Source organism: Rhinolophus hipposideros, assembly GCF_964194185.1.
Source record: "Rhinolophus hipposideros genome assembly, chromosome: 13".
NCBI lineage: Eukaryota > Metazoa > Chordata > Mammalia > Chiroptera > Rhinolophidae > Rhinolophus > Rhinolophus hipposideros.
The window spans coordinates 37,864,095-38,008,273 of record NC_138059.1 but is presented as its reverse complement, the minus strand read 5'-3'; the positions used below and the strand labels follow the sequence as shown (position 1 = coordinate 38,008,273).

Below are 144,179 nucleotides of genomic sequence, written 5' to 3'. Positions count from 1 at the left end.
GCTATATGTTTCTAAGAACTTGTCCATTTCTTCTAGGTTATTGAATTTGGTGGCATATAGTCCTTCATAGTATTCTTGAATGATCCTTTGTATTTCTGTGGTGTCCGTGATAACTTCCCCTTTTTCATTTCTGATTTTGTTAATTAGTGTCTTCTCTCTTTTCATCTTAGTGAGTCTAGGCAAGAGTTTGTCAATTTTATTAATTGTTTCAAAGAACCAGCTCTTTGTCACATTAATTTTTTCTATTGTCTTTTTGTTCTCTATTTCATTTAGTTCTGCTCTGATTTTTGTATTTCTTTTCTTCTGCTGACCTTGGGTTTCACTTGTTCTTCTTTTTCTAGGTCTTTGAGGTGTAACATGAGGTTATTTATTTGGGATTTTTCTTGTTTCTTGAGATAGGCCTGTAATGATATAAATTTCCCTTTTAAAACTGCTTTCACTGCATCCCCAAAATTTTGGTAGGATGTATTTTTATTGTCATTTGTTTCTATATATCTTTTGCTCTCCTCTAATTTCTTCTTTGACCCAGTCGTTCTTTAAAAGTATGTTGTTTAATCTCCATGTATTTGTGTTTTTTCCTGCTTTCTTTTCGCAGTTGATATCCAATTTCAAAGCCTTGTGATCAGAGAATATGCTTGGTATGATTTCAATCTTCTTAAATTTGCTGAGGCTGCTTTTATGCCCCAGTATATGGTCTATCCTTGAGAATGTTCCAGGTACACTCGAAAAGAATGTATAGTCTGATGTTTTAGGATGAAGTGCTCTATATATGTCAATGATGTCCATTTAATCTAATGTGTCATTTAGGGCTGCTATTTCGTTATTTACCTTCTGTTTGGATGATCTATCCATAGCTGTCAATGATGTATTTAAGTCCCCTAGTATAATTGTGTTTTGGTCAATTTCTCCCGTTTGTTCTGTTAGTAGTTGCTTGGTATATTTTGGTGCTCCCTGATTGGGGGCATAAATATTGATGACTGTTATGTCTTCTTGTTGTATAGTCCCCTTTACCATTATGAAATGTCCATCTTTGTCTCTTGTTATCTTTTTCACCCTGAAGTCTGTTTCATCTGATATCATTATGGCTACACCTGATTTTCTCTGGGTACCATTTGCTTGGAGTGTCAATTTCCACCCTTTCACTTTGAGTCCATGCTTGTCCTTATAGCTGAGATGTGTCTCTTGGAGACAATATACGGTTGGATTTAGTTTTTTGATCCAATCTGCTACTCTGTGCCTTTTTATTGGTGAGTTCAGTCTATTTACATTTAGGGTGATTATTGATACGTGAGGATTTCCTGTCATTCTATCTTTAGTTTTCTGGTAAGGCTGTGACTCCATTGTTTCTTTGCCTTTTTTGTTGTTGTCTATTATTTCTGTGTGGTGGTATTCTATGATTTCCCTCTGTTTCCTCTTTTATTACAGTATATATTTCAGTTCTGGATTTTTTTTGAGTGGTTACCCTTAAGATTGTGTAAAAGAGAGTTTGATATTTAGAGTATTCCATTTTCTTCAGCACGCTTACTTTCTCCATTACCATATTCCGGTTCAGGCCTTTACGCTCCCCCTATAAAAGAATATTTTAATGAAATGAAGAATTTGGAAAGTCCAGCCAGAGGACTGGTGGAAGAATCTTGTTCTCCAAACGGTTAGAAAGTTAGCTTACATTATCCTGCAACAATTGCCTTCTTTGAACATCTGCAGAGTGTTCATTAGTCAGGACTTCCTAATGATCTCCAGTTTTCCATGAAGACTGGAGGTTTGCTTATTTCTTAGAAACTACAATTCCATCCACTCCCGTTTCCTTCTTATTCCCAGGCTGCTCTTCTGGTTAGAGGGAGATGCCACTTCTCCTTTTTGCTGTAAATTAGAAAAAGTCTATGTTTACCTTTTTGCTTCACAGACAACAAAGGTGCTTTTTAAAAAATCCGTTAATAAGAAACATTTATACCTTTCCATATTATGGGATATGTAGAAGCCATGAATCCTTCTTTTATCCATTGCTTATAAAAATATTTTGGAGGAATACTTACTAGTTAATTTTAGTGATAGGTAACCCATGCACATAGTGCAAAAAATCAAGAAGCAGATAATAAAATATTAGTCTCCTTTCTATGCCTGTTCCAGGTGGCAATTGTTGTTACCAGTTCCCTTTGATAAATCTATTCCCTGTGATAAAACATACACACACACACACACACACACACACACACATACACACACACACACACACAGTATACTATGCATACTGTACTGCACCTTGCTTTTTTTCACTTACTGTTGAAAAATTTGGACTCTTAAATTTGGATGTTATTCTACTTCATTACATAAAGAGGTGCCTGCTTCATATAAAGGCTTTTCCCTGCAATTATTTAATGGTTGTGCACTGAGTGCTACGTGGGGCCTGGCAATATCAAGGTGAGGACCACAAAGTCCCAGCTCTCAGGAGCCACACTAGTAGAAGAGGCAGCCACCTGTGGAAGTGACCGCTGCCCAGTGTACAATGCTGTAATGGTGGGAGGGGAGGTGGAAGCGCGCAGGAGGGAGTCTGGCTTTGCTCAGAAGGGTCACAGAGGGTTTACAGGCAAGGTGTTTGAGCAGCATCTTGAAGAGTAAGCCAGGGTTCCCCGGTAGACAAGGAAGGCAAATACATTTCAGCATTCCAGGTAAAGGGAACAGTAAGTGCCAAGGCCTCTAGAGTAGAAAATGGCATGGTATTCTGAGGAACTAAAAGTGTTTGTTACGTGGCTGGAGAGTGGTGTGTGTGTGTGTGTGTGTGTGTGTGTGTGTGTGTGTATGTGTGTGATAAATTCTCAAACTTTTTGACCACAACCCAGAGTTAAGAAATACATTTTACATCATCACACAGTGTATGCAAAACAGAAACAAAATTTCATGAAATAATACCCTTATTAAATGTACTGTTCACCCCTCCCCCCAAATTCTCCTTTTTAAAAGGCCAGTCATGACTCACTGCACTGATTTCACAAAACACTATTTGCAAGTTGGGAAATTATGGACTATAGAGTGTCTAAAGACTCTGATAGTCTATGAATAGTCAGCCTTTCCCTGATTTACATAACTTTTAAAATCAAAATAGATTGACAAAAGAAGCTCATTTGGATATTTATTCGGTACCTACAATGGGTTAGAAATTTTGCGACATGTGTACAGTGACAAAGCAAAACAAAACATGGTCCCTACTCTCATAGAACCAAAAATTGGTCTCACAGATGCATTATTTGATGCAATAATTTAAAAGGCATATTTTAATTTAAAAGTAAAATATACCTTTTTAAAAAACTTTTAAAAATTAAAACTATGTCAGAATGTAATATACAAATCCCCTCATCATACAAGCAAAAAAAAAATTTTTTTTAAATCTTACCTTTTTGTGTGTAAAGTTTCTGTATTTATTTCATTAGAAGGACTGAATTTCAGATTGGTTGAATCTCTGACCCTTTGGGAAATGTTTTGGGGGGAGTGCAACTCAGTTTCCCAGAGTTTGATCAGCCCTAGGATCTGGGCATCCTTTAGCCCAGTCAAGTTGATAACTTGACTGGGCTAAAGGATGCCCAGATACTTGGTAAAACATTATTTCTAGGTGTGTGTGTGTGTGTGAGTGTGTCTCTGGAAGAGATGGGCATTTAAATCAGTAGACTGAGTAAAGAAGATCACCCTAACCAATGTGGTGGGCATCATCCAATCTGTTGAGGGCCTGAATAAAACAAAAAGGCCATAGAAGGGCAAATTTGCCCTCTCAGCTTGAGTTTGGACACTCCCCTTTTCCTTTTCTTGGATACTGAGGATACAGGTTCTTGTGCTTTCTGACTCAGATGGGAACTTACACAATCACTTCCCCCCTCGCCTCCTTTCTCAGACCTTTGAACTCAGAGAGAATTACACCAAGAGCTTTCCTGGTTTTCCAGCCTGCAGATTATGAGACTTCTTGGCTTCCATAGCCACATGAGCCAATTCCTATGATAAATCTCCTCTTATATATCTCTATATATCCTATTAGTTGTGTTCTTCTGGAGAACCCTGACTAATACACCTGTCTTAAAAGAGTAGGTCTAATCAAGTTTCTGATCCAGAAAAGTTGAGGTTCTAAGCCTTTTGCTGCCTCATCTTGGTAATGTTGCTTTGTGATGACATCCTACTGAGTAGCCAGCCAACTGGTCTCTCCATATCTTAACTGCAGCAGGAAAGCTTTCAGGTAACTGAAGACACTGAACAATGCTTTTACCACTGAGATGACATAATCAATTTGGGCATATTTGCCCAGATGTCTTTCGCCTGATTCCGCCAAGGCTGCCAGAGATTAGACTACTATTCCTGGATTCTTACATAAACTTTTGAATCAATTTGGCTGTTCAGGCTGTTCAGGCTGGACTCTTAAACCTATAAAAGGGCTGAAGAGGAAACAATATGAGGAAGTTGGAGATGATCACACCTTCAGTGAAAAGATTTGGTTTGAGTTGTTCTCCATTCATTCAACAAATATCCGCAGAACACCTGCAGATGGGAAGTTTCTATGTGGATAGCTATAGGGACCTCAGAGTTGAACAAAGTTCTCCCACCATATTTAACACAGTGGGAACAATGCAAACTTCACTGAGCGTTCTCTGGAGAAGATGAACATTTTATAGCCATTGTGTTTACCCAAGGTTAGACACACACAGAGGATCAGATTAACCTACCCTTATTTAGTTGGCAAAAAATTGGAGACAATGAAAAGAGGATTCAGTGACTCTTACAGTTGCTAAATTATGTTCAGGGAAATGTTGTGTTTGACTTTATTTATGAGGGGTTTTATATTTCCTGTATATTTGTTTTCTGATCTATTTATAAAATATTTCTGAGTGCTTTCCCATTCTTTTGACACTTGCTGATAAAAGTATCTTTTGCTCTCAGTCTAGAGGTTTGTTTCCCCATAAGGGATACATGTTACTTTCTTTCTTTTCTATTCATTTTCTATTCAGGTCAAGGTAATTCAAAACATTATTTGTTGAACATGTGCTACAAACATCTTGAGAGCAGAAACTGAGTCTCACCCACCTCATATTTTTTTCCTCTGTACAATTGGCACATAGGAGTGCAATTTAGAACAGTTAACTTTTATTGACCACCTACTACACAGACTTAAGCCCTGCATCCAACTTATTGTCTGGTAGAGAGAGATAGCCAAGAACAAAAACAACTAAAATGAGAAGCAGAATCTATAAAGTACCACCAGGAGTCACAGGCAATCACTATAGGGTTCTGAGAATGATCCTAATTGGTTTGGGGGTTCAGTAAAAAATTTTAAAAGATTTTTATTAAAATATAGCTAACATACAATATTACATTAGTTTCGGGTGTATACCATAGTTATTCAACATTTGTATACCTAAAGAAATCACCATGGTAAGTCCAGCAACCATCTGACACTGTACCACGCTATCACAATATTATTGATTATATTCCCTATGCTGTACATTACATTGCCATGATTTATTTGTTTTATACCTGGAAATCTGAACCTCTTATTTCCCTTCACCTCTCTCACTTTTTAATTTTTCAATTACAGTTGACATTTAATAATATTTTATATTAATTTCAGATGTACAGCCTAGTGGTTAGACATTTATATATGTGATCCCCCTGAATAGTTTAGTACCCACCTGGATCTGTACATAGTTATTATCATATTATTGACTGTATTCCATATTCTTTACATCCCCATGACTATTTTGTAATTACTAATTTGTATTTCTTAATCCTTTCACCTTGGTTCAGTAAAAATTTTATAGAAGTAAATGAAATTTGAATTGGACCTGGTGTGATTGTTAGGATTTCAACATTTATTTCAGATTACTGAGTACCCATTACGCTAGGTGCTGGACTATAGACTCTCTGTGTCTAGTCCAGGACTTAGAGTCTAGCAGAGGAGACAACATGTGTATTCATCAAGATCCTTTCAGAGACAATTAAACAAAACCAGCTCATGCCAGCTGATGCAAAAGAGGCAATCGAATGGTACAAATGTGAGGTGCAGGAGGGAAGTCAGCTTTGGGCATAAGCAGATCTCAGAGGTCAAATAATGTGATCCCTGCTTCAGTCTCCTCTTTTTCCCCATTATAATGGGGTTTCCTTTATGTAGCAGTGGTTAGAAGTCATGGTATGGAAATTGGCCACTGACAACTTCTGGCTTACATCATCTCAGTTAGTAGAACTAAAGGAGAGATCTTTTCATGTTCCAGGTATAGGATGCTAAGAAGAGACGTTGATTGTCCTTGTTTGGATCCTGTGCCCATAACTATAGCCAGACAGTCCTGGAGCCACATCCAGGAACACCAGCTCCACAATGAGTGAAGGAGGGGCAATTCTCTAACTTCAGGGGGACCTGTTACCACAGAAAGGGAGGGGCCATGGAGGAAGGGATGTTAGGTAGATGAGTACAACAGATATCCTCTACAAATGTAACCAAAAAATGACAACAAAATGCGACAAGGGCTGTAATAGACATGTGCATTAAGTACCATAAGAACACTGATAAAGGAGTGACTTATGTCATGAAAAAGGCATTCCTTAGGGACCAAAATATATAAGTAATGTCATAGATGTGAGAAAGCAATGGAGATACTTATGGTCCAATTTGGTTTAGCACTGGGTAGGTATACCAAGAAGAACAGAAGGAGCGGAAGACATGACAGAAGGTTTAGGAGATATATCTGAGCAGTGTCTCTGGGCCCTAGTGGGGAAGGCTCTTAATGCAAGCTCAGTCTATATTTAAATTGGTGGGTTCAAAAGGAGGGACGTGATTGGAACTGTACTTTTAAAAAGCTCCCCTTACAAGTGTGTATGGCGCACACCAATGCTCTGTACTTCCTAACCCCCGACCCTGCCTGCCACTGCTCCCCCACCTCTAGAACCCGGAGTCCCCTTGGTCTCCATGGTCTCTGCCTCTTCAGCATTAAACGCTCCTGTGCCTTCAATTTGGTATCATGTGGAAAAACTCTAATGCAGGGTGAGGCCCTCTTTCTGTGCTTTCTCCATATCTCACTAGAGTAGCTGAGCAGTGTTGGAGAAAGTCATGCTCCACGGCAAAATGGTGCAAGATAAATTCTAGATGGCCAACTGTTAACAAGCCCTCAGCAGCCCTGACAATTGCACCTCCATTCCTCTGTTCAGTTTTCCCACATGATTATTTCAAACCTTTTTCAGTCTTTTAAACCTCTATCTTCCCCTCTCACACCACCCTAAGCACCACCGGCTACACCTAACTGGTGGACCTTAACTTTTACTTCACAGGGATGACTGAATACCCTCAACTTCCCATTGCTCTCTTTCCTTCTCTTTCTCTTGCCTTAGTGCTGAGTTCCAATTTCTCCACATCCTCACCAACACTTATTATTTTCCATTCTTTAAATGCTAGTTATTGTATTAGTTTGATCGGGGTGCCATAACAGAATGACACAGAATGGGTGGCTTAAACAACAGAAATTTATTTTCTCACAATTCTGGAGGCTAGAAGTCCAAGATTGAGATGCCAGCAGGATTGGTTTCTGACTAGGTCTCTCTTCCTGGCTTGCAGGCAGCACCTACTTGCCATTTCCTCACATGGCCATTTCTTTGTGCGTGTGGGTACAGAGATCTCTGGTGTCTCTTCCTCTTTTTATAAGAACATCAGTGTTATGTGATTAGGGCCCACGCTTATTCTTTTAACTTTAATTACCTCTGTAAAGTCTCTATCTCCAAATATTGTCATGTTGGGGTTAGGGCTTCAACATATGAATTTGGTGGGGGGACACAAATCAATGATGCCTAACAGTTATCCTAGTAGGTGTGAGATGGTATCCCATTGTGATTTTTCTCTAGCCATTTTTCTATCTCCTTTGATGATTAAACCTCCTCTACCTAGCCATTAAATGTTGTAGGTGTCAAGACTGGGCCAGAAGCCCTCTCTTCTTATTCATTTCTCTCTCTAGGCCATTGTTTTCTTCTCTACGGTATCAGTTACATGCCAGTGATTCTCAATTTTAAAATGTGTAACTCTCTTCTGAATTCCAGACTCCTATAACCAACTCTGTTCAATACTTGGATACTTTAGGTATTTGTCTACATTTAAATAAACTCTTCTAAAGTGCTTACTTTGTGCCAGGTACTGTTTTAAGTGCTTTACAGTCAGCTCATTTGCTCCCCCTAATAAACTCTACGAGAAAGGTAATACTGTTCCTACCGTGTTTCCCCGAAAATAAGACCTAGCCAGACAATCGACTCTAATGTATCTTTTGGAGCAAAAATTAATATAAGACCCGGTTTTATTTTGCTATAATATATTATATAAGACCAGATCCTATATTAATTTTTGCTCCAAAAGATGCATTAGAGCCGATTGTCCGGCTAGGTCTTATTTTTGGGGAAACAGATGAGGAGACTGAGGTTAAAAGATTTATATTAACTTGTGTGTGCTTCCACAGCTGGTAAATAGCAGAGCTTGGGTTCACATCCAGGCAGATGGCTCCAGTCTAAGCTTATAACCATTTTGCTATGCTGCTTCTCAACCTTAAACTCAGTTTGTCCAGAGTCCAATTTCTGATTTTCATCCCTATTTTGTTTGCTAGAGCTGTTATAACAAAGTACCACAAACTGGGTGGCACAAGACATTTATTGTCTCACAGTTTTGGAGTCTAGAAGTGCAAAATGAAGGTGTTGGCAGGATTGGTTCCTTCTGAGCATGATGAAGAAGAATCTCTTCATGCTTCTCTCTTAGCTTCTGGTAGCCTCAGGCTTTCCTTGACTTATAGATTGTGTTCTCTCTGTGTCTCCACATGGTCCTCACTCTGTGCATGTCTGTGTCCTAATTACCTCCTTCTAAAAGGACATCAGACATTTTGGGTTAGGACCCACCCTAATGACCTCATTTTAACTTGGTTTTAACTTCCGTAAAAACCCTATTTCCAAATAAGTTCACATTCTGAGTTAATGGGGGATAGGACTTTAATATATCTTTTTTTTTTAAGGGACATAGTTCAACCCAGAATAATCCTCAGACCTGGCCTATCATGTTTTCCTAGCTCAGTGAACACCTTAATCATTTTTTTCAAGCCAGAAATCTAGGAGTCATCCTGGCATTTCACTCCATCTCCATGTCCAATGCACTGCCAAGTCTTGTTATAGCTCCTAAATCTTTCTTAACATCCTTACTGCCTTCCATCTCCATTGAGACCATCATAGGTCATGCTCTCATTCTTTCCCTCCTGAACTTCCACAATAGCCTAGAGTTGGTCTCTACCCACCCCTCCAATTCCATCTCTATATTGTAGTCAGAGTAATCTTCCAAAAACAGAAGATTTATTCAATCTTCCAAAGTCCGACATCTGACTGTCTACACCCATCCTCATTCCCTCCCTGAATTAAAACTCTGTTGGCTTCCACTTGCTGTTAGGGTATACACCAAAATTCTTAACCTGATCCACAAAGCTTTTCATGATCTGCCTGGCTCCACCTCCTAGCTTCACTAAGGCCACTTGTCCTTCCAGCATTCCATGTTCTCTACATTGCACTTCTCTTTTTCCTAGGATGAGCCTTGCCCCTCCTACCACAGGTGAGCACTGTGCCCTGTGGTGCCCTCTGCTTAATTGCTCTCTCCAGTTCTTCCTATTCTTTCTTAATCTCTTCCTTCACTCTCAGCTCCTGTCCCATTCTTTGGGAAGCCTTCTCTGGATCTCAAAGTTGATTCAGTTTCCTTCATTATACTCTCTTATGGAACTGGATTCCATTTCTTCTCAGCTTTTACTTACATCTGAATTAGGCTCATTAGTAGTTTATTTCATTTTTCTCAGCAGCTTCCCCCAAACTGTAAGCTCCATGAAAAAAATATCCATTCTGCTCACAATTATAGCCACCATGCCTGTCATGGACCACACAGTCAATACATATTTGTTGTGTGAATGAATAGATAGCTGGTTATTATTCTCCATTTGTCTATACCTGATCCATTCCCCACTTCTCTGCATGGGGTAGCTGACCCCTGCAGATTGCAGACCTGGAACCAGTTGGCTTTTGAGTTAGAGCAGAGGGCAACACCAGTAGATTAGAAGGCAGGAGGAGAGAGGTTTCCTAGCTGTTGCCCTCAATGACTACAGTTCCTAAGGGGAAGCAGCTCTGGAACACTTTGGCCTCAGGCGTGGTCGGAGCTTCCCACTGTTGTTAGTTTCTAGATGTCTCATTACTTTTCAAAATTCTTCACCCTGCCCACAATTCTGTGAGTTGTTCTCCTGTGACTCTGGCTAATAACAGATAGAGACCAGTTATAAGACTATTTATTATAAGACTGGCAGGCAATCAGGGCCTGAGCCAGAGGGGAGACACTCAGAATAGAAAGATGGGCATAGATGCCTGAGAAATTAACCCAATAAGGTTTAATAACTGATTCCATGTATGAACTTTATACTGAGAAAAGGCATTGTGTTTCATTCATTCTTTAACCCCAATGCCTAGCTCTTTGTAGGTGTTCAATAAATATTGGTGGAATCATTGATTGGAAGGGTCAAAGATATTCCAAGGTTTCAGCCTGGGTAATTCTCCTTAAAGAAAGGGAGAAATCAGGTTAATTTGCTAGCAATAGTTAACAGTAACAATGATACAGAATTATACTGTAGAAATAGCATCAGTTTTAGGGTAAGATGGATCTAAAGCCCAACTTTCCTACCCATTCATGGGCAAATGACTTGATATCTCTCTTTGAAGTCAGTTGCCTTATCAACCCCAACCACCAGTACTGCTATGAGGAATACTTGCGATTGTATATGCAGAGCACCCTGAGATCCTCACCAAGCTAGACAACTTGAGATGTGACACAGACACCAAAAGACATCAAAGGCCATTCACAGGGTTTTCCTTTGAAGTGTATTTCTTGTTATTATTGAAATAAAGCATTAGTTTCCTGTGTCTGTTATAGTGTTTCCCCGAAAATAAGACAGGGTCTTATAATAATTTTTGCTCCAAAAGGCACATTAAAGCATATTTTCAGGGGCTGTGTTATTTTTTCATGTACAACAATCTACATTTATTCAAATACAGTCATGTCATCTTCTGGAATATCGTCACAATGTACTAAATGTGTCTGTCTGGCTGACGGTCTTAACTAGAGCTTATTTTCGGGGTAGTTCTTATTTTTGGGGAAACACGGTGCACTCCTTCCTGAAACACTACTGCTGATTTTAAAATCTTCTTTCCATCTGCCTTTGTGGAATCCTAGAAAGTTACAACTTGTGCCATCATTACTCAATAGGTTATATTTTTAGCTTTTAGAACTCTGGGCTCCTCACAGTGAGGCTTACAATATGAGCCTTCCTCTTTCATTGTGCTTTTATTATAAGCACTTGGGTTAAGACCATTAGGAATATATTAACCCCATAGCAGAGATGGAATTCAGACTCAAACCCTTTTTTCACCTTCAGTGCCCTTTGTAGCTTTCTCTTCCCTATTCTTCTCTAAATGCCCTTAATCAGATCAATTCCTATTGGTCTCGAAAGATATAATTTCTCCACCCCAACTGCACAGCTGGCTTCATATTTCAGACTGTTAAGGGAAACCAAATAGTTGTCTCCAACATTGTGTGTTGGATTTGCTGGAATAGCTATGCTGTGACTGCTTCGCCAGGAAACAATGCAGTTGTGGGAACTAGGCAGACAAGAGGAAGAAGTTCTCTTTCAAGATATTTATAATTCAGATATGACCTCTGTTAACCTGCTACCCAGAATTAACCTTCCCTTCTAACTCGTGAGAGCAGATTTTCCTACTGTTTTGTCACTCCTTTCTCCTTTAAAACATCTCTGTAAGACTTATCCTTCAAAGAATCTCTATCACGTGGAAAGGTGCTGGCTCAGGTAGAAAATGGGCATCAACTGTGATTGGATGGCCATCAGCCGTGGCTAGTTGGCCGTCAGCTGTAACCAGTGAGCCACTGGCCACTAATATAACCGCCGTGGCTACACTAGCAGCAAATGGGGAGCTAGCAAGAATTTGGAACTATATTTACTAAGACAGTTGTAAAGTTCTTTTTTGTTGTTTGTTTGCTTTTGTAACTGGAGGTCTGGATTACAGTTTTCCAGGGCTCTTTGGACAAATGCTCTGATGTAAAGTGAGGGGCTTTCTTATTCTAAGAACCTTTCTTATTCTAAAATTAAGACTATTGTTTACAACAGAAAGTTTTAGAGCTGGGTGGCCGGTTAGTTCAATTAGTTAGAGTGCGATGCTCATAACACCAGTGTTGCCAGTTTGATCCCCGCATGGACCAGCGTGAGTTGTGCCCTCTACAACTACACTGAAACAACTACTTGACTTGGAGCTGCTGGGTCTTGGAAAAACACACTTAAAATAAATTTAAAAGTTTTTAAAAAGAAAGTTTTATAGCAATATTTGCAGGTTCCACCCCTGCCTCCCCCTACCCCCGAATTTTTTTCATTTCTCTTTACCAACAAGAAAGAAAAATATATATATTCCTGAGGGAATTTGTGATTGTTAGCTCAGACAAAGCCAGTCATCGTCTAAAATTCAACAGTGATTGTGTAGCAGAGAACAAACTGGCAATTATTTGGCTTTAATTGGGGAACTTGAAATTAAAATGAGAAATAGAAAAGCTGTGAAGACAAAGGGGAGGGGAAGTCCCCTGGGGCAGGGGGAGCCATCAGACAAAAGCAGACTTGACAAAGGCTTTGCCAAAACCAGGGGCACTCAGAGCACAGCTTGTATGGTAAAGAAGTCCTCTTTCCAGCGGAAATGTCTAAGACCTGGCCACAGCCTCCCTGTCATTGCTAGGGGCTGCCCCGGAAAGAGCAGGACCTCAGCAGTTCCTGAATGTTAAGACAGGGGATTATAATGGTGGCACTAAATCTTCTATTTTTGAGAATGGATCTCTGGTATAATTTGATTTAACAAGCTGTGGGGACAGAGCCAGGAGTGCAGTTTCGAGGCTCTTGGCCTCACGTGGAAAGGTGCTGGCTCAGGTAGAAAATGGGCATCAACTGTGATTGGATGGCCATCAGCCGTGGCTAGTTGGCCGTCAGCTGTAACCAGTGAGCCACTGGCCACTAATGTAACTGCCGTGGCTACACCAGCAGCAAATGGGGAGCTAGCAAGAAGATGGTGGCTGAGCTAGCAAGCAGCGCAGTGTGGACTGAGGACTGCAGAGAGGCAGATTGCAGCTAGTAAGTGAGGTTGGTAGGCAGTCAGAAGTGGACGGCAGGTTGCGAATCATATGGCTCCAGCTTCCTGTGTCTCCAACCCGGCCACCAGCGAGACTGTAGTGGTATGACTTCCCTATCTATGGCTCCGTGGGTGTTCCTTTTTGGCCTTACCATGTCCTGTGTTCTTATGTGAGGAGCGGGAGCAGAGACCCCACAGGCCGCCCCACACGACACAAGTGTAAGTTAGCTTGGGACTTTTTGAAAGCTTTCTTTTCTTTGCCTTTTAATGATTCTGTTTCCTATACATTTACTATGCATTTCAGTGTTTCTATTTACTTAGACCCAGTGCTAGCCCTGTAACTTGGGAGAGGTTTTGCACCTGTATGGGATCCACTCACCTGATTCCAACTTAAATCTATATAACATATGCAAAGGTAGCGATAAGCAGCTTTACTGCACCTTCCCCCACCCCCAACTACAGGAAAACGTAAAACTTGAGACCAAACAAAGACTTGAGGCAGTAGTTTGCAGTAGTTTCTAGCAGACTGCCCAGCCCAGCCTCCTCTTACTTTAATAAATCTTCTATACTTACTTCTATCTGACTCTTGAATTCTTTCATGGACTGCGATCCAAAAGAGATAAGAAGGAGCTTAAGCTGGAAGCTCCGTCAACCACACTGCTGGGGCTGCGTGGCAAATGGTGAGGGAGCATCAGAGACCCTCCAGTGCTCCGTGGTAGCCTTACTTTCATCACATTTCTGGGTGAACCTCTCCTTTTACTCAAATCTCACCCATTTCCCTGACTCTCACCTTCTGCCATGCACCAGGAAAAATCTAGGTCCTTCTCACTCTGTAAAATACCATATTCTTGATTTGTTTAAAAATAAATGGCCACCTGTTTCTTTCTTATATTAAAATTCTGGAGCCTTATTGATATGTATCATTTTGAGGTTTGCCTTTTTTGTATGACAGATTCCGAAATATGGGATTTTTAGGTCAAAATGTGAGTGTAATTTGAATTTGAAAATATTCATACTGTCCTACACCCAAAAGTATGAGAGTGTCTGATTATCTACACTCTCACCAGCCTGAGTTATCAATCTTTCTTTTTTTTTCTTCTTTTTTTTTAATTAAACTTTACTGGGGTGACAATTGTTAGTAAAGGTACATAGATTTCAGGTGTACAATTCTGTATTACATCATCTATAAATCCCATTGTCTGTTCACCACCCAGAGTCAGTTCTCCTTCCATCACCATATATTTGATCCCCCTTACCCTGATCTTCCACCCCCCAACCCCTCCTTACCCTCTGTAACCACTAAACTATTGTCTGTGTCTATGAGTTTTTGTTTCTCATTTGTTTGTCTTGTTCTTTTGTTGTTTTTGGTTTATATACCACATATGAGTGAAATCATAGGGTTCTCTGCTTTTTCTGTCTGACTTATTTCGCTTAGAATTATACTCTCAAGATCCATCCATGTTGTCACAAATGTTCCTATATCATCTTTTCTTACCGCCAAATAGTATTCCATTGTGTATATATACCACAACTTCTTTATCCATTCATCTATTGAAGGACATTTTGGTTGTTTCCAGGTCTTGGCTACCATAAACAAAGCTGCAATGAACATTGGAGCACATGTGTCTTTATGTATAAATGTTTTCAAATTTTTGGGGTAGATACCCAGGAGAGGAATTGCTGGGTCATATGGTGATTCTATTCATAATTTTTGGAGGAACCTCCACACTACCTTTTCACCATGACCAAGTGGGGTTCATCCCAGGGGCAAAAGGATGGTTCAATATCTGCAAATCCATCAATGTGATACATCACATAAACAAAATAAAGGATAAAAATCATATGATTATCTCAATTGATGCAGAAAACAAGCATTTGACAAGATACAACATCCATTTATGATTAAAACACCTAATAAAAAGGTATAGAAGGAAAATACCTTAACATAATAAAGGCCATATATGACAAGCCCTCAGCTAACCTCATAATTAATGGTGAAAAACAGAAGCCCTTGCTCTATGTTCAGGAACACTACAGGGTTGTCCCCTATCACCTCTGCTTTTCAACATAGTGTTGGAAGTCCTTGACAGAGCAATCAGGCAAGAAAAATAAATAAAAGGCATCCAAATTGGGAATGAAGAAGTTAAATTATCACTCTTTGCAGATGACATGATGCTATATATAGAAAACCCTAAAGACTCCACCAAAAAGCTGTTAGAAACAATCAACGAATACAGTAAAGTTGCTGGCTACAAAATCAACAACCATTGCATTCCTATATACTAACAATGAAATCTCAGAAAAAGAAATACAAAAGCAATTCCCTTTGCAATTGCAGCAAAAAGAATAATATACCTAGGAATAAACTTAACCAAGGATGTGAAGGACCTATATGCTGAAAACTATAAGACATTTTTGAAAGAAATTGAAGAAGACGCAAAGAAATGGAAAGACATTCCGTGCTCATGGATTGGAAGAATCAACATAGTTAAAATGGCCATATTACCCAAAGCAATATACAGATTTAATGCAATCCCCATCAAAATCCCAATGGCATTTTTTGAAGAAATAGAACAAAAAATCATCAGATTTGTTTGGAACCACAAAGGACCCCGAATAGCCAAAGCAGTCTTAAGAAAAAAGAACTGTACTGGAGGTATCGCACTCCCTCACTTTAGCTTGTACTACAGGGCTACAATAATCAAAACAGCATGGTATTGGCAGAAAAACAGACACATAGACCAACGGAATAGAATTGAGAACCCAGAAATAAAACCACATAAATATGGACAGATAATTTTTGACAAAGAAGCAAAAAATATCCAATGGAGGAAAGACAGTCTCTTCAATAAATAGTGCTGGGAGAATTGGATAGCCACGTGCAAAAGAATGAAACTGGACTGCTATCTGTCACCATGTACCAAAATTAATTCAAAATGGATCAAATACTTAAGCATAAGACCTGACACAATAAACTGCATAGAAGAAAACAGAGGTACTGAACTTATGGACCTTGGGTTCAAAGAGCATTTTATGAATTTGACTCCAAAGGCAATGGAAGTAAAAAGTAAAATAAACGAATGGGACTATATGAAACTTAAAAGCTTCTGCACAGCAAAAGAAACCATCAACAAAATAAAGAGGCAAACGACTGAATGGGAGGATTTTTGCAAACAGTGCCTCTGATAAGGGGCTAACATCCAAAATATACAAGCAACTCATGAAGCTCAACAACAAAAAAACAAACAACCCAATTGAAAAATGGGCAGAGGACCTGAAGAGACATTTCTCCAAAGAGGACATACAAATGGCAAATAGACATATGAAAAAATGCTCAACATCGCTAATCATCAGAGAAATGCAAATAAAAACCACAATGAGATATCACCTCACCCAAGTCAGAATGGCTATCATCAACAAGACAAATAGTAACAAGTGTTGGAGAGGCTGTGGAGAAACAGGAACCCTCATACACTGTTGGTGGGAATGCAGACTGGTGTAGCCGCTATGGAAGGCAGTGTGGAGTTTCCTCAAAAAATTACAAATAGAATTACCATATAACCCCGCAATCCCTCTCCTGGGTATCTACTCCAAAAATTTGAAAACATTTATACATAAAGACACGTGTGCTCCAATGTTCATTGCAGTTTTGTTTACGGTAGCCAAGACCTGAAAACAACCAAAATGTCCTTCAATAGATGAATGGATAAAGAAGTTGTGGTATATATACACAATGGAATACTTTTTGGTGGTAAGAAATGATGATATAGGAACATTTGTGACAACATGGATGGATCTTGAGAGTATAATTCTAAGCGAAATAAGTCAGACAGAAAAAGCAGAGAACCCTATGATTTTACTGATATGTGGTATATAAACCAAAAACAACAAAAGAACAAGACAAACAAATGAGAAACAAAAACTCATAGACACAGACAAAAGTTTAGTGGTTACCAGAGGGTAACGGGGGTGGGGGGAGGGAGATGAGGGTTAGGGGGATCAAATATATGGTGATGGAAAGAGAACTGACTCTGGGTGGTGAACACACAATGGGATTTATAGATGATATAATACAGAATTGTACACCTGAAATCTATGTAATTTCACCAACAATGTCACCCCAATAAATGAAACAAACAAACAAACAAACAAACAAATAAATAAATATTGCAGTTAAAAAAATAAATGCCAGTGGGTAACTTCTAATATTATTCAGTAGGCAAAACTTGTTTTCACAATAAAAATGCTTTTTAATGGGTAATGAAAACAGTATAACTCCATGGAAGGCCACTGTTATACTTCTATCATGAAGTCAGCAATAAGAATCACTACCATAAGTTACGTTTTGCCAGAGCTTGACCAACTCTTAACCTCGCTCAACGTTTACCATTTCTCACAGGTCCCTTCTCCGTCTACCAGTCCCAAACTCCATCTTTCTCAGACTGTTTCTATCTACCCTTCTATATCCAAAGGAATGGTATTTGTTAGTTCATGATAGATTTTGGATAGATCTCCAGTGAATCTTTACACTCTGTATATACATATTAAAGACATCTGAGAAGTCTTAGTTTCTTCAAAAATAGTTGACTATGCAAAAGGAAGTTTCAGACTTTAGTATTTTAAAATAAGATTGCCTATTTTTCCGTTTAGTATTCACTCATTTAATACATATTTGAACATTATATCCACATGTTCATAGAACTTACATCCTACTTGGGGGACAGAAAGACATTAAATTAGTGAAAACATAAGTTTATAATATGTCAGAAATATAAGGCAGCATAAAAGGAGTGTTACGGAGAATTGTGTCCCCCCAAACGATGTTGGAAGTCCCAGTACCTGTGAATGCGACCTTATTTGGAAATAGGATATTTGCAGATTATCAAGTCAAGATAAGGTCATTAGGATGCGCCCTAATCCAACATGACTGGTGTCTGTATAAAAAGAGGAAATTTTGACACAGAGACTGACATACACACAAGAAAAATGCCCTGTGAAGATGAAGGCAGAGATCTGGGTGATGGTTCTACAAGCCAAGGAACGACAAAGATAGCCAGAGAATCGACCAGAAGCTGGCGAGAGGCATGGAACATATCTCCCTCATTGCCTTTAGAACAAAACAACTCTACCGACACCTTGATCTGAGACTTCTTTTAGTCTCTAGAACTGTGAGACAATAAATTTGTTTCGTAAGCCACCCAGTGGTATTGTGGTATTGTGTTAAGGCAGCAGTTGGAAACTAACATATAATAGAGAGGGAAAGTAACATATAACAGAGAGGGAAGTTCACATATGGACAGAGAACAAAGTGAAGCAGATAACAAGAAAAATCACATATTGGGCAGAGGGAACAGCAAGTACAAATACCCTCCGGTGGGAGTATGCTTGGCAAGTGTATGGATCATCAAGGTCAGGATTCCTAATGCATAGTGAGCAAATGGGGGAAAGTGGGAGGAGATAAAGCCAGACAATGTAGGGGCCTACTGCCATGTGTGGGCAGCTTTTTTTGCTGGGTAAGATTAGAAACCATTGGAGGGATGTGGGCAGAGAAAAGTCATCATCATTGTCATAAGTATTCAGTTTTCTGTTAAGCAGAAACAAGTTCCAAGTTCCTGATTTATGGTTTTGCTTATGCATCAGTATTAGCCAGGACTCTTGGGATTTGAAGTGACAGAGATCCAAGTCAAACTCTGCTAAGCAAGGGAGAGAATTTGTTAGCACACAAAACCCAAAGCCAAAGAGTACTTTAGGCAGAGCTAGGGATCAACATGAATATCAACCATATCATCAAGAATCTGTTTCCTGATTTTTGGTCAAGATGGTGGAGCAGTTCAATGCTGTGCTTACCGTCTCTCATGACCACATTGATTACAACTAAACCACAAAACAACAACCAGCATTTTGCCTGAAGTCTAGCTGAACAGAAGTCCTACAACTACAAACGTACAAAGAAGTGACCTCAAGACTAGTAGAAGGGGCAGAGATGTGGAATGGGCTGCTCCCACACCTGCATGTGACCATTAAAAATCAGGAGGGATATCTTGACTGCGGAGGTTCCCGCTGAGGAGCAAGGAGTCCCAGCCCCTCCCCAGCCCAAGGTTTCAATGCCAGAGAGAGAAGTCCCCATAATTTCAGGCTGTGAATACAAGGATGGATTGTGGCTGAGTGAGACAGAGGGCAGCAGTAGTCCCAGGCGCTCCTCTTAAAGAGACCATGCATGGATTTACTCACTGACAGACTCACTTGATCTGAAATCCATAGCTGGGGCAGCAGTTCAAAAGGCATGAGGGACAGAGAAACTGAACTGTCTGGCTTCAGAGTGAGAACTGGAGGGGCAGCTTTCTCCCAGATGGAGGAGCTGGTGGAAGCCATTGTTTCTTTGTTGAGCCCTTCCCCTCCCTGTGTGCAGACTTTGGCAGCCACAATATCTGAGTCTCCATCAAACTGGCTATCGCATTTTGTCTGTCCTGCCTTACTGATTCCCTGAGAGCACACCTCACTCAACTTCCAGGCCACCCAAGCTGCTCCCATTGGCTTTTCCATATAAATGGCTGCCTTGGCTCATGATGCAGACTTTCCTAATTTTCTCAAAGGTTCATAAAACTCGAACAAGCAGCATCTGGCTTTGACATGTCCCCTACCACTTGCTGAGCACCCTTAAGCCTGGCACTAGCAACAGCCGGCCTTGGTTCACGGCTTGGCACCTTGAAGTACAGTGCTTGTGGCAGCCATCTCTGGATTGCTTTGTGGCTCATGCCAGGTGGCCCCAGGCAGGGCACAGGTTGTGGCTGAACTTGGGCTGCAGTGGGTCCCCTCCCAGGAGGCACCAGCGTTGGCAGTCCCAGTGGCCAGCTTTGGACTGGGCCTGAGCCTCACCCAGCCACCTCCAAGGATGACACACCCAAAGAGCAGACTGAGCAGGCATCAGAGCCCTGATAAAGCAAACCCTGCTTTGTAGGGTCAGCCCCTGCACAAGAGCTCCTCCACTGTAGTCACAGGCAATCCTCACAGCCAATCAGCCTAGGCTCAGTCCCTTCCATTAATAAGTTCCATTAATTAATTAAGAGCAATCAAGTCTTAACTAAAATAGGAGGACACACACAACCCACACAAGGGACACATCTGGAGTACATGGCTCTGGTGACCAGGAATACTGCATCACGGGGTCCCATATTTCCCTCTTAAAACTGCTTTCACTGCATCCCAAAAATTTTGGTAGGATGTATTTTCATTGTCATTTGTTTCTATGTATCTTTTGATCTCTCCTCTAATTTTTCTTTGACCCGGTCATTCTTTAAAAGTATGTTGTTTAATCTCCATGTATTTGTTTTTTTTTCCTGCTTTCTTTTTGCAGTTGATATCCAATTTCAAAGCCTTGTGATCAGAGAATATGCTGGGTATGATTTCAAACTTCTTAAATTTGCTGAGGCTGATTTTATGTCCCAATATATGGTCTACCCTTGAGAATGTTCCATGTACATTTGAAAAGAATGTATAGCCTGATGTTTTAGGATGAAGTGCTCTACATATGTCAATGATGTCCATTTCATCTAATGTGTCATTTAGGGCTGCTATTTCGTTATTTATTTTCTGTTTGGATGACCTATCCATAGCTGTCAATGATGTATTTAAGTTTATAATTGTGTTTTGGTCGATTTCTCCCTTTAGTTCTGTTAGTAGTTGCTTGGTATATTTCGGTGCTCCCTGATTGGGGGGAAATAAATATTGATGACTGTTATGTTTTCTTGTTGTATAGTCCCCTTTACCATTATGAAATGTCCATCTTTGTCTCTTGTTATCTTTTTCACCCTGAAGTCTGTTTCATCTGACATCATTATGGCTACACGTGATTTTCTCTGGTTACCATTTGCTTGGAGTGTCAATTTCCACCCTTTCACTTTGAGTCTATGCTTGTCCTTGTAGCTGAGATGTATCTCTTGGAGACAGCATATGGTTGGGTTTAGTTTTTTGATCCAATCTGCTACTCTGTTCCTTTTTATTGGTGAGTTCAGTCTATTTACATTTAGGGTGATTATTGATACGTGAGGATTTCCTGTCATTCTATCTTTAGTTTTCTGGTAAGGCTGTGTCTCTATTGTTTCTTTGCCTTTTTGTTGTTGTCTATTATTTCTGTGTGGTGGTATTCTATGGTGTTTCCCTCCGTTTCTTCTTTTATTACAGTATATATTTCAGTTCTGGATTTTTTTTTTTCAGTAGTTACCCTTAAGTTTATATAAAAGAAAGTTTGACATTTAGAGTATTCCATTTTCTTTAGCACGCTTACTTTCTCCATTCCCATATTCCGGTTCAGGCCTTTACTCTCCCCCTTTTTATGTTGCCACAAATTGTCCCTGTTGATGGTGGTCGAATAGCCTCCTTTAGTATTTCTTGTAGTGCAGGTCGTGTATTAGAAAATTGCCTCACCTTCTGTATGTCTGCAAAGGTCTTTATTCCTCCTTCATATCTAAAGGATATCTTTGTTAGATATATTATTCTTGGCTCATAGTTTCTCTCTTTCAATAGTTTGAATATTTGGTTCCATTTCATCCTGTCTTGTAGAGTTTCTGCTGAGAAATCTGATGATAATCTAATGGGCTTTCCTTTGTAGGTTACCATCTTCTTTTCCCTGGCTGCCTTGAGGATTCTTTCTTTGTCATTGATTTTAGACAGCTTCAATACAATGTGCCTTGAAGAAGGCCTATTGGGATTGAGGTAATTAGGTGTTCTATTTGCTTATTGGATTCGAGGATCCAGTTCGTCCACAAGTTTGGGAAGTTCTCATCAACAATTTGTTTGAATATATTCTCTGTTCCCTGCTCTCTTTCTTCTCCTTTCTGTATGTCCATTATTCTTATATTGCTCTTTCTGATGGAGACAGAAAGTTCTTGTAGAGTTCTTTCATTTCTTTTAAGTCTCAAGTCTCTTTCTTCTTCCATCTGTGTAATTTCCAGGTTTGTAACTTCAATGTCACTGATCCGTCCCTCCATCTGGTCAACTTTACTACCTAAGCTGGTTATTTCATTCTTAATTTCTTCTATTAAGTTCTTAATCTCCAGTAATTCCGTTTGGTTCTTTTTTAAAATTTCAATCTCTTTGGTAAAATGCTCATGTTGTTCTTTGATTGTATTTCTGAGTTCATTAAATTGCCTTTCTGTTTTCTTGAATCTCGTTGAGTTTTTTCAGAACTGCAATCTTGAATTCTCTGTCATTTAAATCACATATTTCCATATCTTTAAGTCCCTTTTCTGGAGACATTTCACTTTCTTTCTGAGGTGTCTTGTTGCCTTGGTTATTCATGGCAATTAATGATTTATTATTTCTCTTCCTAGACATCTACAGGAGTGGCTTATGCAACAGGTTGTTAGGAAGAGGTCTTTCTTTTGTTTTCCAGTACTTGTTGGTATAATGTTTTATTTTCTCTCCGACTGCAGCCTTTTTTTCCCTATCTCACACAGTAGTGCTATGTTTCCTCTGCACTATTCCAGCTTCTCACACAATGGGGGGATTCCCTGGGAAATGGGCTTCTCCTCTGTTAACAGTTCACCTGGGTCATAGAGCACCGCTTCCCTGTGGGGATGCAGAGAGCTTTTGAAGTTCCAAAGCTCTTTCTGCACCAGATTCAGAGTCGGTATGTTTCAACAGTTCTGTTTACTCCTGCAGGGATCCGCCCAGATAGGTGGGGCTAGGGGTGGGGTGAGTTGTGAGAGGTGGCCCAGAGCAATGGCGGCGACCACCATCACAGCTGGTCCTGCTTCCACAGCTTCTTCCCCTTTGCTGAAACTAGTTGGGCTGTGAATCTGTGTCTGCAGTCCACAGTTCTCAGAACAGCAAATGTTCTGTTCTTTTGGTCTGGCACTGCTACTGTTTCGCTTTTAGCACCGGGCCAGTGGGGGCGGGGCGAGCTCTGAGAGGGTAGGGAGGGTGCGGCTGGTCTCAGTGCCTAAGGCTTCCATTCTCTGCTTGGTAGTGAGGGCTTAAACCACAGTTTTCAGCCTTCCTTCCTCAGTCTTTGCTCTGAGGTCTCTGCCGTGAGCGGTGGGTTCAGCCATGTTATATGCTGCTCCCTCAGTCCTGTGGGCCATAAGCGGAGCCCTAGCAGTCCGAATTCTTCCCTCTCCCACAGCTGCGGTAGTTCTGGGATGCAGTGAGCTCCGAGCACTGATCTTGGTCTGCGTCCTGTGCCTGCCCGGCTCCGTCTCCGCATTTCTCCCTTCTCTCCTCCCCAGCTCGCGCAATTCTCCGACCTTTAGGTGAATTCAGTAGTGGGCCTCTTCGTCTTGCCTGTCTACTATGCAGGGAGTCCTTTGTGGAGTTATTGTTGTTCGATTAGTTGTAAATTCCAGGGGTGCTTTACGGAGGCTCATCTCATGCCGCCATTTTGATAATGTCTAATAACTACATTTCTATCAACAATTACTTTAAATGTAAATGGATTAAATGCTCCAAACAAAAGACACGGTGGCTGAATGAATAAAAAAAAGAAGACCCTTACATATGCTGCGTACAAGAGACTCATTCAGATTAAAAAAACACACAAAGGTTGAAAGGAATGGGAAAAGGATATATCATGAAAACGGAAAAGAAAGAAAAATCTATGGTAGGAATATTTATACCAGACAAAATAGACTTTAAAACAAAGGCTATAACAAGTGACAGAAAAAGACCCAGTAATCCCACTTCTGGGTAATTATGCAAAGAAGCCCAAAACGCTACTTCCAGAGAATGTGTACATCCGTATGTCACTGCAGCACTGTTTACAATGGCTAAAATATGGAGGCATCCTGGGTATCTGTCAATGGATGAATGGTTAAAGAGGAGGTGGTACACATACACAATGGATGATTGCTTGGTCACAGAAGGGAATGTGTTCTTGCCATCTGCAGCAGCATGAATGGACCTGAAGGGTACTGTGCTGAATGAAGTATGTCAGGCAGCAAAAGAGAGATGCAGTGTAATTTTGCTTATATGTATGTGGAATCTAAAGAACAAAATAAAGAAACAAAACAGAAACAAACTCACAGATACAGAGAACATTTTGATGGTTGCCAGATGGGAGGGGGTTTGGGAATATGTGAAAAAGAGGAAGGGATTAAGAAGTACAAATTGGTTGTTACAAAGTAGTCATGGGGATATAGGGTCAATAACGTTGATATTTCATGAAAAGGAATATAAGGAATATAGTCAATAACATTGTAATAACTATGTCTGGTGTCAGATGGGTATTAGATTTATTGGGGTTATAGATGGGAGGGGGTTAGGGGACAGGGTGAAAAAGATGAGGGAATTAAGAAGTACAAATTGGTAGTTACAAAAGAGTCACGGGGATATAAAGCATAGAGAATATAGTCACTAATATGGTAATAACTATGTACAGAGACAGGTGGGTACTAGACTATTCATGGGGATCACTTCTTCTTAAACTATATAAATGTCTAACCACTAAGCTGCACACCTGATATTAATATAAAATAATATTGAATGTCAACTGTAATTGAAAAATTAAAAAGGGGGGGAAGGCAAAAGAGAATAAGAAGTACAAATTTCCAGGTATAAAACACGTCATGGGGATGTAATGTACAGCATGGGGAATAAATATAGTCAGTAATATTGTGATAGCATAGTACGGTGTCAGATGGTTGCTGGACTTATCATGGTGATCACTTCCTTAGGTATATAAATGTTGAATGAATATGGTATACACATGAAACTAATACAATGATATATGTTAACTATATTTTAATACAAATAAAAAATCTTTCTTTTTCTCCTTTCATTTCTGCTTGTCTCTATGTAGATTTCATTTCCAGGTAGACTTTTTACTGTTGTGTGGCAGTAGAACCCCTAGCAGCTCTAGACTTTCATGTTTCTTAGTATTAGAAATCTCAGGAGAGATTCTTTCTCTCCTACAATCCACATAATTCTCCTAAAGGGTGCTAGTTGGTGTAGGCACATGGCGCAGGTCATGTGCCTACACATACAATAATCAATGGTGATTTCTAGAGATAATTGACTGACTGGCTTGGATCATATGTCCACTTCTGTGGCAAGGAAGCAGACCCACAGGGTGGATAAGGAGAGTTTACCAAAATAGTTATGTATGTCAGGGCCACCATGTTGCACAGATTTGGAACTCTAATTCATGTTATAGTCTACGTGAATGGGACCTCCTGGAGTTGTGCAGCATACAACCCTTGAGAGGCCACACATGATGGTCCTTGTTTCCATGACCTAAGGAAGGTGGAAAGGAAGCTGTACAGGCAAACACAGTAGGTATCCCTTAGTATATCTAATTACTAAGCTAGTCATTTATAAATTTAAGAAAGGACTTATTTTTTAAAGACTATTTATGGCAAGGTTTTGGCTGGGCTTTTGACTTCTGGGAACAAAATATAACTCAGAAAATGCAAATTTACATAGACATATAAATACATTTATTTTATTTAGGAAATAATATCCAATATCTCTAATTGAGGTATACTCTTAGACTTAATGCAAGCAAATAATTCACCTTTAATAGCAGTAGTATAATGAGGTTGCAATTCATAAATGCAATCTTTCTTTATTTGTAAGAGCTTTGCACATTTATTTATTTCATGACTATGGATTAGGTCCCTAATGTTGATAGACTCTGTGTTTGGAATTGCAAATATGTGGGGGGAACCAAATAAGCCTGGTTCCTCTCCTCATGGGTGAGATGGACATCAGACAATGAACACGCAAATAAATACATACTTTATATTGTGATAAGTACAAAGGAAAATAACTGAGTTCTATCAAAGAAAATTGACAGGAGGTGGGGGATTTAATTTAGACTGTGATCAGGGATTTATCTGAGATTGTGATATTAAAGCAGAATGCTGAGGGATAAACAGGAATTAGCCAGATGAAGAGTGGGAGAGGGAGAGAAAAGTATTCCAGGTAGTGGGAATGGTATGTGCAAAGGCCTTAAAAAGTTCTGGATATCCCAGAAACTTACCATTTCCATTGTTACTTTCCCTAATACTTAAAATTAAATAAATCACACGATTCCCTTTTCTTCACTACGCGGTAGATTGACTGTTTAGATTTTCTGCTCCAGTTATGATTTACGTATATTAATACATGAAGATCACAAAGTAACCAAAAGTGATCAAAAGGTAGAATTTATTAAAGGATGATAGCATTTATTTCATGCTGATAATATGTTTTCAAGTGTTTTGTAGTCATTTAACATTTCTCTTTCTATAACTTTATGGCAGGAAAGAAGAGGATGTAAGAGGATGAAAGAGCTAAAGATACCAGGTACAGATAACAGGTTAGCATTTAAAGTGAATTCTCTGAAGTTCTATTCCAGCATCTGCTAAGTGAAGGACAGAGAACTGTGTACTACTAGTAAGGAGTTAAAACTTGGATATCATGGTCTGGGCCCTTGATCAATCAGAATCTCAACAGGAAACAGATGGCACACTCAGAAGAGGCCAATTTGGGGTGTTTTATATACAAAGGGACTGTTTTCAAAGGTGTGTGTGTGTGTGAAGGCATTTGGCACTTCTCAATGAACTCTTCTTTTTTAAGAACATTAAAAAAATTTTTAATTACAGTTGACATACAATATTATATTAGTTTCTGGTGTATACAACATAGTGATTTGACATTTATGTAACTTATGAAGTAATCACTCTGATAAGTCTAGTACCCATCTGACAACATGCATAGTTATTACTCTATTATTGACTATATTTCCTATGCTGTACTTTACATCCCTGTGACTGTTTTTATATCTGGCAATTTGTACTTCTTAATCCCTTCCCCTTTTTTCACCCATCCTCACAGTCCCACTCCCATCTGGCAACCATCAATTTGTTCTCTGCACCTATGAGTTTATTTCTGTTGTTTGTTTTTTAGATTCCACATATAAGTGAAATTATATGATATTTGTCTTTCTCTGTCTGATTTATTTCACTTAGCTTAATACCCTCTAGATCCATCCATGTTGTCACAAATGGTAAGATTTCATTCTTTTTTATGGCTGAGAAATATTCCATTGTATGTATGTACCACTTCTTTATCTGTTCATCTATCAACGAACACCTAGGTTTCTTCCATATCTTGGCTATTGTAAATAATGCTGCAATGAACATAGGGATGCCTATGTGTTTCAAATTAATGCTTTGGATTTCTTTAGATAAACACCCAGAAGTGGAATTGCTAGGTCATATGGTAGTTCTATTTTTAAATTTTTGATGAACTTCCATACTGTTTTCCAAGGTGGCTGCATCAATTTATAATCCCATCAATAGTGCATGAGGGGTCACTTTTCTCCACATCCTCACCAACACTTGTTTGTTGACTTACTGATGATAACCACTCTGACAGAAGTGAGGTGGTATCTCACTGTAGTGTCAGTTTGCATTTCCTTGATTATAAATGATGTTGAGCATGTTTTCATATGTCTATTGGCCATCTATATGTCCTCTTTGAAGAAATGTCTATTCAGGTCCTTTGCCCATTTTTTAATTGGATTGCTTGTTTTTTTGGTATCAAGTTGTATGGGTTCTTTATACATTTTGGATACCGATGTATCACAAATATCTTCTCCCATTCAGTAGGTCATATTTTCATTTTCTTGATGGTTTCCTTTGCTGTACAAAACCTTTTTAGTTTGATGTAGTCCCATTCATTTATTTTTTCTTTTGTTTCCTTTGACCGAGAAGATATATGAGAAAACATATCACTAAGAGCTATGTCAGAGAGTTTACTGCCTATGTTTTCTTCTAGGAGTTTTGTGGTTTCAGTTCTTACATTTAAGTCTTTAATCCACGTTGAATTTATTCTTGTATATGGTGCAAGATGGTCCAATTTCATTTTTTGCATGTATCTGTCCAGTTATCCCAACACCATTTATTGAAGACTGTATTTACCCCTGTCTACATTCTTGCCTTTGTCATAGATTAAATGACCATTTATTTCTGGACTCTATTCTGTTCCATTGATCTATGCATCTGTTTTTATGACAGTATCATACTGTTTTGATTACCATATCCTTGAAATATAGTTTAGTCTCTGGTAATGTGATACCTTCAACTTTGTTCTTGTTTCTCAAGATTGCTGTGGCTATTCAGGATCTTTTGTGGTTCCATATTAATTTTAGGATTATTTGTTCTAGTTCTGTAAAAAATGCCATTGGTATTTTGGTAGGGATTGCACTGCATCTGTAGATGGCTTTGCGTAGTATGGACATCTTAACTGTGTTAATTCTTCCTATTCATGAGCACAGCATATCCTTCCATTTATTTGTATCCTCTTCAATTTCTTTTTTCAATGTCTTATAGGTTTCTTTTTACCTCTTTCAATGAATTCTTAATACCCAGGCCCAAAGGGATGAGGAGACGAGATGGTTACTAGACTCTAGAGACAGAGACAGATAGAGAAGTAGAGAGTCATATAGAATTGCCACTCTTATGAGAGAGATGCAGTGGCCTTCAGTCAATGCACATAGTCAACTGGAGGCAACTTTACAGGAAGGGAACAATGGGATTAAGCAACCTGACTGACCTCTTTTTCCTCCCTCCCTTTGACTTCTGGCTGTACCCAACTGTAAGCCAGAAGTCATGAGCATCCACTGACGTGGTCCATACAGGTTAATCTTCCAGGAGACTAGGATGGAGAAGAGGAAGAGTAGATCTGACCTGAAGGGGCAAACAGAGAAATTTTGCCACAGTTCTCTATAGGATTTCTACCAACCCCCAGGTATTTAGCTAACCAATACCATGATGCCGAAATCCATCTAGTTCTTCTTGACCATATTTCATACTTCATAGAGATGGATATGTATTTAAAAATACCCAAAGTGCTTATCTGTTAATTTCTAGGCTACATTGCAAACTAGACAAGTAGTGCTAACTCCTGCTTTTCTAGTTTCAGAGTTATTTGCTGCTTTATTTTCATCTAGCCAGTCAACTCCTAAAAATGTACAGTCCAATAGACTTCTGCAATCTTGTGCACTTGGAAAAATTCCCTAAATAAATGATGACATTTTTGTCAGTGATATCAACTCCATCACTCATTTTGGTTTTGAAATACTGTAAAAATTTTCAAACATGAAACATAGTATGGAGTATAAGATAAAGAACACTTTTATATCCAGCACCTTGACTTAGAAAATGTTAATATTTTGACATGTTTGTTTCAGAATTTTTAAATAAATAATCACAGATAGAGCTGAAAGCCTCTTTTCATCTCTCATTACCTCCTATTTATTCATTCATTAATGCCTTCATTCATTAACTTTCATTTAAGAAAGATGTATTGAGCAAGTACTTACTATACTATAAAGCCAGGGGATAAAAATTAATAAGATTGAGATTTGTTTCCTTTCTTCAAGATGCTCCTAATTTAGTAGTATGAGGGCAGATAAGAAAACACCTGGGAACAAGATGAGTGGGAGTGGGAGAGGCAGTGTACATTCCAGACATCAGGATAAAAACACATGTGTAAAGATGCTCATTAAATCCCGATGTATTGAACTGATCTTTGAATAGCTGTTGATGGAAACCCAATGCAGATGCCAGAGAGCACTGAGGAAGAGAATAAATAGAAAAAGATGAAGAAAAAAGACAAGAAATAGAAGAAAAAATGACATCATAAGCCCTTGGGCTCCTAACCATTTCCTCCTACAACACACACAATAGGTGAGGGGTGATGTTTACAGATATGTTATGTCCCCTGGGCATTTGATACTGTACTATAACTCCTCCTTTTTCTCTCTCATGTTGGAATGACATCATAGGTCTAACCTGGAATCACTGTGTGTGTGTGTGTGTGTGTATGTGTGTGTGTGTGTGTATATATATATATATATATATATATATATATATATATATATGAAACTATTTTCTTTGTTCTTTTTCTTTTTTTCTAAATTAAATTTATTGGGGTGACAATGGTAAAATTACATAGGTTTCAAGTGTACAATTCTGTACTACATCATCTATAAAGCACATTGTATGCTCACCACCCAGAGTAAGTTTTCCTTCTATCACCATATATTTGACCGCCTTTACTCTCTTCTACCATCCCTCCCCCGCTTCCCCTCTGGTAACTATTACATTGCTGTCTGTGTCTATCAGTTTTTGTTTCTTTGTTTGTCTTGTTCCTTTGTTGGTTTAGTTCTGATTCAGAATAATTTCTGTAGAGGCAATCCACCATAACCACACGGCAACTATGATAGGTCTTGTTGCATTTTGTGTAGGAGCCACTATCAATCTTCCTTCTTCACACATATGATTTTGTGCATCAAGTCTATGGAACATTTAGTAGCGATATCCCCAGAGTGATTGATGGTCTATTTTCAGTAGGTGGGTAGTAACATACAAAGGGGGGGGGAAGCTAAGGAAATGACAGTTTCTGTATTGAAATATTGGCAATATAAGACCATAGTGGAAGCCAAACAGTGAAATGGATAAAACTGCAATTGCACTAACACAGTAACTACTTTGCCAACAATAACTACTTTTTTACATAGTAACTACTTTTCTTTTTGTTTCTGACAGAATTGTATGGTAGACACCCTTTTCGCAAATGAAAAACCTGCCACTAAATAGGTATTTGACACTGGCCAATTTTATTACAGTTTCTAGTGCCTCGTCCATACTAAGCATATAGGCAATATTAAATACTCAATACATATGTACATATATCAACAGATAACTTTCTTTCAGGTCTAAAATTGTATAATTGTATGCATTTTTTAAACATAGTAATTAAGGATAAATACACTCTATTGAAAAGCACCATGCATTCAAGTTCCTCTTACTCATAGTTGACAAGTTCTCTAAAATCAGATAACTGTAAGGCTTGACTTAATAGTGGAAACTTTTAATAAGGGAACTATTCCTATCCAGCTTGAATTTCTTCTGACATTCTGCTGGGTCTGGTTTGCTCTTCCAATTGGGAAGACTGAAAGCCTACATAGTGTCTTGGTGCAAATTAGGAGGTGCCCACTCTGGTCTCATGCAATCTTGCAAGCTTGTGCTGGGCAGAGTTGTGCAGTACACAGACTGCACAACCAGGTCTCTTGTTTCCAGTGCCAAAAAATAATACACAAAACATCTTCCAATGCTGGGCACTTGGCCAGGCACTGGAAATAAAAAAAAGATTATCACAGAGTCTACTTTTGGACTGTGGGAAAAGGGCTGTGTAAATAGATTACCACAATAAGACCTAGTAAATTGATTAAAGAGAAACACACAGATTGCTATAGGCTCACAAATAAAGGAACTATTCATTTGTCTTGGATGGGGTTGTGATCAAGGGAAATTCAGAGAGGAAGGCATTTGAATTGGGGTTCATAGGATGACTAGAAATTCATGAGGTAAAAATAGGGCATTCAGACTTTTGGTGACAAGTACAAGAGTCTCTTCCCAAACCCCCAACCTCAGGAAAGCCTTGGGTTGCAGCTTCATCACTTTGACCTAGGTCTTGGTTCACCATTTTTATTGGGTTTGTCTTTTACATCTCTTTTTGCCTTTAAAGTAATCCAGACAAGCTCAGTAGTGGGGCTTGTATAAACACTGTAATAAACACGTTGTATCATTGTAATTAACCCCTGGTTATTCACAAAAGATGAAAAGAATTCACAGACTCAGCCTGAAATGAGGAGAGCATGGAAGTAAGTTTATTCAAGAAGAAAGACACAGGCATAGAAGTTGCTGGGGCATAAAACTGCACCTAACGTTAGGAAAGGGTAGGTAAATTTCCTTACAGCAGAAGATGTGATGTATAGGCTGAGGTCATTTGATTGACATATGTTAGTTATATAACTAGTTTCTTTCTGCGCATGCTCTTACCCAGAATGCATACAGAAAAACCCACGGGGGGAAGGGGTAGGGGGGGAGAGGGCAAGCCTTAATGTTCATTCCATTCTAATTGCATTATAATTAGGCTAGAGTTCAACTAATGGGAAGATTTTAACAGTTTGTGCACGTGTGAAGAACCAGTTAATACCAGTTGCTTTTACCTCCTATTTTTATGAGGGTTTAGACATCTTAGATTTATTTCTAGGGGATAAGCCTGAGCGGTTTCTGGGGAAGGGATGCAAGCCTGGGCAGTCCCCCTTTAGGGTCACTTTTATTAACCCCTTTTTTTGCCTCAAAACAGTGTTCATTTGCCAAGACTCTTGGGAGTCTGTGGAGGCAGTAGGTGGGTGGTCAAAGGTCAGGGATTTGGAAGAGTGGCCAAATGGCCTCCTTGAAGACACACACACAAGGACATTGCAGGAAGTGGGAGCAGCATAATGCCACAGTATTTTGTTTGCCAGATGGAAATATCCTTAGTGACTAACATATTTAATTTGCTGTAGGTGTAACCTTTGGTTATGCAATAGAATTATGGATCAGAATGTAATTTTTGAAAGCCCTTGACTGCTTATTTACCTAGTAGGATCAATTAGATTTTGCCCAGAAAAGCTGTTCCAAGACCACAGACTATATTCCTAACTCTAGTGAACCCATTCCCTTGTTGACACATGCTCCTGGGTGCCAAAATCAGGAAGGAATATGTGCATAGCATAGCTCCACACAAACCACCATCAATCTCAGAAAAATAATTCAGTGTGTATCCTTTTGGCAGGAAGTCAGAAGGGGAAAATGGTCATATGCTAGCATCAGACTGTATGGGGTGGGGTGGGGGGTCTGAGGCAATTACTTTTATTTCTTCCCCTACAGTAGGGACTCTGATATTTCTGTGATGTTCTGAAATGATAATGTCCTCTGAACCTGTTTATGGAGTTCAAGGAAGAATAGAAGCTTCACTGAGTACTGTTCTGCATAGTAACAACATCAACAACAAACCTGCTGACTGTGTTTACTGATTAGTCCAAACTAGCTATTCCAGGCCACACACTCATAAACCAAGTTCTCCTTTGATGACCCCTATGTTGAAATAAAAGGTGGTGGTGAGTTATGTAGCACCAGTTCTCAGGAACTGCCTGAGGGCCTTCATTGCAACAATCTGATAACCACAATAAGCACTGTGGGAGTACCTGCCTGCCCTTGTTTGTGATACTCCCATGCTCAAACCACTCCTGAAATTCGCAGTGACTGGGGAATGGAAAACCCTGGTACCCAGGAAGGACTCATTAAAGAGAACACAAGGCAAACCTAAGAACACTTTGTAAACATAAAAAAACAGTCCCACAAAGTAGGCAGTCACATTAAAACACGTCAGGTCAAATAATACAGCCACAGAGAGTTGAGGGATGTGTCAGCCTGTATTTAAGGAATTATATGTTGATAAATATCAGTGGGAAAATATCATACACTAAAATATCCTCAATCACCCCATAAAGACATCACATTCTTCAGCTCAGGAATGAATTCTTTAGCTTATTCCACCAGTGGCTTACGCCAAAAATCTAGAAGTCATTGTTTATTTCTCTCTCTTTTTCACTACCTTCCTCCCACCCTACCATCAATCCATTAGCAAGTCAACCTCCAAATTATATATTGATCTATCCTCTTTTTATCTCTATTGACAACATCCCCGCCCAAGACACAATAACTCTTGCCCAGGCAACCTCAATAACCCACCTCTGCTGGTCTCTCTATATTTTCTCTAGCTCCCCTCCACCTCGGATTTCTGTATGGAGGAGGTCCTTCTAAGCATAAACAAATGGAAAAAAATTATCAAAGAAACAGTTCTATAGATTTGACAACATAAAAATCTTAAAATTTTAAGTGTAAAAAAAAGCAAAACAAAAAACTCTCACCACACATATCCCTAAACAGTAAGAGTGAAAAGGGTGGGAGAGAGAGAACTTTTACTGTTTACTACATATGTTTTTGTATTACTTAATTTATTCAGTGAGTATGTACATCTTTTAAAGTAAAAAAAAAAATGACATACTATAACATGTTACAAACAAGTAAAATAAAAAACAAACGGGAATATTTGATACAAATATGATAAAGACTTAATAGATTTGATAGGCTCAATATATAAAACATCACATGGATCAAAAAGAAAAACATTAAGACCATCAAAAATATATCCCACTCTTAAAATGGGAAAGGAAAAAAATTATACTTTGAAACAAACTACTAGGTTTTTAAGAAAAGAAATGGGGAGTCCTGAACTAAGATAGCGCAGGTAAACATTGTTTACCTTCTCTCACAACCACATCAAAACTACAACTAGTCTAAAAAACAACCATTATTGAGAATCACCTAAAGTCAAGCTGAACTGAAGCCTTCCAACTAAGGAATTGCAGAAAAAGTCACCTTCAGATTGGTAGGAAGGTCAGAGATGTGAAACGGGCTGGTCCCACACATGCGTGTAACCATTAAATATCGGGAGGGCTATTTCGAATGTGCCCTCTGCCCCGTATTCCATAAAGTAGCGAGGGAACCCAGCCCCATCCCAGCCAAGGGTTCCAGTGCTGGGGAGAGAAGTACCCATAATTTCTGGTTGTGAAAGCCAGCGGAGATTGTGACTGAGTGAGACTGATGCACTCACAGGTGCTCCTCTTAAAGGGACAGCACGCGGGCTTACCCACCAACATAATCACTCACTCTGAGCTCTAGTGCTAGGGGCAGCAGCTGGAAAGGCGGCAGGGACAAATGGTGAGGAATTGAATTGTCTGGCTTGGGATGGGAGCTTGAGAGGCGGCTTTCTCCTGGACCGGGGAGCTGGCAGAGGACACTGTTTCCTTTTTAAATTTTTTTTTATTTTTTATTGGGTAGTATTGGGGAACAGTGTTTTTTCCAGGACCAATAAGTTGTTGTCTTTCAATCTAGCTATGGAGGGTGCAGCTCAGCGCCAAGTCCAGTCACCATTTTCAATCTTAGTTGCAGAGGGCGCAGCCCACCGTCCCATGCGGGAATTGAACCAGCAACCCTGTTGTTAAGAGCTGGCGCTCTAACCAACTGAGCTATCTGGCCACCCAGGAAGTTGTTTCTTAGTTGAGCCCTTCCTCTTTGCAGCATGCAAATACAGGTGGCCGCCATATCTGAGTCTCCATGTTAGTTCGCCTCGCCCTGGAGATTTGAGACCTGGCCCTACGCAACTTTTGGACACACCCAGGCAGCTTTCAGCGTCTTTTTCATGCAGAACGCCTGCTTTGGCTCAAGCTGCAGATTTTCCTAGGGTCTCTCAAAGGTTTGCAGAACGCAGACAAGCAGCATCTAGCTTGAGCGTGTCCTGTACCTCTGGCAGAGCAGCCCTAAGGCAGCACTATCGACAGCAGGCTTTGGTTCGGGGCTTGGCCTCTCAAAGCACTTCTAAGCACAGCACGGGTGGCAACCATCTCAGATTTCTTTCTGGCTCCTACTGGGTGGCCCTGGGTCGGGCACAGGCTGTGGCTCAAGTAGACCTGCAGTAGATCCCCTCCAAAGTGGTCCTGGGGCAGGACAGCTTCAAAATGAACTGGAGCATTACCTCACTGCCTCCAAGTACCACACACCCAAGGGGTGGACTGGGCAAGCACCAGAGTCTTGCTGAGGCAGATCCTGCTCCATGGGATCAGCCCCTGCATAACAACTCTTCCACTGTAGTCAAGGCCAGTCCTCACAACAAGTGAGTCCAAGGGTCAGTTTCTCACACTGATGTGCAATTATCAACCAAGGTTCAACTACAAGGAAAGGGAACACAAAACCCACACAAGGGACACACCTGGAGCACGAGGCTCAGGTGACCAGAAAGACTGAGCCACTGAACCCCACAGCAAACCTACTACATAAGGCCACTCTACTAAGACTGGAAGACACAGCATCCTGACCTGATACATAGAAACAAACACAGGAAGACAGCTAAAATGGGGAGACAAAGAAACATGTCCCAAATGAAAGGACAGAACAAAGCTCCAGAAAAAGAACTAAGCAAAACGGAGATAAGTAATATACGCAGAGTTCCAAATACTGGTTGTAAGAATGCTCAATGATCTCAGGGAGAACTTTAACAGAGAAATAGGAAGCATAAAAATGGAGATGGAAACCATAAAAAAGAACCAGTCAGAAATAAAGGATACAATAATGGAAACAAAGAATATATTACAGGGAATCAACAGTAGATTAGATAAAGCAGAGGATCCAACCAGTGATGCAGAAGATAAGGTAGCAGAAAATACCCAACCAGAACAGAAAAAAGAAAAAGGAATAAAAAAAATTGAGGAGAGTTTAAGGGGCCTCTGGGACAACATCAAGCATACCAACATTCACATTATAGCGGTACCAGAAGGAGAAGAGAGAGAGCAAGGAATTGAAAACCTATTTGAAGAAATGACAGAAAACTTCCCTACCCTGGTGAAGAAATGTACATACAAGCCCAGGAAACAGAGAGAGTGCCAAATAAGATAAACCCAAAGAGGCCAACACCAAGACATTAAAATGCCCAAGGTTAAATGCAAAGAGAATTCTAAAAGCAGCAAGAGAAAAGCCGTTAGTTACCTACAAAGGAGCCCTTATAAGACTGTCAGCTGATTTCTCAACAGAAACTTTGCAGGCAAGAAGGGAGTGGTAGGAAATACTGCAAATGATGAAAGGCAATGACATACAACCAAGACTTCTCTACCCAGCAAAGCTGTCATTTAGAATTTAAGGACAGATGAGGAGCTTCCCAGACAAGAAAAAGCTGAAGGAGTTCCTCACTAACCAAACCAGTATTACAAGGAATCTTAGAGAGACTTCTTTAAGATGGGAGTTAAAGATGGGTGAAAGGGGAAGAGATTAAGAAGAACAAATTGGTTGTTATACAGTAGTCATGGGGATGTAGGGTATAGTATAAGGAATATAGTCAATCATATCATAATAACTAGGTATGATGCCAGATAGGTACCAGATCTATCAAGGTGATAGATGGGAACAGGGTTGGAGGCAGGGTGAAAAAGTTGAACAGGCATTAATGTGAAATGTGAAAATTAATGCCTTAATGTGAAAAGGCATTAAGAAATAGAAACTGATAGTTAATACAGTATGGGGAATATAATCAACAATGTTGTAAAGATCATGTAAGTTGCCAGATGGGTACTGGACTTATCAGGGGGATTATGTCATAGACTGTGTAGATGCCTGATCAATGCATTATACACCTGAAAAGCTGAAGTACAATAATATTGAATGTCAACTATAACTAAATATATAGGTATATATAGTCACGGGACGTAGAGTACAACATAGGGAAGATAGTCGATGGTATTGTACCAGCTATATAAGATGTCAGAGGGGTAGCAGCTTGGGGGGGTAGGTTATCACTTGATGAGGGGTTTAAATGTCTATCTATTACGTTGCTTTGTACACCTAAAACTAATAAAAATAAATTTAAAAAATCAAAAAAAGAAAAAAGAAATGGGTAAGGACATTAATAAATGACTGAAAATTAAATACAAACATGTAGTAAAAAAGTAATCTGTCTCAGCAATAATCAAATAAATGAAAATTACAAGTGAGATAATCACTTTTGTCTATTAGAGTAGCAAGAATTTTTTAAAATATTAATAAATCTATTACTTTTTCATCCATATTTTGTGGGAGTACATAATTTATAAGAATTTTGGCAATGTCAGATGTTTCAAAAGTTCACAGCCTTTGACTCATGATTTTATTTCTAGGAATTTATCATAAGGCAATAATCACTGATATGAACAAAGATTTAACTGTAATGGTTCATCTAAGAATTATTTATAAGATCAAAAATTGGGTAGCGGATAGGAAAAAAATGGCGGCGTGAGGTGAGCCTCTGTAGCGCTCCCTTGGAATTTACAACGAATCAGACAACAATAACTCCACAAAAGACTCCCTGCACAGCAGACAGGCAAGACGAAAAGGCCCACTGCTGAATTCACCTCCAGGTGGGTGAATCGCGCGAGCGAGGGAGGAGGGAGAGGAGAAGTGCGGAGACAAGCCGCGTGGGCCCAGGACTCAGACCTAGCTGGTGCTCCGTGCTCATTACATCCCGGAACCACCGAAGCTGCAGCTGCGGGAGAGGGAAAGACTCGGACTGCTAGGGCTCCGCTTACGGCCCACAGGGCTGAGGGGGCAGCATACAAAACGGCTGAACCCAAGGCTCGCTCACAGCAGATCTCAGAGCAAAGATTGAAAATAGAGGGCTGAAATTGATGGTTTAAGCCCTCACTGCCGAGCGGAGAACGGAAGCCTTAGGCACAGAGACTAGCCGCCCCTCCCTACCCTCCCAGAGCTCGTCACGCCCCCACCTGCCCGGTGCTAGAAGCGATAAAGTAGCAGTGTCGGATCAAAGGACAGAATATTTGCTGCTCTGAGAACTGTGGACCGCACACAGATTCGCAGATCAACTAGTTCCGGCAAAGGGGAGGGAGCTGTGGAAGCAGGAATAAAATATCCAGCTTAGGTAGTAGAGTTGACCATATGGAGGAAAGAATCAGTGACATCGAAGATAGGAACCTGGAATTTACACAGAGGGAAGAAGAAAGAGACTTGAGACTTAAAAGAAATGAAAGAACTCTACAAGAACTTTCTGACTCCATCAGAAAGAGCAATATAAGAATAATGGGCATACCAGAAGGAGAAGAAAGAGGGAAGGGAACAGAGAATATATTCAAACAAATCGTCGATGAGAACTTCCCAAACTTGTGGAAAGAACTGGATCCTCGAATCCAAGAAGCAAATAGAACACCTAATTACCTCACTCCCAACAGGCCTTCACCAAGGCACATTGTATTGAAGCTGTCTAAAATCAATGACAAAGAAAGAATCCTCAAGGCAGCCAGGGAAAAGAAGACGGTAACTTACAAAGGAAAGCCCATTAGATTTTCATCAGATTATTCAGCAGAAACTCTACAAGCGAGGAAGGAATGGAACCAAATATTCAAACTATTGAAAGAGAGAAATTATGAGCCAAGAATAATATATCCAGCAAAGATCTCCTTTAGATATGAAGGAGGAATAAAGACCTTTCCAGACATCCAGAAGCTGAGAGAATTTTCTAATACACGACCTGCACTACAAGAAATGCTAAAGGAGTCTATTAGACCACCATCAACAGGGACAACTTGTGGCAACCGAAACATAAAAAGGGGGAGCGTAAAGGCCTGAACTGGAATATGGGAATAGAGAAAGTAGGTGCACTGAAGAAACTGGAATACTCTAAATATCAAACTTTCTTTTACATAAACTTAAGGGTAACCACTCAAAAATCATCCAGAACTGAAATATATACTGTAATAAAAGAAGAAATAGAGGGAAACATCATAGAATACCACCACACAAAAATAATAGACAACAACAAAAAGGCAAAGAAACAATGGAGACACAGCCTTACCAGAAAACTAAAGATAGAATGACAGGAAATCCTCACATATCAATAATCACCCTAAATGTAAATGGACTGAACTCACCAATAAAGAGACACAGAGTAGCAGATTGGAACAAAAAACTAAACCCAACCATATGCTGTCTCCAAGAGATACATCTCAGCTACAAGGACAAGCATAGACTTAAAGTGAAAGGGTGGAAATTGACACTCCAAGCAAATGGTACCCAGAGAAAATCAGGTGTAGCCATAATGATTTCCGATGAAACAGACTACAGGGTGAAAAAGATAACAAGAGACAAAGATGGACATTTCATAATGGTAAAGGGGACTATAGAACAAGAAGACATAATAGTCATCAATATTTATGCCCCCAATCAGGGAGCACCGAAATATACCAAGCAACTACTAACAGAACTAAAGGGAGAAATTGACCAAAACACAATTATACTAGGGGACTTAAATACATCATTGACAGCTATGGATAGATCATCCAAACAGAAGATAAATAACTAAATCGCAGCCCTAAATGACACATTAGATGAATTGGACATAATTGACATATATAGAGCACTTCATCCTAAAACATCAGACTACACATTCTTTTCTAGTGTACATGGAACATTCTCAAGGATAGACCATATATTGGGACACAAAATCAGCCTCAGCAAATTTAAGAAGACTGAAATCATACCAAGCATAGTCTCTGATCACAAAGCTTTGAAATTGGATATCAACTGCAAAAAGAAAGCAGGAAAAAACACAAATACATGGAGATTAAACAACATACTTTTAAAGAACGACTGGGTCAAAGAAGAAATTAGAGGAGAGCTCAAAAGATACATAGAAACAAATGACAATGAAAATACATACTACCAAAATTTTTGGGATGCCGCGAAAGCAGTTTTAAGAGGGAAATTTATATCATTACAAGCTTATCTCAAGAAACAAGAAAAATCCCAAATAAATAACCTCCTGTTACACCTTAAAGAACTAGAAAAACAAGAACAAGCGAAACCCAAGGTCAGCAGAAGAAAGGAAATAACAAAAATCAGAGCAGAACTGAATGAAATAGAGAACAAAAATACAATAGAAAAAATTAATGTGACAAAGAGCTGGTTCTTTGAAAAGATTAATAAAATTGACAAACCCTTGGCTAGACTAAGATAAAAAGAGAGAAGACACTAATTAACAAAATCAGAAATGAAAAAGGGGAAGTTATCACGGACACCACAGAAATACAAAAAATTTTCCAAGAATACTATGAAGGACTGTATGCCACCAAATTTAATAACTTAGAAGAAATAGACAAGTTCTTAGAAACATATTGCCTTCCAAGGCTGAATCATGAAGAACTGGAAAATCTAATCAGGCCGATCACCAGTAACGAAATTGAATCAGTCATCAAAAACCTTCCCAAAATCAAAAGTCCTGGACCAGATGGCTTCACCAGTGATATCTACCAAACCTTCAAAGAGGATCTAATACCAATCCTGCTCAAACTCTTCCAAAAAATTGAAGAAGAGTCAGTACTCCCTAACTCATTTTATGAGGCCAACATTACCCTGATACCAAAACCTGGTAAGGACAACAGAAAAAAAGAAAACTACAGACCAATATCTCTGATGATACAGATGCAAAAATTGTAAACAAAATTCTAGCAAATCGAATACAACAATGCATTAAAAAGATTATTCATCACGACCAAGTGGGGTTCATCCCCGGGGCACAAGGATGGTACAACATTCGCAAATCCATGAATGTGATACATCACATAAACAAAATAAACAACAAAAATCACATGATTATATCAATTGATGCAGAAAAAGCATTTGACAAGATACAACATCCATTTATGATTAAAACACTTACTAATATTGGTATAGAAGGAAAATACCTCAACATAATAAAGACCATATACGACAAGCCCTCAACTAATCTCATAATGGTGAAAAGCTGAAGCCCTTTGCTCTACGTTCAGGAACACGACAACGTTGTCCCCTATCACCTCTGCTTTTCAACACAGTGTTGGAAGTCCTCGCCAGAGCTATCAGGAAAGAGAAAGAAATAAAAGGCATCCAAATTGGGAATGAAGAAGTTAAATTATCACTCTTTGCAGATGACATGATGCTATATATAGAAAACCCTAAAGACTCCACCAAAAAGCTATTAGAAACAATCAATGAATACAGTAAAGTTGCTGGCTACAAAATCAACGTACAAAAGTCCATTGCTTTCCTATATACCAACAATGAAATCTCAGAAACACAAATAGAAAAAACAATTCCTTTTGCAATTGCAGCAAAAAGAATAAAATACCTAGGAATAAACTTAACCAAGGATGCTGAAAACTATAAGACATTTTTGAAAGAAATTGAAGAAGACAAAGAAATGGAAAGACATTCCGTGCTCATGGATTGGAAGAATCAACATAGTTAAAATGGCCATATTACCCAAAGCCATATACAGATTTAATGCAATACTCATCAAAATCCCAATGGCATTTTTTAAAGAAATAGAACAAAAAATCATCAGATTTGTTTGGAACCACAAAAGACCCCGAATAGCCAAAGCAATATTTAAAAAAAAGAACAATACTGGAGGTATCACACTCCCTGATTTTTGCTTGTACTACAGGGCTACAATAATCAAAACAGCTTGGTATTGGCAGAAAAACAGACACATAGACCAATAGAATAGAATTGAGAACCCAGAAATAAAACCACATAAATATGGACAGATAATTTTTGACAAAGAAGCTAAAAACATACAATGGAGGAAAGACAGCCTCTTCAATAAATGGTGCTGGCAGAATTGGATAGCTACGTGCAAAAGAATGCAACTGGACTGCTATCTGTCACCACGTACCAAAATTAATTCAAAATGGATCAAAGACTTAAGCATAAGACCTGACACAATAAACTGCATAGAAGAAAACATAGGTACTAAACTTATGGACCCTGGGTTCAAAGAGCATTTTATGAATTTGACTCCAAAGGCAATGGAAGTAAAAAGTAAAATAAACGAATGGGATTATATGAAACTGAAAAGGTTCTGCACAGCAAAAGAAACTATTGACAAAATAATGAGGCAACCAACTGAATGGGAGAAGATTTTCGCAAACAGTTCCTCTGATAAGGGGCTAATATCCAAAATATACAAGGAACTCATGAAACTCAACAACAAAAAAACAAACAACCCAATTGAAAAATGGACAGAGGACCTGAAGAGACATTTCTCCAAAGAGGATATACAAATGGCAAATAGACATATGAAAAAATGCTCAACATCGCTAATCATCAGAGAAATGCAAATGAAAACCACAATGCGATATCACCTCACCCCAGTCAGAATGGTTTTCATCAACAAGACAAATAGTAACAAGTGTTGGAGAGGCTGTGGAGAAAAAGGAACTCTCATATACTGTTGGTGGGAATGCAGACTGGTGCAGCCGCTATGGAAGGCAGTGTGGAGATTCCTCAAAAAATTACGAATAGAATTACCACACGACCCAGCAATCGCTCTCCTGGGTATCTACCCCAAAAATATAAAAGCATTTCTCTATAGAGACACATGTACTCCAATGTTCATTGCAGCTTTGTTTACGGTGGTTAAGACATGAAAACAACCAAAATGTCCTTCGATAGATGAATGGATAAAGAAGTTGTGGTACATATACACAATGGAATACTATTCGGTGTTAATGAAATATGATATAGGAGCATTTGTGACAACATGGATGGATCTTGAGAGTATAATGCTAAGTGAAATAAGTCAGAAAGAAAAAGCAGAGAACCCTATGATTTCACTGATATGTGGTATATAAACCAAAAACAACAAAAGAACAAGACAAACAAATGAGAAACAAAAACTCATAGACACAGACAGTAACTTAGTGGTTACCAGAGAGTAAGGGGGTGGGGGGTGGGTGATGAGGGTAAGGGGGTCAAATATATGGTGATAGAAGGAGTACTGACTCTAGGTGGTGAACACACAATGGGATTTATAGATGATATAATACAGAATTGTACACCTGAAATCTATGTAAATTTACTAACAATTGTCACCCCAATAAATCTAATTTTAAAAAATTGGGTAGAATATAAAGATAAACAACAAGAGCACAATTTGATTGATGGTATTACATGTATCAATAAAATAAATTGTGTCATCAAAAATGTTTATGAAAGCTTAACAAAAATATGCATTTTCCATAAGTTAGGCATAAAATTAACATACTTCCAATAAAAATAAGAATTTTTTTCTTAGAAAATCTCATCCTGGACTATGGAAAAATATGGCAGAATAGGTAAATACTGTGTCTGATACCTCCCAAGACATCAAAATTACAACTAAATTATAGAATAATCAACCTCAAGGACAATCTGAAGACTAGTTGAACAGAACCCATATAACCAAGGATATAAAGAAGAGGCCACAGCAAGACTGGTAGGAGGGGTAGAGATATGAAACAGGCTGACCCCTGCAGCCACAGGTAGTGGTTGAGCATCAGGAGGGATACCTCGGCTGCAGAGGTCCCCCCTGAAGAGTAAGGGGTCCCAGGCTCACACCAGCTCCCCAGTCCAGGGGTCCAGTGCCAGAAAGAGGAGTACTCATAACATCTGGCTGTGAAAATCAGCAAGGATTCTGCTCGTCCTGGTGAGATGAAAGATGGCTGGAAACCCAGACATCCTCTTAAAGGGCTCATTCACAGACTCACTTGCTCGCAGGCACTCACTCTGGGCTCCAGTGGAGGGGCAAAAACTCGAGAGGCCCCAGACACATCCAGGGGAAGACTGAGTTGTGTCGCTCCAAGGTGAGGGCAAGAGGGAAAGTGCCATTATCCTTGGGGGGAGCCTGCCTCATGTGTAGCTTATAGGTGGGCGCCATTATTACTGTGTTGAGCCCTCTTGCACATGGCCAAATCTGAGACCACATTGGCCTGGTGAACTCCACACGCCCCACCCCAGTGATGCCCTGGGACCTAGCCCTACCCAGCTCATGCAGCATTGCAGGGGGCCCTCTCAGTGCCTGGGCAGCCAGCCCCTCCCCACAAATTGCAGGAAGCTTTTCCAGCAGCAGACAGCTCACAGTGGCCTGTGTGGCGACCTGGGACACTTTTGATGGTAGGTAATCAGCCCCAACTCGTGCAGCAGGCATTCCTAGACAACTCTGGAGAAACTGCAGGCCCCCCCAAATGGGCAGCTGCCCTCAGTGTTCTCTGGGCGTTTAGTGGAGTGGCCACAGGCTCATCAGTAGCCCAAGAATTGAATTTGCATTAATCTTCTGAAACCACCTGCCCCACCCCAGTGATTCCCTGGGACTCCTGTCCTACCCAACTTGTACAGCACCACCAGAGGCACTGTCAGCACTGGGCAAACAGTCCGGCCTTGCTCACCTAAAGAGGCTCTTTCAGCAGCTGAGCCTTATGGGTAGTTGGCAGATGGTAACAGGCCTAGGGGTGCCCTGGGCCTTTTGCTAAGCTGTCCTATCCCTGATACTGGTGGCAGTCAGCCTCAATTTAGAGTGGCCACCCCCACATGCCTCCAGGTCCAGTACAGGCAGCAACCAACCGCATATAGCTTTGTAGCTTCTACCAGGTAGCCCAGGACTGGTCACAAGCAATGGCTGAACTTGGTCTGCATGGGAGCCCCTACCAAGAGGCACCAGAAACAACACACCCAGAGACTAGCTTCAGACAAAAACAGAATAAGCTTCAGACAAAAACAGAATAAGCTGCACAAGTGGAACACCCAAAGGGTAGTCTCAACCGGCACAAGAGCCCACTGGAGCAAATCCCCCTCTGAGGGATGAACCCTAACATAAAAACTTGTAAGCTGTGCGTGTAGCCAATCCTCATAGCCAGTCAGATTGAGAGGCAATCCCACAAACTGAAGTGCCAAAAGCAATCAAGGCTCAACTACAACAAGAGAGCACAAACAATTCACACAGGGACACTCCTGGAGCACACAGGACAGCGGACCAGAGAAAATATGCCACTGGACCACACAGGATACCTACTACATAAAGCCACCCAGTAAAGAATGAGAGAAATAGGAGATCTACCTAATACATAGAAACGCACATAGAGAGGCAGACAAAAATGAGGAAACAAAGAAACATGTCCCAAATAATAATAATAATAATAATAATAATAATAAAAACCACAGGAGAAAACTCTTGAAAAAGAACAAAGTGAAATGGAGGCAACCAATCAACCAAAGACAGAGTTGAAAACACTGGTTATGAAAATGCTTGAAGGACTTAATGAGAACTTCAACGCAGAGATAGTAAGTACAAAGGACATAGAAATCATAAAAAATAATCCGTCAGAAATAAAGAATATAACAACTGAAATGAAGAATACACTAGAAATCAATAGAAGATAAAATGAAGTAGAGGATTAAATCAGTGATTTGGAAGACAAGGCAACAGAAAACACCCAATCAGAACAACAAAAAGAAAAAAAGAATTATAAAGGAAGAATATACTTTAAGGAACTCTGGGGATAACATCAACTGTAACAACATTCATATCATAGGAGTGCCAGAAGAAGAAGAGAGGAAGGAAGGGATCAAGAATCTACTTGAAGAGCGGCTGGATGGCTCAGTTGGTTAGAGCGTGAACTCTGAACAAAAGGGTTGCTGGTTTGATTCCCACGTGGGCTAGTGAGCTGCACCCTTCACAACTAGATTGAAAGTCAACTACTTGGAGCTGATAAGCTCTGGAGAAACACACTGTTCCCCAATTTAAAAAAATTAAAAAAAAAAAAAACACCTACTTGAAGAAATAATGACTGAAAAATTCCCTAACTTGACAAAAGAAATAGACATGCAAGTCTAGGAAGCACAGACAGTCCCAAGCAAGATGAACCCAAACTGGCCCACACCAAGACACCTCATGATTAAAACTGCAAAGGTTAAAGACAAAGAGAGAATCTTAAAAGCAGCAAGAGAAAGGCAACTAGTTACCTACAAGGGAGCTTGCCTTAGGCTGTCAGCTGATTTCTCAACAGAAACTTTGCAGGCCAGAAGGGAGTGGCATGAAATATTCAAAGTGATGAAAAGCCAGGACCTACAACCAAGACTACTCTACCCAGCAAGGCTATCATTTAAAATTTAAGGGGAAATAAAGAGCTTCCCAGACAATAAAAAGCTAAAGGAATTTATTACCATGAAGCTAGAATTACAAGATATGTTAAAGGGACTTCCTTAAGAAGGGAGAAAACAAAAAGAAGATAAGAAAAAATATGAATATGACAATAACTACATTTCTATCAACAACCACTTTAAATATAAATGGATTAAATGCTCCAATCAAAAGACATAGCGTGGCTGAGTGGATAAGAAAACAAGACCCTTCTTGAAAAAAAAATGGCGGCGTGAGGTGAGCCTCTGTAACGCTCCCCTGGAAGTTACAACGAATCGGAAAACAATAACTCCACAAAGGACTCCTTGCACAGCAGTCAGGCAAGACGAAGAGGCCGACTACTGAATTCACCTCCAGGTGGGTGAATCGCGCGAGCGGGGGAGGAGGGAGAGGAGAAGTGCGGAGACGGAGCCGCACGGGCACAGGACGCAGACCTAGCTCAGTGCTCAAAGCCCGCTGCTCCCGGATCTTCCGCTGCTGCGGGACAGGGAAGGACTCGGACTGCTAGGGCTCCGCTTACGGCCCACAGGGCTGAGGGGGCAGCATACAAAACCGCTGAACCCAACGCTCGCTCACGGCAGACCTCGGAGCAAAGACTGAGGGAAGAGGGCTGAAAACGGTGGTTTAAGCCCTCACTGCCGAGCGGAGAACGGAAGCCTTAGGCACGGAGACTAGCCGCCCCCTCCCTACCCTCCCAGAGCTCGCCCCGCCCCCACCTGCCCGGTGCTAGAAGCGATAAAGTAGCAGTGTCGGATCAAAGGACAGAATATTTGCTGCTCTGAGAACTGTGGACCGCAGACACAGATTCGCAGCTCAACTAGTTCCGGCAAAGGGGAGGGAGCTGTGGAAGCAGGACCGGCTGTGGTGGTGGTCGCCGCCATTGCTCTGGGCCACCTCTCACAACTCACCCCGCCCCTAGCCCCACCTATGTGGGCTGATCCCTGCAGGAGTAAACAGAACTGCTGAAACAAACGGGCTCTGAATCTGGTGCAGAAAGAGTTTTGGAACTCCAAAAGCTCTTCGCATACCTATCAACCTGTTGCAGAAGACACTCCTGTAGATGTCTAGGAAGAGAAATAGTAAATCAGTGATTGCCATGAATAACCAAGGCAACAAGATAGCTCAGAAAGAAAGTGAAAAGTCTCCAGAAAAGGAACTTAGAGATATGGACCTTTGTGATTTAAATGACAGAGAATTCAAGATCGCAATTCTGAAAAAACTGAACGAGATGCAAGAAAACACAGAAAGGCAGTTTAATGAACAAAGAAACACAATCAAAGAACACCATGAGCATTTTACAAAAGAGATTGAAATCTTGAAAAGGAACCAAATAGAATTTCTGGAGATTAAGAACTCAATAGAAGAAATTAACAATAAAATATCCAGCTTAGGTAGTAGAGTTGACCAGATGGAGGAAAGAATCAGTGACATCGAAGATAGGAACCTGGAATTTACACAGAGGGAAGAAGAACGAGACTTGAGACTGAAAAGAAATGAAAGAACTCTACAAGAACTTTCTGACTCCATCAGAAAGAGCAATATAAGAATAATGGGCATACCAGAAGGAGAAGAAAGAGGGAAGGGAACAGAGAATATATTCAAACAAATCGTCGATGAGAACTTCCCAAACTTGTGGAAAGAACTGGATCCTCGAATCCAAGAAGCAAATAGAACACCTAATTACCTCAATCCCAACAGGCCTTCACCAAGGCACATTGTATTGAAGCTGTCTAAAATCAATGACAAAGAAAGAATCCTCAAGGCAGCCAGGGAAAAGAAGACTGTAACTTACAAAGGAAAGCCCATTAGATTATCATCAGATTTTTCAGCAGAAACTCTACAAGCTAGGAGGGAATGGAACCAAATATTCAAACTATTGAAAGAGAGAAATCATGAGCCAAGAATAATATATCCAGCAAAGATCTCTTTTAGATATGAAGGAGAAATAAAGACCTTTCCAGACATCCAGATGCTGAGGGAATTTTCTAATACACGACCTGCACTACAAGAAATACTAAAGGAGGCTATTAGACCACCATCAACAGGGACAACTTGTGGCAACCGAAACATAAAAAGGGGGAGCGTAAAGGCCTGAACTGGAATATGGGAATAGAGAAAGTAAGCGTACTGAAGAAACTGGAATACTCTAAATATCAAACTTTCTTTTACATAAACTCAAGGGTAACCACTCAAAAAACATCCAAATCTGAAATATATACTGTAATAAAAGAAGAAACAGAGGGAAACATCATAGAATACCACCACACAGAAATAACAGACAACAACAAAAAGGCAAAGAAACAATGGAGACACAGCCTTACCAGAAAACTAAAGACAGAATGACAGGAAATCCTCACATATCAATAATCACCCTAAATGTAAATGGACTGAACTCACCAATAAAGAGACACAGAGTAGCAGATTGGATCAAAAAACTAAACCCAACCATATGCTGCCTACAAGAGACACATCTCAGCTACAAGGACAAGCATAGACTGAAAGTGAAAGGGTGGAAATTGACACTCCAAGCAAATGGTACCCAGAGAAAATCAGGTGTAGCCATAATGATTTCCGATGAAACAGACTTCAGGGTGAAAAAGATAACAAGAGACAAAGATGGACATTTCATAATGGTAAAGGGGACTATATAACAAGAAGACATAACAGTCATCAATATTTATGCTCCCAATCAGGGAGCACCGAAATATACCAAGCAACTACTAACAGAACTAAAGGGAGAAATTGACCAAAACACAATTATACTAGGGGACTTAAATACATCATTGACAGCTATGGATAGATCATCCAAACAGAAGATAAATAACTAAATCGCAGCCCTAAATGACACATTAGATGAATTGGACATAATTGACATATATAGAGCACTTCATCCTAAAACATCAGACTACACATTCTTTTCTAGTGTACATGGAACATTCTCAAGGATAGACCATATATTGGGACACAAAATCAGCCTCAGCAAATTTAAGAAGACTGAAATCATACCAAGCATAGTCTCTGATCACAAAGCTTTGAAATTGGATATCAACTGCAAAAAGAAAGCAGGAAAAAACACAAATACATGGAGATTAAACAACATACTTTTAAAGAACGACTGGGTCAAAGAAGAAATTAGAGGAGAGCTCAAAAGATACATAGAAACAAATGACAATGAAAATACATCCTACCAAAATTTTTGGGATGCCGCAAAAGCAGTTTTAAGAGGGAAATTTATATCATTACAGGCCTATCTCAAGAAACAAGAAAAATCCCAAATAAATAACCTCATGTTACACCTTAAAAAACTAGAAAAAGAAGAACAAGCGAAACCCAAGGTCAGCAGAAGAAAGGAAATAACAAAAATCAGAGCAGAACTAAATGAAATAGAGAACAAAAAGACAATAGAAAAAATTAATGTGACAAAAAGCTGGTTCTTTGAAAAGATTAACAAAATCGACAAACCCTTGGCTAGACTCACTAAGATAAAAAGAGAGAAGACACTAATTCACAAAATCAGAAATGAAAAAGGGGAAGTTATCACGGACACCACAGAAATACAAAGGATTATCCAAGAATACTATGAAGGACTATATGCCACCAAATTTAATAACTTAGAAGAAATGGACAAGTTCTTAGAAACATATAGCCTTCCAAGGCTGAATCATGAAGAACTGGAAAATCTTAACAGGCCGATCACCAGTAACGAAATTGAATCAGTCATCAAAAACCTTCCCAAAATCAAAAGTCCTGGACCAGATGGCTTCACCAGTGAATTCTACCAAACCTTCAAAGAGGATCTAATACCAATCCTGCTCAAACTCTTCCAAAATATTGAAGAACAGTCAGTACTCCCTAACTCATTTAATGAGGCCAACATTACCCTGATACCAAAACCTGGTAAGGACAACACAAAAAAAGAAAACTACAGACCTATATCTCTGATGAATACAGATGCTAAAATCCTAAACAAAATTCTAGCAAATCGAATACAACAATGCATTAAAAAGATTATTCATCACGACCAAGTGGGGTTCATCCCCGGGGCACAAGGATGGTTCAACATTCGCAAATCCATCAATGTGATACATCACATAAACAAAATAAAGGACAAAAATCATATGATTCTATCAATTGATGCAGAAAAAGCATTTGATAAGATACAACATCCATTTATGATTAAAACACTTACTAAAATTGGTATAGAAGGAAAATACCTCAACATAATAAAGGCCATATACAACAAGCCCTCAGCTAATCTCATAATTAATGGTGAAAAGCTGAAGCCCTTTGCTCTACGTTCAGGAACACGACAACGTTGTCCCCTATCACCTCTGCTTTTCAACATAGTGTTGGAAGTCCTCGCCAGAGCTATCAGGCAAGAGAAAGAAATAAAAGGCATCCAAATTGGGAATGAAGAAGGTAAATTGTCACTCTTTGCAGATGACATGATGCTATATATAGAAAACCCTAAAGACTCCACCAAAAAGCTATTAGAAACAATCAATGAATACAGTAAAGTTGCTGGCTACAAAATCAACGTACAAAAGTCCATTGCTTTCCTATATACCAACAATGAAATCTCAGAAAAAGAGATAGAAAAAACAATTCCTTTTGCAATTGCAGCAAAAAGAATAAAATACCTAGGAATCAACTTAACCAACTATGTGAAGGATTTATATGCTGAAAACTATAAGACATTTTTGAAAGAAATTGAAGAAGACAAAGAAATGGAAAGACATTCCGTGCTCATGGATTGGAAGAATCAACATAGTTAAAATGGCCATATTACCCAAAGCCATATACAGATTTAATGCAATCCCCATTAAAATCCCAATGGCATTTTTTAAAGAAATAGAACAAAAAATCATCAGATTTGTTTGGAACCACAAAAGACCCCGAATAGCCAAAGCAATATTAAAAAAAAAGAACAATACTGGAGGTATCACACTCCCTGATTTTTGCTTGTACTACAGGGCTACAATAATCAAAACAGCTTGGTATTGGCAGAAAAACAGACACATAGACCAATAGAATAGAATTGAGAACCCAGAAATAAAACCACATAAATATGGACAGATAATTTTTGACAAAGAAGCTAAAAACATACAATGGAGGAAAGACAGCCTCTTCAATAAATGGTGCTGGCAGAATTGGATAGCTACATGCAAAAGAATGAAACTGGACTGCTATCTGTCACCATGTACCAAAATTAATTCAAAATGGATCAAAGACTTAAGCATAAGACCTGATACAATAAACTGCATTGAAGAAAACATAGGTACTAAACTTATGGACCTTGGGTTCAAAGAGCATTTTATGAATTTGACTCCAAAGGCAATGGAGGTAAAAACTAAAATAAACAAATGGGATTATATAAAACGGAAAAGCTTCTGCACAGCAAAAGAAACTATTGACAAAATAATGAGGCAACCAACTGAATGGGAGAAGATTTTCGCAAACAGTTCCTCTGATAAGGGGCTAATATCCAAAATATACAAGGAACTCATGAAACTCAACAACAAAAAAACAAACAACCCAATTGAAAAATGGACAGAGGACCTGAAGAGACATTTCTCCAAAGAGGATATACAAATGGCAAATAGACATATGAAAAAATGCTCAACATCGCTAATCATCAGAGAAATGCAAATGAAAACCACAATGAGATATCACCTCACCCCAGTCAGAATGGCTTTCATCAACAAAACAAATAGTAACAAGTGTTGGAGAGGCTGTGGAGAAAAAGGAACTCTCATACACTGTTGGTGGGAATGCAGACTGGTGCAGCCGCTATGGAAGGCAGTGTGGAGGTTCCTCAAGAAATTACGAATAGAATTACCATATGACCCAGCAATCGCTCTCCTGGGTATCTACCCCAAAAATATAAAAGCATTTCTCTATAGAGACACGTGTACTCCAATGTTCATTGCAGCTTTGTTTACGGTGGCCATGACATGGAAACAACCAAAATGTCCTTCGATAGATGAATGGATAAAGAAGTTGTGGTACATATACACAATGGAATACTATTCGGCGTTAAGGAAAGATGATATAGGAGCATTTGTGACAACATGGATGGATCTCGAGAGAATAATGCTAAGTGAAATAAGTCAGACAGAAAAAGCAGAGAACCCTATGATTTCACTGGTATGTGGTATATAAACCAAAAAGAACAAGACAAACAAATGAGAAACAAAAACTCATAGACACAGACAATAATTTAGTGGTTACCAGAGGGTAAGGGGGTGGGGGGTGGGTGATGAGGGTAAAGGGGATCAAATATATGGTGATGGAAGGAGAACTGACTCTGGGTGGTGAACACACAATGGGATTCATAGACGATGTAATACAGAATTGTACACCTGAAATCTATGTAAATTTACTAACAATTGTCACCCCAATAAAATTAATTAAAAAAAAAAAAAGAAAGAAAACAAGACCCTTGCATATGCTGTCTACAAGAGATCCACCTCAGATCGAAAGACACACATAGACTGAAAGGAAAGGGATGGAAAAAGATAATTCATGTAAATGGAAATGAAAAGAAAGCTAGGGTAGCAATACTTATTACAGAGGAAATAGACTTCAAAATAAAGACTATAATAAGAGACAATGAAGGGCATTATATGATGATAAAAGGATAATCCAACAAGAGGATATAACCTAATAAACATCTATGCATCAGAGCGCCTAAATATATAAAGCAAATAGTGACTGAAATAAAGGGAGAGATCCGCAGTAATACAATTATAGTAGGGGAGTTTAACACCCCACTGACAACAATGGATAGATCTTCCAGACAGAAAATCAATAAGGAAACGACCTTAAATGACACAATAGACAAGACAGATTTAATGTATATTTGAAAGCATTCTACCCCAAAGTAGCAGAATATACATGCTTTTCAAATATACATGGAAGATTTTCCAAAACAGACCAGGCTACAAGACTAGTTAGGCTACAAAACTAGTCAATTTTTCTTTTCAAGTTTATTGGGGTGACAATTGTTAGTAAAGTTACATAGATTTCAGATATACAATTCTGTATTACATCATCTATAAATTCCATTATGTGTTCACCACTCAGAGTCAGTTCTCCTTCCATCCCATATATTTGATCCCCTTTACCCTCATCTATCATCCTCCACCCCCCTTACACTCGGGTAAGCACTAAACTATTGTCTGCGTCTCTGAGTTTTTGTTTCTCATTTGTTTGTCTTGTTCTTTTGTTGTTTTTGGTTTATATACCACATTATCAGTGGAATCATATGGTTCTCTACTTTTTCCGTCTGACTTACTTCGCTTAGCATATAATCTCAAGATCCATCCATGTTGTCACAAATGTTCCTATATCATCTTTCCTTAACGCCGAATAGTATTCCATTGTGTATATATACCACAACTTGTCTATCCATTCATCTATCAAAGGACATTTTGGTTGTTTCCATGTCTTGGCCATCGTAAATAAAGCTGCAATGAACATGGGAGTGCACGTGTCTTTATGGATAAATGTTTTCAGGTTTTTTGGGTAGATACCCAGGAGAGGCATTGCTGGGTCATACATTAATTCTATTCGTAATTTATTGAGAAACCTCCACACTGCCTTCCATAGCGGCTGCACCAGTCTGCATTCCCACCAACAGTGTATCAGGGTTCCTTTTTCTCTACAGCCTCTCCAACATTTGTTACTATTTGTCTTGTTGATGATAGCCATTCTGACTGGGGTGAGGTGATATCTCATTGTGGTTTTTATTTGCATTTCTCTGATTAGTGATGTTCAGCATTTTTTCACATGTCTATTTGCCATTTGTATGTCCTCTTTGGAGAAATGTCTCTTCAGGTGTCTGCCCATTTTTCAATTGGGTTGTTTGTCTTTTTGTTGTTGAGTTGCATGAGTTCCTAGTATATTTTGGATATTAGCCCCTTATTGGAGGCACTGTTTGCAAATATCTTCTCCCATTCAGTTGGTTGCCTCTTTATTTTGTTGAAGGTTTCTTTTGCTGTGCAGAAGCTTTTCAGTTTGATATAATCCCATTCATTTATTTTAGCTTTTACTTCCCTTACCTTTGGAGTCAAATTCATAAAACACTCTTTGAACCCAAGGTCCGTAAGTTTAGGACCTATGTTCTCTTCTATGCAGTTTATTGTTTCAAGTCTTATGCTTAAGTCTTTGATCAAAATTAATTTTGAATTAATTTTGGTACATGGTGACAGATAGCAGTCCAGTTTCATTCTTTTGCACGTAGCTTTCCAATTCTCCCAGCACCATTTACTAAAGAGGCTGTCTTTCCCCATTGTATGTTTTTTGCTTCTTTGTCAAAAATTATCTGTCCATATTTATGTGGTTTTATTTCTGAGTTCTTGATTCTATTCCATTGATCTACATGTCTATTTTTCTGCCAATACCATGCTGTTTTGATTATTGTAGCCCTGTAGTACAAGCTAAAGTCAGGCAGTGTGATACCTCCAGCATTGTTCTTTTTTTCTTAAGATTGCTTTGGCTATTTAGGGTCTTTTGTGGTTCCAAATAAATCTGATGATGTTTTGTTCTATTTCTTTAAAAAATGCCATTGGGATTTTGATGGGGATTGCATTAAATCTGTATATTGCTTTGGGTAATATGGTCATTTTATCTATGTTGATTCTTCCAATCCATGAGCACGATACATCTTTCCATTTCTTTGAGTCTTCTTCAATTTCTTTCAAAAATGTCTTATAGTTTTCAGCATATAAATCCTTCACATCCTTGGTTAAGTTTATTCCTAGGTATTTGATTCTTTTTGCTGCAATTGCAAAAGGAATTGTTTTTTGTATTTCTTTTTCTGAGATTTCATTGTTATTGTATAGGAATGCAATGGACTTTTGTACATTGATTTTGTAGCTGGCAACTTTACTGTGTTCGTTGACTGTTTCTAATAGCTTTTTGGTGGAGTCTTTAGAGTTTTCTATATATAGCATCATGTCATCTGCAAAGAGTGATAATTTAACTTCTTCATTCCCAATTTGGATGCCTTTTATTTCTTTCTCTTGCCTGATTGCTCTGGCAAGGACTTTCAACACTATGTTGAAAAGCAGAGGTGATAGGGGACAGCCCTGTCATGTTCCTGAACGCAAAGGGCTTCAGTTTTTCACTGTTAATTATGAGATTAGCTGAGGGATTGTCATATATGGCCTTTATTATGTTAAGGTATTTTCCTTCTATGCCTATTTTATTAAGTGTTTTAATCATAAATGGATGTTGTATCTTGTCAAATGCTTTTTCTGCATCAATTGATAGAATCATATGATTTTTGTCCTTTATTTTGTTTATGTGATGTATCACATTGATGGAGTTGCATATGTTGAACCATCTTTGTGCCCCTGGGATGAACCCCACTTGGTTGTGATGAATAATCTTTGTAATGCATTGTTGTATTTGATTTGCTAGAATTTTGTTTAGGATTTTTGCATCTGTATTCATCAGAGATATTGCTCTTGTTTTGTATTGTCCTTACCAGGTTTTGGTATTAGGGTAACATTGGCTTCATAAAATGAGTTAGGGAGTACTGTCTCTTCTTCCATTTTTTGCAAGAGTTTGAGCAGGATTGGTACAAAACTAGTTTTAATAAATTCATTAAGATTGAAATCATACCAAGCATCCTCTCTGGTATGAAACTAGAAATCAATTACCAAAGAAACAAAAAGCCACCTTAGAAAACAAAAACATGTGGAGGTTAAATAACATGCTACTAAACAATGATTCGGTTGTTAACAATGAGATCAAGGAATAACTCAAAACATACTTTAAGACACATGAAAATGAAAACACAACAACCCAAATCTACAGAACACAGTGAAAGCAGTCTTAAGACGGAAAGTCATAGCAATACAAGCCTAACTCAAGAAATAAGAAAAATTCCTAATAAACCATATAACCTTACACTTAAGAGAACTAGAAAAGGAACAGCAAACAAAGCCCAAAGTGAGTTGAAGGAAGGAAATAATAAAGATCAGAGTGGAAATAAATGAATAGAGCCTAAAAAAAAACAATGGAAATACCAAGAGCTGGTTCTTTTAAAAGATAAGCAAAATTGATAAACCTTTAACCAGACTCATCATAAAAAGAGGACCCAATTCAATAAAATCAGAAATGAAAGAGATGACGTGATACTACGAGGTGTGATTAAAACATACAGTGAATGTTTAAACAAACAAATTATTACAGTAAAAGACACAATGCCATTAATCTCCCTCAAAATAATCCCCGTTGCTTTAGACACACTTACCCCATCATTCTTGCCACTTTCTGAAGCAATTCTGGAAGTCCTCTTTCATGAGTGTCTTTAGTTGCACCGCTATGGCTGCCTTGATGTATTGAGTTGATTCAAAATGTTTACCTTTCATGGTCATTTTGACTTTGGGGAAGAGTCAGAAGTGTCACAGTGCCAGATCCGGTGAATAAAGTGGATGAGGACACACCATAATGTTTTTATTCGACAGAAACTGCCATACCAGAAGCTATGTGTGACACAAAGCATTGTCATGATAGAGAATAAAACCGTTTGCCCATTTCATATTAATATGTTGCTTGTGACCAATGATTTACAGCATACTTTAAAACAAACCTTCTCTCAACCATAGTTCACACCCAACTGATTGCAGTAAACAAGTTGAAACTTATCACATACTGTCACTAAAGTTTGACATGCTGCTTCCCATATTGAAGATCCCTGCTTTTCCATTGGATGGCACTTTGCAGCAACATTCACTGTATTTTTTTTTATCACAACTCATGTATATAGAGAACACCAATGATTCTACAAAAAAAAAAACATAACACTATTAAAACTGATAAATGAATTCAGTAAAATAGCAGAATACAAAATTAATATTCAGAAATTGGTTGCATTTTTATACACCAATAACGATCTGCCAGAAAGAGAAATTAAGAAAACAATCCCATTTATAATTTCATCCAAAAAAAAATACCTAGAAAAAAGTTTAACCAAGGAGGTAAAAGACCTGTACTGAGACAATTATAAGACTGAAGAAATAAATAAAAGGAGATATAAATGAATGGAAGCATATACCATGCTCATGGATAGGAAGAATAGAGTTAAAATGTCCATAATACCAAAAGCAATCTACAGATTCAGTGCATCCTTATGAAGGTATCAATGGCATTTTTCACCGAACTAAAACAACTAACCCTAAAATTTATACCACAAAAGATCTTGAATAACCACAGCAATCTTGAGAAAGAAGAACAAAGTTGGAGGTATCATGCTGCCAGATATCAAATTATACCTCAAGGTATAGCAATCAAAACAACATGGTACTGGCATAAAAACAGACACATAGGTCAATGGAACAGAACAGAGAGCCCAAAAATAAACCCACACCTATATGGTTATTTAATCTGCACATATGACAAAGGAGGCAAGATTATATAATGGGGTAAAGACAGTCTCTTCAATAAATGGTGTTGGGATAACTGGACAGATACATGCAAAAAAAAAAAAAAAAAGAAGAAGAAAGAAACAGGACCATCTTCTTACACCACATACAAGAATAAACCAAAATGGATTAAAGACGTAAATGTAAGAACTGAAACCATAAAACACCTAGAAATAAACATAGGCATGAAACTCTCTGACATTGCTCTTAGTAATATTTTTTCTGATCTATCTCCTTGGGCCAGGGAAACAAAAGAAAAAATAAACAAATGGGACTACATCAAACTAAAATGGTTTTGCACAGCAAAGGAAACTATCAACAACATGAAAATACAGCCTACTGATTGGGAGAAGATATTTGCCAATTATACATCTGATAAGGGCTTAATATCCAAAATTTATAAAGAACTGATGCAATTCAACACCAAAAAAAAGCAAACAATCCAATTGAAAAATGGGCAGAGATCCTGAATAGACATTTCTCCAAAGACGACATACAGATGGCCAATAGACATATGAAAAGATATTCAACATCACTAATAATCAGAGAAATGCCAATTATAGCCACATGAGATATCACCTCTCACCCATCAGAATGGCTATCATCAATAAATCAAAAACAAGTGTTGGTGAAAATGTGGAGAAAAGGAAACCCTTGTACATTGTTGGTGGGAGTGCAAGTTTGTGCAGCCACCATGGAAAATAATTTCGAGGTTCCTCAAAAAATTAAAAATAAACTACCTTATGACCCAGAAATTCCACTTCTGGATATTTATCTGAAGAAACCTGAACATTAATTCAAAAAAATATATGCACCTCTATGTTCATTGCAGCGCTAGCCAAGAAAAGGGGCAGCCGGTTAGCTCAGCTGGTTAGAGTGTGGTGCTCATAACTCCAAGGTTGCCAGTTCAATCCCCGTATGGGCCACTGTGAGCTGCACCCTCCACAACTAGATTGAAACAACTTGGAGCTGATGGGTTCTGGAAAAACACATACACACACAAGTTTTTAAGAAAAATAGCCAAGATATGAAAGCAACCAAAATTTCCAGCAATATATATACAATAGAATATTATTACTCAGCCATAAAAAATGAAATCTTACCATTTGCAACAACATGCATAGACCTAGAGGATATTATGCTAAGTGAAATAAGTCAGACTGAGAAAGACAAATACCATATGATTTTACTTATATGTGGAACTTAAAGAACAAAGAAAATGAATAAACAAAGCAGAAACAAACTCATAGATAACAGAGAATGTGTTGATGGTTGCCAGGTGGGTAGGGGTTTGGGGAATGGTTGAAAAGGTGAAAATTGGTAGTTACAAAATAGTCATGGGGATGTAAAATATAGTATAGGGGATATAGTCACTTATCAGGGGGTCACTTCATAAAATTATATAAATGTCTAACCATTATCTTGTACATCTGAAGATAATATAAAATAAGATGAATATCAACTATAATTGAAAAATAGAAAAAATAATAAAAAATGCAAAAAAGGAAGATTAAAAACTCATCCTAAAAGTCAAAGGGAAAAATAAACAAGAATGGCCAGGAAAACTCTGGGATGGGCAAAGAACAATGGGAAAGGACTAATACTACCTTTCATATACTGAAAACATATTTTAAACCCTCAATACTTATGTGGCACGAGAACATTAACAGAGAGATGGATGGAACAGTATAGACACAAAATACATATATGAGTTTATTCTGTGAAAAAGGAAGCATCTCAAATCAAAGGAGAATAAATGATGGTAAAACAACTAGATAAATGTAAAAGAAAAAGTTGGATCTATGCCTTTGTAACATTTACCTCCTCCAAAAAAGTAAAAATTGAAACAACAGAAGTACTATAGAAGAAATCAAAAGAACTGGAAGAAAGCCAAGGAGAATAACTATTTAAAAATTTTTTAAATGAGATGGCTTTTCTAATGATGGCTCAAATTGCAGAAGCTGTAAGTGTAAATATTGGTAAGTTTGACTATATAGACATAATTACAAAATTTCTACATGGCAAGATTTCACAAGAAAAGTCAAAGCAAAAACAAATTGGGGAAAAAGTTGTAACCTATAGCACAAAGGGATAATCTTCCTCATGTATATAGAGCTCCTAAAAATCAATATGAAAGACCTGCAAGTTATAGAAAAGTTGACAAAGCGTATGAAAAGACAGTTTATATGAAAGGATATAAGATGGTTCTAAAACTATGAAAATATGCTCATATTCACTCTTAATTAGAGAAATGCAAATTAAAACTATACTGTAATGCCATTTTTATTTATCCAGTTGACAAAAATCTACAAACTTCGTAACATATCCTTTTGGCAAGACTGTGCAGAACTGGGTTCTCCCATAATAGCTAGTAGGATAGCAAAATACCACAAATCCCATGAAGGGAACTTAACAGCATTAATTGAAATTATAATTTTATATACTGTTTGACCCAGAATTTCTGAGAATTTATGCTTTTGGACACACAACTGATGTAGAACACTGATATTTTAAGCATTGGTTGTCAAAGCAAATAATAGAAAAAGAACACCAATGTCTACCAATATAAGACTGATTAAATTAAACAATATATAACGATTAAAAAAAAATACTGGTGAAACTCACTGTGAACTTACATAGAAATATCTATAAGAGAAATTACCAAGAACAAAAACCAAAGTGAAGGATAATGTGAACAACACACTATCTTTCATGTAAAAAGATGGGGGAGAGAATAGAATCTATATTCATATTTGCATACATATACATAAGTAAAGAATAATGTATTAGTTATTTGTGTCCATGTAACATATACATAAGTAAAGAATAATGTATTAGTTATTTGTATCCATGTAACAAATAACTCCAAATCTAATGGATTAAAACAAACAATACTAATTATCTCATGGTTTCTGCAGGTCAGGAATCTGGAATTGGCCTTGCTGGGTGGTTCTGGTTGAGAGTCCCTCAAGAAGTTGCAGTGAAGTTGTTAGCTGGCCTGCAGTCATCCAAAGGGGCTACAAAGTCCTCTTCTAAGCTCACTCACATGACTGTTGGCAGGATGCTTTAGTTCCTTGCCATGTGGTCCTCTCCACAGGGCTGCTTACATGACATGAAAGCTGGCTTCCCACAAAACAGGTGATGGCAGGGAGGGGAGTGAGAGACAGAGAGATAGACAGATACGGAAAGTAGTAGATATCCAAAGATAGTAGGAACAGACCTTTTACAGCCTGATCTCAGAAGTGGAGTTCATCACATCACTTATGCTGGATTCTATTTATTAGAAGCGAGTCCAGTTCATGCTCATAGGGAGGGGAATTAAGACCAATTTCTTGAAGAAAAGAGTATTACAGAATTTGTGGATGTATTTTTAAAACCACCACAGACACATACTGACTAATGGTAGTGGTTACCCAGGATTTGTGGGACAGTGGGGCTGTGAGGGTATGAGGAGACGAGGGATGGGTAGGAAAAACATTTCTCACTTGTATCTGTAATTGTGGTTAAATACACATAAACTTTTACCACCTTAACCATTTCTAAGTATACAGTTTTCTATAGATGTAGATGTGAACAAAACCAACTCTATATCTGTGTCCCGGATTTCATTTCATTTTTAAGTTTCATGCTGTGACCTTTGACCAACCTCACTGTCCTTAGCAAGCATATCAAAGCCTTCTAGTTGATGGTTATCTGTGCTTCTTAAAATGTGGCAATAAATATTTTTGTTTGTAATGGCATTGACAACTGAGATAAATATAAAAGTGGTCATAATATTGATTATAAACAATCACCTATCAAAGACTACCAGAAGGTATGGCGCTACCAGAAGGTGCTACTGCATTCCTTGTCCCTTTGTCTTGTCAATCATTAGTACCCAAGTTAAAAAAAAAAGTACAGTAACAGGAGTCTGTAGCAGAGAATAATCTGCACAGAATTGCTGGGTCATCCATTCTGCTCCAACCCAACCTTCCTGTAAGTAAATTACCCTATAATAAACTAGTCATATTCTACAGAGTTGCTTGCACCGTTCTTTGGTCTGAAGATACCTTTTTATTATGGTGGCCATTACACCTGTGCCCCACCGTCAGACAAGTCTACGGCATTAAGTACATTGACATTGTGTGCAACCATCACCACCATCCATCTCCAGAACTCTTTTCATTGTGCAATATCTAAACCTTACCCATTAAACAATAACTCCCCATTCTTCCCTCCTCCCAGACCCTGACAACCACTATTCTACTTTCTACCTCTATGAATTTAATTACTCCAGGTCTACTTTATATAAGAGGAATCATACAGTATGTGTCCTTTTGTGACTAGTTTATTTCACTTGACACAATGTCCTCAAGGTTCACCCATGTTGTAGCATGTGTCAGAATTCCCTTCCTTTTAAACGCTGAATAATATTCCATTGTAAATATATGTACCAAATTGTTTATCTATTAATCAGTCAGTGAACATGTGGGTTGATTCCACCCCTTAGCTATTGTGAATAATGCTGCTATGAACATAGCGTGCAAATATCTCGAGTTCTCACTTGTATATTTTTATACTTAAAAATTGTTGCACCGTAGAAATTTCATTAGTAATTTGCTTCATAATAAACAACCCCAAAAGTTGGTGACTTATAAAACAATGATTTATTATTTCTCCTGGTTCTGTAGGTTGGCTAAATGGTTCTTCTGCTTATTTACCTGGCCTCAGTCATATAGTGGCATTCAGCTGAGAGATCTGGTGGACCTAAAGGTCCAAGTTGGCTTTATTCACAAGTCTGGCAGTTGGTCTTGACTCTTGTCTGGCTTTCCTCCACGTGACCTCTTATCCTTTAGAAGGTTAGACCAATTTCTTCACATGGCAGACTCAGAGAAGTTTTAAAAAGGAGGAAAGCAGAAGCTGCACGATTTCTGAGGTGTAGGCTCTGGAACTCGCACAATGTCACTTTGGTTATCTTCTATCGTCATTTGCTTTTATCGTCAAAGCAAATGTCAAAGATAGCTTAGATTCAAGAGGTGGGAAAACGACTCCACCTCTTAATAAGAGTAGCTGCAAAAATAATCTGTGTCCATATTCAATCTACCACAGGAATATATTGCCTATTCAAAACTATTAAATAAAAATGTTTATGAATAAATCTTAACTATTAGGTTGGTGCAAAAGTAATTGTAGTTTTTGCAATTATTTTAAAATGTTTAAACCACAATTACTTTTGCACCAATCTAATATATGGGAAAAAAATTAATGTTATATTTTAAAAAGCAGAGGCATGAGTTCCAGTCAAGATGGCAGAATTGGGATCAAATATATGGTGATGGAAGGAGAACTGACTCTGGGTGGTGAACACACAACAGGATTTATAGGTGATGTAATACAGAATTGTACACCTGAAATCTATGTAATTTTACTAACAATTGTCACCCCAATAAATTAAAAAAAAGATGGCAGAATAGGTAAATGCTGTGCTTACCTTCTCTCACAACCACATCAAAATTACAACTAATCTACAAAACAACTATCATTGAGATTGCCTGAAATCTTGCTGAACCAAAGCCCCACAACTAAGGACAGTGACCTTGAGACTGGTAGGAGGGGCAGAGATGCTGACAGGCTAGTCCCACACCTGCATGTGAACATTAAAAATTGGGAGAGACTGTGTGATGAGAACCATTTCACAAACCTGTATTGAATTCCGTGAGGATGAGAAACTCTGGGGAGAAAAAGAAAAAAAAATTGGGAGAGAGATCTTGAAGTGGAGGTCCCCCCAGAAAGAATAAGGGGTCCCAGTGCCATACCAGGTTCCCCAGCCCAGTGTTCCAGTGCCAGGGAGAGAAGTAGGAACAGTAGGTCTGTTCACAACCTGTAATTTCTGGTTGTGAAAACCAGTGGAGATTGATACCGAGTGAGACAGAGAGTGGTTACAGTCCCAAGCACTCTTCTTAAAGGAACCACATATGGACTTACTAATGGAATCACTGGCTCTGGGCTCCTACACTGGGGAAACAGATGGAGAGGCAGCAGGGACACACGGGGGGAACTGAGTTGTCTGGCTGCAAGATGAGGGCTAGAGGGGCAGCTTTCTCTTGGATGGAGGAGCTGACAATTGTTTCTTGGTTGTGCCAAGCTCCTTCCTGGCATGCGGATACAGGTGGCTGGGATATGTGAGTCTCCATCTGCTGGCTGGCACCATTTATTCACCATGCATTGGTGATTCTGAGACCCTGCCCCACCCAAATTTAGGGCATACCCAAGCTGCATCCAATGGCTTCTTCATACAAACTACCTGCCTTGGCTCATGCTGCAGACTCTCATAGGGTCTCTCAAAGGTTTGTGGAACCTAGAAAAGCAGCATCTGACTTGAGTGTGTCCCGTACCTCTGAGTGAGCAACCCTAAGCCTGGCACTAGAGGCAGCTGGCCTTCCTTGGTTTGCAGCTTGGTCTCTCAAGGCACTTACAAGCACAGTGAGGGTGGCAGTCATCTGCAGATTGCATTGTGGCTCCTGCTGGATGACCCCAAGTTGGGCATGAGCTGGGCTGAACTTGACCTGCATTGGTCCCCTCCCAGGTGTCCCTGGGGCTGGTGCTTCTAAAGGAGCTAGAACATCACCCAGCTGCCTCCAAGGATGACACATCCAGGGTCAGACTGAGGCAGATCCTGCTCTGTAGGATCAGCCCCTGCACCACAACTCTTGCACTGTAGTCAAAGCCAGTTCTCACAACCAGTGAGCTTGAGGGTCAGTCCTTCCCACTGATGTACAAATAGCAACCAAGGATCAACTACAAGAGGAGGGCAAACACAACTCACACAAGGGACACCCCTCGAGTACTCAGCTTAAGTAACCAAGAAGATTGTGCCACTGAGCCCCATAGCACACCTACTACAAGGTCTGACAATTACATTCGTGAATGTATTGCAACGATGTTGCTAAGCTTTTTTGATATCAGAGGGATTATTCACTATGAATTTGTACCAACTGGACAGTTAACCAACTTTACTATTTGGAAGTGCTGAAAAGGTTGCATGAAAAAGTTAGATGACCTGAATTTTTCGCCAATAATTCATGGCTCTTGCATCATGACAATGTACCAGCTCACACGGCACTGTCTGTGAGGGAGTTTTTAGCCAGTAAACAAATAAATGTATTGAAACACCCTCCCTACTCACCTGGCATGGTCCCCAATGACTTCTTTCTTTATCGGAAGATAAAGGAAATATTGAAAGGAAAAAATTTTGATGATATTCAGGACATCAAGGGTAATACGATGAGAGCTCTGATAAACATTCCAGAAAAAAGAGTTCTGACATTGTTTTGAAGGGTGGACTAGGCACTAGTGTTGGTGCATAGCTTCCCAAAGAGAGTACTTCGAAGGTGACCATAGTAAGATTCAGCAATGAAGTATGTAGCACTTTTTCTTGGATGAGTTCACGAACTTCGCTGTCAGACCTTGTGTATGTGTGTGTGTGTGTGTGTGTGTGTGTGTGTGTGTGTTGATCAAACAATATGGTGAATGTTTAAATCCAAAAAAAATTATTACAGTAAAAAACACATTGCCATTAATCCCCCTCGAAATATTTCCCCTCACTTTGAACATACTTATCTCATTGTTCTTGCCACTTTCTGAAGCAGTTCTGGAAGTCCTCTTTCGTGAGTGTCTTTAGTTGTGCTGTTGTCGCTGCCTTGTAGTCCTGAATTGATTCAAAACGTTTACCTTTCATGGTCATTTTGACTTTGGGGAAGAGCCAGAGGTTCATAGTGCCAGATCCGGCAAATAAGGTGAATGAGAACACACACTTAATGTTTTTATTTGACAGAAATTGCCATACCAAAAGTGATGTGTGACAGAGTTTTCCATTGTGATAAAAAAATACAGTAAGTGCTGCTACAGAGTGTCATCCAATGGAAAGGCAGGGATCTTCAATACAGGAAGTGTGCATGGAACCTAAGTAACAGTGTGTGACAAGTTTCAATTTGTTCGATGCAGTCAGTTGGGTGTGAGCTACAGTTGAGAGGTCTGTTTTAAAGAGTGCCTAAATCATCCTCCATCATGACAACATTCCATGTCACACATCGCTTCTGGTACAGCAATTTCTGTCAAAAACAATATGGTGTGTTCTCATCCACCTTATTCACCATATCTGGCATGGTGCGACTTCTGGCTGTTCCCCAAAGTCAAAATGACCATGAAAGGCAAACATTTTGAATCAATTCAGGGTACTGAGGCAGCCACGATAGCACAACTAAAGACACTCTCGAAAGAGGACTTTCAGAACTGCTTCAGAAAGTGGCAAGAATGATGGCATAAGTGTGTTCGAAGTGAGGGGGAGTATTTTGAGGGGGATTAATGGCAGTATGTCTTTACTGTGCTAAATTTTTTTTTATTTAAACATTTACCATACTGTTTGATCATAATACTCACACACACACACACACACACACACACACACGGTGCGAAAAGATGTACACATATTAAGAAAGAAAAAAACTGTATTAAAATTGTAATACTCAATATATACCAATAACAAAAGATGAATACAATTCACACTTGACTTCTGCAATTACAAGAGGTGTTCAATGTGGTTACCATCAGTGTAATTTTAATACAGTTTTTTCCTTTCTTATAATGTGTATACTTTTTTTGGCATCCTCTGTGTGTGTGTGTGTATGGTATATATGTTTTTTTCTGTATCATTTGAAAGTTGTAGATATCATGACACTTTACTCCTACACAATTCAGCCTATATTTCCTAAGAATAAAGATGTCTCCTGTAGAACCAAAATATCATCACACCTATGAAAAATGAACAGAATACTCTAACATTACTTAATACAGACCAAGTTCAAATTTCTTCAGTTGTTCCTAAAATGTATTTTATAGCTTATGTTTTTCACCATATTGTTATGGCACCATATTGTTTTTCAAACCAGAATCTACTCGTTTCATTCATTGCATTTCGTTTTATATTTCTTTAGTACCTTTCAATTTAGAACATTCCCCCAATTGGTTTTCGCATGACCTTGAGTTTTCCTTTTGAATTATTCTATGTTTCCTCATGGTATCATTTGTCATGTTCCTCTCATCTTTGTAGTTCTTGTAAACCTCAAAATTATATTTAGAAGCTTAAATAGATTTACAAGTATGTTAAATCTTTTTTGCAAGAATATTTCAGAACGGGTATTTTGTACCTTATGGCTCCTTTTATTAATGAGGCAACTTTCTCAGAAACCCCATAGTGGACTTTTTCACAATTGTCATTGCCAGAGCAGGGAAACACATTTTCCTGGGCCAATTACCGGTGATGACAGTGGAAACACCATGCTTAGGTTCAGTCATAAGATGTACGTTGGTGAGCACAGGATGGTGTCTGGCTCCTCTAAGGGAGGAGGGTGGATACATACACAAAAAGGGTTTTGCCAGGTGGAGGAAGCAGGCAGCATCCTTTGTCTGACCCTTGTGTGTATCAGCAAGTTCCATTGGTTCTACTTTCATCATATGTCTGATATCCACCCTCTTTTCTGAATCTCCACTACTACACTTGTCCAAATCACCAACAACTCTGGCCCAGTCTCCAGCCTAAAGCTCCTAACCAGTCTCCCTCCTTCCAATCTATTCTCCAGACACCAGAGTTGTCTTTTAAAATCCAAGCTGGATTAAGTGAAATCCCTGCTTTCCCCCATCCCAAAGGGAGGCCTTATGTTAAGTGGCCTCCCAGTGCACTTAAGATAAAATCCTGAAATCTCAAGTAGGCCTACAAAATGTCACATAACTTGGTTCCTGCTTACTTCTCCAGTTTCACATGGTCCACCCTCTTACAACACTCAGTAAGTGCCAGCCACACAGGCTGTCATTATGTTCTTTGAATGTGGTGAACTGATTCAGGGCTTTTGCACACACAGTTCCTTCTTGTGGAACAACACTCTCTTTGCCAGGCAGTAGAGTACAGTAGTTGTTATAGGCTAAATTGTGCCCCCCCACACCATTCTCATGTAGAAATCCTAACCTCTAGTACAGTACCTCTGAATGTGACTGTTATTTAGAGATAGGGTCTTTAAAGAGGTAATTAAAATGAGGTCATTAGGGTAGGCTCTAATCAACTACGACTGATGTCCGTTATAAAAGATGAAAATTAGGACCCAGACACACATGAGGGAAGAGCATATGAGGACACAGAAAGAAGGCAGCATTCTACAAGCCAAGGAGAGAGGCCTTAGAAGAAATCAATCCTGTTAATATCTTGATCTCAGATATCCAGCCTCCAGAATTGTGAGAAAAAAATTTCTGTTGTTAAAGATTTCGAAAAAATAGCAGCGTGCGGTGAGCCTCTTGAAATCTCCTCTGGAATTTACAACAAATTGAAAAACTATAACTCCACAAAGGACTCCCTGTGCAGCAGACAGGCAAGAGTAAGAGGAATATTACTGAAATAACTTAAAGGTGGGCAAACTGCGCGGGTGGGGGAGAAGTGTGGAGACGGGGCCACCCCACCCCTGTCCCCACCTGTGGGGACAGAGTCCCAGAGAGCAGTTTCCAGGCTCTTGGCCTCACGTGGAAAAGTGCTGGCTCAGGTAGTGGATGGCAGTCAGCTATGGCTAATTGACCCTCAGTTAGCCAATTAGCCCATGATATAACTGCCGCGGCTGCATTAATTGGTGAGTGGAGAGATGAGTCGAGAGTCGGTTGGTTGGCAGGCAGAAAAGCAGACAGCAGGTCGCACGTCGTGTGGCTCCAGCCTCCAGTGAGACTATAGTGGTATGACTCCCCTATCTATGGCTCCGTGTGTGTTCCTTTTTGGCCTAGTCATATCCTGCGTTCTTATGTGGGGAGCGGGACTAGAGGCCCCGCAGGCGGCCCTGCACGACACCATCTATCTGGGCGGAACCCTGCAGGAGTAAACAGAGCTGTTGAAACACACGGGCTCTCAATCTGGTGCAGGAAGAGCTTTGGAATTTCAAAAGCTCTCTGCATCCCCACACGATGTGGAGCCCTAAGGCCAAGGCAAACTGTTCACAGAGGAGAAGCTCGCCTTCCAGGGAATCCCCCCGTTGTGTGAGAAGCTGGAATAGTGCAGAGAAAACATAACACTACAGTGTGTGAGAGAATAAAAGGCTGCAGTTGGAGAGAAAATAAAACATTCTACCAACACCTCCTGCAAAACAAAAGAAAGACCTCTTCCTATCAACCTGTTGCAGAACCCACTCCTGTGGATGTCTAGGAAGAGAAATAATGAATCATTAATTGCCATGAATAACAAAGGCAACAAAACAGCTCAGATAGAAAATGAAAAGTCTCCAGAAAATGAATTTAAAGGTATGGAAATATGTGACTTAAATGACAGAGAATTCAAGATCGCAGTTCTGAAAAAATTCAATGAGATGTAAGAAAACACAGACAGGTAGTTTAACAAACTCAGAAACACAATCAAAGAACAAAATGAACATTTTACCAAAAAGATTGAAATTATAAAAAAGAACAAAATAGAATTTCTGGAGATTAAGAACTCAATAGAAGAAATGAAGAATGAAATGGCCAGCTTAGGTAGTAGAGTTGACCAGATGGAGGAAAGAATCAATGACATCGAAGACAGAAACCAGGAAATGATACGGATGGAAGAAGAAAGAGACTTAAGACATAAATGAAAGAACTCTACAAGAACTTCTGACTCCATCAGAAAGAGCAATATAAGAATAATGGACATACAGAAATGAGAAGAAAGAAAGAAGGGGACAGAGAGTATATTCAAACGAATAGTCAATGAGAACTTCCCAAACTTGTGGAAAGAACTGGACCCTAGAATCCAAGAAGCAAATAGAACACCTAATTACCTCAACCCCAACAGGCCTTCTCCAAGGCACATTGTATTGAAACTGTCAAAAATCAACAACAACGAAAGAGTCCTCAAGACAGCCAGGGAAAAGAAGATGGTAATCTACAAAGGAGAGCCCATTAGATTATCATCAGATTTTTCAGCAGAAACTCTACAAGCAAGGAGGGAGTGGAACCAAATATTCAAACTATTGAAAGAGAGAAATTATAAGCCAGGAAGAATATACGCAGTAAAGATATCCTTTAGATATGAAGGAGGAATAGAGACCTTTCCAGACACAGAGAAGATGAGGGAATTTTCTGACACACAACCTGCACTACAAGAAATACTAAAGGAGGCTATTCGATCACCATCAACAGGGACAATTTGTGGCAACCAAAACATAAAAAGGGGCAGAGTAAAGGCCTGAACCAGAATATGGGAATGGAGACAGTAAGCATGCTGAAGAAAATGGGATACTCTAAATTTCAAACTTTTTTTTACATAAACTTATGGTAACCATTCAAAAAAAATCCAGAACTGAAATATATACCATAATAAAAGAAGAAACAGAGGGAAAAATCATGGAATACCACCACACAGAAATAATAGACAACAATAAAAAGTCAAAGAAACAATGCAGACACAGTCTTACCAGAAAAATAAGATAGAATGATAGGAAACTCTCACATATCAATCATTACCCTAAATATAAATAGACTGAACTCACCAATAAAAAGGCATAGAATAGCAGATGGGATCAAAAAACTAAACCCAACCTTATGCTGTCTCCAAGAGGTACATTTCAGCTGCAGGGATAAGCATAGTCTCAAAGTAAAAGGGTGGAAACTGACACTCCAAGCAAATGGTATCCAGAGAAAATCAGGTGTACCCATACTGATAAGATGAAACAAACTTCGGGGTTAAAAAGGTAACAAGAGACAAAGATAGACATTTCATAATGGTAAAGGGGACTATACAACAAGAAGACATAACAGTCATAAATATTTATACTCCCAATAAGGCAGCACCGAAATATAATAAGCAACTACTAACAGAACTAAAGGGAGAAATTGACCAAAACAAACTTATACTAGGGGACGTAAATACATCATTGACAGCTATCATCCAAATAGAAAATAAATAAATAGCAGCCCTAAATGACACATTAGATGAAATGGATATAATTGACATTTATAGAGCACTTCATCCTAAAACATTAGTGTACATGGAACACTCTCAAGGATAGACCATATATTGGGACATAAAACTAGCCTCAGCAAATTTAAGAAGATTGAAATCATACCAAGCATATTCTCTGATCACAAGGCTTTCAAATTGGATGTCACCTGCAGAAAGAAAGCAGGAAAAACGACAAATACGTGGAGATTAAACAACATACTTTTATTTACTTTTATTTATTTATTTTATTTTATTTTTACATTCCTCACACCGTGAACCCCTCTCCCCCCATCCACCACCACCCCAACCTCACACCGAGCCATCACATTATACACATAAAATTGTAGTTGGCATTCATTAATGTCCAGCCTCTGGTGTACAATGCCATGACCAGGCATCCACAGCATCCCTGAGGTGGTCTCCCAAACAGGACACATGTCCATCGGACACCCAACAAAATCCCCAAACACTATTGAATAAGTTCCCCAAAGTAATTCTCAAAAAACCCTGAGGCCATCCTGTGGTCACCAGCCACCCCCCAATCCCTTCACCCTTCCCTCCATCCCCAACCCCCTCCCCCCCGCCCACCTAACAACTCTCGGTTTTTTGTGTCCCCAAAACTGTTTCTGATTAGTTCATACACATATTCTTTTCTTTAGATTCCGCATATAAGTGAGATCACATGGTACTTGTCTTTCTCTTTCTGACTTATTTCACTTAACATAATGTTCTCTAGATCCATCCATGTAAACAACATACTTTTAAATAATGACCCGGTCAAAAAAGAAATAAGAGGAAGATCAAAAGATACATAGAAACAAATGAGAATGAAAATACATCCTACCAAAATTTTGGAGATGCAACGAAAACAGTTTTAAGAGGGAACTTTATATCATTATAGGCCTATCTCAAGAAACAAGAAAACTCCCAAATAAATAACCTCATGTTATACCTTAAAGAACTAGAAAAAGAAGAAGAAATGAAACTGAAGGTCAGCAGAAGAAAGGAAATAACAAATATCAGAGCAGAACTAAATGAAATAGAGAACAAAAAGACAATAGAAAAAATTAATGTGACAAAGAGCTGGTTCTTTGAAAAGATTAACAAAATTGACAAACCCTTGGTTAGACTCACTAAGATAAAAAGAGAAAAGACATTAATAAACAAAATCAGGAATGAAAGACGGGAAGTTATCACAGATGCCAACGAAAAATAAGGATCATCCAAGAATACCATGAAGGACTATATGCTACCAAATTCAATAACCTAGAAGAAATGGGCAAGTTCTTAGAACCATGTAGCCTTCCAAGGCTGAACCATAAAGAACTGGAAAATCTAAACAGACTGATCACAAGTAACGACATTAAATCAGTCATCCAAATCCTTCCCAAAAGCAAAAGTCGAGGACCAGTGAATGCTTCACTAGTGAACGCTACCAAACCTTCAAAGAGGATCAAATACCAGTCCTGCTCAAACTCTTCCAAAAAATTGAAGAAGAGTCAGTACTCCCTAACTCTTTTCATAAGGCCAACATTACCCTAATACCAAAACCTGGTAGGTATAACACAAAAAAAGAAAACTACAGACCAATATCTCTGATGAATACTAATGCACAAATCCTAAACAAAATTCTAGCAAATCGAATGCAACAATACATTAAAAAGATTATTCATCATGACCAAGTGGGGGTTTATCCCAGGTGCACAAGTATGGTTCAACATATGCAAATACATCATTGTGATACATCACATAAACAAAATAAAGGACAAAAATCACATGATTATATCAATTGATGCAGAAAAAGCGTTTGACAAGATACAACATCCATTTATGATTAAAACACTTAATAAAATAGGCATAGAAGGAAAATACCTTAACATAAGAATGGCCATATATGACAAGCCCTCAGCTAATCTCATAATTAACAGTGAAAAACTGAAGCCCTTTGCTCTACGTTCAGGAACACGACAGGGCTGTCCCCTATCACCTCTGCTTTTCAACACAGCGTTGGAAGTCCTTGCCAGAGCCATCAGGCAAGAGAAAGAAATAAAAGGCATCCAAATTGGGAATGAAGAAGTTAAATTATCACTCTTTGCAGATGACATGATGCTATATATAGAAAACCCTAAAGACTCCACCAAAAAGCTATTAGAAACAATCAACGAACACAGTAAAGTTGCCAACTACAAAATCAATGTACAAAAGTCCATTGCATTCCTATACAGTAACAATGAAATCTCAGAAAAAGAAATAAAAAAGCTATTCCTTTTGCAGTTGTAGCAAGAAGAATAAAATACCTAGGACTAAACTTAACCAAGGTCGTGAAAGATCTATATGCTGAAAACTATAAGACATTTTTAAAAGAAACTGAAAGACTCAAAGAAATGGAATGACATTCCATGCTCATGGATTGGAAGAATCAATATAGTTAAAATGGCCATATTACCCAAAGCATTATACAGATTTAATGCAATCCCCATCAAAATCCTACTGGCATTTTTCTAAAGAAATAAAACAAATCATCATCAGATTTGTTTGGAACCACAAAAGAACCGGAATAGCCAAAGGAATATTAAGAAAAAGAACAATGCTTTTATTCATCACGACCAAGTGGGGTTCATCCCTGGGGCACAAGGATGGTTCAACATTCGCAAATCCATCAATGTGATACATCACATAAACAAAATAAAGGACAAAAGTCATATGATTCTATCAATTGATGCAGAAGAAGCATTTGATAAGATACAACATCCATTTATGATTAAAACACTTACTAAAATTGGTATAGAAGGAAAATACCTCAACATAATAAAGACCATATACGACAAGCCCTCAGCTAATCTCATAATTAATGGTGAAAAGCTGAAGCCCTTTGCTCTACGTTCAGGAACACGACAAGGTTGTCCCCTTTCACCTCTGCTTTTCAAAATAGTGTTGGAAGTCCTTGCCAGAGCTATCAGGCAAGAGAAAGAAATAAAAGGCATCCAAATTTGGAATGAAGAAGTTAAATTATCACTCTTTGCAGATGACATGATGCTATACATAGAAAACCCTAAAGACTCCACCAAAAAGTTTTAGAAACAATCAATGAATACAGTAAAGTTGCTGGCTACAAAATCAACGTACAAAAGTCCATTGCTTTCCTATATACCAACAATGAAATCTCAGAAAAAGAAATAGAAAAAACAATTCCTTTTGCAATTGCAGCAAAAAGAATAAAATACCTAGAAATAAACTTAATCAAGGATGTGAAGGATTTATATGCTGAAAACTGTAAGACATATTTGAAAGAAACTGAAGAAGACACAAAGAAATGGAAAGACATTCCGTGCTCATGGATTGGAAGAATCAACATAGTTAAAATGGCCATATTACCCAAAGCCATATACAGATTTAATGCGATCCCCATCAAAATCCCAATGGCATTTTTTAAAGAAACAGAACAAAAAATCATCAGATTTGTTTGGAACCACAAAAGACCCCGAATAGCCAAAGCAATATTAAAAAAAAAAAGACCAATACTGGAGGTATCACACTCCCTGATTTTTGCTTGTACTACAGGGCTACAATAATCAAAACAGCTTGGTATTGGCGGAAAAACAGACACATAGGCCAATGGAATAGAATTGAGAACCCAGAAATAAAACCACATAAATATGGACAGATAATTTTTGACAAAGAAGCTAAAAACATACAATGGAGGAAAGACAGCCTCTTCAATAAATGGTGCTGGCAGAATTGGATAGCTACGTGCAAAAGAATGAAACTGGACGGCTATCTGTCACCATGTACCAAAATAAATTCAAAATGGATCAAAGACTTAAGCATAAGACCTGACACAATAAACTGCATCGAAGAAAACATAGGTACTAGACTAATGGACCTTGGGTTCAAAGAGCATTTTATGAATTTGACTCCAAAGGCAATGAAAGTAAAAACTAAAATAAATGAATGGGATTATATGAAACTGAAAAGCTTCTGCACAGCAAAAGAAACTATTGACCAAATAGTGAGGCAACCAACTGAATGGGAGAAGATTTTTGCAAACAGTGCCTCTGATAAGGGGCTAACATCCAAAATATACAGGGACCTCATGAAACTCAACAACAAAAAAACAAACAACCCAATTGAAAAATGGACAGAGGACCTGAAGAGACATTTCTCCAAAGAGGATATACAAATGGCAAATAGACATATGAAAAAATGCTCAACATCGCTAATCATCAGAGAAATGCAAATGAAAACCACAATGAGATATCACCTCACCCCAGTCAGAATGGCTTTCATCAACAAGACAAATAGTAACAAGTGTTGGAGAGGCTGTGGAGAAAAAGGAACCCTCATACACTGTTGGTGGGAATGCAGACTGGTGCAGCCGCTATGGAAGGCAGTGTGGAGGTTCCTCAAGAAATTACGAAGAGAATTATCATATGACCCAGCAATTCCTCTCCTGGGTATCTACCCAAAAAATCTGAAAACATTTCTCTATAAAGACACGTGTACTCAATGTTCATTGCAGCTTTGTTTACGGTGGCCAACACATGGAAACAACCAAAATGTCCTTCGATAGATGAATGGATAAAGAAGTTGTAGTGTATATACACAATGGAATACTATTCGGCGTTAAGGAATGATGATATAGGAGCATTTGTGACAACATGGATGGATCTTGAGAGTATAATGCTAAGTGAAATAAGTCAGACAGAAAAAGCAGAGAACCCTATGATTTCACTGATATGTGGTATATAAACCAAAAACAACAAAAGAACAAGACAAACAAATGAGAAAGAAAAAGTCATAGACACAGACAATAATTTAGTGGTTACCAGAGGGTGAGGGGGTGGGGGGTCGGTGATGAGGGTAAGGGGGATCAAATATATGGTGATGGAAGGAGAACTGACTCTGGGTGGTGAACACACAATGGGATTTATAGATGATGTAATACAGAATTGTACACCTGAAATCTATGTAAATTTACTAACTATTGTCACCCCAATAAATTTAAAAAAAAAAAAGAATAATGCTGGAAGTATCACACTCCTTGACTTTAGCTTGTACGACAGGGCTACAATAATCAAAACAGCATGGTTTTGGCAGAAAAACAGACACATAAACCAATGGAATAGAATTGAGAACTCAGAAATAAAACCACATAAATATGGACAGATAATTTTTGACAAAGAAGTAGAAGACATACAATAGAGAAAGACAGCCCCTTCAAAAATGGGTCTGGCAGAATTGGAAAGCTACGTGCAAAGAATGAAACTGGACTGCTATCTGTCACCATGTACCAAAATATATTCAAAATGGATGAAAGACTTAAGCATAAGACCTGACACAATAAACTGCATAGAAGAAAAAATAGGTACTAAACTTATGGACCTTGGGTTCAAAGAGCATTTTATGAATTTGACTCCAAAGGCAAGGGAAGTAAAAACAAATAAATGAATGGGACTATATCAAACTTAAAAGCTTCTGCACAGCAAAAGAAACCATCAACAAAATAAAAGGCAACCAATGGAATGGAAGATTTTTGCAAACAGTGCCTCTCATAAGGGGCTAATATCTAAAATATACAAGGAACTCATGTAACTCAACAACAGAAAAACAAACAACCCAATTGAAAAATGGGCAGAAGACCTGAAGAGACATTTCTCCAAGGAGGACATACAAATGGCAAATAGACATATGAAAAAATGCTCAACATCAGTAATCATCAGAGAAATGCAAATAAAAACCACAATGAGATATCACCTCACCCCAGTCAGAATGGCTATCATCAACAAGACAAATAGTAACAAGTGTTGAAGAGGCTGTGGAGATAAAGGAACCCTCATACACTGTTGGTGGGAATGGAGATTGCTACAGCCGCTATGGAAGAAAGTGGGGAGTTTCTTTAAAAAATTACTAATAGAATTACCATATAACACAGCAATCCCTCTCTTGGTGTCTAAAAATCTGAAAAGATTTATACATAAAGACAAGTGTGCTCCAATGTTCATTGCAGCTTTATTTACAGTGTCCCAGACATGGAAACAACCAAAATATCCTTCGATAGATGAATCGATAAAGAAGTTGTGGTATATATACACAATGGAATACTATTCGGCGGTAAGAAAAGATGAAATAGGGCCATTTGTGACAACATGATTGGATCTTGAGATTATAATAATAAGCGAAATAAGTTAGACAGAAAAAGCAGAGAACCATATGATTTCACTGACATGTGGTATATAAATCAAAAACAACAAAAGAACAAGACAAACAAATGAGAAACAAAATCTCATAGACACAGGCAATAGTTTAGTGGTTACCATAGAATTAGTGCGTAGAAAGGTGGTAGGAAGGACAAAGGGGATGAAAAATATGGGGATGGAAGGAGAACTGACTCTGGATGGTGAACATACAATGTGATTTACAGATGATGTAATACAGAATTGTACACCTGAAATCTATGTAACTTTACTAACAATTGTAACTCCAATAAACTTTAATTAACATATAAAAAAAGAAAGAAAAGATTTCAATAAATGTAGTAGAGAGAAAAGCAAGTGTTCAAAATGTAGTGATAATAGATCAAGTGGAAAAAAAATTTTTTCTGTTGCTGAAGACACCCAGTCTGTGGTATTTTGTTATGGCTGCCTCAGCAAACTAATGCAGTAGTTAAGCAGCTGAATTCTAGAGCAGCCTTCCTAGATGTAAATCCTGCCTCTGCCAATTACTAGCTGTGTAACTGTATGCAAACGACGTAACATTTTCCTGCCTTGGTTTCTTTTTCTGTAAAATGGGGCTAATAACAATAGTACAAATATGGTGAAAACCATCTGGTTTGCCCCAGTCAGGGGAGTTTCCCAGGATGCAAGACTTGCTGTGCTAGAACCTGAACAGTTACCCTAAAATGAATATGGTTGTTGTGAGACTGAATTAGTACCTGTAGCATATTAGAAGAATGCCTAGGACATGGTAAGCACTCAGTAAGCAACAGGTATTGTTACTATTAATTATATTTCAGACCTCATCTTAACTGTCACTTTCTCAGATATACTTTCCCTGACCCCATAATCTGGATTAGACTGTTAAACTCTTTCATGGTATCTGGTTCTTTTTTTGTCAGTGGTTCCCCAAGATCCATTCTCCTCATTTTCAATAATAATAGGACCCCTGATTTCTAACTGGGTACATGGCTGTCTGGAATAAAGACTATTTCCCAGCTTCCCTTGTAGAAGAGTCAATTCTGACCAATGGGATATGAGCAGATATGATATTTGCAAATTTTTCTGGTTTGTGCCCTTACAGCAGGAAGTTCTTATACCAAAGAAGCTGTGGACAGAATTCAGGGGGTCTGTGAATTTGAATGGGAAAAAAATTCCATCTGTATGTTCACTAACTGCTAACTGAAATTTAGCCTGTGCTTCAATTATTAATATACGCAACAAAACTCAAAGTAGCAGCAGTAACTGTGATCTTGTCACCCAATGAAATCAACACTTTCTTCTCATATAACAGTTTTACAGATATTTAATATACTGTTTATGATCATCACTAGTATGAAATCTGAAATTAGACTCACTGCTAGATCTTATTATTTAATGCTTAAAGCAGCACGTATTGCTATAAGCCATGGCACAAAAATGGTTAAGGACACCTGTCTTAAAGAGAAGGGCATCTTGCCCCTTACCCTTTCACTTTTGCTGTTGGCTGATACGCGTAACTAGTAGTAGGTCATGTTGGACATGCAGGTAAGGGCTAAACTCAGATGGTGGAATAACCAGATTGAAAGGGCCTAGGTCCCTGAGACTAGGTCCCTAGGTCCCTCAGAATCGCAGTGCAACCCTAGACTGCTTACACCCAAACTGCTACTTGAAAGAGGAATAAATGTCTACCTTGTTTATAGCATTGTTATTTTGTGTCTTTATTTGAGCAGCTGAACCTATATCCTTATAAATACAATAGCAGTTACCACATTTTATAATTATATATTTATTTGTGATGATTTGTGTTTGTTTAATGTCTTTACTACTGAAGAATAAGGTCTTTGAGGACATGAAGCATGTATATTTATTCACTCTGGAATCTTAGTAACTGGTAAAGTGTGGGCACAGAGTAGACTCTCAATAAATGTTTTAAAATAAATGAAATAATAATATGTTAGGCTAATATTGTACAAGCAATATGTAAAAAGAAGCAAAAATCCTATGCATAGAAAAAGAGTTAGAAGAAAATACCAAAAATCAATCAATCAATCTAACTATCTACCTATAAAAACATATAACAAAACAAAATGGATCAAGGAGCAGTTGATCCCTGAGAGCCTTGGATAAGGAGGAGGAGGTGTGCGGAGTGTCTTGGTCAGGGAGGAGGTTTAACCAGTTGTGGTCTGGTGTAGATCCTCTCAGACCCTTTAGATACTCAAGGTGTCATGTAAAAGCCAACAGGCCAGCCTGACTCTTAACATAGGGAAAGAAATTCACTTCTTAAAAGAGGCCATGGGAAAAAATAAGGTGAAGAAATAGGAACAATAAGGCATAACTCTTTAAAATATAGCAATCGACCATAGGACAATCTTTACTAGTTGGATTTCCAAGCTGAAGCTTGGAAAGAAATGTTATTATATTTCACCCACAATTACACAAATGGATCAGTTATAATCATCATGAAGAGAGTCATATAGTCAAAGAGGATATAGTGAGCAAATGCCACAGCTAAAGGTCAAGTTAACAAATTGTGCTTCTGTGGTCATTTATTTGTTAATTTTTTCGTTAAGCACTGAGTTTCTGCCTTGATTATAACCCTGCCTGAATAAAGATGTATGTATGTAAATTTCAAATATATTGGTTTGATACCAAGAAATTACAGTAAGGAAATATTTTCATGTATTCATAATTTAAAAAAAATTAATTTCAATATTAGTAATTAGTAAATAGGGGCCGGCCCGGTGGCTCAGTTGTTTGGAGCACCATGCTCCTAACACTGAGGTTGCTGGTTCCATTCCCACATGGGCCAGTGAGCTGTGCCCTCTACAGCTAAGACTGTGAACAACAGCTCTCTCTGGAGCTGGGCTGCTGTGAGTAGCCAGAAATTGGTGTGGGCTGCCATGTGCTGCTGTGTGCTGCTGTGGGCTACTGTGTGCTGCCATGAGCAGCCGATGGCCAGCGTAAGTGGCTGGCAGCCAGTGAGAGCTGCTGTAAGCTCCTGTGAGCGGCTGACCAAGGCAACTGAATGCCTCAGCCGGGGGCGCGCAAAGCTCATAATACCAGCCTGGGCCAGGGAGCTGTGTACTACACAACTAGACTGAGAAACAACACCTTGAACCGGAGTGGGGAGGGGAGAGGCAGAAGAAAGGGGGAAAAATAAGATTAATAAATAATAGATGTTCCATAAATCTTGGTTGGTGACTATGTTATCCATAGCATAATTTTGAAAGTTTTTAATTTTTCATCTATTTCCATTAATTGGAATTCTGCCTTTAGGTTTATAGATTTACAGGATCATAATACCTTTAGTATGCATTTGTAATTACTAGAAACGGCTGTATTTTTCAATATAGATTGATTGGCCTGGAGACAAGGAAGCAAATGAAATAGTTCCATCAGAAAGATGTGAAACTGGGTACTGGAAATAAAATGGAAGAGAAGTTAATAATAGCTAATGGTAGCTATAATTATAAAAAATAATTTTAACAAAATTGTATAATCATGACTCTCATACATCTATAAAATGAACACATGTCCAAAATTTCATTTAACTGATTAATGAGGGAACCAGTAAGATGTTGCAACCAATTCAAAGTATTCAAAGTACCAGATATATACAGGCAGGCAGGAATGCTTAAGCAAATCTACTTGATAGATACAAAACTGGAAAAACTGATCAATATCCATAGAACAATAATCACCTGAATCTCCTAAGGCCATAATTTGCATATTTATGGACAAGAATCATTTGCATTATGTCAATATTCTGCAACTTACAGAATTGTAAAATAGCTCAAAGACAATGAAAGACACAAACACCTTCATAGAATCAGATAACATGGACAATGTCTAGCTTTCCATTGAGACACCCAGCAATCTCTTTGGTCCATTTAAACAGTCTTTATTAATGCTTTCTCTACATGATAGACTCGTATTGAATGCTATTTATGGGCCAGGCACAGCTCTAGGTGCCTTAAATGTATTTCATGTAATTCCCAGAGAACCTTATGAGGTCGGTTCTATTATTATTTTTCATTCACAAGGGGGGAATCTAAGGCACAAGAAAAGGTTAAGTCTGTTACCCAAGGTCTCAGAGATAGTAGGAGGTGGAGCCGGGATATGAATGCAGGTAGTTTTGCACCAGCTCTGCTGCCATGGATGTGACTGTGAAGGAAAAATAAGTGATAGGACCTGACCAGTTAGATTACATTAGATATAGAAAAAGAAAGAGGTAAGAATGACTCCAAAGTTCTTCCCCTGGTTGTGAGACGGGGGACACTGTCCAAATAAATAGATTAAGGAGTTAATTTGATTTGGTTTGTAGACAAGTAGACTTTGAAGTAATGGCAAGATATCCAGATGGAACAGTCCAGCTGGGCAGGAGATCAAAATTGGAGATGAAGATCAGTGATTTTTTTTTTTAAGTGGAGCAGGTTTAAACTGGTATGAAAGCATGAATGTTTGTCAATAAGAGCTCAAGGACTGAAGCCCAGAGGGAAAAGAGAGCATTATGCAGGAAAGACTGGGGTCCTGCATAGGCTGAAGAGAGGCAGTCTCAGGGAGTAAGACCAAAGCAGGGTGTATTGGCTAGAGTTCTGAGGTCCAGGCAACAGGGTACTCTCCCTTGTGTTTAAGGAGAAACATTAAGCTGGAGTCACAAATGCAAATAGTCAGAGTTGAGGCTGGAAGGTAAATAGAAGCGGCATCGGGGTGCGTGGGTTGGCCCTGGGTGAAGGTGTTTGAGCGAGTGGGGCTTTATCCAATGCACAGTAAAGATTGACAAACAGGGAAGTGTCATGATCAGACGTACATTTTAGAAAGAACCAGGCTAGCTGCAGCATGAACAATTTGGGCAAATATGGAGGCAGGAGATGTCATGAGGATCCAGACAAACGCAGCTTCTGGCCTGCACCAAGTCAGTCGTGACAACTAGACCCAAGTCTAACATTTGAGGGACCTGAGGATAAGAGTACTAAAAGAGGTTCACATATTGTGTGAATAAATATTTAGAAATTATAAATAAAGCTAGTAAACTGTCAAATGAAACATTCTCCATCCTCCTACCTGGATAAAGACATCTTCAGAAGGACCTGGAAGGGAGGGAGAGAGGAAGGCCGATCTGCTGGATTTAGGTGGGGCTTTCCTAGCACCAACAAGGCAGTGGCCCAGATGCAGAGGACCACAGCGACACCTGGCTCTTCTCTAAGCGGCGTCTGGAAGCCGCCTTCCCGCTGCTAAAAGGAGAGCGAGTGGATGGGCGGGGGTGTGGCGTGGTGAGGGGTCGAAGGGCACGCGACGTCGGTGTCATGGCGGCCTCCACGCTGGGCTCGGCTTCAGGCCCGTTACACCTCGGCTTATACGGCTTTTGCCGTCGCCGACCTTCCCCGGGCCTCTGGGCGCGCGCGCGGCGACTGCCAGTGCCCGAGGGGTCCTGGCGGAGCGTGGTTGCTGCCAGCGGACCGGGCGCCTCGGGAACTGACCGTTACTGCATGGAACTGCTGCGGTGAGCGAAACCGGCCTGCCCTGGGCAAAGGTCGGCTGTTAAACCGGAAGGGGCCCCGGATGGGAGCCGCGGGACTCAGGGCGGCCCGGGCGAGCGGACCTGCTCCTTTCTCTCGTTCCTCAGCGTGTGCGCTTGGGTTGGCCCTAGGTGAGGGTGTTTGGGGGAGTGAGGCAACAGGAACTACATGCGTCACAAAATTATGGTAAAATGCCTTCTCTGTTACCTTGTCTGAACCTTAATTTACCTATTTAAACATTTTTCATGCATAGCTTTTTTCAGTTTGAAAGATGACTAGTAATTTCAGTTACGAAGTAGCTAACTGAGTTCTTTCTATGTGTCAGCACTGTGCAAATTAGTTTGCAAGTACAGCAGACCCTTGAACAACTCATGGATTAGGAGCGTCCACGCCCCCACTTGGAAAATTCCAGTATAACTTTTGACTCCTTCAGAACTTACCTAATAACCTGCTGTTGACTGGGAAGCCTTACTGATAACATGAACAGTTGATTAACACGTTTTGTATACATATTATAGATTATTACTCTAAAGCTAGAGAAAATAATCTTACTAAGAAAATCATAAGGCAGAGAAAATACATTTACAGTATTTAGTGGAAAAAAATCCCCATGTAAGTGGACCCACACAGTTCAAACCCGTGTTGTTCATGGGTTAACTGTAATTTACTTAATCTTTATTACAAGTTGAGATAAACAAATGTAGACCTACCCCTTAAGGTTATGAGAATTAAAGCATTTAGAACAATGCCTGGCACAAAGCAAGGGCACAGTGAGTATAAGCCATTATTACCTCATTCCGAGGACTGGGAAACCAACGTTTAGAGAGATTAGGGAATTTACCTGAGGTTTATTAGAATAGCCTCATAAAGTCCGGAGCTTGATCACAATTTAGTTCACTCTGATAACACCGGAAAGTCAGTTCCGGATAACATGGGAATCACTGTTAATCATTTGTGGAGTGGAGTCAGGTGAATCAAGTCCCCTGACACAGGTTCCTGCCTTGGAATCCAGGCCTTACTGCCTCCCACTGCTCTTCTGGTGAGATTGATTCATAAGTGATAAAGTACCTGATCTCAAGAACTTCTGAGGTGTTAGAATAATTAAACTACCTTGAGCTTGGGCTAGTAAATCCAAGTTTTTAAAAATTCATTTTAGCAAAATGCAGCATAACACAACAGAATTTCCATGTGTTTTATTTTTAATCACTTTTTAAATAGTTTTTTAATATTTATTTGTTGATTACTTATAGGGGAAACAAGATAGCAGTAGTGGAAATCAAGGCATTAAGAATTTTAAAAACCAAAACTGCTAAAAGGTTATGTTCATTATATATTTTAAAGTTATCATTTTTTGATGGTAAAAAAATTTATGACCAAAATATTTACCACCCATACACATTTGTCTAGTGAAATTTTTCTTTGATGCCAGTAGTGTTCTAACTTTCCTGTCTAGTGGTGAATAATCACTCTTACTAATTTCTTATGTATTCTTCCAGTGATAGTCTATGGCTATCACGTGACAGCTTTTCTCAAATATGTATTTACAAATGGCCAGATACTTAAAACTTTTCCATGAGTGGAATGGAGACTACTGACTCATGGTTTATTAAAAAGCCTGGATTTTGCAAGCAGATCTGATCTGAATTTATTCATCCTAGCTTTGTCTCTTGGGGAAGTTACTTACTTTTAAGATTCAGCTTTTTTCTCATTTATGCATTTCTACTCTTACCTTATAGCTTGGTCATAAGGATTAAATGTAATGACATACATAAAAATGCTGGCACATCATAAATGCTCAATAAATACTTTTAAAGTAAAAAAACTTGAAGATTAGAATTTTTAGCTTCTAATTATCCATTAATCTTTGCAATATTTCGCCTCTGAAATTATTTGTGTTGTTTAGAGAAGAATGTTATGTAAAGACTCCAAATATCAGAAAAGATACCAGGCCATAACTTCAGTTTAGCCAGCTGGGTTCTCCTAGGAATCTAGGTTCCTGGGAAAATCTGTCCTAATTTACATAGGCTTTTTGGGGTTTTTCTGTTTTGTTTTGTTTTTAATGTCTTTTCGGTCTTTTTAATTGGATTTTTTCATTACACATCAATATGGTGAACTTTGCATATAATGTCATAAAATATTACGCTTTTATAAAATTTTAAAAGCTTTAAAGGTTCCATTGTATGAATGTATGAATTGCATGTGAATTGCATCAGTGTCTGATAACTAGACACTTAGATTGTCCCCAGTTGTTCAGTATTATAGTGGTGCTGACATGCACTTTGTGTATTTCTTCGCTGTTTTCTCGGTAGATGACACTGAAATCATGATAGGGCATTCCAGTCTTAGAAATTAAGACAGGTAGAGGTGTGTTCAAGAAGAGCGATTTCTGCGTTAGGCCTTGGGATTATTGCTATAATGAGGAGGTGCTAGTGGTGGTGTATGGAAGTACACTTGTTCTCCATCCTCCAGCCTCACTGGGGAACCAGTTTTTCCTTTGTGGTTCGATGGCACCAGTCCATGGAATTAGCACAGCTGTCCTAACACCAGACAGGCTTATTTCATCTGTCCCTATTAGACTGACGCCTTTACCTATCTTCAGTGTCTAGTGCAGTGCCTTGCACATAGTAGGCACTGAATAAATGTTAGAATTAATGAATGAATGAAAAGTTATTGGCCCTGTTACTGTATAAAGCCATCATAGTGTGGCATTTCTCACTATCTGGAAAAGTTCTTAGGTAATTTGGGCTTCAGTTCGCCACTAAGGATATCTTTGTGTACTAATAATTGATATAGCCATGATTCTGAGTGATGAAGAAATCGTTCTTCAGTATGTCCTATTTTTAATGTAAAGAAGTGGGTAATATTGTTTAGAAAAATTATTAACAGGGCAAACCCTTAGCTGTATAGAATATCTTATTTCCCAAAGGTTGTTACAGCTCTATTATGTCATTTCACTTTTCATTTCCCTATAAGAAACTTGAAGTGCTTCACGTATTTGGTTATTTTTAGGCTATATGAAACAGGTAGGTTATCAAGCTTCATTTTGCAAATTAGGAAATAGACATGGCTGGTATCATTTCTGTCAGTAACTATAATAGGTGAGTAATAGAAATTAAGATTGTAGTTTTGATTCCTATTCGGTGTTTTCCCATTGTTTCATGTTACTTCTAAGTGTTTTAAATACTTTTGAAGCTGAGAGACTTTTTATAGTAAAATAAATTGAAAATATTTCTATTTATATATATTTAAAAATATAAACTATAGTGCTATTTTACCCATACTGTTCATTTTGTAGCTGAAACAAGTTATGTTGAGATTTTTAAAAATACAACTATCATGTGATAGCAAGGTTACTATTCAGGATCTCTTGTTTATGTGGAAGATGGGGGAAATTTGAAGGGAATGGCTAGAAGGCATTTAGGTTCTCAGGCTCGTGACAAAATGTAAATCAATTGAAAAGTGGCAGTAGTCTGAATCTCAGTACCTAAAATTCAGGAAATGAGGCTCTCAGTATAAATGAGGCTCATTTATATTGAATACTGTTTCATAGGAAATAGTGTTATAATAAGGTTCTAGTGTATTATAATGAAAGTAGCCTTGTCCATAGGCAATCTGGTAAGTACTTTATACTTAAGGTGTACTAGAATGACTATGGTAAGGACTATATTTTTTAAACTTTATTTTGAAGTAATTTCAAAATTTACATAAAAATTGCAGAAATAGTACACAGAGCTCCAATATACTCTTCACCCAAATTCTCCTATTGTTAATGTTCTGAACCATTTGAGAATAAGATATAGACATGATCCCCCGTGACTCTTATATTTTAGTGTGTATATCTTAATACACAAGGATTCTCTCCCATATGACAACCCTAGTATAGCCATCAAAATCAGGATATTAAAAGTTGATCCAAAATTATCTAATCCACAGACTCCATTTGAACTTTGCTGATTATTCTGTTATGTCTTTCATATATCCAGGATCATGTGCTACATTTAGTTGTCATATCTCTTTAGTCTTCTCCAATCTGGAGCAGTTTCTCAAGTCTTTTCTTATTTTTCACGAGCTTGACATTTTTTGAAGAAACAGGCCAGTTGCTTTGTAGAATCTCAGAGTTTATATAGTGTTTTCTCATGATCTGTGCCGTTTCAGCAAGTATATTACAGAAGTGATGCTGTGCTTTTCTCAGTATCATATCAGGAAGCACATGACATTGATTTATCCTATTACTGTAGTGTGAAATTTTTATTACTTTATTGAAAAGCTGTCTTTCAGGTTTCTTCCCTGTAAATTTAATTAATAAGAATGTTAATTAGTAAATAATACATATTTTGTGACAAGCTACTTTAATACTGTATAAATACCCTGTTTCTATCAAACTATCACCTGTTTAACATTTTCAGGCATATATTGATTTTTGCTTGAATCACTTATTACTTTGATAGTTATCAAATGATGATTTAAAATTCCATAATGTCTTTTATATTTATCGATTGACATTCTATTGGTTATCAGGTTTTTCCTTCTCTATATATTTATTTGTTAATTTATATTGATCAGGCTTATGGAGTTTTGTTGTAATCTGTCACTATCATTTTTTTGATGTTCAGATGATCCCAGACTTTGCAAAAGAGAAATTTGTAAAACCGATTTCTTTGTCCTTTTGACAAATCCCTCCATTCTTTGAACATTTCTTTCTGCTCAAGAAAAGTTTCAGGCTTATCTTGTATTTCCTTGCCCCAACCCCAGAGTCATTTTCCACGGATCCCTAGTTTTTTTCCAGTGGAGAATGGTATTTAGAAACCAAGGTCTAGGTGGTAGGTGTGTTCGCTGATACTGGAGGTCTGGGAGGCATTATTGCTTCTAGGCCCTCTTGTTACCGGATTGTGGTAACAAGAGGTGCCCAGAGATCGTGGTCTCACGTACCCAAAGAATGAGAACAGGGACTCGGATGGAGAGGTAGAGGAGAAAGATTTTTATTAAAGAGAAAGTACAGCTCTCTTACACTGGCTAAAGCAAAAGAAGCTTACTTTTATACTTTCTTTTGCATGCTTGGGGAAGGGAGTTGGCCCCTTCTGATGGATTTTGTTTATCAGATTTGCTCTGTTTGTCCAGCCTGAAGGGATTTACGAAATAACCCATTTACCCCCAGAACACAATTACATTTTTGCCCTAGAGTCTTCTGAACCTGGAGTTCCAAGATATGGCTGCCTTTGTTTATTCTACCAGGGACTTTCCTGTTTACCTAACAACATGCTAACTAACCTGTCTCACTCTCAGCAGGCACTGCTGGAAACAGAAGTACAATATGTACGTGTATGTGCATACATACAAATACACTCCCCACAAACACCTCCATATAGTTCTCCATCTTTATGTCTTATCTGTGTGTTTATCTATGTATTAAAAATTGTGAGTTCATACCACTACTTGCTGAAACTTTTCTTGATTTCTACTTTGATAACTCATTTGAATCCTTACAAAGTGATTCTGAAACAATTCAAAATATAAATACTATATAATCCAAAACAATAGAGATTGATTATTTTAACTGATCTGGAATTGTGGGCAGATACTTTTTTTTTGTAATTGTGGAAAAACAAGTATAGAATATGAGAAATTTCAGACCTATTTTGAATTGAAGGCTCATTGTTTTCAGTTAATTCTGGTCAGTATATGCTTTTGTGTAGTTTGGAAAATGAAAAGTAACTGCCTTTTTTTTTTGGCCTCTTTGTTGTAGGAAACGAGATTATGAAGGCTATTTATGCTCCCTGCTGCTTCCTGCAGAATCCAGAAGCTCTGCTTTTGCACTGAGAGCCTTCAATGTGGAACTGGCTCAGGCTGGTATTAAAATACCTTAAAAAATTATTTGCAGAAATGGTGATATAATGTGTTCAATACTGAACAATAAAGAAACATAGTTGTAATTTATATGTTAGATGTGTTTAAGGTCTCTGCTGGTGATTACTTTTTCTGTTGGGCTTAATTCAATTCCAAAAATAAAACTAGCCAATGAACTTACTTTTTCTGGAAATACCATTCTGGAATTTTTTTTTTTTTTTGAGGATATTGTAAACCTATGCACTTAACATTGAATATTTGTTAATTAAATAGGTTAATCAGAGTATTACTGCTTATCCTCCATCATTTTCATAATTTACATGTATATAGCAGTTTTTCAGAGCACTTTTTAAATTGAGCTTTTAGCTTTAATGTGAAATGGGGAATGGAAGCAATTATAGCAAAGACCTTAGCTCACACTAACTCACTTTTGTCTAAAGAATTACAAAGGAAGGAGAGACCCTTCTTCTCTGAATGGAAAGATACATTCAGAGAAAACATAAATGGAAATGGAGGATGGAAATGAAGGAGTTGAAATAGAATGGCCTTGATCTTTTCAATATCTTAAATGGAGAGCACATTTATGTAGAATGTGGGAGTAGGGGAGGGTTTGGATTGTGGAATTAAGTGGCAAGTTTTGGTACAGCTTCTCTGGTGAATATGATAGGAGGTGAACAAGGAACAAATAAAAGGATGCAAATATAGCACTGAGGCATGGTTGCAGATAGTCACTCTGAATCTGCAGAGTCTAATAGATGCTGGCTATTTTTCCTTGGTGTATTTCTAGAAATCATGTGTCCATATTTTTCACCTTATCCTTTTTCAGGTATAAACTACACATCAGCATCTTAAGTCAATCTCTATTTAGCAATAAAGAGTCCCCATTAATGGTCTTCCATTATAACTTTAAAATTATTAAAATTCCATTTTTAATAAATAAACCCTTAGGATTCCCTCTGAATCTTCTATCAGTTGGTAGGAGTGTCTTGTTACATTTTTGTGCATATTGTCTTGTGTGTTCATTCATTCATTCAACAAGTGTTGTCCAGAATATGCTGGGCACTGTTTTAGGTCCTGGGGTATAGCATTGAATAAAACAAAGTCCCTGCGCTCAAGTAACAAACAAGTGCTATGTAATGTGTTAGATGGAAACAAATACTGTGGAGAAAACTTTAAGGGGATAGGAAAGGCTGGGTATAGCAGGGGTTCCTATTATATGTAGGGTGGTCAGGAAAAACCTTACTGTTTTTCCTGGTGGCATTTAAGCAAAGAGTTGAAGGAGGCAAGAATGAGATATGTGGGCAAAGACAGAAGGAGCAGGAAGTGCAAAGGCTCTGAGGTACAAGTGTACCTGATACATTCAAGAAAAGAAGGCCAGCTTCTCCAAGATAATACCAAATAGCGGATGATGCCAGTGCTGGTATGGGAGTGGAATGGGAGGCTGCAGTGGATTCAGCACCAGCGTCTGGGGCTGAGATCATGGTTGGGGTTGCTGCCCCTGCCAGGGCCGAGGCCGTGGAGAAAGGCCTAGAACAAGGAGTGGATCCCTGTCACCAAGCTGGGCCGCCTTGTCAAGGATATGAAGATCAAGTGCCTGGAGGAGATCTGTCTCTTCTCCCTGCCCATCAAGGAATCTGAGATCATTGATTTTTTTTCCCTTGGGGTATCCCTCAAGAATGAGGTTTTGAAGATAGTGCTGGTGCAAAAGTAGTCCCATGCTGGCCAGAGGACCCAAAGGCATTTTTTGGCCACTGGGGACTACAATGGACACGTGGGTTTGGTTGTTAAGTGCTCCACGGATGTAGTCACTGCCATCCGTGGGGCCATCATCTTGGCAAAACTCTCCATCGTCCCTGTGCGGTGAAGCTATTGGGGTAACACGATGGGCAAGCCTCATACCGTTTCTTGTAAGGACGGGCTTCATCCCTGTCGCTAGGGGCACTGGCATTGTCTCAGCTCCTATATACAAGAAGCTATTGATGATGGCTGGTATCGATGACTGCTGCACCTCAGCCAGGGTCTGCACTGCCACCCTGGGCAATTTCACCAAGGGCACCTTTGATGCCATCTCTAAGACCTAACAGCTGTCTCACCCCTGACCTCTGAAGGAGACTGTGTTCACCACCAAGTCTCCCTATCAGGAATTCACTGACCATCTTGTAAAGACCCATACCAAAGTTTCTGTGCAGAGGACCGAGGCTCCAGCTGTGGCCACCACATAATTTTATACAAGAAAAATAAAGTGAATCAAGCCTGTTAAGAAAGAAAGAAAGAAAAAAGAAAAGGCCAGTGTGGAACATCAGAGGAGGTAGGGGGAGTGTTGGAGGAGATTGGGTTAGAGGTACCTGGACCAGAAAGGTAGTCTTGGAGACCATTGCAGTCACTTTGACTTTTATTCTGAGTGAGATGGGAAACCATTGGAGGGTTCTGAGGAGATGTGAGATGACACATCATTGTAGTTTTGATTTGCATTTCCCTGATGTTAGTGATGTTGAGTACTTTTTCATGTACCTCTTTGCATCTAGGAGGTAAATTTTGATGAGGATCATGGTCTTAAACTATCTCGTATATACCAGGGGTAAAAATATTAACATCTTGGAAACACATTCCATGTTCATGGATAGGAAGAATTAATATAGTTAAAATGTCCATACTGCCTAAGGCAATATACATATTCAACGCAATTCCTATCAAACTACCAACGACGTTTTTCACAGAAATAGAACATATAATCCTAAAATTTATATGGGACCATAAAAGACCCCGGATAGCCTCAGCAATCTTGAGAAATAAGAACAAAGAGGGAGGTATAACGATACCTGATTTCAAACTATACTACAAGGCTACAGTAATCAAAACAGCATGGTACTGGCATAAAAATAGACACATAGATCAATGGAACAGAATAGAGAGTCCAGACGTAATCAATGCCTATATGCCCATCTAATCTACGACAATGGAAGCAAGAATGTACGATGGGGTAAAGACAGTCTGTTCAATAAGTGGTGTTGGGAAACCTGGACAGACACATGCAAGAAAATGAAGCTGGACCACCTCCTTACACCATATACAAAAACAAATTCAAAATGGCTTAAAGACTTAAATGTAAGATCTGAAACCATAAAATATCTGGAAGAAAATATAGGAAGAAACTTCATGGACATTACCCGGAGTAAGATTTTCACTGATATATCCCCTCGCGCGAGGGAAGTAAGAGAAAAAATAAACATGTGGGATTACATCAAACTAAAAAGTTTTTTCACAGCAAAGGAAACCATCAATAAAACAAAAAGGGATCCTACTGTATGGGAAAAGATATTTGCCAATGATATATCTGATAAGGGATTAATATCACAAATCTATAAAAAACTTACTCAACTCAACTCCAAAAAAACAAACAACCCAATTAAAAAATGGGCAGAGGACTTGAGGAGACATTTTTCTATAAAGGACATACAGAAGGCAAGCAGACATATGAAGAAATGCTCAACCTCACTAACCATCAGAGAAATGCAAATAAAAACCACAATGAGATACCACCTCACTCCAGTCAAAATGGCTATCATCAATAAATCAACAAACAACAAATGCTGGCGTGGATGTGGAGAAAAGGGAACGCTAGTGCACTGTTGGTGGGATTGCAGATTAGTGCAGCCACTTTGGAAAACAGTATGGAGGTATCTCAGGAATCTGAAAATGGAACTACCCTATGATCCAGTAATTCCACTCCTAGGCATCTACCCGGAGAAATCCAAAACTCCAATTCAAAAATCTGTATGCACTCCTATGTTTATTGCAGCACTTTACACAATAGCCAAGATATGGAAACAACTGAAATGCCCATCGGTAGATGACTGGATTAAGAAGCTGTGGTACATTTATACAATGGAGTATTACGCAGCCATAAAGAAGAAAGAAATCTTATCATTTGCAGCAACATGGATGGATCTAGAGAACATTATGTTAAGTGAAATAAGTCAGAAAGAGAAAGACAAGTACCATATGATCTCACTTATATATGGAATCTAAAGAAAAGACTATGTGAATGAACTAATCAGAAACAGTTTTGGGGACACAAAGAAAAAAACCGAGAGTTGTTAGATGGGTGTGGGGGGGGGGGTTGGGGATAAGGGGAAAGGTGAAGGGATTTGGAAGCAGCTGGTAACCACAAGATGGCCTCAGGGTTTTTTTGAAAATTAATTTGGGGAAGGTATTCAATAATGTTGTAAAGATTTTGTTGGGTATCCGATGGACATGCGTCCTATTTGGGAGACCACCTCAGGGATCCTGTGGATACCTGATCATGGCATTGTACACCAGAAGCTAAACATTAATGAATGCCAACTATAATTTTATATATATAATGTGATGGTTCAGTGTGAGGTCGGAGGGATAGTGGATGGGGGGATGCGGGTTCACAGTGTGAGGGATATAAATGATGAACGTCTAAGTATTACCTTGTCTTGTACACCTGAAACTAATAAATAAATAAAAAAAAAAAGAAAAAATAAAGAAAAAAAAATTAATTAAAAAAAAAATATTAACATCTTGACTGGTGATCATCATCTCGTGGTCATGTTTTAAAAGGATTACTCTTTATTCTGTATTGAGAATAGTCTACATGCAACTGGAATCTGAACAGTAAACATTGCTAAGAGACCCACCCAGTACCAAGACCATTAAAAAAAACACCCAACTTTTTATTTGGAAATAATTTCACACACACAAAAGTAAGAATAATACAAAGAATACCCATATACCCTTTTGTTAATATTTTACCCCATTTGCTTTATCATTTTGTCTATGTAAATATACCCACACCCACATTTTTTTTTAATGAATCCTTTTAAAGTAACTTGACTACACCATGGCCCTATCCCTGTACACTTGAGTGTGTATTTTATAAGAATAAGAATATTCTGTTACATAACCACAGTACAGTTATCAATTTGACATCGATACAATACTTTTATTTATCAGTTTGACATTGATACAGTAATTTTGTTTAATCTGCCATCTGGTTTCCAGTTTTGTCAAATCACCCAATAGTGTTCTTTGTGGAATTTTTCCCCCTTCTGTACAGTATCCAGTCTAGGATCATGTATTACATTTATATGGAACATTTCTTTGTCTTTTATGACATTGACATTTTAAAAACAATACTGTTTCTTTTAAAAAATAGAATGTTTCTCATTTGGAGTTTGTTTTATTTTTTGTCATCATTATAGTGTGTATTCCTAGCCTAATACAACCTAAGTGGTGTGTGTCCTTTTCACAGAATCACAAGGAGGCATGAAATGGCCACCTGCTTCTTATTGGTGATACTAATTTTGGTCACCAGTCAAGATGTTAATATTTTTTCTCCTGGTATATATAAGAAGACAATTTAAGACCATGGTCCTCATCAAAATTTACCTTCTAGATGGCAAATAGGTACATGAAAAAATGCTCAACATCACTAACATCAGGGAAATGCAAACCAAACCACAATGATATATCACCTCACACCTGTTAGGAAAGCTGTTATCAAAAAGACAAATAGTTTTGGTAAGGATGTAGAGAAAAGGGAACCCTGGCATACTGTTGGTGGGAATGTAAATTGGTGCAGTCACTAGAAAACAATATTGACTTTCCTCAAAAAATTAAAAATAGAACTACCTCATGACTCAGCAATTCCACTTCTGGGTTTTTATTAGAAGGAAATGCAAACACTAACTTGAAAAGACATATGAATCCCCTTGTTCATTGTAGCATATAATAGCTAAGATATGGAAGCAACCTAAATGTCCATCAGTGGATGAATGGATAAAGAAAATGTGATACACACACACACACACACACACACACACACACACACGAATATTATTCAGCCATAAAAAAGGAAAGACTGCCATTTGTGACAACGTGTATGGAACTTGAGGACATTTTGCTAAGTAAAATAAGTCAGACAAGGACTAATACCATATGATTTCACTTATATGTGGAATCTAAAAAACAAAATAAACCCCTCAAACTCATAGCTACAGAGACCAGATTAGTCGTTGCCAAGGCAGAGAATGGGAGGTAGGTGAAATGGGTGAAGGTGGGCAAAGGTTCCAGATATAAATAAGTCCTGGGGATGTAATGTACAACATGGTGACTATAGTTAATAATACTGTATTGTATATTTGAAAATGGCTGAGAGTAGATCTTAAATCTTCTCACCACAAGAAAAAATGTAACTGTGATGATGGATGTTAACTAGACTTATTGTGATGATCATTTTGCAATGTATACATCAAATCATGTACGTCTGAAGCGAAGTACTGTTATATGTCAATTATATGTCAATTAAAAAAGTTTTACTTCTTAGATTTGGCATGCATTGGTGATGCTTTCCTGAATCTAACAAGGCCATTCCTAATCAGTAGTGAGTGAGGGAGACAGCCTAATAATCTTCTTTTTTAAAAAATTACTTAATGAATGAATGAGTTTATTTAAAATGTACATATAGTAAAATTTACTTTTTGTGGTGTATAGTTCTATAGGTTTTGAAAAATGCATAGAGTCATGTATTCACCAGTATAGTCATGATACAGAACAATTTCAACAACCCCAAAAATCCACTCATGTGCTCTGTTGTAGTCAACCCCACCCCTCACCCATAATCTTGCATATCCTTCTGGTTCCAGGTTATTTTGAAGTAAGTCTCAGATAAAATTTTCCACCTGTAAATATTTCAGTATGCATCTCTAAAAGATAACTCACCTAAAAAAATAACCACAGTGCTATTATTATACATTAAAATTTTAACAATTTCTTAATATCATTAAACATCTGGTGTTCAGATTTTCCCAATTGTCTCTTTCTTCAAATCAGGATTCAAATAAGGTCTACATGTTATGCTCTTAAATCTCTTATTAATCTAAATGTTTCCTCTCCCTCTTTGTTTTTTTTCCTTGCAAATGTTTTCTGGAAGAATCTCTTAATTTTTGAATGCAGACCTTAAAAATATTTTTAAATAAGCACCAAATAATTTGCAGCTTTTACTTAGGAAACTCATAATAACAACAGTTTAACTTCAAGGAAATATTAAAACAAATATGTAGATTGAAACTTAATTTTTGTCTGAATTATGTGATTATGCAAATACTGGTTTTATGTGATTATACAAATACTGGTTTTGAGACTATTAGCAGTGCATTTATTAAAGTTTTTAAACCCTATTTATAGGTTAAGGACATGGTCTCTGAAAAAACAATTGGACTAATGCGAATGCAGTTTTGGAAAAAAACCGTGGATGATATATATAGTGACAATCCACCACATCAGCCTGTGGCCATTGAACTACGGAAGGTAAAAAAAAAAAAAAAAAGTGCTACTTTTAATTTGTAAAAATTTTGTTTGAGCATACTTTTTATGCATGCAGTTAGAATAATAGCGATGGGCGATCTACCCTGAAAATATTCTTAGGCTCATGTAATGTTCAGGTATATGTTAGTTTGGACAGAAGAATTTCAAATCATCCACTAATAATTTGCACAGATGTTTAGTGTATTTCTTTATTAAATGAAAAAAGAAATCTGATCTCTTTATTTTATAAATTATTTTCCACATGTTTGGTTGCAGAATTTAAACCCTACACATTTTGAAGCAATGGCAGGTAAATTTTCTGTTCTGTCTGCCTAGCAGCTCCTAATTCTATTGCTTTAATCCATACTCTGGGCTGTAGAAAAACATGTATTGATCTTTTGTGAAGGGAGATGTGCTCTTACTATTGTCCAGACACAAATCTAAAACTGCCTTTCTAGTTTGGTAGAATTGCCTATTCGTTGATGAATTTTAAGTGTTAAAGAATGGAAACCTATGGGCTGGAATATTATTTTTGTAGATAGATGTATGTAGTAATTAGTTTTACATTAAAGTCGCTATATGGATCCCTCATAAAGAGCCATGCACAGTGTAGAAATATACTAAACTGTGAACAGAGGACTGGAATTAGGTTCCTTTCATTACTGATCTGCGTTCCCATTGTAGTACAATGAGTGCCAAAAGAAAGTTTCTGTAACAGGAGCCACTGACAGACCTGACAGTGGTACACTTCTTCTCAAGTCTGCACACCAACAGAGACAGACCCCGTTTCTGGGCCCCAGATTGACTTCACAGAGCCCCAGTAAGGATGGAAAGGCATCCCCTCTCCCTGCCCCACCAAGGACTGAGAAGAAAAAATGGATGGGAAGCTGTATTAGATTAGTTGTTTACCTCTGTTCATCTCACTTCAAGAACCTCAACCTTGGTGACTCAGTTTAGAAAAAAGTTTCTCTAAAATCCAGAAACTCTTTCTATTTATTATTTTATACACAAACCTGACTGGACTAGAGGTTTATGCTAAGACCTACTTGCATTGAAGGTTCTGGCCTTTGGCAGGAAATATCAGCGAAGATCGGAGATTCCTTTAAGCACATTTACCTTTCATTGGCTTCTCTTAAGAAAATTAGAAAACACACCTGAATTACAGAATGTTTACATGTGTGCCAGTTTGTCTAATTTTATAATAGGTTGACTAAATTTTGGTGATTAATCTTGGCCAGCTTTCTGATATGACTAGTGTATGAATATTTGAAAGAAGCAGATAGCGTTCAGAGCTTTTGCCTTCCTTGTATGTTCTCTATCCTTCCCCATTCTGAAGGATCGTATGTTTATTGTACCACTGTCCATTAAAACTTTCCATTGGTTCTTTGAAGTGTCAGGTTCTTTAGAAGATTAAATAGGAAAATAATGACAGTGTGTTGTCCAGAGAACACTTTCCTGCTGCACTCTTTGATTGGTGCTTTTAGGGTACAAAATAGTTGAATATCTATATAATTTATTATACATTTCATATGGACTTTTTCATTTCTGTTTATTAATATTAGGTGCAGTTCAAATTTATGTTTATAGCTAAGGTTTTTATTCTATTTGACTTCTGTTTGCAAAGTTTTGATACTGTATTTAGCTGATTTTCTTTCAGCCTTTTATAGTTTTTTACCTTGATCTTGGATTTCCTTTAGAATTAGAATTGTATTTTGTGGTCAAAGAACTGCAGCCATTATAGCTTCTGCCTTGAGTAAATAGGAATCTGACTTTTCAATGGTTAAATATTTATTAAGTACTTTTATGTGTCAGGAATGGTGTTTGATGGTGTAGTTACAAAGCTCAAACATGCCCTGCCCAACTCACACAAAATAAAATAAGACTAGGACTCTGTAAAGATTGAGGAATCTCAGGCTGATTCCTGGGATTGGGGAACCCTGCTATGTAATAATAGTAGTGCTGAGGACACTTGGGAACCAACTCATGGAGCCCTTTAGCTTCTGTTAGGTTCCTATCAGGCAAAGTGGGCTCTGTTCTTCATACTTCCTCCTTTTGTCACATAAATGTGTATTGATGCACGTGCTATCTGTCTTTTACATTTTAGTGTCAATGACATCTTAGAGTCTTAGTTGAAGTATAGGATATTCCTATGACATGTTTTACTACTGTTACTGTTGTGAAAATATATCATAATGTTGACTTGGCAAAAAAAAAAAAAGTGTTTTGAAAACTTATTTGGAAATAATTTCAAACTTTCAGAAAGTTCTCAAAATTATAAATAGCACAAGAGCCTCTATACCCTTTACCCAGATTTACCTGTTGTTAATACTTGTTAATAATTTGTATGTGTGTACTCGTGTGTGCGCTTGCATGCGAGCATTCTCTATATATGTGTGTGTGTGTGTGTGTGTGTGTACATATGTATTTTCACACTCAACTTTTTTCTGAATCGTTAGAATGTAAGTTACACTCATGATGGCCCTTTATCCCTAAATACTTCAGTATTTCATAAGAATAGAGACATTCTCTTAAATAACCAGAACAATTATTGACTTTAGTAAACTTAACTTTGATATAACACTTTTACTAATTTTCCATTCATCTTCCAGTTTTGTCAGGTGACCCAATAATGCCCAGTATTTTTCCCCTGCAGTATAGAATTCAGTCTAGGGTTAGGTATCATGTCTCTTCAGCCTACTTTGATCTGAAACATTTCCATAGCTTTTCTTTATCTTCTATGACGTTGACATTTTTGAAGAGTATATATAGCCCCTCCAATTTTTAAAAAATAGAACATTGCTCATTTTGGATATGTCTCATGTTGTCTCATAGTGAGATTCAGGCTATGCATTCTTGGCCATAATACTGCATAGATGATGTCTTCTTTTCAGGGTATCACATCTGGAGGCACATTTTGTGCATCTGTCCCATATTGGCATTGTTAATTTTCATCATCCAGTCAAGATGTTGCCTGGTTTTCCCATTGGATAATCCACTGTATAATTATAATTTATCTGGCAACGAATCAACTTTAAGACAATGCAGATACCATACTTCTCATTAATTTCCCCTGAAACTTAGTATTCATTGATGGTTCTTGTCTGATTCAGTCTTTACTATTATGATTGCAAAGTGAAAATTTTCCAATTCTAATGCTCTGTCCATATTTACCAGTTGGCACTCTCTGCTATAAGCAAGAGCTCTCATTCTCCTATATTTATTTATTATTGGTATGGACTCCTTAATTCCTAATTTTTCCCGTAGTTTATAATTCATTACTATACTTAATTGTTTTGGTGTTCAGATAGTCCCAGATTTGGACAATAGGAGTCCCCTCAAACTGACTCCTGTGTCCTTACAACATGCCTCCCTCCATAATTTTTTTGAGCACTTTCTATTTTTCTGACACAATAAAATATTCTAGAATCATCTTGAATTTCTCTTGCCCCAACTCTAGAATCACACATTTCTCTAGAGCCCTGTTTCTTTGGGGGGAATGGTGAAATCTGGGAACCAAGTGTACTCTTTCCTACTAGAGTGTCTTTACTTGCTAAGATAACACTGCCCTGCATATGATGCTTTTTGGAGTTTTAGTTACTCTTTTCTTTTTTTAGAGAAGTGGTTATTTTCATTAAATAGTATCTTTATCCTATGGAAAAAAGTCTGGGTGTAACAAATAAGCATAAATGTCAGGGTGTATCACATAACAGAAGTTCAGTATTCAATTCTTGTTTTGTTTCTGTTTTGAAAGTGGAATCATTAAATTACTAATAGTGTAAGAAAAAAAGATTTGGAAATGTTTTGGTTATATTATGTTTACTTGGAAATGTTTTGAAATGTTTTCTGGGGACATTTTTTGCCCTGGTATTTAACACCGCTAGCTGTCTTATCTGGTGATGAATTATTACAAATATTCCCCACCTAGTTTTGTATTTGGTTTGTTTAGTTTATTCAGGTCTACAGAAGTCATTTCTTGTACTTTCTACTTATAACCCTTTTATTTTTTTAGGCTGTCAAAAGGCATAATCTGACTAAAAGATGGCTTATGAAAATCATTGATGAAAGAGTAAGTTGAAATTGCTCGTCTTAAGTTTTTTCTTCCTTTTTAATTCTTAAGCTCATTTTTTAGGGAGAAAATGTTTTAATATGTATATTAATATTGTGGAAGAATGAATCTTTTAGAGAATTATGTGATTTTATCCATTCTCTATTATTGCATGCTGCCCACCTTAGCTCTCCTCTCCCCTTGCACCTTGAGGTAGACAAAGACAGGCACCCAGGCTGAGGCATGCGTGTGCATACCCACACTCTACTATTTGGGTTTTTTTAATGGAAATTTTCAAACTTATACAGAGATAGAGAGAATAGTGTAATGTACTTTCATGTGTCTGTCACCCAGCTTTAATAATTTATAAACACATGTCCAGTTTGTTTCATCTTTATGCTACCAATTCCCCTCACTAATCACCATTGGATTAGTTAGAAGTAAAAGCCAGACATCATTTGATCTGCAAATATATATGTCTCTTAAGAAGATAAAAACTTAAAAAAAAAACCATAACCACAATATGATTAGCAAACCTTAAAAAATTATGGATAATGCCTTAATATCAAAACTTTAGTAGTCATACACATACCTTTATATACACCCAGTGTTTGGATCTCTGTCCAAATAGTAGAGGAAATAAGGAAAGTCTGACAGTTCCAGTGAATGGAATCCTATACTAAGTTCTTAGAACTGAGTTGTAGTCTTATTCTGACTAAGCATGCAAATTACTTGATGACCTATGCTAAGTTGTGTAAATTTTTTGACACATTGGTTGCTCAGTGTCCTCATTGGCCTGATATTTATCATGTACTGTTGTCATGAAAATGTAAGTTTACTTACTTTTTTTGGATACAACCTATTAATAACCACTGTAAATAACTACTGTAAATAAGTTACAGTAGTAATAATACAAGCCAAAATGAGATAGATAATGGCTTTAGAATTTAAAAAATACTCATTTGGGTTATAGAGTTAATTTGCACTAAGAAATTCTGTTTTTCAGGTGTCTTCTGTTTTTATGATGTAAAGAAAATTAGAGAACTCAAGCCAGAGACAACTTTTCTGTTTAATGAAACATAACATTTGGCATTTGTAGGGAAGGATATTTGAAATGACTAGGATCAATCTTCCCTCATTGATCTATAGATTCAGTGCTATCTCTAAAAATTCCAGCTGCCTTTTTTGCAGAAATTGACAAGCTGGTCTTGTCAATGCAAGGGAAATGCAAGGGACCCAGAATCGCAAGGGACCCAGAATCGCCAAAACAATCTTGGAAAAAATAAGGTTAGAAGACTCATATTTCTCAATTTTAAAACTTAACTACGAAATTACAGTAATCAAACTATGTGGTTTTGGGATAGCATAGACATATAGGTCAATACAATAGAATTGATAGTCCAGAAATAAACCCATATATTTATAGTCAATTGATTTTTAAAAAGGGTGCGAATATAATTCAATTGGGAAAGAATACCCTTTTCAACAAATATTGCTGGCACAACTGGATATCCACATGCAAAATAATGAATTTGGACTCCTACGTCATACAATATACAAGATACTCGAAATAGATTAAAGAACTAAATTTAAGAGTTTAAACTGTAGAACTCTTAGGAGAAAGAAGAGATGTAAGTCTTTGTGACTTTTGGTTGGGCAGTGATTTCTTAGATGTGATACTAAAAACACAAGCAATAAGAGAAACACAGATAATTGGAATTCATCAAAATTAAAAAATTCAAGAAAGTGAAAAGACAATCCATACAATGGGAGAAAGTATTTGCCAGTTGTATGTTTGATAAGGACTAGTATCTAGAATATGTAAAGAACTCCTCAACGGTAAAAAAAAAACCAATAATCCAATTTTAAAAGAGGCAAAGGATTTGAGTACACATGTCTCCAAGGAAGGTATATAAATGACCATTAAGCACCTAAAAATATGTTCAACATCTTTTCATTATGGAAATGCAAATAAAAACCACAATGAGATATCACTTCATCCCCATTAATATGGCTGTAATAAAGATGCACAATAACAAGTGTTCGTGAGGATGGAGAAATTGGAACGCTTCATGCATTGCTGATGGGAATTTAAAATGGTGCAGCTGCTTTGGTAAAACAGTTCGGCAGTTCTTTAAAAAGTTAAGCATAGAGTTACCATAGACCCAGCAATTTCACTCCTAGGTTTACAGCCAAGAGAAATGAAAACATATGTCCACACAAAACTTCTTTTTTTTTTTGTGCCATGCACAAAAGTTCATGGCAGCATTATGCATAATAGCCTAAAAGTGGGAACAACTAAGTCTAAAGAATGAATAAACAAAATATGGTATATCCGTACGATGGAATATTCATAGTAATTTCTTCAGTTAAAAAGAATGAAGTACTGATAGATGCTCCAACATGAATGAACCTTGATAACATGCTAATTGGAAGAAGCCAGATACAAAAAGCCACATGTTGTATCATGGTATTTTTTTTTGTTTTTATTAGTTTCAGGTGCACAAGACAAAGTAATACTTAGACGTTTATCATTTCTTCACACTGTGGTCCCCCCCCCTCCCCACCCATTATCTCTCCTCACACTGTGGACCCCCCTCTCCCCACCCATTATCTCTCTGACATCGCACCGAGCCTTCACATTTCCACTGTCTCCACTCCCAATGCTGTACTGCGCCTCTTTTAAGTATATACATACATATGTATACATATATATATATAATTATAGTTGGCATTCATTATTGTTCAGCTTCACGTGTACAGTTCAGTGATCAGGCATCTACATCTTCCCTAAGGTGGTCTCCCAAATGGGACACGTGTCCATCGGATACCCTACAAAATCTTTACAACATCATTGATTACGTTCCCCAAATTAATTTTCAAAACCCCATGGCCATTTTGTGGTTACCGACTGTTTTCTAACCCCCTCACCTTCCCCCTTATCCCCACTCCCCCCCCCGCCCATCTAACAACCCTCAGTTTTTCCTCTTTGTCTCCAAAACTGTCTCTGATTAGTTCATTCACTTATTCTTTTCTTTAGATTCCGCATATAAGTGAGATCATATGGTACTTGTCTTTCTCTGTCTGACTTATTTCATTTAACATAATGTTCTCTAGGTGCATACATATTGTTGCAAATGGTAAGATTTCTTTCTTCTTTGTGGCTGCATAATACTCCATTGTATAAATGTACCACAGCTTCTTAATCCAGTTATCTACCGATGGACATTTCGGTTGTTTCCATGTCTTGGCTATTGTGTATAGTGCTGCAATAAACATAGGACTACATATAGATTTTTGAATTGGAGTTTTGCAATTCTCTGGATAGATACCTAGGAGAGGAATTACTGGATCATAGGGTAGTTCCATTTTCAGATTTTTGAGATACCTCCATACTGTTTTCTATAGTGGCCGCACCAATCTGCAATCCCACCAACAGTGCACAAGTGTTCCCTTTTCTCCACATCTGCGCCAACACTTGTTATTTGTTGATTTATTGATGATAGCCATTTTGACTGGGATGAGGTGGTATCTCATTGTGGTTTTATTTGCATTTCTCTGATGGTTAGTGAGGTTGAGCATTTCTTCATATGTCTGTTTGCCATCTGTATGTCCTTTTTAGAAAAATGTCTCAAGTCCTCTGCCCATTTTTTAATTGGGTTGTGTGTTTTTTTGGAGTTGAGTTGAGTAAGTTTTTTATGGATTTGTGATATTAATCCCTTATCAGATATATCATTGGCAAATATCTTTTCCCGTTCAGTAGGATCCCTTTTTGTTTTATTGATGGTTTCCTTTGCTGTGAAAAAACTTTTTAGTTTGATGTAATCCCACGTGTTTATTTTTTCTCTTACTTCCTTCGCGCGAGGGGATATATCAGTAAAAATGTTACTCTGGGTAATGTCTGTGATGTTTCTTCCTATATTTTCTTCTAGATATTTTATGGTTTCAGATCTTACATTTAAGTCTTGAAGCCATTTTGAATTTATTTTTGTATATGGTGTAAGAAGGTTGTCCAGTTTCATTTTTTTTGCATGTTTCTGTCCAGGTTTCCCAGCACCATTTATTTTTACCCCGTCGTACATTTTTGCTTCCATTTTCGTAGATTAAATGGCCATATAGGCATGGATTTATTTCTGGACTCTCTATTCTGTTCCATTGATCTATGTGTCTGTTTTTATGCCAGTACAATGCTATTTTGATTACTGTAGCCTTGTAGTATAATTTGAAGTCAGGTATTGTTATACCTCCCACTTTGTTCTTATTTCTCAAGGTTGCTGAGGCTATCCAGGGTCTCTTATGGTCCCATATAAATTTTAGGACTATCTGTTCTATTTCTGTGAAAAACGCCTTTGGTAGTTTGATAGGAATTGTGTTGAATATGTATATTGCCTTAGGCAGTATGGACATTTTAACTATATTAATTCTTCCTATCCATGAACATGATATGTGTTTCCATCTAGTTATATCTTCTTTCATTTCTTTCTTCAGTGTCTTATAATTTTCTGAGTACAGATCTTTTACTTCTTTGGATAAATTTATTCACAGATATTTTATAGTCTTGGAGCAATTGTAAATGAGATTGCTTTTTAAATTTCTCCTTCTGATGTTTTATTATTGGTATATACAAATGCAACTGATTTCTGAATATTAATTTTGTATCCTGCTACTTTACTAAATTCATCTATCACTCTAATAGTTTCTTGGTGGAGTCTTTAGGGTTCTCTGTATATCGTATCATATCATCTGCTTATAATGATAATTTTACTTCCTCCTTACCAATTTGGATGCCTTTTGTGTAGTCACACAGCAACCTAGCAGTCTGTCCCCTCCAATCTTTCCTTAGGGAAAGGTGATCCTGCGGGATTGTCCCTCATTGGGGTTGAGTTTATGCTACTCTAAGTCTCCACGTTTGGTCCTTGTAAGCAGGGTCTGCAGTCAAAGACGGGTAAGATTTCGCACGGGAGAAACAACCTAAGCCAGACGGGACCACCCTAGGACCCCCATGAGCTAATGTAAAGTTAGGAGGTAGCTGGGCCCCTCCTCTTCTGAGAAGCTGCTAACTCATGCCTCAACTATTGTCCTTTACCCTCAGGTGTAATGGACCCATTAGAACAATAGCATCTCGCCCCTCCTGTTTGGCTTATGGGATAATCTTATCTTGTGAGACTTGTTCCCCCAGGGATTGTATGCACCACACCTTGGTCATTTGGGGGATGGTATGCATCTGTTGCTTTGGGACGATTATGGGATTTGGAATGAATGATTATTGTGTGGTGTAAGAGTTTCACAGACCCTGCCCCTAATCATGTGATTTCTATTGTAAAAAATCAATAAATACCCATGGTGACTCGATTCGGGGCTCCAGTCCCTTGAGGCTGTGAGTCCTTTGGTCCTCTGTGATTTAACTATATTTGAGTCTCTGTCTCTTTATGATAGTTTAACCCTCGCCGCCTCCCTCGCCTTCCCACGGCTTGTGTTGTGCAGGACGCAACACTTTTATTTCTTTTTCTTGTCTGATTGCTGTGTCTAGAACTTCCAGCACTATGTTGAATAAAGTGGAGATAGTGGGCAACTTTGCCTTGTTCCTGATCTTAGGGGGAATGGTTTTAGCTTTTCCCCATTGAGTATGATATTCGCTGTGGGTTTGTCATATATGGCCTTTATTATGTTGAGATATGATCCCTCTATTCCCACTTACTTAAGGGTTTTTATCATAAATGGCTGCTGGATTTTATCAAATGCTTTTTCTGCATCTATTGATATGATCATGTGATTTTTATTTTTCATTTTGTTAATGTGGTGTATCACATTAATTGATTTGCGGATGTTGAACCACCCTTTCATGCCAGGGATGAATCCCACTTGATCATGGTGTATGATCTTTTTAATGTATTGCTGAATTCTGTTCACTAATATTTTGTTGAGGATTTTTGCATCTATGTTCATTAGAGATATCGGCCTGTAGTTTTCTTTTTTGGTGGTGTCTTTGTCTGATTTTGGGATCAGGGTGATAGTGGCTTCATAAAAAGTGTCTGGGAGTCTTCCCTTCCTCTGGATTTTTTGGAAGAGCTTGAGGAGAATAGGTGATAATTCTTTTTTAAACGTTTTGTAAAATTCACCTGTAAAGCCATCTGGTCCAGGGCTTTTGTTTGTTGTGCGATTGTTGATTACTGATTCAATTTCCCTGGTGGTAATCAGTCTATTCAGGTTTTCTGTTTCTTCTTGAGTTAGCCTTGGAAGGTTGTACACCTCTAGAAAATTGTCCATTTCTTCCAGATTGTCAAATTTGTTGGCATATAGTTGCTCATAGTAATTTCTTAAAATTTTTTATATTTCTGCAGTGTCTGTTGTCACGTCTCCTCTTTTATTTCTGATTTTATTAATTTGGGTCCTGTCTTTTTTTTAATGAGTCTGGCTAAAGGTTTGTCAATTTTGTTTATCTTCTCTAAGAACCAACTCTTGGAGTCATTGATCTTTTGTATTGTTTTTCTGGTTTCTATTTCATTTATTTCTGCTCTGATCTTTATTATCTCCTTCCTTGTGCTCCCTTTGGACTTATTTTGCTGTTCTTTTTCCAGATCCCTTAAGTGTGAAGATAAACTGTTGATTAATGATGTTTCTTGTTTCTTTAGGTAGGCCTGCAATGCTATGATTTTCCCTCTTAGGACTGCTTTCACGGCATCCCATAGATTTTCAGTCGTCGTGTTTTCATTTTTGTTTGTCTTGAGATATCTTTTGATTTCATCCTTGATTTCCTGCTTGACCCATTCATTACTTAGTAATAAGTTATTCAGCCTCCATGAATTGGTGTGTCTTCCAGATTTTTTCCGGTAGTTCATGTCTAATTTCATAGCACTCTGATCAGAGAAGACAATTGGTATGATTTCAATTTCTTTAAATTTATCAAGACTTGTTTTGTGGCCTAGCATATGGTCTGTGTTGGAAAATGTCCCATGTGCGCTTGATAAAAACATGTGTTTTGCAGCATTGGGGTGAAATGTTCTGAAAATATCAGTTAAATCCAAGTGGTCCAATGTATCATTTAAGGCTGTTGTTTCCATATTGATTTTCTGTCTGGAAGACCTGTCCCTTGTTGTCAGAGGTGTGTTGAAGTCCCCTACTATGATAGTGTTACTGTTGATCTCTGTCTTTATGTCAGTCAGTACCTGTTTTATATATTTAGGTGCTCCTATGTTAGGTGCATAGATGTTTACTAGGGTTATGTCCTCTTGTCGGATCGATCCCTTTATTATTATATAATGCCCATCTTTATCTTTTAATATGTTCTTCATTTTAAAGTCTATTTTGTCAGATATAAGTATTGCAACTCCAGCTTTTTTCTCATTTCCATTTGCATGAAATATGTTACTCCAACCCTTCACTTTCAGCCTGTGTGTGCCTTTTGATTTGAGGTGAGTCTCTTGTATACAGCATATACAAGGGTCTTGCTTCCTTATCCACCCAGCCACCTATGTCTCTTGATTGGAGCATTTAATCTGTTTACATTTAAAGTGATTATTGATAGGTACATAGTTATTGCCATTTTTAAATTTGCAGTTAGATTGTTTTTATCTTTCTTCTATTTACAGAAGTCCTTTTAGTATTTCTTGCAATGCTGGCTTGGTGGTAATAAATTCCTTTAGCTTATTCTTTTCTGGGAAGCTCTTTACCTCTCAATCGACTTTAAATGATAGCCTTGCTGGATAAAGCAATCTAGGTTGTAGGCCTTTGTTTTCCATCACTTTGATTATCTTCTGTCACTCCCTCCTGGCCTTCAATGTTTCTGTAGAAAAGTCATTTGATAATCTTATGGGAGTTCCCTTGTATGTAACCGTCTGTCTTTCTCTTGCTGCTTTTAGGATTCTCTCTTTGTCTTTAACCTTTGCCATTTTAACTATAACGTGTCTTGATGTGGACCTGTTTGGGTTTATCCTGGTTGGAACTCTCTGCACTTCCTGGGCTTGTATGTTGGTTTCCCTCATCAGGTTAGGGAAGTTTTCGGACATTATTACTTCAAATATGTTCTCAATCCCTTGCTTCCTCTCTTCACCTCCTGGTATTCCTATGATGTGCATGTTGTTGCACTTGATGTTATCTCAGAGGTCTCTTAAACCATCTTCATTGTTTCTTATTCTTTTTTCTTTCTGTTGTTCTGTTTGGGTGATCTCTGCTAACTTGTCTTCTAAGTCGCTGATTCTATCTCTGCTTCATCTAACCTGCTGGTAGTTCTTTCAAGTGAGTTCTTAATTTCAGTAATTGTGGTCTTTAGTTCTAACTGGTTGTTTGTTATGATTTCTACATCCTTCTTTATGTCTTCTCTAAGCTCCTTAAACATTCTTATTACCAGTGTTCTGAAGTCTGATAGGTTGGTTACCTCTGCTTCATTTGGTTTCAGTTGTGGAGGTTTCTTCTGTTCTTTTATTTGGGACATGTTTCTTTGTTTCCCCAATCTGTCTGACTCTCTGTGTTTGCTTTGATGTATTAGGTAGATCTTCTAGAGTTCTTAGTTCTTGCTGGTTTATCTTATGTAGTATGTGTCCTTTATATTTGACTTGCACTACTTCGTTCTTCTCCTCTGCGTGTGCTTCAAAGGTGACTCTTGTGTTGTGTATATTGTCTTGTTAAAGAAGATCTTTAATTGTTTTTTGCTTGTGAGTAGGTGGGGTTAACTCCTAGGCTGACTAGTTGTGAGACTTGGCTCTGCCCACCGCAGGGTGTTCTGCTGCGTGAGGATTGACCACTTAAATGTTGTTTGGCCTCTTTTGGCTCTGTGCCTGCAGAGAGTTCCCTCTTGGTGTGTGACTTGTAGGTCAAACCTGGTAGTACTCTGGTTAAGTCTGGAGTTGGCCTCTGGATATGTTGAATCTTGTGCCTCTTAAGCTGGGCCCTTCAAGTAATCCTTCCATGAGTCTCTTAGCTGTTCTGCCTGATGAGCAAAGAGTTCTTTGATGGGTTATATGTCCCGTTTGTAATAAGATCCGGAGGAGAACTCAGAAAGTGCGCCCCGCTGCTGCCATTCCTATGATGTCACTCAAAACTCTGTATCATGGTATTTTTATAAAATGTCCAGAAGAGACAAATCCAAGGAAACAGAAAGTAGATTAGTGCTTTGTCAGGAGATGAGAGGAAGAAGCGAAATGGGAAGTGACTGCCTAATGGATACAGGATTTCTTTTTGAGGTGATGAAAACATTCTGAAATTAGCAGTGATAGTTGCACAATTTTGTAAATATACTGAAAAACCATTGAAATATATATTTTAAAGGGTAAACTTTATGATATGTGAATTATGTGAATTGTTTTAAAATGTATAAGATTTGGATGTATTATTTTCCTGGGATCGTTGCTGGTGCCAATTTCTCCTGATTTAAAAAAAAAAAAAAGGAGAAGGGAATGTATTACCTTGGCAGCAAAGTCTTTGTTAATGTATTATAGAAGCGACTAGATTTTACTAGGATTCACATTCTTCTGTTTCTTGAATAGAGTGGGTCATCAACAACCCTGTTACTTTATTGAGCATGGTTTCTTATGGGGCGGGGGCTGATTATGAGTCTCCTTTCTTTTTCTAGACACCTTTTCCTTATTAAGGGCATGGAATTAACAGTCAAAATGTGTGGGTTTGAATCCTATCCCTACTATTTATTAGTTGTGTAACCTTGGACATGTTACTTAATGTGTCCATGACTTAGTTTCTTCATCTGAAAAATGGAAAATATTAGTGTGCTTTGTTGTGTGGGAATTGCTAGGATTAAGAAGATAATGTTTCAAGTATTTAAGGGCTCAGTAAATTCAGTTATCCATGATACCTTGGGCTTTCAAAGGAATTAAAAATTAAGCCAACCCATGTTCCGGGTAATTTCTGTATTGAAATTATTCCTGAAGCTTTTCTTTGAGGGACGATTGGTAAGACTGAATGTGTGGAACTTTAATATTTTAATCTTATTGTGTACTAAACAATATGCACTTAACATTTTTATTATTTATTATTCAGTCCTTTTGGGCAAAAAAAGTGTCTTTATAAATTTTGATAATTCAGCAAATTATTTGCCTTTTATTTGACTGTAGGAAAAAAATTTGGATGACAAAGCATATCGTAATATCCTAGAACTGGAAAATTATGCCGAAAACACACAGAGCTCTCTTCTTTATTTAACACTAGAAATATTGGGTAAGGTTTTCTTTTCCTTATTTCATACTTCTCTTTTTCAAATAAAACACTTTTCCTAATTTGAAAATCTAACTAGTTTAACACTAAAGTATTTTTTTTGGTACCATTTACAAAAGAATGGCTTTTTTCTTTTCTTTTTTTTTTTTTAAGCAAGAAGGGGAATATATATTTTTTCTTGGAGTGCAGACTAGTCAAAATACTTAGGCTCTAATAAAAGTACTTTAGTTACTTCATCGGAATGCTGTAGTTAATAATCTGGTAATTGAAGATGGTTTTATTTTTTTAAACATCTACAAATTAGAAAGCCTGTAGCGTGACTCTTCCTTCCCTGTCAATAATACTTCCCCATGTAAAAAAAAATAATAATAATAAAAGAAATAAACCTGCATTTCTAAGTTTTTATGGAATTTTTCTTTTGAAAAGCAACAATGTAAAAACTAATTTAGATGGTACTTTTCCTCCTCTAACTTTATTCTAAGTTGGTGAGGTCTTACTGTAATGAGGTTGTAATGAGGAAATTATTTGGGGCAAGGGTAATACCATCCATTTGAAGAAGGCAATATATCTTTATGTCACCCTTAAAGAATAAAAAAGTTCCTTTGAATTTCCCAGGCCTGCTTTGCCTACACATTTGGTGACATGTTTGCCAACACAATAAAAGGAGGGAGCGAAAAGCAGAATGTTTGTTAAGCATATACCTAAAATGAGGTCATGTGGAAATTGCACTGAGGAGAAGAAATGGAAGACTTGTAATGTTTTTCCATGATAGCTGATTAAAATTCCACATGTCTTCTTGGTGTGCTGTAGTGTAAGGAAAACTTTCATTTAAAAGTTGAAGTTCAGAAACCTGCTCGTGGTAAATGATCAACTTGTTTTCGTGCCCAGTTTTACTCAAAGATCCTGTTTTTCATATATAAATGAAAATTAGATAAACACTTAGTCCTACATATTTAGGTGATTTCTCCTTGCTACTTCTATCAAGTTGTTATGCATTTAAGAAAAGAGCAGCCCTACTGTTTCATTTCTAAAATCGTAGGTATAAAGGATCTTCATGCAGATCATGCTGCAAGTCACATTGGAAAAGCACAAGGCATTGTCACGTGCTTGAGAGCAACACCATATCATGGTACCAGAAGAAGAGTGTTCCTTCCCATGGATATTTGTATGCTGGTAAGGCTGTTATTTTTATGCTCTAATAATTTGCCTCAGGATTATGGGAGGGATGTTACTTACCTCTTTGTTCTTTACTCAGGCTAGTCAAATAACTGCTTTGAAATGAATGCGTATTGCTTTTTTGGTCCATAGTTATCAAGTGAGAATTTTACCAGTCAGGCATTTTAGATCTCTGATGGAGCTATGAGTAAGAAGATCCGGAGAACCTCAGTTGGTGTAGCTTCGTGTTGTTGTCTTACTCCCTTTTAAGCAATTACAGTAATTATTCCTAGTGTTCATCATACCCTGTTCTTTATTTTAAAGGAGAGAATCCTTAAAAAAGGAATATTGTTTATGAGAACTTTTGTTTTCTGTATGAGATTCATTATTATCTGTACTTTTAAACTTCTTATTTTTTTTGTTGCTTGTGTATTTTTGTTCTACCCGTAACTGTTGTTAACATTTTGTGTTGCATATTCTTCCAGGAGTGTGTGTATATATGTATGTGTCTCTATATAAACACACACAGACACACATACCCATATATGTACACATACACATATTTTTAAAAACAAAATAGGTATTATACTGTACATACTGTTCTCTCATCTGTTTTCTTGAGCTAAGTTAGTTTTAAGTGTGTTTTTCAATTGCTAACATACTGTATTTTCCGAAATAGCATGGTGTTTCACAAGAGGATTTTCTGCGGAAGAACCAAGATAAAAATGTGCGAGATGTGATATATGACATTGCCAGCCAGGCACACTTGCACCTAAAGCATGTAAGTAGCCTCTTTTTGCCAAAACATTTAGGAGCCTATCATTTCGGCTATTACTAGAGCATAGTTATAGTATTCCCTACTTGGTAGTCCATATTCCATTTCTCATTGAAATTCCAGTAGATTTATCTCAGGGATTATTGTAAACTTTATTTTAAAAAAGTCTCTCTCTCAGCAGGTGTGTATACACCTTTTACTAAGTAAGTCAAGCCTGAGCTCCCTCAGTTAGGCTCCCCTCTGATCCATTCACTCACCATTTCTCTGTCTCAGAGGGCAACGTGTTTCTGCCTTGCAATCCAATGCTTCTCAAACCTCTTCTAGGACCTTGACATCCTCAGTAGTTCCAGCTGGTATTTTTCAGTCAGGCTCTATGATAAGATCCCTTTTATCTTCTGGATTGTTGCTACTGCCTTCTAAAGTTATAGGCAACCAGTGGACCCTTCTGTTTCTTTTTCCCTCACAACCTTTATTGAGTAAGTAGTCTGCATTCATTATTCCCTCAAGGCCCTCACCCTCCTGGTACTGTTTATCGTGCTGTGATTTGGCTCCCATTCTGCCTACTCTAACAATAATCACTAGTAAATAATCACTAGTAAATCTCCTACAGATTTAACGAGTATCTGTTTTAGAGGGGGTAGATGTTTGTATGTATGTATGTATGTATGTGTATACATATATATATACATGTACATCCACACACACAACAGAGGAAGAATCGGCTAGACTTGATAACTGATTGTGGCAGGATAAGGAAAAGAGAATATTGAGGGCTGCACAGAGTTCAAGTAGAGATAATGATGGTGCTATTCATATTTTTTATAATAAAAAAGCATAGTATGCTAGGTGCTGATCAGTAGACTTTGGACTAGCTGCTGGACATCATTGAATATACGGGGATTAGAGGACATTTAGGGAGATGGGCTATTGAAGAATGCAGGATTTTAAGTGGAGTACAGCATAAGGAATAGAGACAGTGGAAATGTAATGGCTGTATGTGATATCAGAGGGGTAGTAGATTGGGGGAGGGGGTTATCACTTTGTGAGAGGTATAAATGATAAATGTCTAACTATTTCATTGTTTTGTACACCTGAAATTAGTAAAAAAAAAAGAAGAATGCAGGATTTTGACTTTTAAGGGAGTGCAGAACTGAAGAGATAGATTTGGGAGTCATCCACCAGGGAGGCTGTGTATGGTTAAAGCTCTAAGTTTGGATGGTGTTGCCCAAGGAGAATGTCCATCTAGATAAATGGACCAAAGGCAGAACCTTGAGGCCCATCTCCATTTCTCAGGTAAAAGGAAAAAGGGCCATTTATTAGGAAGAAGAAGGGAACAATGATGAAAGAAGTAGAACTGAGAATCAGTGTGTTGGAAACCAAAGGAGAAGCAAATTCCAAGAAAGGGGAACAGTAAAGCTGTGCATGCTACAGGGAGATTGAAGAGAAAGGATGGGTATGATAGTGAATCGCGGGCAATTTTAGTAGATGAGGATAAAGCCAGAGGGTAGCAGGTTAAGAAGTGAGCCAGGAAGTAGAGGCAATATCTGACAATATAATTGAAGACCTGGAGACAGGAGTAGGCTTGGTGAGTGCGGAATGATGGACATCAGCCTGAGTGGATCACGGCTTCATAGTCCAGAGTAGTAGGGAAGTAGATTGGATAAATGAGGTTAGAGTCAAGATGTGGATTCCAAGATGAATAGTTGAGACTTGATCTATTAGGGAGGTAAGTAAAAGTAAAAATAAAAGTGATTTAAGTGCATTAATTTGGCTGGCTTTGTGGCGTGAATTAAAGTTTGGGGAACACAGAGATAGGAAGATCAGCTAAGAGGATCTTATAGTCATCTAAACAGGAGATAATAATGATCTGAACTGGGGAGGTGCTGGAACTTGTTAACCCAAGTGTTTCTTCATTTACCCCAACCACCAAGCTAGATGGTCAAAGTTTTAAGATGTTATACGGCAGCTGGAAAATGCCAAAGCCAATCTGTAAGGAAAAATGGAATTCTTAGTAATAGTACTTTTTCCTCAGTCATTTAGGCTTAAGAAATTAATCGTAGTCAGCAGGAGATGAGAACTATTTTCTTGCTTTTGAGAAAGGACCTAGCCATGTTGTAAAACTGCTGGTGTCGCTTTGTGTTCACATTCTGGGGGAGAGTGTTTCCAGAAATATTTGTATTTCAAACCAGTTTCCTTTTGTCTTCCTTCTTTAGGCTAGATCCTTTCGTAAAAGTGTTCCTGTGAAAGCATTTCCTGCTTTTCTTCAGACGGTAAGTAGATTAACAGAGAAGGCTGTTTAATTAATGAAGCAGATGTGTTTGATCTCTTTTTCTATTTTATGAGCTTCCCAGTGCAGTTCTCTGATTTGGAGGCTTTGCTTTTGTTTCCCTCCCTTATGGTGGGTTTTATTAGTTGTATTCTGCTTTTGTTGATGGTCATGCTGTATTTCTCAGAGGCAGGTGAGTGAGTTAGTGGTAGCACTGACTGCAGCCAGACTGCATCAGTTTGAATCTGTTTTGCCACTTACTGGCCATTGGAGTTTAAGGTCATTAACCACCATGTTCCTCAATTTACTCATAGGTAAAATGGGAACCTTTGTGAAACCACCTTGTAGAATTATTAGGCTACGTATAGTTACATGAGTATTATTCTAGTAATATTTTCTCCATGGGTACTGTTGTAGTACTGCTTCCTAACAGTGGTTCACAGACCAGTGCTACATCAGAATAACCTGGAAAGCTTTGGGAAAAAATACAAATTCTTGGGGTCTTCATACTAAATAAGAAGACTCTTGACATTGGGGGTGGGTATTCCTAGGGGAATCTGTGATTTTAAAAAGTTCCCCAAGTGATTCTGATGTGTAGTCAGGTTTGGGAAATGAGAATAGTGTCCAATTATTTAGCACCTATTATGAGACAGGTGCTGAGCTAGGTAGTTTCATACATTATTCCTAATCATTCTTAGGCATGGTTTACTTCATTTTATAGATAAAAGCCAAGGTTCAGACATTTGTGATCTTTGAAAATTGAAAACTCATGCTTTTTATATAATACTAAACATACTTTCTACCTTTTTCCCTAAAATATGTTTACAGTTTCATTTCTGTCCTTTAATATCTTAGATCCTAGATCTCAGATCTGAGTATTCAAAATCATTTTGTTTCTTTAGTGGGTTTACGTATTATAAAAGTAATACAATAATATTTTAGATGTTCATATAATATAAGAGGAGGCAAAATAGGAAATCAGAATCCTCTCACAGTTCAGTCCTTTCCAGAGATAATGTCTGTTTATCTTCCTGGACTTTTAATGTTCATATAATTACATATGTATTTTTTGTGTAATTGGGGTGTCAAGCATCTTTCTGTGTCAACACATACTGTTCAGTTTTACTGTTTTTAGTATTTATTTGGTCATTTGGTTTTAATGATTATTTGATGATGTACCATCACCCTTTTAACTTATTAAGCTCCGTGAAGGTTAAGGACTTTGTTTTGTTCACTTCTGTGAAAAAGGTTATTCTGAACTCTGATTGCCCATTAGAATCACTTGGGAAACTTTAAAACAAAAGAAAAAAAACCCAAAGCAATGTTGCCCCTCAACCCCCAACCAGTTAAATCACAATATCTAAGAGGTTGAATCCAGGCATTAATACTTTTTTAAAAGCTCCCCGAGTAATTGTGCAGCTAGGGTTGACAACCACTGTCTTAGACCAGTGGTTCTCATGGTGTGGTCCCTAAACCAGCAATATCAGCCTTACCAGGGAACTTGTTAGAAATGCAGATTTTGGGGCTGAAGTCTAGCTGTCAGTTTCCATCCTGTGCCAGGAGGAACTGGAGGGACTACATGGCAATTCCTGAGGGACTGCTACTGTCCTTCATCCTCATTCCAGCTGAGCCACATCTCTTATTTGTTTTACGTATGAGGCATCTGTTAATTATTTTGTTCAAAGAAAAGATTTTGCTGTTTAAAAACTTTAAAAATAACTAGTCTAGTGTATAGTATGTTCTTCACCATAGATGAAGCTTTAAGAAGCCATATTCAGAAATTGTAATGTCTTTGAGAATTTTACAATGAATTTGTTATATCGAACAATTTATTTACCATTCACTAAACTTTCTTTTGAACCAAATCTTAGTTTGTGACTGTCCAGTTAAGGTCTAATTTGGAGGTCATATTTCATCAGTATTTTAATGGAATTTCTCCTAATTGTAAAAGCAATACATTGTCATAATAGAGATTTGGACAACATAGAAAGAATATTAGAAGAAAATAATTACCTATAACTCCAGAACCTAGAGATAATCACTATTTATTCTGTTCTTTTTTTAATGAATTTTTGTGTGTAGTTGAAATCACACTATGTGTCAGTGTCCTACTTATCAAGCATTTAATCAAAGCATTAAAAGTATTTATAAATATATTTAATGATTATATAATATTCTATTATGTGCCTGTACCTTAATTTCATTAACTATTCTTTATAATTATTTTATAAAACTATTAAAATTAACATAATAGAATTCTTAGAGATGGAAAGTTGATCACAATATATTAAATGATTAAAAAAAGCAGATTACAAAACATTATGATTAACATGAGCTCCTTTTTCCAAGAAATGAACATGTAAAAGTATACTAAAGTATCAATTTTCTTCTTTTATTCTTTTAAAATATTTAATATTTGATATATACAAATGAATATGATTTATCTGTATATGTATGCATGTATTATAAAGCATAATATAATGAACATCCATGAGCTCACCACTCAATCCAGTAACTAGAATGTCACCATTAAATTGCATTCATGTGTTTTCCTCATCTCATCCCCCTGCCTCTGCCTTCTTCCAAGTAGCTATCCTGAATTTTGTATTTTTTATTCTCTTGCTTTTATTCCAAAAAAGCTTTCCCCGTTTTATGTATCCCTAAACAATATGTTGCTTAGTGTTGTTTTTGAGCTTTATAAAAATGGATCATTTTCTGTTTATGTCTTCTAGGTCACACACGTTTCTAAGGTTTATCTATATTATTACATCTAGCTATATATAGTACATTCATTTCACTGTAGCATAATATTTCCTTATGTGAACAGTTTACCTTTTTTTTTTTGTCAAAGAAGTTCTTCTGGGTTGTTTCCAGGTTTTTTGCTAATATAACACAAGGCAACTGTGCACATTCATGCAGTTGTCTCCTGTTGTCCATATATATAAGTTTAGGGTTTAAAAAGTAGATACTGAATTTGTTTTTATGTACACTCATCTGTTTATAAATGTATAGGAAAAAAGTGGGAGAAAATCCAACCCTTTTTGTTTTCTTTTTGCTCATCTGAATAGAGAATCCACAAGCATGCTCTCTGTTGGATCACACAGATAGTGCTGCAGAACTCCAGGGGGAGCTGTGCACATGGACTGAGAACTGTGCAGTGCAATACTAAGTGGCTTCTCTGTTTAATAGGAAAGTTACTGAAATAAAAATTTATAAATTAATAAAAATAAGTAAAACCATAAAATAAAGAGTACTGCCCATTGTGAGTGTTTTCCATCCTGCCCCCCATCCCAATGAAAGCTTTGTCAAGTTGTGTGAGGGGGAAGCATTGGTGACATTATGGGGACCTATGATTGTTCTTCCTAGTTGCAAATTGTTTTCTAGCAAAAGCATGGGGACTGTTATTCAGAGTGTCATGCAGGGTCTCAGCTCCTGCTCCCCACATAACACAGGACATGGTGAAGCCAAAATGGAACACCCATGGAGCCATAGATAGGGGAGTCATACTATAGTGGTATGACTATACTATGCTGTCTAGCTGGCGGCTGCATTGGAGACACGGAAAGCAGGATCCACACTATCTGCAACCTGCCGTCCACTTCTCTCTGCCAGCCAACCTCACTTGCTAACTGCAATTTGCTCTTACTAGCTCACCATCTTCTTGCTAGCCCCCATTTGCTGCTAGCGTAGCCATGGCAGTTATATTAGTGGTCAGTGGCTCACTGGTTATAGCTGACAGCCAACTAGCCACACCTGATGGCCATCCAATCACAGTTGATGGCCATTTACTACCTGAGCCAGCACCTTTCCACGTGAGGCCGAGAGCCTGGAAACTGCACTCCTGGCTCTGTCCCCATAGGGACCCATTAAATTTTTTCACAAAATAATTTTTTAAAAAACAGCTTGAGCTCCTCCTCTGGCATAGTGCATTTCTACAGGGGATGGTGGCGGTGGTAGTCATTTTCCTTGATCAAAACACCCCTTTTGTATTTGGCAAAGCTTGGTAATAAGATCTGGTGAATAATAATTTATTTCTCTGATATTTTGCATTTTGAGCAGAACACTGTAAATTATAATCTGAATTGACTTGATATTTCTGCTACTAACTCTATAATCCTGTTTTACTGGCCTAATAGAAACTTTTTAAAAGATATCTTTATTTTCTCTTTCCTTTTAAAATTCACATTTAAATTTTTAGTATGTAGAAAACCATCTCAGGGAAATGAAAATAGCCTTAATACTTGTAATTTTTCTTTAGTTTCTTTTAAAGACTTAATCATTCTGTGATTTAGTAACCATTTTCCTTTTTCTAGGTTGTTCTGGAGGACTATTTAAAGAAAATTCAACAAGTGGGTTTTGATATATTCCACCCATCTTTACAGCAGAAGAATCCATTGCTTCCGTTATCTTTGTATATTCAATCATGGAGAAAAAGATATTAAAATAATTTCATGGCATCGATATTAATTTACTTTAATTAGTTTTACTAAAGTATACTTGTTAGGATTCTGGTTTACAAACAACAGGAACTGACTGTTTACATAAGGATTGTCATGAGGAGACGCTGCTCACTGCGCCATTTGTCGTGCAAGGTGGCCTGCAGGATCTCTGCTCCCGCTCCCCACATAAGAATGCAGGATATGGCTAGGCCAAAAAGGAACACCCACGGAGCCATAGGTAGGGGAGTCATACCACTATATTCTCACTGGAGGCTGGATCCACATGACCTGCAACCTGCTGTCCAGTTCTCTGCCTGCCAACCAACCGAATGACCAACCAACGCAGCTGCAGCAGTTATATCAGTGGCTAATTGGCTAACTGGTTACAGCTGACAGCCAACTAGCCACAGCTGACGGCCATCTACTACCCAAGCCAGCACCTTTCCACGTGAGGCCAAGAGCCTGGAAACTGCTCTCTGGGACTCTGTCCCCACACTTCACTCCTACAGTGTCTCGCCTCACAATCTACACGACAAGCGTCTTCCGCAAGGATCCCTCTGCGAGGATCCTGGAGGTGAATACTATATCCTGTACACAGCCAGTCTCTGTGGGCACAGCCAAGGTTTCTCAGGGCACCACCAGTCCTTCTGGGCACAGCCAGACTTCCTGGACTTCTTAGGGTACCACCAGTCTCCTCTTGCCCTCCTGGCAGGCGGTGCTGTCACACTGTAACCACGTGCACTGTTACCACGCGCCGGCTCTGTGCAACACTTGAGGAGGGTGGTGAGCATGCCCGTGTATCACTGCTTTCATCACCCGTATCCGGAGACGGAACTCTCCTACCAATGTCTGTAAGCTGAAGCCATGTGGCACGTCCACCCCTAGAATATACTCCGGAATGGGGGAGAAATAAATCTTGTAGGTATGAGGGGGAAGTCTTCCTATACCCAGTGGTAAGGAAACAGCTTTTACAGTCACAGTCTTTCTCCCATAGCCATCAATGCAGATTGCTGGTCCGGGGAACAGTTCTGGGTTCCCATAAACAAGACTGCAGTCTGCGCCAGTGTCAACTAGGGCCAAAACCCTCTGCACATTAGAAGGGGACCAATGTATGGACAGTTCCACGTGGGGCCTCCGGTCCCTGCTTGTCTCCTCTGACCGGGTACCTTGGCCCCACTCCTAATCAAGCTGAAAGGAGTCGGCCTCAAGTGGCCGCATGAAGTCCTAGAGGGACATGGGTCGCGCTTTCCCAGACTTCTCCTTTAGGCTTCACCGGAAATGCTGTTCTGGATGCAACTGTTGCCCGAGTTCAAACAAGAGTGCATTGGGTTGTCAGTATATTTTTTCCCGATTGACCCCTGCTGCCACGAGATCACGCCACATCTCTGTGTGTGTTACTCTCTGAGGCCGGCGACCCTTTACTTTTTTTTTTTTTTTTTTTTTTTGCCCCTTTACTTTTGATTTGGGTTTCCAGGTCTCGACTGCTCGGACCTCCTGTCTTAACTTCATTTGCGTCTGGCTTTCAACATCCTCAAGGATGGCTGTGGCAATTGTAACTTCATGGATCTGCTGCCCCACATAGGGTGTAAGAATGGCAACCAGGGATCCAAAAGCACTCGCAGGTGCAGTATCCAAAACCAGATCTCATGCTGGCTGTAAAAAGCTCGTCATCCGGCCCCTGCATATTAGGGTTGAAAATAGCATGTCTCATACCCATTTCACGGATGATTTGAGTAAGTTCTGTATATGACTGCCATTTATTCACAGTGTCTGGCAGCTCGCCAGCCTGTCCCCATACTGTGAGTACCGCAGCAGTGAGCTACTCCATTAGAGAATGGTTGCCCTGGTTTTGGGCCAACCTATGGCAGTTCTGTAACCTTTGTCACAGGGACGGATGCACTGTCACGAAAGCTAGCTTTTCCATCTCGCCTGGGAAGCAGTGAATGTTGTCTGCTCCCTCATCCCATAAACGTTATAGCCAAGCCGAGACTGGCTCTCCAGGGCACTATACCACCTCCCCAGCTCCTGCAACTCAGTGGGAGTGTAAGGGGTGTAGGTTGTGAACTCAATCATAGCTGGGTTACAGTCAGCAACGCCCCCGGGGCCCAAAGGTTGCTCACGTTCTACCCTTTGCTTCAAGATTGGCTGGGCTTGGGGGTTGGGAACTACATGGTCTCCACTCGCTTCTTCCGCCTCTGCCTCAGAGTCTCCACTGTGGGGTCCCTCTTCTAACAGGCGGACCCCAGCTTCCAGCATCTCCAACCGGGACACCTGGTCTGGCTCCTGGGCTATTTCATGAAGCACATTTTCCATGTTAGGACTCAAGGCCGTGAGGAATATCCAGCCCACACGGCCGGCTGTAGCCTTCGCCTCCTCTGGCAACTGCTCAGCCAAAACCTGCAGGGCCCTCTCCACGCTGGCCTCTCCATGTCCTCCTGTTTCCAGTGTCGCTCCTCACGGGCCTCCTGAAGCTGAGCTCTCACACGCACAAACTGCTCCACCATCCTTCGGTAGGCCCTGGCTGGCACCACACCCTGCTCGCTGCGCCATTTGTCGTGCGAGGTGGCCTGCAGGGTCTCTGCTCCCGCTCCCCACATAATGCAGGATATGGCTAGGCCAAAAAAAGGAACACCCACGTAGCCAAAGATAGGGGAGTCATACCACTATAGTCTCACTGGAGGCTGGAGTCACACGACCTGCAAAATGCTGTCCGCTTCTCTGCCTTGCAACCAACTGACAGACCAACCAACGCAGCCGCAGAAGTTATATCATTGGCTAATTAGCTAACTGGTTACAGCTGACAGCCATCTACTACCCGAGCCAGCACTTTTCCACGTGAGGCCGAGAGCCTGGAAACTGCTCTCTGGGACTCTGACCGTGCAAGGATGATGTGTGTAGCTCACAGAATTGATGAGAAGTTGCTGTGGGACTAGGGTGCCAGGATACTGCTGAGATTCTGCCACAGGCACTGCCATTGTCACCACCAGCCCAGACAGTCTGCTGTGTCATCCTGTAAAGTGGGAGCCCCAGAAGGGAGTATCATTTTAGCTGTGCTTAGGCTGCAGGCCATGCTTCACCAGCAGAGGGCAGGGAAAAGAACTTTCTCCTCCCTTTCTCACCTCTTGAGAAGAGGGAAGGGGCTTCAATAGTGCTGGGTTTGCATGTCGAGAGCCAGAACTCAAGTGTCCAGTACAGCTTGGAAATGTTTATTTAGGGGTCATGAAGAGTGAAGTTAATATTAAAGGAGTGTCAGTCACTATGCTGAGGGCTTTATATCCCTAACATTTAATTTTTACAATCCTGTGAAAATTTCTCCACGATGATAAAATAACTTCTTTAAGGTAAGACAGCTGGCTATCAAGAGCTGGAAACCTAATTTGAATTTAGGTCTGACTGATTTGAAAACTTTTTCATTAACACTACTGCTTCACTCTCTGCATCATCATGATCATGAGCAAAATTGTACCATGTTTCCCCGAAAACAAGACCTAGCTGGACCATCAGCTCTAATGCGTCTTTTGCAGTAAAAATTAATATAAGACCCGGTATTATATTAATATTATATATTATATTATATCATATTATACTATATTATATTATACCCGGTCTTATATAAGACCTGGTCTTATATTATGTAAGAACAGGTATTCTATTCTATAAGACCTGGTATTATATTATATTACATAAGACCTGGTCTTATATTAATTTTTGCTGCAAAAGACACATTAGAGCTGATGGTCTGGCTAGGTCTTATTTTCGGAGAAACATGGTTTTGAACAAAATTGTATTAACATTTATTAATATAAACCATATTAACAAAATTGTATTGAATATTCCTTAAGGGGATACTACATTTTTAAAACTAGTATACTAGTTGAGTGTCCCAGTGATAAGCTCTGTGCTATACACCTCCATCACTGTTCTCATTTGATCTTTAAAACTGAAATAATGTTTGGTAAAATTAAAAATTTTAATTATGAAATACACACTAATTGCAAAATCAGATATGTTTGCATTGCTTGTAATGGCAGGTCTGGAATCTGAATGAGTCTGTTACTCCTAAGACCAAGATTATGCTAGTTTTCTTTTCGTGCCTCTTCAGTGGCCTTGTCTCCTGCCCACTCACAGCTCTGGTGTACTGTTCTGCTATCCCTTCTCTCTTACGCTTTTGGTTTCAGCTATGAATTAGTGCCTACTTCAATTGTGAATTAGTGATGACTTAAAATACTACTTTTTTGTAAGTAAAGATCAAACTTAGAGCTGCCTGTGGGTAATAATACATTGTTTTGTTCATCTTGGGACTCCCCCACCACCTACAATGGCTTCTGATTTAGAACAAGTAGAGATTAATGTATAATTGAATGAGTGTGCAATGTGATTGTATATGTTAGCATACTCTTAGTTGATACTGGTGCTGAAAGAATATCCGTTTGTTTAATTCTGTGGCTTTAGAGACAGTCTTTTAGTTTATCTGAAAAAGGCAAGTACAAGGAAATGGGACACATTTCTTCTTGGGATTCTGAATGAACCAGGGTTGAAGAGTTCATTAGATATAGTCTTTGTTAGTCAGCGTTGTCTGTGGTTCTTCCCAGGTTAAACTTGGCAGCAGTCAGCTGCTAAGCATATTGGTTCTTGTCTAAGGGTTTAAAAAGAAGGGTTTAAACACTCAACTGTATTACTGGATTTTTTTACTGGCTCAGAAGCCAGTTTACTATTAAATGAGTTAAAAATACTTTCTAAGTTATTTTAAATTTGATGCTTAGAGATTTGGATGAACTGAAGTTTCTGTCTCCTAGAGATTAAGATGGTGTTTTATTCAGAGACACTTCCTGGCATGAAAGATACTCCCTTAAATGGTGCCAACAGTGTTTGTAATTTTTCAAATTTCTTTTTTTATTAGAGCATTTTAAAGGAGTCAGATACATTTTTTAAACCATTTAAGATGTATTTCGATACTGACTATGTGGATAGATAACAATGTTAAGTATAAATTACAGATTAATCTCAATGTAGGTAAAGTTGCATATCATTACAAAATATGTTTTGGGTAGTTCCCAATCAACTTGCATTCCTTTTGGTTAAATCGCTCCCTTTGATTAAATTACTCTTGAAAAATACAGCAGCAGCTAACACTTAGCATGAATTTGGACAAGTGGTGTGCACTGTACTCTTACGCATTAGTCTTCACAGAGAAGTAGGTCTTTATTTTCCTAATGATAAAACTGCCTCAGAGACGTAAAGTTCAAGGTCACGCAGCCATTAGATGCTAAACCCACATTACTTTAGTACCAAAGCCCACAACCCATGTATTTTTACCATTCTCAAGATTGTAATATAAATTGCTAAGTTTTAAAGTTCAAGGGCACAACTTTTTTCAGAAGAATTTACTACACAAATTTTAGGTACAAATTAGGTTTAAAAAAAGTATAGTTACTACATCAATTCCAACTGCAAATTAGGTGAGAAATAGACAACTGAAATAGATATTAAATGCCGGTCTCTCAGAGATATATTCGGGGGGCATGCACCACTTTGGAGGACAAAGAAGGTTTCCCAGAGAGGTGGCATGTGAGGAGTGTTGGGAAGGTTGTGAAGCAGCTAGAGTGTGGTTGAAGAGGGTGTAGGTGTTGTGGGGAGGTCCTGGCTGAGGGAGCAATATGAACAAAAGCGGGGAGTCAGAATGGATAGCCTATGTCAAGATTCTTAATTTTTGGCTTTAAGTGAAAAGAACAGAATGTAATGTTCAGAGTTGTTAGGAAAGTTTTTGAATGAAAAGTGGCCACATCCCCTGTTCTAGTGAAACATTTTGAATTAAGATCAAAGACTTGCGAGTTAATATTTTCCCATTTCAGCAAATTCCTAGGTGTCCTTAGATTTGTTTTGGCTCGTATGAATAGGATATCTCTGCAAACACTGGCCTAATCGATTGCCTGGTCCAGAAAGATCTACAGAGTTGTAAACATTATGCAGATGGTTATTCAAAACAAAACAAAACATCCTACTATTTGTACCTGTAAGGAGGACTGAGCACAAAACCCACATTCACCCAGAATTGGGAAGGGGGTCAAAAGTGGGTTGGAGGAGGGGAGAAGGGTTGGGGGAGTGACTGTGAGAATACATTAAATAACTTTGACACCACTCTACCTGCTTTTTTCTATAATGAACATATATTTCTTGGGTAACTGCAAAGTTATTTCTTACAAATCAGGGCCCTTGGATGGACATGAATTTTTCCATCAAATCTGTATGTACTGGTTAAAAGAGTTTGTCCAAAAACAAAAACAAATAGTATTTGGCACAATAAATTATTAAATATGTAACTCATTCTGTAGTATAAGCTGAATAAAGAAATTTTTAAAGTTTAGATACAGAGCAGTAGCATATAGTGCTATGAAGCACTTCTTTTAGAGTGGAGTCTGGAGAAGTCTGACTAGGTTCAAATCAGAGTTCCACCACCCTACTTAATAGCTGTCTAACATCAGCAAGTTACATGACGTCTCCTGTGCCTCAGCTGCTCCATTTGTAAGATAAGCAGAATCATATCAACCTCAACAGTTGTAAGAAGTAAATGAATTAATACATATAAAGTACCTGGAACAGTGACCTACATGTAGTAAACAATAAATGTTGTTGTTGATATTATTACCCAGAAGTCACAAGCTGGCATATTAAACCAAATTAGATCTGTAGGCATATTTTGTTTTGCGGGCATAACATTTGAAAAGAATGAGAAATTGAATGCCTTTAGATAGGACGTGAACTTTCCATTTGGCCACAGGTCCCATCACGAGCTACTATCTCACACCCGGTCTGATTCATACATTCATGTTACTTGCTTACTATATAAGCACTTGAGTTTGTGACCAGTGGTTTGGAAGAATTTGTGGAGGATAATTAACAAAAAGTGATTGCCAACTTAAAGCTGTCTTCACAAAGCACAGTCATGCTTTATCCCCAAAGCCAGCTGTATTTCAATTACTGTTTATAGGTCTGTCCCTCATGTAGCCAAGTTCTTTGAGTGCAAGACAGTGTTTTATTCTTTGTTTCCTCAGATCTGTTTGCACAGATCCTGATGCTACTCTATAAATCCTGTGTGTTGAAGTTAAGGGTGGGGTGGGGTGGGGTGGTACTGGGTTGGGATGATACAGTGAAAGGTGAACTGGATGTGTCAGATGTGGCGACTGGGTGTGCACATATGGTGTTCAAGAAACTACTAGGTTGAGAAAGGGTCAAAGATGGTGGAGCTGTGCTTGTCTCCTCCCATGGTCACAGTAAAATTACAGCTAAATTATAGAACAACCTGAAGAACCATCTGAAATCTAGCTGAACAGAAGTCCTATACGAATATAAAGAAGCCATGACAACACTGGTAGGAGGGGTGGAGGCGTGGAACTGGATGGCCTCACACCTGCGTGTTGTGGTTGAGAATTGGAAGGAATATTTTGGCCATGGAGGTTGGTCCTCCCAGAACAGCGAGGGACCCCAGCCCCACAATGGGTTCACCAGCTCAGAGTACTGGTGCCAGGAAAAAGGGCTCCCACAACATCTGGCTATGAAAAACTGAGGATTCTGATCCTCCAAATGAAGTGGAAGGCTGCAGGAAACCCAGACGTCCTCTTAAAGGGCCTGCACACAAATTCACTGCTCAAAGAAACACCCTGGGCTCCTGTGGAAGGACAGTGATTTGGGAGGCATCAGAGACATACAGGGAGAGACTGAGTTGTGTGGCTTCAGGTGAAGACTGGAGGGACTGTCGCCATTTTCTCTGTGTAGAATCCTCCCTTGCACCCTACCGGCAGATGCCATCTTCTGTAGAACCCTCCCCCATACAGCCAAATCTGAATCGGCATTGACCTGGTGAACTCCACTCGCCCTACCCTGGGGACTCCCTGGGATCCTGCCCCACCCAATTTGCACAATGCTGGAGGCAATTTCTTAGCAGCCAGCCCCACTCGCATTACACTCTTTCTTGGACAACTTTTTGAGACTCTACAGATCCCAGGTGGGGAACAGCTGGCTTTGGTGTACTCTGAGATTTTTGCCAAGTAGCTCCAAGCTCAGCACTGGCACAAAATCAGATGCTACATTAACCTGGTGAACAACATTTGTTCCACTTCAGTGATACCCTGAGACCGCACCTCACCAAACTCGCATATCATATGAGGCTCTATAGCAGCTGAGCCTTATGGGAGCCAGCAGGCTGCAGCAGGCCTCGTGGTGCCTTAGGCTTTTTGCAGGCCTACATCAGTCCCAGTACTGGTGGCAGCCATCCTTAGCTTGCAGCATGGCCTCTCCCACATGCCTCTAGGTCCAACACGGAGTGACCAACCGTGGAGCACTTATAGCTCCTACCAGGTAGTCCCTGGCTCATCACCAGCTGTGGATGACCTGGGCCTTCACCGGAGCACCTCTCAAAATTACATGAGGATAAAAATCATCTGATCATCTCAATAGATACATTTATGTATCCATTTATGATTTTAAAAAACTCAGGAAAGTGGGAATAGAGGGAATATACCTCAACATAATAAAGATCATATACAACAAACCCCCAGCTAACATTATACTCAACAAGCAAAAATTAATAGCATCTCATTAAGATCAAGAACTAGACAAGAATGTTCACTTTTGCCACTTTTATTCAACATAGTATTGGAAGTCCTAGCCACAGCAATCAGACAATAAAAAGAAAAGGTACCCAAATGGGAAAGGAAGAAGCAAAACTTATTATTTGCTGATGACATGAAACTATATATAGAGAACCCAAAAAATTCCACCAAAAACTATTAGAACTGATAACATGAATTTAGTAAAGTAGCAAGATACAAAATTAATATTCAGAAATCGGTTGCATTTTTATACACAAATAATGAATTCTCACAAAGAGAAATTAAGAAAATGGAACTACCTTATGACCCAGGAATTCAATTTCTGGGTATTTATGTATCTGAAGAAATAAAAAACACTAATTCAAAAAGACATGCATCCCTATTAAATGCAGCATTATTTACAATAGCCAAGATATGGGAGCAACCAAATGTCTGTCAATAGACAATTGGATAAAGAAGAAGAGGTACATGATACAGTGGAATATTAGCCACACACACACAAAAAATGAAATTTTACCATTTGCAACAAGATGGATGGAACTAGAGGATGTTATGCTAAGTGAAATAAGTTAGACTGAGAAAGAAAATTACCATATGATCTCACTTATATGATGAGCCTAAAGAACAAAATAAATGAACAAACAAAACAGAAACAGACCTATAGATACAGAGAATAAACTGATGGTTGCCATATGGGAAGGGTGTTGGGGAGCTGGATGAAAAAGGTGAAGGGATTAAGAAATCCAAATTGAGGGGCGACTGGATGGCTCAAGTTGGTTAGAGTGTGAGCTCTGAACAATAGGGTTACTGGTTCAATTCACACATGGGGCAGTGAGCTGTGCCCTCCACAACTAGACTGAAGGACAACAACTTGGAGCTGATAGGGCCTGGAGAAACACACTGTTCCCCAATATTCCCCAATAAAATTTGTTTTAAAAATCCAAATTGGTAGTTACAAAATAGTCACAGGGATGTGAAGTACAGCATAGAAAATACAGTCGATAATGTTGCAACTACTATGTATAGTACCAGGTGGGAACTAGAGTTATCGTGGATATCACTGCATAAATTATATAAATGTCTAACCACTATACCTGAAATGAATATAAAATAATACTGAGTGTCAACTGTAACTGAAAAAATACATATTTAATATAAAAAAGGAACTAGATTGTCCACAAAGAAAAAAAAATTTTTTTTTTGTATCTAGATGAGGTGATGGATGTTAACTTACAGTAATCATTTCACAATAGATGTATGAATAAGTCAAGACATGCTGTATACCTTAAACAGTACTGATAGGTCAGCCAATAAAAGAGAGTGCACAGTCAGGTAAGTTAAGAGAGTTTGTTAAAAAAGCAGTCTGGGGCTGTGCAAAGACTGCTACAGCCCCTGAGGGAGGGGATGAAAAGGGTTATATAGGGGCAGTGCTGACAGGGTAGCATTGTTTGTACAGAAAGTGTTGACTGCCTGCAAGTCAGTAGCTGTTTGGGGGCATTTTTTGTTATTGCAAGTTTGGCTCTGTCTGCAGGTGCAGACTAGCAGACATTTTGTTGTTTTCTTATAGACATGGCTCTATCTCTAAGTCAAGGTCTCTGAAACCTAACATTCAGAGACCTAACATTTAGAGACTTAACAAGTACTGTGTGTCAATTATATCTCAATAAAACAAAGGGAAAAATTAGGCTTTTGGGTATCATTGAAAAGCATGGTGTGAGGAAGGAAAAGTGAGCTTGGAAAGAAATAAATCATAGAAACATTAAGATGTTTGGATTTGGGCTGGCTCGGTGTATATGCTCCTAATCCTGAGGTCGCCGTTTTGATTCCCATGTGGGCCAGTGAGCGGCACCCTCTACAGCTAAGATTGTGAACAATAGCTCTCCCTGGAGCTGGGCTGCCGTGAGCAGCCAGAGGTTAGTGTGAGCTACCATGGGCTTCTGTGTGCTGCCGCCGGCTGCTGTGTGCTGCTGTGGGCTACTGTATGCCACCATGAGTGGCCGCTGACCAGTGTGAGTGGCCAACAGCCAGCGTGAGTGGCTGGTAGCTAGTGTGAGCTGCTTCTGTGTGCTGCCATGGGCTGCTGTGTGCTGCCGTGGGCTACCTGTGTTGCCACGAGTGGCCGGTGATCAGCATGAGTGGCCGGCAGCCATTGTGAGCAGCTGGCAGCCTTGTAGAGCTGCCATGAGCTGCTGTGAGTGGCCTGATGACTGGCGACCAACTACCTCAGCCAGGGAGAGAACAAGGCTCATAATACCAGCATGGGCCAGGGAGCAGTATTTTACACAACTAGATTGAGAAACTGGCTTGAACAGGAGTATGGAGGGGAGGTGGAAAAAGGGGGAAAAAGATGTTTGGATTTAAAAATGGCATGAAATTTGAAAATAAATACCTAAAAAATATTCAATAATATATATTTTGTGTATATATGCTTTTGGGACAGAGTCCCAGAGAGCAGTTTCCAGGCTCGTCCTCATATGGAAAGGTGCTGGCTCAGGTAGTAGATGGCCATCAGCTGTGACTGGTTGGCCATCAGCTGTAATCAGTTAGCCAATTAGCCACTGGTATAACTGCCGTGACTGCATTGGTTGGTTGGTTGGTTGGCAGAAGAGTGAACGGCGGATTGCACATTGTGTGCATCCTACTTCCTGTGTGCATCTTGCCCGGCCACCAGCGAGACTGGGGGACAGGAAGACCCCTTGGGGTACTGGCAGATGTTTGCTCTGTGCGTCTCCAATCCAACCATCAGCGAGAAGATAGTGGTATGACTCCCCTATCTATGGCTCCGTGGGTGTTCCTTTTTGGCCTCACCATATCCTTCATTCTTATGGGGGAGCGGGAGCTGAGACTCCACATGACACCCTGCATGACACATGGCACAGTGAGCAGGGTACAGCGCCTGCCAGAATGCCCAGAGGGGCAGTGGAGCAGTTGATACATGTGAAAGCTCAGCATCGGGAGTCCCATGACGAGTGGTGCTAGGAACAAAAATGTGGTCTGCCTGGGAGACTCGAGCTTCCTGATGGCACACCACCCTATTGGCCGCAGCAGACGTCACCTTCCTTTTGGTAGTCCGCTGCTGCCACGGGCTCCTAGAATTGTGGGCATCTGACACTGAATCCACCACCCACTCGGACACCTGGCATGGCGAGCAGGATTCCTGCCAGGTAGGAATGGTGTCTGACTCTGGGCAGGAGGACATGTGACCCCCACACAGTGTGTGGTACCCAATAGCCACTGTTCTCAGGAGTTGGACCCCCGAGGAGGGGTGGGAGGACATGGATGGCTCTCCGGCCAGTGTGGAGAGGGCCCTGCAGGTTCTAGCTGAGTGGTTGCCAGAGGAGGCAAAGAGGACAGCTGGCCATGTGGGCTGGATGTTCCTCACGGCCTTGCATTGTAACATGGAGGATGCGCTTAATGAAATAGTTCAGGTGCGGGACAAGCAGCCCCGGGGGGAGGCACTGGAAGCTCGGGTCCACTTTTTAGAGGAGGAGCCCCACAGTGGAGACTAAGGCAGAGGCGGATGATGCAAGTGGAGACAATGTAGCTCACAACCTCCAGGCCTGGGCCATCATGAAACAAAAGGTAAAGCAAGAGCAACCTTTGGGCCCCTGGGGTGTTGCTGACTGTAAACAGCTATGACTGAGTTCACAACCTACACCCCTTACACTCCCACTGAGTTGCAGGAGCTGGGGAGGCGGTGCTGATAGCGCCCTGGAGAGCCATTCTCGGCTTGGCTACTGTGTTTATGGGATGAGGGAGCAGACAGCATTCTCTGCTCCCCAGGCGAAATGGAAAACCTAGCTTTCATAATGGGGCATCCATCCCTGAGACAAAGGTTACAGAACTGCCATAGGTTGGCCCAAGACCAGGCCAACCACACTCTAATGGAGTGGCTCACTGCTGTGGTATGCACAGTATGGGATGAGGCTGGCAAACTTCCAGACACTGTGAGTGAATAGCAATCGTATACTGAACTTAAATCATTCGTGAAACGGGTATGAGACATGCTATGTTCAACCCTATATTGCGGGGGGGCAGGGGGGGGCGGATGAAGAGCATTTTATAACCAGCATGAGAGATCTGGTTTTGGATACTGCCCCTGCAAGTGCTTTTGGATCCTTGGTTGCAATGTTTATGCCCTATGTGTGTCGGCGGATCCATGAAGTTACCATTGCCATAGCCCCCGTTGGGGATGTTGAACGCTGGCAGCAAACGAGGTTAAGACAGGAGGTCCAAGAAGTAAGACCTGGAAGCCCAAATCAAAAGTAAACGGGTGAGGTTGTGGGCCTCAGAGAGTAACATGCATGCAGATGTGGTGTGATGGCAGCAGGGGTTGATCGGGAAAAAAATAGACCGACAACACAATGCACTCTTTTTTTCTTTTTTCTTTTTTTAATATTTAAATTTATTTATTGGGGTGACAATTGTTAATGAAATTACATAATTTCAGGTGTACAATTCTGTATTACATCAACTATAAATCCCATTGTGTGTTCACCACCCAGAGTCAGTTCTCCTTCCATAACCATATATTTGATCCCCCTTACCCTCATCTTTCTCCCCCCACCCCCCTTACCCTCTGGTAACCACTAAACTATTGTCTGTGTCTATGAGTTTTTGTTTCTCATTTGTTTGTCTTGTTCTTTTGTTGTTTTTGGTTTATATACCACATATCAGTGAAATCATAGGGTTCTCTGCTTTTTCTGTCTGACTTATTTCGCTTAGCATTATACTCTAAAGATCCATCCATGTTGTCACAAATGTTCCTATATCATCTTTCCTTAAAGCCGAATAGTATTCCATTGTGTATATATACCACAACTTCTTTACCCATTCATCTATCGAAGGACATTTTGGTTGTTTCCATGTCTTGGCCACCGTAAACAAAGCTGCAATGAACATTGGAGTACACGTGTCTCTATAGAGAAATGCTTTCAAATTTTTTGGGTAGATACCCAGGAGAGGGATTGCTGGGTCATATGGTAATTCTATTCGTAATTTCTTGAGGAACCTCCACACTGCCTTCCATAGTAGCTGCACCAGTCTGCATTCCCACCAACTGTGTATGAGGGTTCCTTTTTCTCCACAGCCTCTCCAACACTTGCTGCTATTTGTCTTGTTGATGATAGCCATTCTGACTGGGGTGAGGTGATATCTCATTGTGGTTTTTATTTGCATTTCTCTGATGATTAGTGATGTTGAGCATTTTTTCATATGTCTATTTGCCATTTATAAGTCTTCTTTGGAGAAATGTCTCTTCAGGTCCTCTGCCCATTTTTCAATTGGGTTGTTTGTTTTTTTGTTGTTGAGTTTCATGAGTTCCTTGTATATTTTGGATATTAGACCCTTATCGGAGGAACTGTTTGCAAAAATCTTCTCCCATTCAGTCGGTTGCCTCTTTATTTTGTCGATGGTTTCTTTAGCTGTGCAGAAACTTTTAAGTTTCATATAGTCCCATTTGTTTATTTTAGCTTTTACTTCCATTGCCTTTGGAGTCAAATTCATAAAATGCTCTTTGAACCCAAGGTCCATAAGTTTAGTACCTATATTTTCTTCTATGCAGTTTATTGTGTCAGGTCTTATGCTTAAGTCTTTGATCCATTTTGAATTAATTTTGGTACATGGTGACAGATAACAGTCCAGTTTCATTCTTTTGCACATGGCTATCCAATTCTCCCAGCACCATTTATTGAAGAGGCTGTCTTTCCTCCATTGTATGTTTTTAGCTTCTTTGTCAAAAATTATCTGTCCATATTTATGTGGTTTTATTTCTGGGTTCTCAATTCTATTCCATTGGCCTATGTGTCTGTTTTTCTCCCAATACCATGCTGTTTTAATTATTGTAGCCCTGTAGTACAAGCTAAAGTCAGGCAGTGTGATACCTCCAGCATTGTTCTTTTTTCTTAAGATTGCTTTGGCTATTCGGGATCTTTTGTGGTTCCAAACAAATCTGATGATTTTTTGTTCTATTTCTTTAAAAAATGCCATTGGGATTTTGATTGGGATTGCATTAAATCTGTATATTGCTTTGGGTAATATGGCCATTTTAACTATGTTGATTCTTCCAATCCATGAGCATGGAATGTCTTTCCATTTCTTTGTGTCTTCTTCAATTTCTTTCAAAAATGTCTTATAGTTTTCAGCATATGTATCGATAAGTATTATCGATTGCTGTGCACAGACTTGTTTTCAAGGCCCGATACGCAAGACACACCACCACAAGCCGGCATGAAGGGGTTAAAGAGTTTTATTACAAAGTGAAAGTAAGTAAGACAAGACAGAGATTAGAGGAATATATGATCATACCACTAACAAGCAAGGAGGCAATTCATCATACCACCAGGGCCCGGTCAATTAGAGTCGTAGAAACAGCAACAGCCTTTCATCAGCAGGGCAAAATCCAAATCGAGTAAAGTTATCAGCACGGGCAAAACATCATGCGCAGAAACAGCACCGGTAAAAAATCAACACGGGCAAAACATCATGCGCAGAAACAGCACCGGCCCTTCATCAGCACGAGCGAAACACCTTACAGCAGCCCAGGCGGCCGGGGAACAACTGCTGCTGTTGCTCCTCCGCTTTCTGGGGTTTTGAGGACTTCACTAACAACAGCAGCAAGGAGCCAATAAGCATACGTGTTAACAACACAAGGAACTGGTCTCGGATCTGGCTAGGAGCCGGGGCCAGTCCTTGGTACGAGATTAGATGTATCAGAGCTCAGCCCACCTGTACCAAGGCGAAGGCCAGGCTCCACATCCTGTAAATATTTTCTTGGTCCTTGGGAGGGTAGCCAATCCTACCAAGGCCAAGCACGTATCCCAGCCACTGTGAGAGTTTACATCCTCAAATGTTCCCAGGCAGACCTTCATATATTCTATTCCTTACAATTCGGCCCTAGGGCTGCGTGGGGACATAAGCATAGTTTACATAGCGGTTTTGAAACATGAATGCAGTGTGTACCTTTTGTATGCGATAGTACATCCAACAGTTGCATGTACATAATAACAGTAAAATGCTCACAATGACTAATAGGGGAGTAAATATTGCATTAAAATACTTATGCGCGGTTGTGCTGGTGAATAGAAAATTATACCAATGATGATTGGAGTCTTGGGTTATAATATGTGAGAGGCCCTTCAATTTATTACTGACAATGGTAGTCATAATCCGATGTTCAGCAAGGGACTGGGCATTATGATCTAGGTGGGTTTGTAAGAGTTGAGAGTTCTGTAATATTTGAGCCAAGGACAAGTGTATATAGGTAGCAGGAGGCTGTAGCCGCCGAGGGATCCAAGTAAGGGATACATCAGTCTCTAAATCGGGGGTTAAGTAGAATACATCACCGTTCCAGTGGAGCAACTCGAGATGCTGCAGACATCCCGAGAAAGGGGAGGGTAATCCCATGGCGGCTAGTTCGGCAGCATTAGAGCTAGCAAGGCATATATGCTGTGGTTCTATTTCATATAAGACAGAGACATTGGCTATGGGAAAAATCGTTAGAGTACATAGATTAACAGAGTGAGAAAGTAAACAGGGTTCCATCATTCGAAATAAACCATTACATGCAAAGCCTTTATCTGTAGATATACAATCTGTAAGCTTATAAGTACTATTATTATTATTATCTATATGGGTGCCTTCAATGCGTGGCTGTAAAAAATAATTCCCCTTGATAATGGGTAGAACATGGAAAGAGCATAGCAGGTTAGTTATTATGGGTATATAACAAGTTACAGTGCCAACACACCATCTAGAGGTGCACGTAACATTGGGCTTGATATTTGTTACCCAATCATAGTTTGGGATGGGGAACATAGATCTCCACGTGGAGGAGTCTCCTTGTGTTAGTATGCGCTGTGCTTCTTCTTTTTGGATTAAGGTATATAACATTTGTAAGGAGCATCTCGTCCAGTCAAATAACTTGCTACTGTTAAGTTCCACCATATAGGTGTCTATATTAGTAGTATTGAAAATTTGTAACATTTGTTGTTGATATTTTAAGGTATTAGAATGGGGTGTAATAGTAGTGGGTAACCATTGTGCATTCAGGGTGACTGCCTCAGCTGTATCTGAGCCAGTCTGCCGAAGACGGCTAGCCAAGGCTTCTAGGTCAATTGAATTGGCAATACCAAATCCAGAACCGAGGCCACCCAGAAGGGTATCATACCAGGCTCGGCGGCGCCGGTTACAATCAGGCAACTCAGGAAATGAAATGTTAAAATGGATTAGGTGTTTTCTAGCAGCAACAGAAACATTACTACAAGTACGGGGTACACGTACAAGTTGGGGAGTGTGATTTCGAGGCCGAGCAACAGAAAGCCAGAGAAAATCTCCCCATATGGTTCGATTTTTAATTGGGGTTGCATTACTACAAAGGATAAATTGAGAAGTCTGTATAGAAAAAGTATGGTTATAGGCAGCCGGGTGGCCTGTCGTCATATTAACCCATCGGCGGGGTTGTTTCCAATTTAATCCTGGTTTTTTGTAAAAATCAGTGGAGTTTTGTTGCCAACATGATATATTTACATATGTAGTAATAGTTATATTAATGGGTGGAGGTCCAGAGAACACAAAACGATATGGGTTGTGGTCTCCTATCCATCTGGTGAGATTTGTGGCTCTTACAGTTCCATTAGCTATAATACATTGTTGGTTTTCTTTGCAGGTGTAGTTATCTTGTGTGCGTGGGATAGTTTTATTCCGCCATCTCCAATAGAATGTAATTGGGCTTGTATGACTGAGGAGCTGCACAGGTATGCCAGGGGTCCAAGCTTCAACCAGGAGACAGGTCCAGACTAGGCCGCCATAAATCAGGAGCTAATTTCGTAAAAACAATTGGTTAGTTGGATACATTTCAGGTTGATCTTGCCCAGGGAACATGACAACTACTACATTGTTGTCTCCCTGGGCTATGACCTCTCCGGCCCTCGGAGGGTCAGTGGTGTGTTTTCTGGCCCAAACTTTGGTACCAGCCACATAATCTGCTGAACCAAAGCCTCCATATCGTGTGGTGGCATTAGGAGGAGTATCTAACTTCTCCCAAAAGTTAGTGGAGGCACATGGAATGATCAATATTTGAGCGATCCTGGTGCCTGGGAGAAAGTGTAAGGTTTCTTTTGAGACATTATGCAGTAAAATCTTTATTTCTCCTACATAGCCTGCATCAATGACTCCAGCCATGATTTGGACTCCCTTCTGTGCCAGGCTGGATCTGGCAGCTATCTGACCATAGTAACCCTTAGGAATTTGAATTCCAATTCTGGTGGGGACTGTTTGGCTAGTATTAGGATCTAGCTAGATTTCTTCAACATTATGTAAATCATGCCCTGCAGATGCAGTAGTGTCCAAATATGGGGCTTGGGCATTGGGGTGGACTGCCCACCAGTACAGTGTGGGGAAAGTATGGATCTTTCGTATTTGCAAATTGGGAGTCATCATTCTAGATAAGGGAGTTACCTCCTGTACTGAGAGCGCGGTTATTGAGTTGTTGCAGGGCTGTAAAAAGATGATCTTTCCACTTGTAATACGAATGAAGCCCAGCAATGGAGCCCATTTTGCGTAATTTTTCTTTTAACAACCCATTGATGCGCTCTATTAAACCAGCTGCTTGTGGATAATAGGGAATATGATAGATCCACTCAATATTGTTTTTCTCACAATAGTTAGTAATTTCTTTACCTTTAAAGTGGGACCCATTATCACTTTGAATTTGTAAAGGTGTTCCATAATATAGGGTAAGAATATCAAGAGTCTTAATTGTATTAAGCTGCGTGGCACGCTTGTATGCACAGGCGATCAGAACTCCCGAATAAGTGTCTACACAGGTACAAATATAACGACACCCTTTAGAGGGGGGTAAAGGCCCAATATAATCAATTTGCCAGATTTGAGCCGGAGCCTGCCCCCGCAATAATTCTCCAGTGACTATTTTTGGTAAGGGGCGTTTTTCATCCAATTGGCAAGTGGTGCATTGTTCTTCTTTAGTGCTCTTTAAGTCAGACATAGGAACACTTATCCCTCTGTCCTGTGCCCACCTGTGCATAGCAGCAGAACCAGCGTGTCCTGTCTTTTGGTGGATCCATCGTGCAAGTGCCAGAGTTTCTTCACTTATAGGGGTGGAGCACTCTACTTCAGCAATTGCTGTGAGGCGATCTACATCCGCGTTATACTCACGTTCCACCGAGGTTTGCTTAGCATGTGCATCTACATGAAACACAGAGAGGTTAGTGGTTTTTGCAATCTCCCAAATTTCTTTCCATATATCAGCACCTCATAAATCCTTGTCATAGATTTTCCAACAGTCCTTTTCCCATCTAGGCATCCAGGTGCCCAGGCCTTTGGCCACAGCCCACGAGTCAGTTAAAATGTGGCACTGCCCATCCTTTTCAAAGTTCATAGCTTGATAAGCAGCTTGCAGCTCAGCAAATTGACTACTTTTCCCCTCTCCACTAGTCTCTAACACCATTTTGGTGACAGGGTTATAGGCTACAGCTTTCCAGTACCGAGTATTGCCGATATATTTGGCAGAGCCATCAGTAAACCAAGCATGTCTCTTTTGTTCGGCAGAAAGGGAATTATACCCATGGTTGTATACTACAGGAGATTCAGTTCTTTCAATGGCTATTGGTTGGAAATCATCATTGGTAATCGGGGCTTCAATAACTAACTCATGTAGGGATAATATTCCAGCTGGGCCTGTTTTGGCTCTATTTTGTATATACCATTTCCATTTAATAATACTGGCCTCTTGGGCATGTCCAATCTTATGGGACACTGGGTCACTCATAATCCACTGCATAATAGGAATTCGGGGCCGTAAGGCCACCTCATGTCCCACTGTTAACTGTTCAGTTTCAGTTAGTACCCAGTAAGCTGCAAGTAACTGTTTTTCAAAGGGAGTATAACTCTGTCCAGCCTCTGGTAATTTTCGTGCCCCAAACCCGAGAGGGACTCGTTTGGCATCCTGCTTTTGCCATAAGCTCCAGGTAGCATACCCAGCATCTACAGTAACCATTAATTCCAAGGGTCCCTCTCTTATTGGCCAGAGATCTAAGGCTGCTTGGATCGCAGCTTTTGCTGCTTCAAATGCTCTATCCTGCTCAGCTCCCCAGTCAAATTCATATTTTTTCCTAGTAACTCTATACAGAGGTTGTAAAATCTGACCTAAATGAGGAATATGATTTCTCCAATAGCCAAAGAGGCCTATAAATTTCTGAGCCTCCTTCTTGTTCTGGGGTGTTGCAAAGTCCAGAATTTTCTGCCGGGCTTTTGGAAGGACGGCCCTATGCCCAAAATTCCAATGTATTCCTAAGAACTTGACTTCCTGGGTTGGCCCCTGGATTTTGTCGGGGTTAATTTCCCAACCTTTCTTTTTTAAATGTTCTACAATTTGTTCTAAACAATATCTTACAGAATCTTCCGTGGAAGCTTGGATTAGGATATCATCTATATAATGAGTAATTAAAACTGAGGGGTGGAGAATGTCACATTCATCCAAATGTTCAGCAACTAGTCGATGGCAAATGGTAGGGCTATGTTTGTAGCCTTGGGGCAACCTAGTAAAAGTAAAAAGACGCCCTTGCCAGCTGAAGGCAAATTGTTCCCATTGGGATGGATCAATGGGAATTGTAAAGAAAGCATTAGCCAGATCAATAACAGCATACCAAGTACCAGGATGAGACTGAATACGCTCAATTAAAGTGATAGTATCTGGTACTGTAGCAGTCAGTGGGGGAGTGACTTTGTTCAGCTCCCTGTAATCTACTGTCATTCTCCAAGACCCATCTGACTTCCTTACTGGCCAGATTGGATTGTTCCAAGCTGAAGTAGTTGGGATTATTACATCAGCATTAACATAGTCTTTAATGGTTTGGGTTATTTCATTATGTCCACCCGGGATACGATACTGTTTGCTTGTGATAATCTTTGTAGGCTCAGGGAGATGAATGGGATCAATGAGTAATTTGCCTACTATAACAAAATGCATTTGCAAAGCTCTGATTGCAAAATGATAAGTCCCATCTTGTAATTTAAGGGATATTCCCCTTAAAATATCAATGCCAATTATATACTCAGGAATGGGGACCACTACCACCGAATATTCTCGGCGGGGTAAATCACCAATGCTCATTATCACCTTAATTTGTTTAGCTGGAATTTCCTGGCCACCAAGACCTGAAATAGTAATTGGGGTTCCTTTAAATTTGGCTGGGTTCCCATAAATTAAAGAGGCCTCCGCTCCAGTATCCACAAGTGCATTAGCCACTGTAGTGGACCCATTTTTCCAATGTAGTGTTATTTGTACATGTGGGCGGTAATCCCATCGGCGTATTTCCTTAATCTGTGGGATACCAGAAGCTTGGCCTCCATCCTATTTAAATCGACACAAATCCTCAAAGGGATAAATTCCAGCAGGTGGGGCAGAGGGGGATGGAACCATATGAGGAATGGATTCAGTCTCAGCCTTTTGGACTTCTACCCGGTTGGCTCGCTTTACTTTGTCTTTATACAACTGCCACATATTTTTAGTGGAAATGCCATCCAATTTGTCCAGGCTCATCCCGGCCTTTAATAAGGCTTGAAACATTTCTTTTCGGGGGACCCGATTGCTGTTACTGGGTCCACCAAAATCATTGGACTTTCCTCGTTTGTCAGTGGCATTCTGCTTTTCATTATTCCATTCTCCCATATCTCCTACTTCTGACATCTTTTCTAAGATTTGCTCGACTGGTTGCCCAGTTTCTGCTAACAGCAGAGTCATCATTATGTGCTTATAAGCAGGAGGGGCAGTCCGTACAATTAGATTGCGATGGTAGGCAGTCATGGGGCCTGTCAGATAGTGATCGGCCTGTCCTAGCATGATTGCGGTTTTCATTGCCTCCCCCTTCAGACGGTGCATGCCATCCCTTATGGTGTACCAGGGCCGTGTTTCAACTGGCCAGGAAGTATCAGTAGCATATTGGGCTGTACATCCGCGGGCCGCTAGCGCTAATAAAGTAGTCATCACACCTCCCGCGTGTTGATGATCACGGATGGCTGTCTGAACAAAGGGGTTGGTAGAGATAGTAATAAAGCGGGGGGCATCCACACTATCTATACTAATACCGCCTGCCCCAGTATCAGCAATTCTAATCATCCAGTCAAGCAATTTCTCTCCCGATTTTTGGGAAAATTTGGATAAGATATCATTAATTTCTTGTTGGGAGAAGTCTTCATTAATTACTAAAAAGTCCCTTTGTCCATTGGAAATCCTCTCCTGCCTCCGCTGCAGAGGCTTAGCCTGCAAAGCCGGGGAATGTTTTTTCTCATCGTAGTTCCTGGCTTCCTCTTCCAAGTCTCCCCAATCTACATCATCATCAGTATCATCCCAAATATCTTCGTCCCATTTGTCAGGGTCCCAATCAGCCTTGGCTGAGGCGATCACTGCATGCACTTTACGGGGATTCACTCTACCTCTCCTTTTCTTATATTTGTATTGAGCACACCACACAGCAGCTTTCTCAGCTACCGTTTGATAGCCACGGGCCTGATCACCTAAAATATAGTTTTGACATTGTAGCATGGCCATCCTGCCTTGTAAATCAGTAGTCTCTTTTTCCAAATTACATTTTTCTTCAACTAAGGTATTAACACGTTGACACATGCGGCAATAAGCAGTAAGCAGAATCCACCCTCGCCTTGCCCTAGAAACCGATTCCCCCCCCTTTTCTACAGGGACAGTTCTCAACACTTCAAGCAACCGAGGGGGGTCGGCAGTCTGTAATTTGCCGTCCCAGTTTTCACTTAAACCAAACCCTATTGCCCATTCCCTAGCCAGTGAAGCAAACTGAGGATCTTCCCATCCGGGAACATCACAAGATACACAAGAAACCTCACGTTTCTTTTTAAACAGAGGCATTGTTTCGGTGGTCGTGCGTATCCTGCCGACTACGCCAATTTGTATCCATAAGTATTATCGATTGCTGTGCACAGACTTATTTTCAAGGCCCGATATGCAAGACACACCACCACAAGCCAGGATGAAGGGGTTAAAGAGTTTTATTACAAAATGAAAGTAAGTAAGACAAGACAGAGATTAGAGGAATATATGATCATACCACTAACAAGCAAGGAGGCAATTCATCATACCACCAGGGCCCGGTCAATTAGAGTCGTAGAAACAGCAACAGCCTTTCATCAGCAGGGCAAAATCCAAATCGAGTAAAGTTATCAGCACGGGCAAAACATCATGCGCAGAAACAGCACCGGTAAAAAATCAACATGGGCAAAACATCATGCGCAGAAACAGCACCGGCCCTTCATCAGCACGAGCGAAACACCTTACAGCAGCCCAGGCGGCCGGGGAACAACTGCTGCTGTTGCTCCTCCGCTTTCTGGGGTTTTGAGGACTTCACTAACAACAGCAGCAAGGAGCCAATAAGCATACGTGTTAACAACACAAGGAACTGGTCTCGGATCTGGCTAGGAGCCGGGGCCAGTCCTTGGTACGAGATTAGATGTATCAGAGCTCAGCCCACCTGTACCAAGGCGAAGGCCAGGCTCCACATCCTGTAAATATTTTCTTGGTCCTTGGGAGGGTAACCAATCCTTCCAAGGCCAAGCATGTATCCCAGCCACTGTGAGAGTTTACATCCCCAAATGTTCCCATGCAGACCTTCATATATTCTATTCCTTACAGCATATAAATCCTTCACATCCTTGGTTAAGTTTATTCCTAGGTATTTTATTCTTTTTGCTGCAATGCAAAGGGAATTGTTTTTTGTATTTCTTTTTCTGAGATTTCATTGTTAGTATATAAGAATGCAATGGACTTTTGTACGTTGTTTTTGTAGCCAGCAACTTTACTGTATTCATTGATTGTTTCTAATAGCTTTTTGGTGGAGTCTTTAGGGTTTTCTATATATAGCATTATGTCATCTGAAAAGAGTGATATTTTAACTTCTTCATTCCCAATTTGGATGCCTTTTATTTGTTTCTCTTGTCTGATGGCTCTGGCAAGGACTTCCAACACTATGTTGAAAAGCAGAGGTGATAGGGGACAGCCCTGTCGTGTTCCTGAACGTAGAGCAAAGGGCTTCAGTTTTTCACCATTAATTATGAGATTAGCTGAGTGCTTGTCATAGATGGCCTTTATTATGTTAAGGTATTTTCCTTCTATACCTATTTTATTGAGTGTTTTAATCATAAATGGATGTTGTATCTTGTCAAATGCTTTTTCTGCATCAATTGGTATACTCATATGATTTTTGTCCTTTATTTTGTTTATGTGCTGTATCACATTGATGGATTTGCATATGTTGAACCATCCTTGTGCCCCAGGTATGAACCCCACTTGGTCGTGATGAATAATCTTTTTAATGCATTGTTGTATTCGATTTGCTAAAATTTTGTTTAGGATTTTTGCATCAGTATTCTTCAGAGATATAGGTCTGTAGTTTTTTTGTGTGTGTGTGTTGTCCTTACCAGGTTTTGGTCTCAGGGTAATGTTGGCCTCATAAAATGAGTTAGGGAGTACTGACTCTTCTTCAATTTTTTGGAAGAGTTTGAGCAGGATTGGCGTTAGATCCTGTTTGAAGGTTTGGTAGAATTCACTAGTGAAGCCATCTGGTCCCGGATTTTTGGTTTTGGGAAGGTTTTGGATGATTGATTCAATTTCTTTACTGGTGATTGGTCTGTTTAGATTTTCCAGTTCTTCATGGCTCAGCCTTGGAAGGCTATATGTTTCTAAGAACTTGTCCATTTCTTCTAGGTTATTGAATTTGGTGGCATATAGTCCTTCATAGTATCCTTAGTGATCCTTTGTATTTGTGTGGCATCCGTGATAAGTTCCCCTCTTTCAATTCTGATTTTGTTAATTAGTGTCTTCTCTCTTTTTATCTTAGTGAGTCTAGCCAAGGGTTTCTCGATTTTGTCAATCTTTTCAAAGAATCAGCTCTTTGTCACATTAATTTTTTCTATTGTATTTTTGTTCTCTATTTCATTAAGCTCAGCTCTGATTTTTGTTATTTCCTTTCTTCTGCTGACCTTGGGTTTCACTTGTTCTTCTTTTTCTAGTTCTTTGAGGTGTAACATGAGGTTATTTATTTGGGATTTTTCTTGTTTCTTGAGATAGGCCTGTAATGATATAAATTTCCCTCTTAAAACTGCTTTCGCCGTATCCCAAATATTTTGGTAGGATGTATTTTCATTGTCATTTGTTTCTATGTATCTTTTGAGCTCTCCTCTAATTTCTTCTTTGACCCAGTCGTTCTTTAAAAGTATGTTGTTTAATCTCCATATATTTGTGTTTTTTCCTGCTTTCTTTTCGCAGTTGATATCCAATTTCAAAGCTTTGTGATCAGAGAATATGCTTGGTATGATTTCAATCTTCTTAAATTTGCTGAGGCTGCTTTTATGCCCCAATATATGGTCTATCCTTGAGAATGTTCCATGTACACTCGAAAAGAATGTATAGTCTGATGTTTTAGGATGAAGTGCTCTATATATGTCAATGATGTCCATTTCATCTAATGTGTCATTTAGGGCTGCTATTTCGTTATTTATTTTCTGTTTGGATGATCTATCCATAGCTGTCAATGATGTATTTAAGTCCCCTAGTATAATTGTGTTTTGGTCAATTTCTCCCGTTTGTTCTGTTAGTAGTTGCTTGGTATATTTTGGTGCTCCCTGATTGGGGGCATAAATATTGATGACTGTTATGTCTTCTTGTTGTATAGTCCCCTTTACCATTATGAAATGTCCATCTTTGTCTCTTGTTATCTTTTTCATTCTGAAGTCTGTTTCATCGGAAATCATTATGGCTACACCTGATTTTCT

The 144,179-nt window shown here is 39.0% G+C and overlaps 1 protein-coding gene and 1 pseudogene across 5 annotated transcripts; both read left to right on the top strand.

Annotated features, from left to right (window-relative positions):
• Window positions 1-82,491: 82,491 nt before the first annotated feature.
• On the top strand, window positions 82,492-120,083 carry NDUFAF6 (NADH:ubiquinone oxidoreductase complex assembly factor 6). Of its 4 annotated transcripts, none has more exons than XM_081070475.1 (9): window positions 82,492-82,719; window positions 88,479-88,582; window positions 95,792-95,914; window positions 99,921-99,977; window positions 110,021-110,123; window positions 111,160-111,293; window positions 111,955-112,056; window positions 114,264-114,320; window positions 118,630-120,083. In XM_081070475.1, exons 2-9 carry the CDS (start codon window positions 88,562-88,564, stop codon window positions 118,756-118,758), a joined length of 726 nt encoding a protein of 241 aa, XP_080926601.1. In that variant the 5' UTR covers window positions 82,492-82,719; window positions 88,479-88,561; the 3' UTR covers window positions 118,759-120,083. The 4 variants fall into 4 exon arrangements, with proteins under 4 accessions (XP_080926601.1, XP_080926599.1, XP_080926602.1 ...); XM_081070473.1 differs by having other exon boundaries at window positions 82,498-82,719; window positions 88,479-88,578; XM_081070476.1 differs by lacking the exon at window positions 82,492-82,719 and adding an exon at window positions 82,769-82,921.
• On the top strand, window positions 89,988-90,801 carry LOC308506868 (small ribosomal subunit protein uS5-like; annotated as a pseudogene). The gene is made up of 2 exons: window positions 89,988-89,999; window positions 90,111-90,801. The product of its transcript is annotated as a small ribosomal subunit protein uS5-like (transcript).
• Window positions 120,084-144,179: the final 24,096 nt, after the last annotated feature.

Excerpts from the sequence above, each read along its gene's own strand:
- NDUFAF6 (XM_081070473.1), top strand. The coding sequence starts at position 82,523 with ATGGCGGCCTCCACGCTGGGCTCGGCTTCAGGCCCGTTACACCTCGGC. Across the intron at positions 88,579-95,791 it reads TCAATGTGGAACTGGCTCAG|GTTAAGGACATGGTCTCTGA; the intron begins GCTGGTATTAAA and ends CCCTATTTATAG. Across the intron at positions 110,124-111,159 it reads TTTAACACTAGAAATATTGG|GTATAAAGGATCTTCATGCA; the intron begins GTAAGGTTTTCT and ends CTAAAATCGTAG.